General features: G+C 62.3%; 10 protein-coding genes across 17 annotated transcripts; 6 read left to right on the forward strand and 4 right to left on the reverse strand.

Moving 5' to 3' along the window:
- Window positions 1–4,173: 4,173 nt before the first annotated feature.
- On the reverse strand, window positions 4,174–18,035 carry ODAD1 (outer dynein arm docking complex subunit 1). 2 transcript variants are annotated; one of them, XM_040977892.1, is made up of 15 exons: window positions 17,504–18,035; window positions 17,126–17,218; window positions 16,714–16,813; window positions 16,437–16,626; window positions 11,547–11,669; window positions 10,838–10,951; window positions 8,692–8,759; window positions 7,774–7,961; window positions 7,530–7,664; window positions 7,195–7,277; window positions 6,932–7,100; window positions 5,603–5,766; window positions 5,416–5,513; window positions 5,131–5,209; window positions 4,174–5,003 (listed from the first exon to the last, which is right to left on the reverse strand). In XM_040977892.1, the coding sequence occupies exons 2-15, from the start codon at window positions 17,193–17,195 to the stop codon at window positions 4,437–4,439; spliced, it is 2,148 nt and encodes a 715-aa protein (XP_040833826.1). In that variant the 5' UTR covers window positions 17,196–17,218; window positions 17,504–18,035; the 3' UTR covers window positions 4,174–4,436. The 2 variants fall into 2 exon arrangements, with proteins under 2 accessions (XP_040833826.1, XP_040833828.1); XM_040977894.1 differs by lacking the exons at window positions 17,126–17,218; window positions 17,504–18,035 and adding an exon at window positions 16,968–17,088 and having other exon boundaries at window positions 16,714–16,884.
- Window positions 18,036–19,816: 1,781 nt separating this feature from the next.
- EMP3 (epithelial membrane protein 3) lies at window positions 19,817–22,482 on the forward strand. Its single transcript, XM_040977899.1, has 5 exons — window positions 19,817–19,925; window positions 20,748–20,840; window positions 21,078–21,180; window positions 21,560–21,700; window positions 22,213–22,482. Exons 2-5 carry the CDS (start codon window positions 20,763–20,765, stop codon window positions 22,380–22,382), a joined length of 492 nt encoding a protein of 163 aa, XP_040833833.1. The 5' UTR covers window positions 19,817–19,925; window positions 20,748–20,762; the 3' UTR covers window positions 22,383–22,482.
- Window positions 22,483–24,166: 1,684 nt separating this feature from the next.
- Window positions 24,167–38,740, reverse strand: TMEM143 (transmembrane protein 143). Of its 4 annotated transcripts, XM_040977895.1 has the most exons (8): window positions 38,663–38,740; window positions 38,123–38,363; window positions 35,603–35,707; window positions 29,727–29,921; window positions 28,384–28,502; window positions 27,802–28,081; window positions 24,734–24,923; window positions 24,167–24,409 (listed from the first exon to the last, which is right to left on the reverse strand). In XM_040977895.1, the coding sequence occupies exons 1-8, from the start codon at window positions 38,683–38,685 to the stop codon at window positions 24,204–24,206; spliced, it is 1,359 nt and encodes a 452-aa protein (XP_040833829.1). In that variant the 5' UTR covers window positions 38,686–38,740; the 3' UTR covers window positions 24,167–24,203. The 4 variants fall into 4 exon arrangements, with proteins under 4 accessions (XP_040833829.1, XP_040833830.1, XP_040833831.1 ...); XM_040977896.1 differs by lacking the exon at window positions 35,603–35,707; XM_040977897.1 differs by lacking the exon at window positions 29,727–29,921.
- Window positions 38,741–39,923: 1,183 nt separating this feature from the next.
- Window positions 39,924–45,650, forward strand: SYNGR4 (synaptogyrin 4). Its single transcript, XM_040978291.1, has 4 exons — window positions 39,924–40,016; window positions 44,293–44,530; window positions 45,064–45,203; window positions 45,423–45,650. Exons 1-4 carry the CDS (start codon window positions 39,924–39,926, stop codon window positions 45,648–45,650), a joined length of 699 nt encoding a protein of 232 aa, XP_040834225.1.
- Window positions 45,651–47,715: 2,065 nt separating this feature from the next.
- Window positions 47,716–53,631, reverse strand: KDELR1 (KDEL endoplasmic reticulum protein retention receptor 1). The gene is made up of 5 exons (XM_040977900.1): window positions 53,400–53,631; window positions 52,612–52,712; window positions 52,097–52,255; window positions 48,939–49,191; window positions 47,716–48,421 (listed from the first exon to the last, which is right to left on the reverse strand). The coding sequence occupies exons 1-5, from the start codon at window positions 53,488–53,490 to the stop codon at window positions 48,387–48,389; spliced, it is 639 nt and encodes a 212-aa protein (XP_040833834.1). The 5' UTR covers window positions 53,491–53,631; the 3' UTR covers window positions 47,716–48,386.
- A 2,168-nt stretch (window positions 53,632–55,799) lies between these two features.
- Window positions 55,800–84,117, forward strand: GRIN2D (glutamate ionotropic receptor NMDA type subunit 2D). Its single transcript, XM_040978292.1, has 14 exons — window positions 55,800–56,005; window positions 56,775–57,083; window positions 59,989–60,479; window positions 63,301–63,920; window positions 65,927–66,041; window positions 66,177–66,388; window positions 66,561–66,729; window positions 67,089–67,242; window positions 69,030–69,155; window positions 69,374–69,603; window positions 70,486–70,646; window positions 81,606–81,793; window positions 81,927–82,159; window positions 82,274–84,117. The coding sequence occupies exons 3-14, from the start codon at window positions 60,015–60,017 to the stop codon at window positions 83,591–83,593; spliced, it is 3,993 nt and encodes a 1,330-aa protein (XP_040834226.1). The 5' UTR covers window positions 55,800–56,005; window positions 56,775–57,083; window positions 59,989–60,014; the 3' UTR covers window positions 83,594–84,117.
- An 899-nt stretch (window positions 84,118–85,016) lies between these two features.
- On the forward strand, window positions 85,017–89,114 carry GRWD1 (glutamate rich WD repeat containing 1). The gene is made up of 7 exons (XM_040978293.1): window positions 85,017–85,367; window positions 85,499–85,616; window positions 85,926–86,082; window positions 86,944–87,157; window positions 87,235–87,377; window positions 87,466–87,663; window positions 88,419–89,114. Exons 1-7 carry the CDS (start codon window positions 85,181–85,183, stop codon window positions 88,734–88,736), a joined length of 1,335 nt encoding a protein of 444 aa, XP_040834227.1. The 5' UTR covers window positions 85,017–85,180; the 3' UTR covers window positions 88,737–89,114.
- Window positions 89,115–92,314: 3,200 nt separating this feature from the next.
- KCNJ14 (potassium inwardly rectifying channel subfamily J member 14) lies at window positions 92,315–95,005 on the forward strand. The gene is made up of 2 exons (XM_040978294.1): window positions 92,315–93,154; window positions 94,247–95,005. Exons 1-2 carry the CDS (start codon window positions 92,441–92,443, stop codon window positions 94,841–94,843), a joined length of 1,311 nt encoding a protein of 436 aa, XP_040834228.1. The 5' UTR covers window positions 92,315–92,440; the 3' UTR covers window positions 94,844–95,005.
- Window positions 95,006–98,242: 3,237 nt separating this feature from the next.
- CYTH2 (cytohesin 2) lies at window positions 98,243–105,394 on the forward strand. 4 transcript variants are annotated; one of them, XM_040977905.1, is made up of 13 exons: window positions 98,273–98,458; window positions 99,159–99,306; window positions 99,387–99,453; window positions 100,775–100,893; window positions 101,338–101,418; window positions 102,290–102,402; window positions 102,490–102,638; window positions 102,847–102,958; window positions 103,833–103,835; window positions 104,588–104,664; window positions 104,744–104,815; window positions 104,914–105,068; window positions 105,139–105,394. In XM_040977905.1, exons 1-13 carry the CDS (start codon window positions 98,440–98,442, stop codon window positions 105,224–105,226), a joined length of 1,203 nt encoding a protein of 400 aa, XP_040833839.1. In that variant the 5' UTR covers window positions 98,273–98,439; the 3' UTR covers window positions 105,227–105,394. The 4 variants fall into 4 exon arrangements, with proteins under 4 accessions (XP_040833837.1, XP_040833839.1, XP_040833838.1 ...); XM_040977904.1 differs by lacking the exon at window positions 103,833–103,835 and adding an exon at window positions 104,333–104,335; XM_040977903.1 differs by lacking the exon at window positions 103,833–103,835 and having other exon boundaries at window positions 98,243–98,458.
- A 2,122-nt stretch (window positions 105,395–107,516) lies between these two features.
- Window positions 107,517–119,906, reverse strand: LMTK3 (lemur tyrosine kinase 3). Its single transcript, XM_040978295.1, has 15 exons — window positions 119,573–119,906; window positions 118,713–118,846; window positions 118,339–118,489; window positions 117,883–117,959; window positions 117,379–117,497; window positions 116,021–116,108; window positions 115,722–115,870; window positions 115,390–115,474; window positions 115,191–115,312; window positions 114,939–115,088; window positions 112,303–114,815; window positions 110,834–111,231; window positions 109,725–109,860; window positions 109,025–109,162; window positions 107,517–108,049 (listed from the first exon to the last, which is right to left on the reverse strand). Exons 1-15 carry the CDS (start codon window positions 119,646–119,648, stop codon window positions 108,033–108,035), a joined length of 4,353 nt encoding a protein of 1,450 aa, XP_040834229.1. The 5' UTR covers window positions 119,649–119,906; the 3' UTR covers window positions 107,517–108,032.
- Between the last annotated feature and the right edge of the window lie 13,060 nt (window positions 119,907–132,966).

The following is a 132,966-nucleotide window of genomic DNA, read 5'->3' on the forward strand; positions in this document are numbered from 1 at the left end:
ATGTATTTTTAAGATTTAATTCTTTTTATTGGAAAGGCAGATATACAGAGAGGAGGAGAGACAGAGAGGAAGATCTTCCATCTGATGATTCACTCCTCAAGTGGCCACAGCTGCTGGAGCTGAACTAATCCGAAGCCAGGAGTCAGGAACTTCTTCCAGGTCTCCCACGCGGGTGCAGGTTCCCAAGGCTTTGGGCCGTCCTCCACTGCTTTGCCAGGCCACAGGCAGGGAGCTGGATGGGAAGCGGGGCTGCTGGGATTAGAACTGGTGCCCATACGGGATCCCGGCACATGCACGGCCAGCACTTTAGTCACTAGGCTACCATGCCAGGCCCATTTGTACTTTTTATACTTTATTTATTTTCATTTTATTTGAAAGGCAGACTGAGAGAATGAGTTTGATCTCCCATCCACTGCTTCGCTCCTCAAACACAGAACTCTGTCCTGGTCTCCCGCGTGGGTGGTGGGGGCCCAGCTACTACAGCCGACACTTGCTGCCTCCCAGGAGACACATTAGCAGGAAGCAAAACTGGACCTTGAACCAGGGGCTCCAATATTCTCACTGCTGACCCAAATACCCACACATACCTGTCTCCCCACCAACACTACACAGTCATCAGGTCCAGGTGCTGGGACCAGCGTGGTGGCATAACAGACTAACCTCCACCTGCTGCAGCAGCACCCCACACGGGGTGCCAGCTCAAGTCCCGGCTGCTCCACTTCCCATCCCACTCCCTGCCTGTGGCCTGGGAAAGCAGTTGAGGACGGCCCAAGGTCTTGGGACCCTGCACCCATGTGGGAGACCTGGAAGAAGCTCCTGGGTCTGGAATCACTCAGCTCCAGCTGTTGTGGCCATTCTGGGGAGTGAGCCTCTCCTCTCTCTGTAACCCTTCCTTGCAAATAAAAGTCACTAAATCTTTTTTTTTTTTTTCTTAACCCCTGGAGTTTCAGCAGGGCCTTAACCCTTTCAGAACCCTCGAAAATGGCATCACGCAGCACTCGCTGGCACCCTGCTCCACCTACTCTGCTGGCGCCCGCTGGGAAGTGTCGTTTCTCTGGGTGTCTCCCAGTGGGTGGAGCACGGGGTGACAGAACACTCTAACGCACCCTCAGAGTGAATTGCTGATATCCTGTACACTGAGATTAACCCTTGCGACCATTGGAAAGAGTGCAACTCAGGCTTCCAGAAACTCCGCAGGGCGAGCAGACACACCACGTCACCTCCCAAGACAACTCCCAGCCCAGTCAGCCAGCGTCCCACACGGGCGGGCGCTGCGTCCAGTCCTGGCTGCTCTGCCTCCCATCCAGCTCTCTGCTGAAGTGCGGGGGGCAGCAGAGGATGACTCAGGTGTTTGGGGCCCCCAAATCCAGGAATGCTGGCAGGTTTCCAGAAAAAAAAGCAAAAAGATGCTTTCAATGACAAGGCGTCAGACCGGCTCCTCAGGGTGGACTTGCCGTCCCCACTGCCTCAGATAACCAACTGTGTTATTTGATAAAGAACTGCTCTCCTTCCAGGCAGCACCCCAGATCTGACTCCAGCCCGCTTCACATCTTACAGAGAAATGGTGCGTAAGCTGCGCTTGCCACTCAAAAATGTCATCAAAGTCACGGAGACGGGTGAGTCGCCGTCGGGTCAGGCTGTGCGAAGGTCACGTGACGCATGCCACAGGGTCTACAGTGGAGCCAGGTGGGTTCATTGTGTCACCTCTCCCCACAGACACCTGTCCCCACAACAGCAGTTAGCATCTGCAATTCCAGATTCTTCTAGAATTCTCTCAGGTAAAGATTTCCAGCATGAATCTCTAAATTTAAAAAAAGGGGGGTGGGGTGGTTGGCGTATCAGGCTAAGCCTCCGTCTGTGGCACCAGCATTGCGTTTGTGTGCCAGTTTGTGTCCAATCTGCTCCATTTCCCATCCAGCTCCCCACTTGCCGGCCTTGGAAAGCAGCGGAAGATGACGGCCCAAAGCCTTGAGACCCCACACCCACGTGGGAGACCCAGAAGAAGCTCCTGGTTCCTGGCTTCGGATCAGCTCAACTCCACCTGTTGTAGCCATCTGGAGAATAAAGCCGCAGATGGAAGAACTCACTTGTTCCTTTATCTCTCTCTCTCCCTCTCCCTCTCAAATAAAAAATTAAATAAATCTTTAAAAATAAAGATTTCCAGCAGCCAGGGACCTCCTGAAGGCAGCCCGGATCGCACTGCCCGCGCCAGAAAGGCCGGTTCCAAGGGTGCAAGCCAGCTGACAGCGCCATGAGGCTCGGGCAATGGACCTTCGGGACACGCGAGGCGGGACACTGAATAACCGTGGTGGGCCGAAGAAAAGATGAGTGGCGCTCTCGGTGATCTCCGTGCAGGATCCCCACTCGAGATCAGGGATTCCCGGGGAGAGGCGTGGGCAGAAGGATTTCACGGGTCTGGACCGCCAGAGTCCGGAACTGGACGCGGAGTCCGCTCAGGCGGAGTGCGCGCGTCCCCTGGCGGCCGAGCCGTGCGCAAACCAGGGGCGCCCGGGGTGGAGCGGGGCGGAGGCAGGTGCACCTGCCACGCTTGGCAGCAGCCACCCCTCGCCCCCCACAGTCCCCTACTCCGCCGTGCCCAGCAGGCCTGCGTGTTCAGGCTCTCTCCAGAGGGCAGGGGAGGGGCTGCTGGGTTGGAAGGAGGACCTCCCCAGTCCCCACCATTCACCCCACTCCCGCTGTCGGAATTTGCGAAGTCACTTTAGGGGGGCCATGCGGAGTGCATGGGAAGGCGGGGCTCACCTCCCTGCCCTCAGCCCCACATCCTGCGGGACACCCGGACCGACAAGGGACAACCTCACTTCGGTGTCATCGGGGCTTTGTGAGGCTTGACTCCAGCAATGCGGAGGCCCAAGGGCCGCTATGCCATCCCACAGCCTAAGGCGGAAATCTTTGTTTAAATTTTATTATTACTATATATTTATTTTCGCCCAATTTGAAAGAAATGGAGACAGATCTTCCATCTTCTGTTTCATCCCCCAGTGGCTGCAGCAGCCAGCGCCGTGAGCTTGTTGAGGGTCTCCCATGTGAGCGCAGCGGCCCAGGTATCAGAGCCACCCCCTGCTGCCGCCCAGGTGTGTTAGCAGGGTGTTGGAGGGGAAACTGGACAAGGACTGAAATACAGCTCTCTGGCATAGTAAGTTAAGCTTCCACCTGTAGTGCCAGCATCCCATATAGATGCCGGTTCATGTCCCGGCTGCCCCATTCCCCATCCAGCTCCCTGCCTGTGGCCTGGGAAAGCAGTCGAGGACGGCCCAAAGCCTTGGGACTCTGCACCCACGTGGGAGACCTGGAGGAGGTTCCTGGCTCTTGGCTTCAGGTTGGCGCAGCACCGGCTGTTGTGGTCACCTGGGGAGTGAATCATTGGATGGAAGATCTTCCTCTCTGTCTCTCCACCTCTATGTATATCTGACTTTCCAATAAAAATAAATTGAAAAAAAAAAAAAGCAAGACGGACATGTGGATGGTGGACGGTCCGTCTGGACTTGGTTGCCATGGCCATGGGCAGAGCACCAGGGGCGAGTCTTTACACAGGAAGAAGCCATCCTGTAGATGACTTCAGCCAGAGGGCCGGCGTGGCTTGGTGGCTCCACAGGTTAATCCTTTGCCTACGACACTCGCATCCCATAGAGGTGCCGGTTCATGTCCCAGGAGCTCCACTTCCCACCTGGCTCCCTGCCTGTGGCCTGGGAAGGCAGCAGAGGTTGGGACCCTGCACCCGCGTGGCATACCTAGGCCTCAGCCGGGCTGGCGTCTGGCTGTTGCAGCCTCTCTGTGTAATAAGTTAATCTCTAAAAGAAAGAAAGAAAAAGATCTAGATCTTTGCACTTTGGTGCTTTCTCCTTCCTGGCCAAGGGGCTGGCAGCCTGTGGACGGAGGCTGCTGCCTGGCTGCCAGGTAAGGCCCGGCTGCCCACAGAGCTGGGCCAACGGAGCTTTGGCTGTATTCTGACCACAGCCTCGGGTTCTGGAGGTGTTTGCCTCCCCGTCTAACTGCCAATGCACAGCTACTTAACAGAGAGAGAGAGAGGCAGCAGCCAGGGGTTGGGGACGGGCTGGGGACAGGGGGAGGCGTGGAGGGTAGTATGGGTGAGGGTAAGAGGAGGTAGTCCCACCTCAGGCCACGCTCTCCCACACACTTGTAGCCAGGCTGGGGTCAAAGTTAGGATGTGACCTTTATTTCTTGCTTACAGTCTATCTGGGCAGGGGATGGGGTGTGGAGAACTCCAGGACCCCAGCCCCCAGGGAAGCTGGGAAACAGGAAGGAAATGCTGGAAATGGGGCAGGGGCTGATGGGAGGGACGGAGGCACAGGACGCCAGGGGACAGAACAGAGGAGCAGTGAGGACACAGGTGGGGCAGAGTATCCCAAGGCCTCCAGACAGGCCCAGGCAGAGAAGGCCCTGTGAGCCTGACGCCCCTACAAGTCGCAGCGGGGGTCTCTGGTGCTGGAGGAGCCGGGGCCAGTGCTGGAGGCCCGGCCAGGGCTGGATACACGGTCCCGGCTGGAGCCGAGGCCTCTGCTCTGCTCAGACCCGGGGCTGCGGCTGCCCTGGCCACGGCTGGACTCTGCATAGCCCGTGGAGCCCAGGTAGCTGCTGGGGCTGACGGGCCTGAAGGTCACGTGGCCCCGACTCGAGGTCTGGCTGGAGGCCTGGGCGCCGCTAGCGCTGGTGGACGCCCGGGGCCCCCGGCCTGCGCTGGAGCTGCGTTCCCGTAAGGTGGTGCCGCTGGACAGGTGCCCAGGGCCCGAGTCGGTGACGCCGAAAGTGACCCGGCTCATAGAGCCTGTGCCGCCGCCGCGACTTCTGCTAGTCCTCTGGGTCAGGATGGAGCCGGAGACCCCGTCAGGTTTCCTGGGGGGCCCCAGGGAGAGGCGGGAGCTGGTGCTCCGGGCACCGGTGAGGTTTGGGGTGCTCTCCTCCCTCTTCACGGCCTCTGCCAGCTCCTTCTGCAGCTGCTCCTGCGCCAGCTCCCGCTGCTCCACCTGCGGCGGAGGAGCAGGTCCAGTGGGGGACCAGGAGAAGGAGCCAGGGCAAGGGCGCTGGGAGGGAGGAGCTGCGGAAAGGAGCAGGGGGAGCCCAGAGGTTCTCAACCCAACGACCCCTTCTCACCGACTTCACCACTTGGCTCAGAATCTCCTCCTTACTCATGGGGTGGTCATCTTTGACCACCAGGCCTGGCGGGTCCTCCCTAGAGAGGGGACAGGAAACAACCATTCCTGACCGTAACAGGTCGCAGGCGCCCCCTGGCTGCCCCGTGAGCCCCTCAGAGCCTCCGGCTCCCTGAAGGTTGTCCCCTCTCACTCCCGGGCCGAAGCCCCCCAGGCCTCCATCCCGGGCCTCTCCCTTCTCTCCAGGAAGCCCCGCCCCATCCCGTGAGCACGCCCTGGGTCTCACAGGCTGTCAGGGAGCTGCAACGGGATGACCTTCTTGGGGGGGTCCTCCAAGCCCTGGCCCAGCACCATCAGGGCAGCATCGGCCAAGGAGGCATAGCCCTGTAAAGCAGGAGCCAGGGTCAGCTCACTTGTGCTCCACCCCAAACCCTGTCCCTGCTCTGCCCTGCCCGCTCTGGACCCTGCCACACCTGCATGTCCAGGAAGGCCTGGACAGTCAGGAGCTCCACCAGCCGCTTCTCAATGATGCCCAGGTAGAGGGTCAGGTCCCGGTCTCGCAGGTGCGTCTTGACCCCAAGGAGGTCATCGATGGCACTGCGGTCGCAGTTGGCCTTGGTGAAGAGGCTCTGGATGTCTGGGTGGGGGCGGGGAGGGGAGAGGCTGCAGCTGTCACCCCGGGCGTGCAGGGTGCCAGCACTCTCTCCGGAGAGGTTCCCAGGACCCTGCTCCAGACGCAGACACCAGAAGGGCCAGTGCCAGAGGACAGAGGGTGAAACTGACCAATGAAGACTTCTCCACACAGCTCAGGCCAGGAACTTCCACCAGACCCACCCCCATTCTAGCAGCTGCCCCTGGACAGCACCTGCTCCATACCCAGCTTTTGTGAACTTACCCCCATCCCACCCCATGGACCAAGAGGCCAGGCAGGAAGGTAGATCATACAGCTCCTGGGATGTGCTGGTCACAGAGGCTCCCCTTGCCAGAGGCAACCTACCTGCCTGGCTTGGCCTGTGAGCTCACGTGCTCCTTAAAAGTACCATTTCTGCATTCCTCCCTGTGGCAGTAAACTACTAGGAATGAGATCCAGGTCCTTCCCTCCGCCGTACAGCAGCACCCAAGGGGTGAGTGAAGTCACACCAAGACACCCGTGTCGGGGTCCTAAGCCCCCTGCACCTGACACCAGGGTGCGTTGGGCGCCTACCCCAATGGGCCTGGGGACCCTCGACAAACAGACAGGGGGAGATGTGGACACACAGAGGGAGCAGAGGAGAGGATGGCCCCAAGGGCTGGCCCGCCCCTCACAGCCTCAGTGGCTACCAAGACAAACAGCCCAGGACCAGAGACTGAGTGGGAACAGCACCAAGACAGCCTAACGGGTGCTGGTGGCCATCAGGGACAAGCGAGCCCCCAGAGACAGTGCACACAGCGGCCAGAAACTATAATAACCACAGCATGAGGTGTTGGTGAGGGTGGGGAACACCTGGGACTCCCAGAAGCCAGCATATTACCAATAGACACCCACCCGGGGCCCAATACCACCACTGCTGGGCATTTATGGATGGGTGGGTGGATGGCTGGATGGGTGGGTGGATGGATGAGTGGGTGGGTGGGTGAGTAGATGGATAAATAGATGGGTGGGTGAGTGGGTAGATGGATGGATGGATGGATGGATGGATGGATGGATGGATGGATGGATGGATGGATGGATGGATGGATGGATGGATGGATGGGTGGGCGGGAGGATGGGGGAATGCCCCCCAACAGCCAGCCCCCCAGATGAAGGCCCCATCCACGCTCACCAGCCTTGAGTTTCTCCAGCTGCCCGCGCAGCTCCCGGAAGCGGGCTTCCAGGTCTTCGCACTGGGAGCGCACCTGCTCCACGCGTTGCTGCAGCTCCTGGCGCTCCTGCTCCTGCTGCGACTGCCGCTCGGCCTCGTTGACCCGCGCGGTCACCAGGGCCTCCTGCATCTGTGGGCGGAGGAGAGGCGAGGGTGCTGGGGGCCTCGAGGGGGCGGGATGAGCTCCGGAGGAGAGTCCGGGGAAGGCGGAGGCGCGCACGCACCTCGTGGATCTCCTCCTGCAGGCGCTGCAGCTCCCAGTTCTGCTCATTGATAAAGTTGAATTCAGCGAAGTTGTGCTCCTCCACTGCGGGCGGCGGCAGACGGGAGGCCACGAACACGGACGTGTACACGGACGCCGGGTACAAAACCACGGAGAGATGGAGAAGGCACAGAAGGGAGGTACAACGGTCCCAACAGAGGGAGAGAGCGAGCCATCAGACCTCAGGCAGGAGGGCAAGGCCGGGGGCGGGGTGCGGGAGGTCCACGCGCGGGTTCCCACCTCTGCGCAGGTGCCTCCTCGCTCCGCGCCCACCCGCCCTCCCCGGACCCCACTCACTCTCCAGATACTTCTGCACCAGCAGGTCGGGGTCGCTCTCCCCGGTCAGCTGGGCCAGCTTGCTCAGGGCGTCCTCGTAGCGCAACACCAGCTTCTCTTGGGAAGTTTTGCGGAGGCCCTCGGCCACCTCCCGGGCTGCGGGAAGACGGAGCGCGACTTCGCTGGTGCCAAGCGGGACGCCCCTGAGTCGCCAGCCCCGCGCAGCCCGCTCCGCCCTGGCCGAGCACGGCGGCCCGGGGCTCACCCCGTTTGTCGCGCTTCTCCATGATGGCGGGGTCCGGCTGCCGTTCATCGTTCTTGAGCTTGAGGAAGCGGTGCAGGCGCTGCAGGTGCGCGATCTGCCGCCGCAGGGCCTGCGCCTCCGTCTCGTTCTGCGCCACCTCCTTGTCGGCGCGCTCCCGCAGCATGCCCATCTTGACCTTGGCCTCCTCCCTGCGGGGGACCAGCCACAATCAGGGACGTCGGAGGGGTCGGCCTGGGGTGGAGGGGTGGGAGTGGCGTGGGGTCGGCCTGGAGTGGACGGTCAGGTTGCGGCCATCCAGATGAAGAACTTTCTAGGCTCCCAGAAAGGAATGGGGATGGAGGGACCTTCGGGCCACACCGGGGGGCTTCTGGGAGCTAGGAGATTGCTATGAAGAGGGCGGCGGGAGCGGCAGGTAAGCCGGGCGGGCTGAGGGCAGCGTGGGTGGGAAAGTGAATGGCTTGGGCTTGGGGGGAAGCGGGGAAATCACAGCCTCTTTGGCACTTTGGCATCGTGACACCCCCAAGACACAGGCCCCACCACGAGACTAGCCCAGACTCTCCCTGCAACCCTTGCGGATCCTTCCCCAGGAGCTTGGATGAACTCCGACTTAACAGCAGCCAAGGCTCCCCTTGGGGATAAGGGAAGAGCAGCTGAGGGCCGTGTGACTTAGCAGGAACCGACGGGAGCGATCCATGAACCAGGAGCCAGCTCCGGCCGAGGAAGCCACAGGGAGGTGGAGTCGGGGCATGGAGGGGAACGCGACTGAGACGGGCTGAGAGAGGGCGCGTGGAGCCCGTGGGAGCCCACACCCAGGCGAGCCACTCCACTGTTCCTGCCCCGTCTCTCTGCACATCCCCGTGAGCCGCAGGCCACCAGCCCCTCGTCGGAGACAAAGGGCACCGCGGCTGGAGCCCCTACCTGACAGCGTAGGCCGAGGTGGAGGAGAGGATGAGTGAGCCGACGGTGTGCTGCAGCAAGTACATCTCCTGCCGGGGAGGAGAGGAACCCACTCAACTCTCCAGGCGCAGTCAGGAATTGCCCTGCAGTGTCCTGGCTAACAAGGGGTCTTTGGAGAGGCACTCGGTGCACGCAAGCACACACATTCGCCTTTGCAAAAAGAAACCCTGAATGGACCATCGGAAAGTAGGTTAGCCAGAGCCCCGGGGGGCTGGGAGGCAGCGACCCTCGTGCGGGAACTGTGTGTGACACGGATCGGCTGAAACAGGCAGCCAAGACAGGGCCAAGCATCAACTCTGCCAAGGTGCGGGTTCCGGTGCGGCTCTAGGAAGGCTGAGAGCCTCTGGCCTGTTCATTGTCTGTTTGGGGGCATGCTGACCTCGGTAACTTCCGCTTTGTCTGCTGAGATGTGACTGCTGTTAGAATGAAAATGTTGCCACCAGTGACCGCCCTGCTGTTTTTCATATATTCTTATATATTCATATATACTTTAACCATAAACACCCCGCTTTGCCCTCCCGTCGGCACGCTCCCCTCTGACACAGTCCCCACCCTGCTCCGTCATGGAGTCATTGTCCTTGAAAAATTGAAGACTTTGCACTCTGATTTACAGCAGCATGGGTCCAGGAGCCTCGGGAACCATCCGGAACCCTGCTTTTCACCAGCGTGGGTTGTGGAGCAGGCACCTGTCCTGTGAGGGAGCCAGTGTTCCCGCTATGAGAGGGAGACACCTGAAATGGGTGGAATGATGGAGGTGGGGGAACCAGCCATTGTGTCCTAGCACGTTAAGCCTCTGCCTGCAATGCCAACGTCTCCTATGACCACCAGTTCTAATCCTGGCAGCTCCACTTCCCATCCAGCTCCCTGCCTGTGGCCTGGGAAAGCAGTCGAGGACAGCCCAAAGCCTTGGGACCGTGTGCCCGCGTGGCATTCCCAAAAGAAACTCCTTCCTCCTGGCTTTGGCCTGGCCCAGTGCTGGCCATTGAGGCCACCTGAGGAATAACCGGCAGATGGAAGGAGTATGTGTGAGTATATGTCCATCTCTCTCTGTAACTCACATAAATATATGCATCTTCTAAAATATAATAAAATGTGAGTGTGTGTGTGTGTCTGAAGGAAGGTCCCCAGAGCAGGGCAGCCCTGAGAGCAAGGACTCTCAGCACCCACGTCCTGGTTTCCCTGCACCTGCTTCTTTCTGCAAAGAGCCCCCCGTGTTCCTTGGAAAACTGGGGCAGCACACAGGCAGACCTGCCCCAGCCCGAGAGGAACCAGGTGCTCACGGGAGGGCCGGGACCACTGAACGTCAGCAGGTGCACACACAACTCCAGTTAGCGGGCAGATTCTTTTGTTTCAATCATTATAGGTACTGATTATAAGAGCAGGTACTCATGCACAGAGGAAAACACGCCATGGCGAGGACCTGGCTGAGCCAGTGACCGAGGCTGACACCACTGGCCATGGAGCAGGCTGCCCTCGGGTACCACCCAGACCCTTCCCCGCCATGCCCGCTCAGGCAGGAGAACAGACAGAGCACCGGAATCCACAGGGAGGGACGTGGTCCCACTGCCACCTCCCTGGCTGTGCCCACAAAACATCAAGGTCACGGAGGCCAAGAGCCACAGCGGGGGCTGGGGGATAAAAAGGGGTTCCCATGAGTGTGCCGTGCAGAGCCGTAAAAGCTAGAGCTGGAGTCCCCAGGATGGGGGGCAGGAGGGGACGCTGAGCTGCCTGGGGGCTCAGGGGAGGGGGATGCAGCGCGCTCAGCAAACTCTCAGGTGCAGGAGCCAGGGCCTCGTGCACTTCCAAGCCCCTCCCCAGTCACAGCAGACACCCTCTCTCTCTCACACACAGGGAGAAGTAAAGGTGGGAGACCATCAGCCCCGATGGGAATTCTTTGTACAAGTTGCCGCTCCCTTTCTGAGAACTTGAAATTATTTCCAAATAAGGAGACTGATGCAGTGGTATAGTTGCGAGCTAATCCTCCACCTGCTAGCGGCAGCATGCATACCCAAGAAGAAGCACCTGTGGACTGAAGCAAGGCTGCACCTCTGCCGCTGGGCAGGGGCAGAGAGGAGGAGGGGGCAGAGGGGCGCGCAGTACCACTGACCTTCCTCAGCCTGCGGTCCACCTCCAGGTAGCGGTTCCTCTCAATACGCAGCAGGTCCAGCTCCTCCCGCAGTGTCGCGTTGCGCACCAGCTGGACGTCAAAGTGACAGGTGACCTGGGGGAGGGAGGAGTCATGGTATGGAGCAGATCAGTCAGCTGGTCCTGAAGAGAGGGTTTCATCACACAAGGGGGTCCCCCAGGGTGCATGGAGAATCCTCAGGGCCCACCCTCCAGGGCTGGGCAGTGGGCAGCCAGGACTGGGTAGAGCAGACAGCCAGGGCACTCAGTGGGGGCAGCCAGGGCATTGAGTGGGGATGGCCAGGCACTCAGCGGACACGGCCAGGGGTTTCAGTGGACACAGCCAGGGCACTCAACGGACACGGCCAGGACACTCAGCGGACACGGCCAGGAGACTCAGCGGACACGGCCAGGGCACGCAATGGACACGGCCCGGGCACGCAGTGGACACGGCCCGGGCACTCAGCGGACACGGCCAGGGCACGCAGCAGACACGGCCCGGGCACTCAGCGGACACGGCCCGGGCACTCAGCGGACGCGGCCAGGGCACTCAGCGGACACAGCCAGGGCACTCAGCGGACACGGCCAGGGCACACAGTGGACACGGCCAGGGCACGCAATGGACACGGCCCGGGCACTCAGCGGACACGGCCCGGGCACTCGGTGGACACGGCCAGGGCACTGCATCTCACCCTGTCCAACTGGTTCTCCAGGATCTTGATCCTCCGCCGCATCTTGACCTTCTGGTCCAGAATGAAGCCCGTGCCCGCAGCATCCTTACTCTGGGTCAGAATACGGGTCTCCCACTCCTGGATCTGGGAAGGAAGAGGAGGAGGACGGTCCCTGAAAGTCGGCAGCAAGGTAGAGAGAGTGACGACCGGCCGACCATGCCTGCCATCTCCTGGGAGGGCCAGTGGACACAGCTTCTCATCCACCCTCCCACTGGCTTCCATGCAGCCCCCGGCGAGCTCTCTGACCCTGGTCCGGGGCTGGACAATCTCACGCAGGGCCAGCCCGACTCCTTTCGTGGTGTTGCAGGGGTAGGGGTGAGAGAATGGCAGGGATGGGGGTGAGGAGCTTGGGAGCGAAGAGCTTGGGAGAATCGGTGGGGATGGAGAATGGGGAGTGGTTAGACAGGACCTATTAGGACACGGGTCATCCCAGAGGTCATCGAGGTGAGGTAAGATCATGGGGCCAGCCTTGTGGCACAGGGGGCTAAGCCGCCACTCGTGACACTGGCATCCCGCATGGACGCTGGTTCCAATCCGACTTCTGATCCAGCTCTCTGTTGATGCACCAGGGAAAGCAGTGGAAGATGCCCCAAGTCACTGGGTCCTACAGCCAAGTGGGAGACCTGAAGGAGACCCCTGGCTCCTGGATTTGGATCAGCTCAGCTCTGACTGTGTGGCCATTTGGGGAGTGAATCAGCAGATGGAACAGTCCCTCCCTCTCTCTGAGTAAATATCTCCTCTCTCTGTAACTCTGCCTTTTAAACAGATTTTAAGAAAAGTCAAGTGTATGTTTGTGCCAAAAAAAAAAAAAAAGTTTTCAAACCCTGCATAGCTTCTTCCTCACTCACTTCTCCAGGCGCTCCGGGAAGGAAGACCCTGCTTCTTGCAGCGGGACAGCACCAAGCAGCTCCCCAGCCTCCAACACCACAGGGACAGACTGGCAATGTCCGGGTGTGTGGGGACACTGGCTTTTGTGCAGATGCCCCACGGGCTGCCAGCTGAAGGCGGCTCACAGGGTCACTCTCAGATCTTGCTACCATCTGTTCCCTGATGTTACAGGTTCGTGACCTTGGGCTTTCAGCAGCTGCTGTGATAAAAAGCAAGCACTGAGACCCACCAGGTTAGACCCCTGCAGGCGATGCCGCCAACCCCTGCGGGTCACAGTCCTGGCTGCTCTTTTCTCATTTGCCCCCTGATAATGCGCGGCAAAAAGCAGTGGGGAGTGGCCCACGTGACTGGGCGCCACGTGGCAGAGCCAGAAGCAGCTCCTGGTTGCTGGCTTCAGCCCAGGCCACTGCGGTCACTTGGGGAGTGAACCAGCGATGGAGAGTCTGTGTGTGTGTGTCCCCAACTTCAGCCTTTCAGATAAATATACCTTTAAAAGAAAGGGGGGGTGGACAGTGCAGTGGTTCAACACCTTCAAGCACCAGCACCCCTACAGGCTCCTTCCTGTTCATGTTTCTACTCCACTTCCCATCCAGCTCCCTGCTTGTGGCCTGGGAAAGCAGTCGAGGACAGCCCAAAGCCTTGGGACCCTACCCCCGTGTGGGAGATCCAGAAAAAGCTGGCTCCTAGCTTTGAATCAGCTCAGCACCAGCCGTTGCGGTCACTGTCTCTCCTTCTCTCTGTATATCTGACTTTCCAATAAAAATAAAATAAATCTTTTAAAAAAGAATGGAAGGACGAGGGGCGGGCTTCAGTCAGAACACTGCTTGGGATGCCCACAGCCTGTATCAGACTGCTTGGATTCAAGTCCCCGCCCTGCTCCCAATTCCAGCTTCCTGCGAATGCGCTCGCTGGGAGGCAGTAGTGAGGGCTCGGTCGAGGCGGCCAGCATCCTGTGTCACGCATGCGGGCTCCGGGGCCCATGGTCTGAACCGAAGTTTCTTGGCGGGAGGTTGTGCAACCGATCTAAACCACTCTGGGCTCACTTCCTGCACTGTTTCCACGGAAACACATTGGGCCAGGGGACAAAACACCAAGTCAGCTGGCGCTGTGTTTCTAGGCAATAAAGTCTGTTAGCAAAACAACCTGCCTGGTGGAGGCGCCCACGGGCTGTGAGGCACCGCGCAGGTGCCTTCCATGTGGCTGGAAGAGGAGGATGCCCTGACCAGGAAACCTGGTGCCAAACCTGGTGCCAGGACGAACCCAGGCTCTCACGACCATGACCCTGCAGGGTGCACAAAGGCCCAGGTCAGAGGTCACAGATAGGTCTGAACAGGTAATGAAGCCGGTGGAGGGAGAGCGGGGAGGCAGCGATGCTTCAGCAGGTGGCGTGCGTTCACACACACACACACACACACACACCCAACAGTTCCTTTTTTTTTTTTTTTTTTAATTGGAAAGTCAGATATACGGGGCTAAGGCAGGCCAAAGCCAAGGGCCAGCAGCTACCCTGGGTCTCTCACGTGGACATACGGCACCCAAGCACTTGGGCCATCCTCTGCTGCTTTCCTAGGCACATTCGTTTTTTGGGTTGTTTTTTATATATATATATTTATTTCTTTTAGTTGGAAAGGCAGATTTACAGAGAGAAAGATCTTCCATCTGCTGGTTCACTCCACAAGTGACCACAACAGCCAGAGCTGAGCCGATCTGAAGCCAGGAGTCAGTCAGAAGCTTCTTCTGGGTCTCCCACACGGGTGCAGGGTCCCAAGGCTTTGGGCCGTCCTCCACTGCTTTCCCAGGCCACAAGCAGGGAGCTGGAGGGGAAGTGGAGCTGCCGGGATATGAACTGGCACTCATGTGGGATCCTGGAACATGCAAGGTGAGGCCTTAAAGCCACTAAGCTACCACTCCCAGGAGTATTAGTAAGGAGCCGGATCATAAGCAGAGTGGCCAGGACACAAACCAGTGCCCACAGGGGATGCTGGCCCTGCAGATGGTGGCTTGGCCTGTGGTGCTACAACACTGACCTAAGCGGCTGGTTTGAGATCTCTCATGGCGATTCTCATTGGCCTTTCTCCTATGCTCAGTGGAGTTTCCTGCTTAGTCACCTTCCAGCCCTTGGGTGGTAGGCAGGTGTTCTGCCTGGATGCTGGTGTGCAGCCAACCAGAGCTTCCACCAGGGACTTCCTCTCTGTGCCCACTGGGGAGTCAGGAACTTGAGGGTCCCAGGATAAGGTGGCAATCTATCCGGAAGCAGAAAGTCTGGGGAAGTTTACAGAAACCCTACCCAGCCCTACTGCCTGCATTCAACCCTCCCAGCCCCCATCCCACTGGAGGACAGCACGAGGCCCTGAGGTCCTACACCCTCGTGCATGGGTCTCCTCCCATCTGACTAGCCCTGCACCCACAGGGCACACTGCTGCACTCGTTAACTGCTTTAAAATTCTCAATAAAGGACCTAGCACAGCAGCCTAGTGGCTACATCCTCACATTGCACATACAGAGATCCCACACAGGCACCGGTTCTAATCCCAGTGGCCCCACTTCCCATCCAGCTCCCTGCTTGTGGCCTGGGAAGGCAGTCAAGGATGGCCCAAAGCCTTGGGACCCTACATCCGTGTGGAAGACACAGAAGAAGCTCCTGGCTTCTGATCGGCTCAGCTCTGGCCTTTGCTGCCGCTTGGGGAATGAATCATCAGAAGATCTCTGTCTGTCTCTCTCTCTGCATCTCCTCTCTGTAAATGTACCTTTCCAATAAAATTTTTTATTTATAAAAATGAAAGAGCGTGCCCTCCCATCTGCTGCTTCATTGCCCGCGCCTGCATCAAGCGAGCACCAAGAAGCGCCCAGCCCAAGGCCAGGAGCTGGGGTCACAGTCGGTGTCCCCGAGGTGGGTGGCAGGGACCCAGCTACAGGAGCCTTCCTCGTGCCTCCTGTGTGTGCAGCAGCAGGCAGCCTGCCTGGGGCACGGAGCCCAGGGAACTCTGATGTGGGGTCTCACAGGCACTGGGCCAGACACCTGCCCCCGGCTGCCCTGTCCTCCCTATGGGCTGATGGCCTTAACAAGGAGGGGACGTCACACCGCTCCTCATGCCTCCCCCGCAGGGATGACGCCACGGCCCAGGGGGCTCCTCTGTCAGCCTTCCTCTGCTCAAGCCTGACTCTAGAAAGTTCCAGCAGGCAATACCCACGGAGCCACCACACTCTGGCACCCTACCCAGACAGATTATGAAACCCAATAATACAGTGGACCAGGCGTATGGGTCCCAGAGGCCCCTGACTCTCCCTCAAGCTACAGCAGAACCCCAAGACAATTGATTGGCTGCGCAAAGTCGGGGCTGATCTGTTACGGGCCCTAAGTGTGCGGCCCCAGCTGCCTTCCCGCCTGACGCCAAGCACCTGCGGGAAGAGACTGGGCCTGCCACAAGCCAAGTTCCGCCTGTTTCAATGATGGCCGAAAGATCCCGCGTGGGACAAGGCACACGTTCTTTGGGGACACTGGTCTCACATGTCTGTGTGTGTATTCATGTGTACGTGTCTGTGTGTACATGTTCATACGTGTGTCTGTGTCTGAACTCAAGTGTCTGCGTGTCTACACGCGTGTGCGTCAGCCTCTGTGTGTGTAAGACATGCATAAGTATGAGTTAGAGTCACAGAAACTTGGAGAAACTGCCTTATGTGCAAAGTCACAGAACCAGGTCCTGAGGCAGATGGGATGGGAGACCTCTGTGGGCCAGCACAGGTGCCCAGCTGCCCTGGGCACACAGCTCCGAGTAGGCTTGGGGACCCTGTGTGGTGTACCTTCCTCTAATTGACGCCTCTTTTTCCTGCCCAGGACTGTGTAAAACCCCAAACCCCTACATTCTCAGTGAACACGACTCCCCCAATGGCTGTTGTTTCGTTGGCAGGCTCCAAGACGTTGGGACACCCAACCCGAGCAGCAAGGTCGAGCCCGGGACCCACCTCCTTGTCCAGAGCCCTGGTCTGTTCCTGCAGCTCTTTCACCTCGGCCTGCACCCGGGCCCGGCACTTGAGCAGGCGGTCCATGGTCTCCAGCCGCTCGCTGTCCTGCAGCCGCTTCACCTGGCTCTGCGCCACGCTGATCTGCGCCTGCAGCTCGGCCCGCAGCTTCTCCAAGTGCCGGATCTCCTCGCTGCCCAGGCAGAGGGCAGAGCTCAGCGTCCCTGCACGCAGCCCTCCCTCCCCGCTCCGACAAGCTCCCACTCCGGGCTGGGCTCACAGCTGCTTGTTGAGGCGCTGCTGCACTTCCTTGTTGTAGGCGCGTCTTTCTCCCTCCATCACCTTGCACTGTCTCTGCAGGCGGCTCAGCTCCCAGTCCACTGAGGGCGCGGTCATTGCGCAGAGCACTCAGCAAGGGTCCGCGTCCCCTGCCCGTTCCTGCCCTCCGGATCTAGGCATCCTGGTCCCTTTGGGGACTGAGCCCCTAACTCTTCCAGCCACAGCCTCTCTCAGCTCCTGCAAACTCCCCCGCACCCCAAGACGACCAGGAGACAGGAACACGTCTCTATTTCCCCCACCAGAGGGCACCCCGAGCCGGAGCCTCCGATCGCGGGCCCCGACCCACGCAGAACCTGGAACTTGGGGACCCTGATGGCAAAGAGGCGGATTAAAGGGAAAAAAACCCAAGTTACCCATGCCCTCCGGCAGGGCCTCGCTGCCGTCGTCAGAGCGGTTGCTCCCCGCCGAGTGTACCAAAGGCATCTTGGCTAAAGAGAGTGGGGCTCCTGCCAGGGTAGATGGGGGGGCTCCCCTTAGACCACAGGCTGGGGCTGAGGGAGGGCAGACCCTGTCGGGAACCCCTCTGGCCGCTCTTTGAGGGTTCGGTTCTGGAGAGAGGGCTGCTCTCCTGCCCCTCAGAGTCTTGGGGTCGCGCTTCACACTTCTGAGTCTGGTGTGAGGGGGACAGGGCTCCCCCTGGGCCGGGATGGTGGGTCACACACCAAGGGGACGTCCGGATCTCTAGCTGGGAGTGGGACGTCCGGGGGGGAAAGGGGGCGCCCAGACCCTACCTGGCAGAGAACCTGGTGCTCCCAGCTCACTGTTGTGGTCTGGTTACTGGGGAGACGGAAGGGCCAATGAGGCCCAGGGCGGCCGGGGCGGGGAGGCTGGGGAGGGGTCCGGGAAGCTGCGAGGACGGAGCAGGGGGCTCCGGGGACTGCACAGGAGGGCAATGAAGGCCTGGGCGGAGAGGCACGAGACTAGGGGGTCCGGAGACGGGAGGATGAGGGGTGATCTTCGGGGGTCAGAGCTAGGAGCCTGCGAGGGGAGAGGTAAGCGGCACCTTCGGAGGAAGAAAGGGGCAGAGGCGGCCTGGCCAGGGGAGGGGGCGGCGAGGGCCACCTGGACGCGTCCGGACTCGGGGGTCCTGGGGGAGGCCGGGAGGAGGAGTTCGGGGAGCCCGGGGCTGTGAGGGTCCAGGGGCTGTGAGCGACGACGGGAGGGCCGTGCGTTTGTGGGGGCGATGGACGCTCAGCTGGCTCAGAAGCACACATCTGGAAGCCCTGGAGAGCCCGGGTGCGTGAGGATTGCGTCTTGGGCTGAAGAAGCTAGGGGTTGTTTTGGAGGACTTAAGAGCATCAAGGCGGGTCCGCGCACACACTCACGACGCATGCGCGCCCAACGGCCTGCAGAGAAGCCGCCAAAATGCCTCGGCCGCGGCACACCCGGAGGAGCGGAAGTGGGCGTGGCTTCGCCGCCCCGCCCCCTGCGCGACGCCACACCCCATCCCCTTCCCGGCCACGCCCCCTGAGCGGCCGCCGCCCGGGCCCGCCTCCAGGCCACGCCCCCGGCTCCCGCAGGACACGCCCCCTCGCGGCCCGCTGCTGCCCACGTGGGCCTGGGCGGGCACGTCGTGGGCGCCTCTCCCTGCAGGCTAGGTGTGCCCATCGCCTGCGGTTTCCTGTGGGAGGAAGCGGCTCGCGGGCGCTCGGCTCAGCTCGGAGGACCGGGAGGGGGAGATCGCGCCACCACCCTCCCCTCGGGTTCCCCTGTTCTCTCCTCTGCCTCCGAACTTTGCAATGGGGGGACTCCCCGGCCCCTGCCTGCGCATCTCCAGGTTACCCAAGTCTGGCCCTAAGTCATCTCCGGGATCCGATTCGACTCCCTTTTTGCTCCCACCCTCCCCAGACGCCCCCAGGACTGGGGTGGTGTTCCCCTTATTGATACAGCCCCCTCTGTCCCTGGAAATAATTCAGGACCAATTCCTGAAGACCCGGAACGCCGCCCCCTCCCACAGTCCACTGGGGATTCCCAGGCCCGGTATAACCCACACTTGCATCTCCTGCTTTCAACAAAGAAAGAAACACATGCACAGTAGTCACAGCCCCTCAGCCTAAGAACAGCACCCTAGTAACTACAGCCGGAGTGGTGAAGTACCCAGGCCACCCTGCTGTGAGAACCCTCCTTCCACTCCCAGGGTAAATTAACGCTAACTCCTGCCCGGCCTTCAGGGCTCCCTGCCACTGCTCTGGCCACACTGGCCCCTCTGTCTGCTGGACAACTGGACTTTGTTCTCCTGTGGGCTTCCTCTGCCCCCCAGTGACTCCCACGTGCTTCCTGTCCCCCCCCCACACACACACACACACCAGCATTAAATGACTCCCGGGTCTCCGTGCTACCTCCTCCAGGCTGCCCTCATCACCTGGTTCCTATAGCTCATCATTGTCACCAAGCACGCAGCCATTCTGAGATGGACTTTCACTGACATGCTACCTGCTGGAAGGTTCTTAATAGGTGGGAGGGAGTCAGAATTGAGCGATTATGACCAGCACTGGGTTATGGGCCCACTCCAGGGAAAGAGGCTCCAAGAGCTGAGAACTGGGCCACAGTCGCCACCACCTTGCAAAGTGCCTGGGTTTAACGCACCCATCCTCATCCCAGTGACCACCCCGCTGCAGAGCCAACTCCTCCTGCCCAGTCCAGGCCACCAGAATCTGACCTCGTCCTCTGACTGCCCCCCCACCCACCCACCCGTAGGCAGACACATCAAAGAAGGCATCAGATCTGGTCCAGACTCCAGGGAGACCCCACCCCAGCCCTGGAAAGCAGCAGAGCCCTCCCACCCTGACGCTTGTCCCACCCACTCCTCCCACCCTCCAGGAGTGACGCGTCCCCTCATGCCTGGGAGGGAACCCCGAAACATATCTGTCTGTGAGCAATGGGTGGAGCGGGGGGCCCAGAGAATGGGGAACCCCAGCGCCCCGGGGCCCTCCCACTGCTGGGCGCGACGGGGGTGGGTATAAAAGGGTCGGTATATAAACGGAGAGGAGACAGGAGAGGCCAGGAGGCTCTAGAGACTGAGAGAGGGGGGAAGAAGGGAGAGAGAGGGCGGGAGGGAGCCCGGCGCCGGCGAGGGAGGGAGGAGAAGGGCGGGGCGCCGAGGCCCGAGCGAGGGACGCGACTCCGACCCGGACTTCTGAGGCGGCTCTCTCGGTAAGTTTCCAGCCCGTTATCCAGGCGGCTTTTCTCCATTTACTTGGGAGTGCTGGGTAGGGTGGAGGAGGGGAAGGTCACCCCCACCCCATCCCTGGCTCCCCTCCTCGTAACTTAGTTGGTGACTGTTCAGCGCTTGGGGTGAAAGGGAGGTGGTGCCCGGCAAGGAGTTGTGGGGAGGACCCCATCAGAGTGCCCCAAGGGAAGGTAGGGGAGAGTCAGCTCTCTGGGGGAGGACCCTGAAAGTCCACAGTTAGCAGGAGGGCACCCCAAGTCTGGGGAGCCTCCGGGGACACTGAGGTTGTGGGAGGCTGCTCCTTCCCGCAGGCCAGTCCACACACACACACACACACACACTGATCCTGTCCCTTCTCCTTCCCCAGTGGCGGCAGGGGTCCGGTGGACACAGCCCCAGGCTGGGGTTTCCCTGGTGCTGGGCAGGGGATGAGTCACAGATGAGTCACGGGTCCCCCTCCTGCACCCACCCCCAAGGGAGGAGTGGGGTGAGTTAAGGACGCCGCCCCTGGGGGCAGCGCCCAGCTCCGGAGAAATCCGCGTGCGGGGGGGGGGGGGGGTGCATTGCTTTGAATGTAGCCTGGCTGGAATGTGCTCAGGGCCCGAGGCTAGGCAGCAGAGAGAGGCCACATGCGGGGTCCCACACGTGCGTCTCCCTCCCTGGACGATCCGTAGCCGTGGCCCTCGCTAAGCTCTAGGGGACCAGCCCCACCTGCCATCAGCCATTAGGATCCAGGCACTGGTACCTGTGCCAACTTCCTAAGCCCAGGGCCACCCATCTCCTGCCCCCCATCCTGTGCCCCCCAGGCTTCTGGTGCAGCCATGTCGCTCCTCCTGCTGGTGGTCTCGGCCCTTCACATCCTCATCCTCATCCTGCTGTTCGTGGCCACCTTGGATAAGGTGAGACCCCTACGAAGCTGTGGGTGCGCTGGCACTGGCCACGCCCCTTCCTCTCTCCAAAGCCCCTGGCACCACCCCTCTTTCCAGCGGCCACCCTTCTGTCCAACCTGAGGCCTCTTCCCCATTCCTAAGACAGCCGCACTGGCCCCGGTTCCTCCTGCTTCTCCCCCCCAACCTGGCCTGCTGCCCCCGGCCCCATCCACTCGCCTTTGCTGACCCCGTCCTTGTCCACCCCAGTCCTGGTGGATCCTCCCGGGCAAGGAGTCGCTCAACCTCTGGTACGACTGCACGTGGAACAACCACACCAACTCGTGGGCCTGCAGTACCGTCAGTGACAATGGTGAGGGCTGAGGGACAGGCAGCAGGCCAGGTCCACGGGGAGGGGGACCCCAGGAGGGCGTCTCCATGGTGAGCCCCCTGCACGCTCCCCCTTGTGATTGGAAAGGGTACAGAGCACAATATAGGAAGGAGTGAGGAGGAAGTGCCCTGCAGCCTCGGGAGCTGGGGGGTGGGGGGAGGGCGGGGAGGCGGCCTTCTGGGTGGATGCACAGGACCCGGTGTCCAATTCCAGGTTCCCGCAGTGAGGACAGCTCCTAGGTGTGGGTGGCTCTCAGTGGGCAGCGGGAGAAAGGAGGACAAAGGGACCAACACCGAGCGAGCAGGTGGCGCTGGACGGCAGCAGCCAGGGTGACTCCTGCCTGTCCCCCTCCTCCCCACAGGCTGGCTGAAGGCAGTCCAGGGCCTCATGGTGCTGTCGCTCATCCTGTGCTGTCTCTCCTTCATCCTCTTCATGTTCCAGCTCTACACCATGCGCAGAGGAGAGCTCTTCTACGCCACAGGCCTCTGCCAGCTCTGCACCAGTGAGCACTGCCCCCGGGCCACGGAGCCCAGGACCCCAGAAGCGAATGGGGGGATTTGGGGAGCTCAGGGCTGGGGCAGGGTGGGGAGACAGGGGGCCTAGGGTTCAGACATGAGGTGTGGGGCCAACACAGACCACAGGAGTGTCAGCCACTTGCGCGTTCTCGCAGGTCCACCTACCACGGATCAGGCACTTCCAGCAGTTGGGTTTAGTTTTGGGATTTCAGGAGCCAAATTAATACAGTTTCATACTGGGCTTGCTATAAAAGAGAGACACTCAAAAATATCCCACGGATGGATGGGTATTACTGTTCCATGTTATGGATCAGCGAATCGGATCCCCACAGAGGAAATAAATTGCCGTGGAAACGGCTGCGCTGAAGGAGAGAACTACAACTCCCGGCAGGCAGCGGTGCTGCCCACCAGTCTTGCAGCATTGCTCTGGCTCTGTGGGCTGCTGGGAAATGTAGTCTTTGGTACACTGCTTGACTCCTGGTTCCTATTCTCTCCGCAGGCGTGGCAGTGTTTACAGGGGCCCTGATCTACGCCATCCACGTTGAGGAGATCTTGACGAAGCACCCGCGAGGGGGCAGCTTCGGTTATTGCTTCGCCCTCGCTTGGGTGGCCTTCCCCCTCGCCCTGGTCAGCGGCGTGGTCTACATCCACCTGCGGAAGCGGGAGTGAGCCTCGCCCTGCCGCCCGCCTCCCCAACTCTCCGGCCTCTCTCTGTCCCGCCCCGAAGCAGCCGCTCCTACTACAAAAAATAAAATCGTTTAACCACGGACCCTGCCGTGGTCTCCTTCCTTTTACTCCTGTGGGGAGACGGGCTGCGCTGGACCTGAACTCTCCCCCACCTTCAGCCGCCCCGCCCTCCAAAGGCGCATCTCCAGCCCCAGCAGTTCTTCCCTGGGAAGATGGAGTCCTGGACCCCGGCAGCCCTGTCCCTCCCACACACCCGAGAGCCCCGGGCCCTTCGCCCGCAGACCACGAGTCTTGAGTGGCCCAGCCCCGATTTCCTGCCTCTGGACCAGGCAGAGCGGAGTGTGTGCCTCTAGGTTCTGGGGGCAAAGGGGGTCCCCATCAGCGAGCGGGTCCATTCCCAACACCCCATGTTTGCAATGACCGAGGCTGAGCAGGATGGAAGCCATGAGCTGGGCGCTCGGTGCCGCCCACCTCTCAGGGTCAACACTGGCGGGAAGCTGGAGTCACAGCCGGACGCAGAACCTGGACGCTTGGATACCAGGCCAAGTACCACCCCGACCCAGGCCTGCTTTCCACTTGGACCCCGGTGGGAAGAGCTTTCTTCTGTTTCTTTTGGAACCCCACCTCCCCTAAAGGCTGTCTCTGGACGCCTCAGTAAAATACAAAACAGGAGGTACCCCCCCACCCCTGGGGCTCAGAGAGGGGCGTGGGCTGGAGTTGTGTTTGTGTCTGCACAGGAGTCCTGGTCACCCTCACTCCCCGTCATCCGTGGGCCCCAGGCTGGGAATCATGAGCCACCCCCAGGAACCAGGCTGTCCCAGGACCCAATCCTGCCTTTCCAATTCCTGTAGCCACTACGCACATGCACATTTACTAAACATGGATTTATTCCCTTAGGACTGGGGGCGGGGGAGAGAAATGGATGAACCAATAAATACTATTGCACAGGGCGCCTGGTGCTGGGGAGATCCAGATGGAGGTAGTTTCTGCAGCAGTGGAGAGGGGCAGGGGAAGGCACCTGAGGCCGTGGGGACCTGAGTGCGAGGGAGAGCAGCGGACAGAGCCGAGGGGGGTCTCTGGTTCCCTCAGACCCACAGCCTCCGCCCATCGCGAGGTCCCCAAACTCTCAGCTCGGTCATCCCGATGGGGCCTGACCACTGGGCCCACCCGACGAGCAGCAGCAGCAGCAGCGGCGGCGGCAGTTAATAGAAAAGATCGGGTTTCTTGGAGCAATCCCATCGCTGGCTTCCCAAGGTGGACAGCGCCCAGCAGCTGTCGCTGGCGAGGTGCCGGCCGGCGGGGGAGCTGGGCTGCTGCTGCCCGGGGCCCCACCTAAGTGCCCGGGGTGGGCAGGCTGCCTGGAGCCCGCTAAAAAGGCAGTGATCACGTAGCCTCGGGAGTTGATGGGCAGCAGCTGCCGCAAGGCTGCCCGACAGCTTCGAGCAGCCCGGGCGGAGCAGCCGGGATGGGCCCACACCCTCACCTCCTCCCACCAGCCACGTCTGGCACGGGGAGGCGGGGGCGGGGCTGAAAGGAAGCCGAGCTCTGTGGCTCTGATTGGCTTGTTCATCAGAAAGGGGCGGGGACGACCAGCTGTCGACTGCCTTGATTGGCCGCTTCGTTGAAGCACACAGCCTAGCCGAGAATAACTGCCTGTCAGTAAGTGCCAGTCCCAGCAGCCGTGATTGACGTGCTGGTCGGGGAGGAGGCGGGGCTTAGCGTGCTGCCCGGTGGCCGGTGCCGGATGGGGGCCGGGCAGGGGCGGTTAGGTCGGGGTGTCGGGGTGTCGGGGTGGGGCGGCTGTTACTGCTGGGCGTGGTCTGGGGGAGACTCGGAAGCCCCTGCGGACGGCGGCTGGAGCTTGGGGAAGCCCGGCGGAGGGTAGAGCCCGGAGGTGGGGGTCAGGGCTTGCAGGTGGGCCAGGGCTCGGGCTCCGTTGAAGGCCACGTCACAGCCTGACTGGGCCAGCAGCCAGCTCTCCACCTCCAGCTGCAGCCACCTGGAGGTCTCTGCGGGTGGGAGAGCAGGTGTGGTGCGGTCAGCCCCGGGGCCCATCCGGAAGGACTGGGAGGGGCTGGCGAGCAAGGGGCCCCGGTTTCAAAGAAGCTCCCCGGGGTGGGGAGTGGGACAAGGCCCAGGGGCTCCGGGGTTCTCATCTGGGGGCACAGGATGAGGGCTCCTGTCGCGAAGGGGGCCGCCTGGAGCTCAGGGAGGGGGGACAGGCCATCCATGCAGGACCCCGTGGAGGCAGAGGTCAGACACCAGGATGGGGAAGTTGGTTCTCCCGAGGACGTGGGGGAAGGAGATTGGGACGGGGATCGGAGGTGTTCTACCTTGGGGCGGGCCGCTCGCGCCCCCGGGCCGCCGGGCCAGGAAGCTGTGCGCCAGCAGCGCCTCCTTGGTGTGCTCGTCCTGTGCGCGCAGTGCCAGCGCGCTGAGCAGCTCCGAGTTGTTGGACGTGCTCCGGTAGTAGAGCATATGCGCCAGCTCCAGCGCCTGCACGCTGCGCCGCTGCCCGAACATCTGCAGGCGCAGCCGTGGCTCAGACAGGCCGCAGCGCCACCCCCACACCGTGCCTGCCCCGCACACACACGCCCTCTGCCCCCCCACACACCTCTGCCCTGCACACACATGCCCCCTGCCCTGCACGCATACACCCCGCGCCTGCCCCACATAGCCCTGTGCCCCCCACACCCTGTGCCCCGCACACACACACACATACACCCTGTGCCCTGCACACATACACCCCGCGCCTGCCCCACATAGCCCTGTGCCCCCCACACACCCTGTGCCCTGCACGCATACACCCTGCACCTGCCCCCCACACCCCCTCTGCCCCCCACACACCCCATGTCTGCCCCACACACACCCACACACCCATGTTCCTGGTACACACACATCCCATGACCTCCGTGCCACGGGCACCTTTGAGCCAGGCCTTCGAGCCATGGAGGTTTTCTGCTTTCAGAGGCAGCTAAAACATTCCCAGATGGCCTTCAAAATGACCCAGAATGGGACACGGGCAGGGGACGCCTCTCCAGCTGAGCCAAGGTGGCTGGCCTGTGGCTGCTAAGTGGGACAAGATGAGCCTGCCCTAGTAGCACATGGGGTAGCTGTGTGGGCAGGGGTGGCAGGCTGGGAGCGCTGAGCTGTGGAGGGCGGATGGGGCATCCCCTTCTCCCACCCAGGACCCCTCATCGTTGGGACCCCCTTTCCCCACCCTTGCTGTCCCACCTGACTCTGGGGTCACAGGGGGATCTCGTCACTTACTTGCCAGTCACGGCAGACCTGGCAGGTGCCTGTCCCGATACACCTCCCAGTGCGACTGCCAGGATGGAAGCAAGGAAGGGCTCGGGAGGGCAGCTGCCTGCTGGTGCCTGCCCAGGTCCACACGGCCCAGGCTGTCACTGTGGGTGGCCGTCCACCTGCTGTCTGGACTCCAGCACGCTTGTGCCTGGGGCAGCCTGGCTGTCTGCTCCATCAGCCTCACCCTCTCTGTCCTGCTGGCCCGGCCCCAGGACCCCACCCTGGCTCAGACTTGGTGCTTCACCGCGAGGGGGCAGGGGGCACCTAGTTAGGATTCTAGGCTGCCTGCCAGGAGCAGTTCCACGCCTGTGCATGTCCATGGGCCCCCTCCTCCCCCTCTCCATGGCCCATGTGTCACTAGAGCAACAGCAACCCCCCACCCCAGATCTGCTTGTGCTGGGCCAAGGGGGCAGGGCAGGGCCCACAGGAGCAGCCAGCCTCCAAGCCCAGGCTGAGGCTGAGGCAGGCAGCCCAGTGGCAAGGGCAGGCCGATGGGTCTGAGGGACAGCAGGTGTGAAGGCCAGGGACAGCGCAGCTGTGGGAGCTGCAGTCTGGGACTGTTGGATGATGAGGGGTGGGGAAGCAGGGTCCTCAACCTCACTCAGGGGTGGCAGAAGGGCAGGCCAGCTCTGGGTCCTGCCAGGATGGGCTGGAGGGGACCCAGCAGGGGGAGGGAGGACTGGTGGCTGGGTGGGCCTCCAGGCTTGGGTCTGATCTGAGACAGGAGTGGGGAGGGTTGGTAGGGTGGAGCTGGGCGAGCTGGGCACACAGGGTTGGGGGGGGCGGGAAGGAGACACAGGAAGGAACACGCATGCATGGGAAGGGGGGACCTGAGCAGGGTCCAAGTTTAAGGGCTGAGTCTGAGCAGGAAAACCCGTCTATCCGATAAGGCAGGAACCTCACTGCAGCGGCTGGATCTTGGGCCACCGCTCCAGGCTCTGGCTAAGTCAGTGCCTCTTTCGGCTTCTCCCCACCTCCTTCAAGGCCCGCGGTTGTGTCCCCACTTCCTTCGCTTCCTGGCACCCCAGAGGAGCCTAGGTCCTCCTCCCTACACATCCTGTGGGGCGACCCAGGATCCCAGCCACTCACACCTTGGGCTGTGCCCCACGCCCCGCCCCCACAAGGCTCCACCCCATGCCAGGCTCCACCTGCACCAGCTCCCACCCTGTTGCCAGGCCCCGCCCCACAGGTTCTACCCTTGTCAAGCCCCGCCCCATAGGCTCCACCTTCCTTACATGCCCCGCCCCACATGACCCACCGCCTGTCAGACCCCGCCCCCACAGGCCCCACCCTCCTGCCAGACCCCACCTCCACCAAGCCCCACCCTTCTGACATGCCCCACCCATCCAGGCTCCACCCTCCTGCCAGGTCCCGCCCCCAGGCCCTGCCTCATTAAGCTCCACCCTCCCTACATGCCCCGCCCACCCAGGCTCCACCCTCCTGCCCTGCAGCCCTCCGGCCAGCCTGGCGCTCCCTCCCATCACAGCCTGAAACCCAAAAAGGCAGCCAGATGCCTCTGAGCCTGGGGCAGGCACCACTCCTGGGGAGAAGCTGCCAAAAGGCAGCTGGAGACGCTCAGCCGGGTCCTCCTACTCCCTGGGCAGCCCAGATGTGTGGAAGGGTGAACCAGCCGGGCACATGCACACATATGGCTGAGTCGGGGGGCAGAATCGAGGGCCCAGAGTTTTCAAGTTGCTCTCTTTGGGCTAACTCATTGACAGACCTGCTCCCAACCCCACCCCACCATCACCACTGTCCCCAGTGTAGGGGAGGACTCCAGGAATAAACAGCACAATGTGTCATACTAATAATGGCTCTGATGGCAAATTGGCACGAACCCTACTCTCTGCCACCTGCCCCACCACCACCCGCGTAACTGTGAGGCCCAGAGAAGGGCCCAGGGGCTTGTTCCGGGACACGAGGACGCCCCCACGCTCCTGGTTTGTTTCTCAGAGTACACATGGCCAGCCTGACCCCATCGGGCACAGTCCCCAGGGCCTCGCGTGGGTTCACCCGCAGGGCAGCCGAGGTGAGCGCCACCAGGACTAGGATCGCGTGGGGGGCCCCAGCACACCACAGGGCGGTCAGCGCCTACCTTGGAGGCCCGCAGGCCCATGAAGGCGGCAAACAGCAGGAGCAGCAGGGAAGTGGCCATCTTGAGGTCGGACAGCACCACCATGCCCACGTTGACGAAGAAGACCACGCCAGACACGACCAGGGTGAGGTTGAGCAGGGCACGCTGCAGCGTGGGAGTGCGCACCTTCAGCTCCGGCAGCAGCTGCTCCAGGCCCTCCAGCGGCGTGTCCTTGAAGCTCTTCAGTACCAGGTGGCCCCGCTTGGTCCGCGCCGCCAACACCACCCGCTTAAAGTACCTCCTGGGAAGTGGGGGGTGCGAGGCACTGGGACCCACACCTGGGCAGCCCTCCGCCAGCGCCTGGAGCAGCAGCCCCCCGCCAGCCTGTTATCCAGGCTGATAACAACCCAAGTTGGCTGTGTGGGCCGGACAGAGGGGGGACTGGAAACGTTGACGGGGTGTCCCAATTGGGCTGTGCAGCTTTTTCACAACTGTGGCCTCCCCCTCTGAGCCACTCCTTCCAACCCAGTCTCCCACACCCTGACACTTTGTCTTCAGCGGGGACCCCTGGCCCCTAGCCTCGCCCCCCTTGGGCGGCCTCACCTCTCTGCGGGGGGCTGCTTGGTGAAGAAGCCGCGCCTGGACTTCCGGGGCAACTGCCCCACACGCTGGCCCAGAGCCCAGAACTGCATGTAGATGTACTGGTCCAAGTTTATGGTCACCTGCACAGAACGCAGGGGCACAGGCAGCTGGACACGGGCTGGGGAGCTGTGGAGGGAGAGCCCCCTCACTTATCAGCACTTCAGTGTCCAGACAGGGTGACCGCATGTGGCTGCTCCCGTTGTCCTGAGCCACACCCCCCGCCTGTGTCACCATATTTCCTGGAGTCTAAGATTTTAACATACTCAATGATTTCATGAAGCAACTGCAAAAGAAAATGCAGCCTTGTGCTGGGCTAGGCTGCCCCTTGTGGCCTGGGCATTGCCCGTCGAGAGCGGTGCTTCAAAACCACGGCTGCCCCACTTTCCATCCAGTGTCCCACTGACCCATCTGCGATGGCAGGGGAGACCTGGCCCAGGGGCTCGGGTCCCCGCCACCCACAGGGAGACCTGGCCCAGGGGCTCGGGTCCCCGCCACCCACAGGGGAGACCTGGCCCAGGGGCTCGGGTCCCCGCCACCCACAGGGAGACCTGCTGCAGCCATCTGGGAAGTGAACCAGCCGACAGGGGCAGGCAGACAGGCACCCTGGCTTAGCCAGCTAAGCCTCTGCCTGTAGCCCAGCATCCCATACAGGCACTGGTTCGTGCTCCAGCTGCTCCATTTCCCATCCAGCTCCCTGCTAACATGCCCCAGGGAAGTATGGAGCACGGCCCAAGTCCTTGGGACTCTGCAGCCCCGTGGGAGACCCGGAGGAAGCTCTTGCTTCGGCTGGACCCAGCCCCGGTAGCTGCAGCCGTCTGCCATTTGTGAACCAACAGATGGGAGATCTCCCTCTCCCTCTCTGTAACTCCCCGCCTTTCAGATTAACAACAGAATTCTTCAAAAAACATACAGAAAGTTATAGTCAATGAAGCCGTGGGCTGCCACCATTTTTTAAGTCACACCCAATTTCAGAGATGATTCAGAGTTGACTGAATATTACTTCAGGAAAATGTCTTAAAATCTCCAACCGTAGGGCTTTGGTGGAAGAATTTTAGAATTCGTTGACCTGAAAGGCTGGGCTTTTTGTATGATTCATTGTTACGCATCTCCAGCCCTAGGAAGACGGGCACCTCACCACATCGTCCCACCCAACAGCAGGAAATGACCTCAGAGCGCAGCCTGTTGCTAACTCACCAAGGGTGGATACCACACGGCCTTCTGCCCCGGCTCAGGACTACAACTCCCAGCAGCCCCTGCCCCAAAAGCATCCTGGGAGTTCAGGTTCTCCTCTGCAAGACAGGCACCTGGACCTCGTCCTGAGGGTGGTGGACGACCAGTGCGTAGGCCAGGGTGTCCTCGGACAGTGGGGAGAAGTTGGCCTGGGCCAGCAGGGGCTCCAGGGCCCGAAGCACCTCCTGCTCATTGGACAGGCGCTGGGGGTCGGTGAGCGACGGCTGGTCCAGGGTCTCCCTGTCAGGGTTGATGGGGTCATACAAGGCCTGAGGAGAGAGAACAGGAGTCGGCTCGCAGCCACCGGGACTCAGGAAGCTGCCCACAGGATGTCCCCCAGGCCCCACTGCCCACAGAAGTGGCTGGAGAGCCAGCTTCCTGTGGCCTGGCCCGCCTCACCCATGGTGGACTGAGACTCAGGATCCCACGACACCTGCTCCCACCACATCCCAAACACAGAGAGATCAGATGCTCCCTGAGTCCACGCCTCCATGGGCCAATCACGGGGGTGGGGGTGGCTTGTCACAACCAGGGATGTCTTTGAACAGCAGAAGAAGGGGCAAGGGGAGGAGAGATTCCCACTGGGGGTTCAGCCTGTGATGGGGTGTGGCAGTCAGTGACAGGTATGTGGCCAAGGCCTGGGTTTGGCCAAGTGGCCCTGGAGGCCTCCTTCTCAGACTCATGAGAGGTTCCAAGGCCAGGGAAGAGAAAGCTGCATCCCATCCACGCCCGCCCACTTCTCCCCTGGCCAGGGACCTGGATGTCACACACATGTGATATGTACCGCCCTGCCTGACCCAGCGCCTACTCCTGCCCCCGGCACGGCCTGCTCCCCTCTGGCCGCGGGATGACAAGGAGCTATGACAGCAGCACGGGCCACACACACACACATACACGCGCGCGCCTGGGTTACCCTGAGTGACAGAGGTGGGAGTTGAGGCATCCAGAGACAAGGAACGGCCTCAGCCAGGAAACGCAAGGGGAACTGACACGGGCGATCCTATCCGTGTCCTGATAGAACCGGTGCCAGGGTTGCCCTGCCCTGCACGCAAGACACGGCCTGTAAGGCCATGCTCCCACCCCTGAAGCTGCACGGGGGCTGCAGGCCTTGGCACCCGCTGGGAGCTGCTCCCTGTTCCTTCCTGCCTGTTGGCCATTGCATCCTGGGGGCTGAGGCCCCTGACCACCTTCCATATCAGATGCCTGGGTGCAGCTCCTGGCTCTGGCCTCCCACTCGTGCAAACTCCGGGAAGCAAAGCAACAGCCTGTTCTTGGGTTCCTGCTTCAGTTGGCCGGTCCCTGAGCCCACGGAGTGAGTCAACCTGCAGACGGACAGTCTCTGCCTCTCTTTCTAAGTGAAATGGGGCTAGTGCAACAGCTCCACTGACTACTCCTCTGCCTGCAAGTGCCAGCATCCCATGCGGCTAACAGTTTGAGTCCTGGCTGCTCCACTTCTAATCCAGCTCCCTGACTATGACCTAGGAAAGCAACAGATGACTGCCCAAGAGTCTGGGACCCTGCACCCATGTGGGAGACCCAGAAGAAGCTCATGGCAGCTGACTTCTGACCAGCTCATCTTTGGCCAGAGTGGCCATTTGGGGTGTGAACCAGTGGATGGAAAACATCTTTCTGTGTCTCTCCTCTCTTACTTTGAAGTATAAGGATTGGATCTTAACTGTGAACAACAGGGCCACTCTGACCCAAGTTGTGCACTGCACAAGGTGCCAGATATAAGGGACCTCAACAGTCGGATGCAAGCAGAGGGTAAAAGATGGCGCCACCCAACAGAACTTCCTACAGGGACCAACGAGGTCGACGTTGTCCACGGAGCATCTGCCGCGTGATGCCAACTGAGGCACAGCTTCTGCTCGTTATTGTCCTCTTGGTTTTTCATCAGCCAACACTTAAAAGCCACACAAGGCCAGTGGCTGCCAGAGCGGACAGCCATCGGCTAGAGGAAGCCCCTGGCTCATCTGTGCGAACGCCACGGTCAGCTCTGTGAGCCGGCTGCATGGACCGGTGACCCTGGCCATCACCACCGGGAACACGGGAGGTTCCCCACCGCCCAGGGCCAGCATCCTGACTCCCCTGCCCAGTAGACCTCAGCCACACACCTGCTGAGAGAGACAGAGATGAACTGGGCCTCTGTGGTAACCGCCCTGCACCCCCTTGGAGACCACAAGCATGCCCGTCTTCTGGGGGTTTCTCTCGGCAGCTGGGGCATCTCACCTGGGCTCCACCCTTCGGGCCTCTCTACAAGGACACCCACCCAAGCCCATAGCATCCCAAACCGAGGTCCCGTTCCCTCTCTATCCCCCGGTCCCAGGCAGCTCCTGTCACCATGGTTCCCACCCCAGCAGGTGCCCCTCACCCTCCCAAGGTGCTCAGGTGCCCAGCCTGGGGTCACTCCTCGACCTTTCTTTTCTCAAATGCCTGGCTCATCAGCAAACCCTGCTGGATCCGAGTTCCAAAAGGATGCAAAGTCCGGGCCCTTTTCACCCACATCCAGTGGCTTTTGCACAGAACTGTGGCCCTTAAATCTGACTGCTCCCAGTTGTTCCCCGAGGAGCCACCAGGGGACGCCCCAGCCTCTGCTGCTGGGCACGCCAGGCGTCAAGGCCACGTCTTCGTCGCTCCGTGCCAGGCGCTGCAGGAGCTGGCCTGGCTTCCCTCTCCTGGGGGCCGTCCCTGCTCGCGGGCACCGTGCACACAGCCCACGGAGGGCTTGTACACCCGCTGTTCCCACCACCCCGACGGCTACTTCACCTGAAACCCACCATCTACAGACTTCCTTCTTTCTTCCTTCTTCTATTGAACTCGCATTGCCAGACTTAGAGAAGAAATGAGTTCAGGACGCTCAGTTAAACTTAAATTTCACATCAGCAACAGATAACTTTTATTTTCCCCCAGAGGGGATAAGGACACCCCAAATGCTGTCACAACAAATAACTGCAGCTGAAATGCATCCCCTTCGGGAGCTGAGATACGCGCGCACTCACCACCACCACACGGAATGTCCCCTTAGCTCATCTGAAATTCAACGTTCACGGGCATGCTGGACAGAGACTGTCCCCTGAAAGGCCACATTCCTCCAATGAAGACTTCGGTGCTGTATTTTCCCCTGTTCCCCTCGGAGCTTCCCAGCCTGCCCTCCTCCACAAGCGAGGGGTCGGCAGGAAGTCAGGGTGCAGTGGACTGCAGGGCCAGCGGCTGCCGGCCACGCCCCGGCCGCCCTCCTTCCTGGCCAGCTCCCTGCCAATGCTCACCCAGGGGCCCCGCAGGCCACGCCACGCGTCGGAGACCCAGACTGAGTTCCCAGCTCTGGCCTGGCGGCTATGGACACTTGACATTGAACCAGCAGGTGGTGCTGTGTTAAATTCTTTTTTTTTTTTTTTCAAGATTTACTTATTTTTATTGGAAAATCAGATAAACAGAGAGAAGGAGAGACAGAGAGAAAGATCTTCCATCTGCTGGCTCACTCCCCAAGGGGCTGCAACAACCAGAGCTGAGCTGATCCAAAGCCAGGAGTCAGGAACTTCTTTCGGGTCCCCCACACGGGTGCAGGGTCCGTCCTCGACTGCCTTCCCAGCCACAGGCAGTGAGCTGGGGAGGAAGTAGGGCTGCATCGGGGCCAGCGGTGTCCTTTGCTTTCTCACTTTCTCTGTTTCTCTGCCTCTCAGGTAAATGAATGAATGAATGAATGAAAGGAAGAGTTCATTAAAAAAATAAAAACAGGGGCCCAGCGCGTTGGCCTAGCAGCTAAAGTCTGCACCTTGAACATGCCAGGATCCCATATGGACGCCGGTTCTAATCACGGCAGCTCCAATTCCCATCCAGCTCCCTGCTTGTGGCCTGGGAAAGCAGTCGAGGACAGACCAAAGCCTTGGGACCCTGCACCTGCGTGGGAGACCCAGTAGAAGCCCTGGCTCCTGGCTTTGGATCAGTTCAACTCCAGCCACTGCTGTCGCTTGGGGAGTGAACCATTGGACGGAAGATCTTCCTCTCTGTCTCTCTTCCTCTCTGTATATCTGACTTTCCAATAGAAATAAATAAATCTTTAAAAAGGAAAGAAAGAAAGACACACAGAGATGAAGAAGGCCATATGAGGATGGGGTGCAGTGGCAACGAGGCGTCACCAGGCAGGGGTGCCCTCACCCTGACAGCCCAGCCCGTTCCTCGGTCCCGCACCCCTGGCCCGGGGATGGAGCATTCGGTCAGTGGGTCGGCAGCCCCAGCCCTTCGTCAGGGCAGCCCCGGGAGATGGCTCCTCCTGGGCCTGGAGGCCCGATCCCTGCTCCGAGCGCCCTCCCACTGCCCTGGCTAACTCTTCACCACGGGCACCACGTTCCCTGGCTAGGGGGACATCTGTCACTCAGGGTGACCATTCTGGGAACACGATAGGCGCTTGATGAAGATTTATTGAGCAGCAAGATGGCGAGGGAGGGTGAGACAGAGGGCAGCCGATGCCTGCCGAGCAGGGGATGGGGAGTCAGTCTGCCTCCGTGGCACTGCTCTCGCCCTCTGCCCCCCCCAGGCGGACTGGCCACGCTGCGGGCCTCACCCGCCCCTACCCCTCCCACCAGAGCCCCTCAGCACCACTGGGGAAAGCTTTGTGCTTTGGAGATGAAAGTATATCTATTTTTACACACTTAAAACATCCCGATGCCTTAATGCGTTATTGGAAAAAAAATTTAAAAAAGAAAAACAAGGGCCAGCCACAGGTTGCAATGCCACAGAATCCAATAAAAGTCCCGGCTGCTTGACTTCCCACCCAGCCCTCTGTTAGTGTGTCTGGGAAGGCAGCGGATGGCGGCCCCCCTGCTTGGGTCCCTGCACCCAGTGGGAGACTCAGATGGAGTCCCTGGCTTTTGGCAGCCATCTGGAAACTAAATCAGAGGACGGGCGATCTTTCTCTCACCCACCTCCCTCCTACCGTAACTCTTGCCTTTCAAATCAATCAATCAATCTTAACAAAGGAAAAACAGAAAAGTACCCAGCACGAGGCAACAGGGGCTTGTGAACTGCATGACCACGGCCACTCTCAGGGCCTGTCTGCCTAAGCAGTGTCTCAAGGGGCTGCAGGAAGCAGCGCAGAGGCCCCTGGCGGTGAGCACGTTACCCAAAGCCGAGCGCCGGCAGGGAGGGCAGTGGTGGGAAGCATGAAGTGGGGACTCAGAACATGCCTGTGTGTCCAAACCCTGCACACTGCACACAGGGCCGTGACCTGGAGCCACCTGGCGTGCGGCCCCGGTCAGCAAGTCTGGCTAAGCCTGGGGCCCTGCCAGTCCCCGCCTACTGCACATTTTGTGGCCGGGGCCGCGTGGGCCAGCGCGTATCAGTTTGACGAAGTTCAGTGACCATGTCATTACGATGTCCACTGCCATCACTGTGGGCCAGGAAGGGGTAGACAAGCCTACAGGGTCTCTTCTGGCCTCTGCCCATCTTTATCAGTGTCCCTTCCCCCGCCTTGCAACGTTACTTGCCCAGGGTCCCTCGGGAAAACCAGCGAACCTGATGGGGTCTTGGGAGAGCACAGGCCCAGGCCTAACCCTGGGAGGAGACGCGAGAGCCACCCGGATCCCATTCTCTCACACACACACACACACACACCGGGGCCGCTCAGTCCTCCCTCTGCCCACAGCTGTCCTGCTCACTGGGGGTCACAGCCAGACACACCCCCGACACCCACAAGGTCTGTTCCCATCTCCCCGCCTGTGTCCCTCCCTTTGCTGTTCCACTGACAGGGTTCACCCACTCTCACCACTGGGCCTGGCACCTGCTCTTCCCTGCCGCTCTCACAGGGAGCCCTGAGGCCCCTGCCCATGCCTCGCCACTTCCTCTTGGCCCTCTTCCACCCCCCCCCAACCCCACCCCGCCCCGCCCCGCCCCGCTGCATCCAGGCCTCAGCCGCAGCGCGAGGCTCTCAGCAGGTGCAACAGGTTGGCCTCACCTGCAGCCGGTCCAGGACCTGGTGGTAGTGGAACAGGGTACAGAAGTCCACATGGGCTGAGAACTCCTCCAGGGCCGCCTTCTCCGTGGGGCTGGAGTGGAATTCCTGTTTCCTCAGAGAGCAGACATTCTCTTGAGATCTCCTTCCCGCTCCTGGGTTCAAGTCCCAGTTCTCCCCCCACCCGGTTCTGTTTTCCGTTAAGAGCACCGGAGAGGCAGGTGAAGGCTCAAGTATTGGGGTCCCGCACCCACGCAGGAGACCTGGACGCAGCTCCGAGCTCCCAGCTTTGGCCCCCAGCCCTGGCTGTTGCGGCCATCTGGGAAGTGAACCAGAGGGTAGAAGATTTCTGCCTTTCATTCTCTCTGTATCTTTCTGCCTTTTTTTTTTTTTTTTAAGATTTATTTATTTTTATTGGGAAGTCAGATTTACAGAGAACAGGAGAGACAAAGATTTTCACGGCCCATCACAGTAACCTAGTGGCTAAAGTCCTCGCCTTGCCCGCACCGTGCCAGAATCCCATACGGGAGCCAGTTCGTGTCCCAGCTGTCTTGCTTCCCATACAATTCTCCTTGTGACAGATCTTCCTCTCTGTCTCTCCTCCTCTCTGTAAATCTGACTTTCCAATAGAAATAAATAAATCGGGCCAGTGTGGTGGCGTAGCAGCTAAAGTCCTCACCTTGAACATGCTGGTTCTAATCCTGGCAGCTCCACTTCTCATCCAGCTCCCTGCTTGTGGCCTGGGAAGGCAGTCGAGGACGGCCCAAAGCCTTGGGACCCTGCACCCACGAGGGAGACCTGGAGGAAGTTCCTGGCTCCAGATTGACACAGCACCAGCCATTGCACTCACTTGGGGAGTAAATCATCGGACGGAAGATCTTCCTCTCTGTCTCTCTTTCTCTCTGTATCTGACTTTGTGAAAAAAAAAAAAAAAAAGAAATCTTTAAAAAAAGAAAAAAGGAAAAGAGGTCCTCCATCCCCTCAATCCATTGGTTCACTCCCCAAGTGGCCACAACGGCTGGAGCTGAGCCAATCTGAAGCCAGGAGCCAGCTTCTTCCGGGTCTTCCATGCAGTGCAGGGTCCCAAGGCTTTGGGCTATCCTCGACTGCTTTCCCAGGACATAAGCAGGGAGCTGGATGGAAAGTGGAGCAGCTGGGACATGAACCAGCACCCATCTGGGATCCCGGCACATGCAAGGCGAGGACTTCAGACACTAGGCTGCTGTGCTGAGCCTTCTGCTTTTCAAATGATATAAATTTAGGGGCTGACACGTTGGTTCAATTGCATAATTCTCCTGCAAGTGCCTGCATCCCATATGGGTATCAGTTCAAGTGCCAGCTGCTCTTACTTCTGATCTAACTCCGTACTGATGGCCTAGAAAGCAGTGGAGGATGGTTCAGGTCCTAGGGCACCTGCACCCATGTGGGAGACTCAGAAGAAGCTCCTGGTCAGATGGGCTCAGCTCTGCTCATTGTGGCCATTTAGGAAGTGAACCAGCAGATAGAAGAGTTCTGTCCTTTCTATAAATCTGCCTTTCTAATTGCAAAGGCAGGTATACAGAGAGGAGGAGAGACAGAGAGGAAGATCTTCCTTCTGATGATTCACTCCCTAAGTGAGCACAACGATTGGAGCTGAGCCAATCCGAAGCCAGGAGCCCAGAGCCTCCTCCAGGTCTCCCATGCAGGCGCAGGGTCCTAAAGCTTTGGGCCGTTCTTTCCCAGGCCACAAGCAGGAATGGAAAGTGGAACAGCCAGGATTAGAACCAGCGCCGATTTGGGATCCTGGCGTGTGCAAGGTGAGAACTTTTGCCTCCAAGCTACTGCACCAAGCCCCAAAATAAATACGTTTAAAAAAAAATTTTTTTTTAAGTCACAGAGGGCATTTGAGAGCGCCAACTGAAAGCAGTCCTCTGCCTGCCTCTCAAGCCCATTTTAACTCTGATAAAGAAGCAGATATTTTCTCTAAAACAAAACAAAAAACAACATAAAGAAAAACTCCTTGGGGACCACCACACAGCACTTCCAGGGGCTGGGCTCCATCAGCCGGCATGAGGACCACTTCAGCTCGAGCCCGTGACCTTGGGTGGCTTACTTTGCTTCCAAATACTTCCCTCAAGTCATCTACCCAGTGAAGGCAGTGATGGGGTCACGTGACAGAACGCTTGGTGCGAGGCCCCAGAGCAAGAGCTCAGGTGACACTAAGTATAATTACTATTGGGTAGCACAAAAAATGGGGGCGATAATCAAGATTTGATTATCTATTCTACAAAGGGTGGGAAAAAAAAATATCATGCTCTGTGAAGAGAGTTCTTTCATGGCTCCAGAACAACCCAGAACCGGGGAACTGAGGCCGCACCTGCAGCTCAGAAGTCTTGCCCCAAGGTGTGACTAGCGACGACGGATTGGAGACTACAACTCCCAGGAGGCGTCAGCGCATCCCTTTGTAGCAAGTAGCGCCCCGCCGCCGCGAAGGCTGCCGGGAATCGTAGTCCCCAGGCTCCGAGCCCCAGGTTCCGACAGTACCTGGATGAGGAGGCGGAGCAGCTGCTCCTTGGAGAAGGGAATGAAGCGCTCGCGGTACTGCTGGGCCCAGTCGCGGGGCTCCGTGGGGTTCCACATCTTGCGGTACTCCCCCATCTTGGCCGCCAGGGATGACAGAGCCCGCGGGCGCCCGAGGAGCCCGGGCAACAGGGGCCATAGTCGGACCCTGGACCCGCAGACCCCGCGGGTCACATGCAACATAGCCACACCCTTTCCTGGGAGCCTAGAGAGAGGGGAATGACAAGAGGCCAAAGGTCACCGGGATGACCGGTGCTCTCCGCCCTGCCAGGACTCGGCCGCTCCCGCTGCCCCGCCGCCCCTTTGCCCTTCCCCTCCCATGGCTGGCCGGAGTCCTCCACATGGGTCACATCTTAGGTTCTGGGGCGTTTTGTAGACCTGGTGACCCACTAGTAACGCAACTGGCTTCTTTAGGGTCTCGACTTGGAGGAAATGCTCCAAAAGGCTACTTGGAGGTGCAGGGCCGCCCTCCCCCGGCCACGCAGTCCCTCGCCTCGCCCTCACCTTAGCCAACGCTCAGCTGTCATTGAGCCTTCTGCGCATGTGCAGAAGGGTTTCCTAAGCCCCCCGGGCTTCGGCTTCAACTCTCAGTAAAGCGCATGCGCCATCTGTTGGCCTAGCCCCCGTCCTGACCTCATTCGGGCCTGGCGCATGCGTGTCAGAAGCGTCTCCTTGTCCGCCAGCTTCAAAGGGAAGGGGCGGGGCAGGGCTCGCGCGCTCCTCCCGCCAACGGCGAGACGCCCAACGTCCGCCGAAGCCCCGCCCCCGAGCGTGTCCGCATGCGAGGAGGCTGGCGCGTAGGGGGCGTGGCTCTAATTCAGCCAATCAGCTATGGCAATGCAAAAAAAGGCGGGAAAAAAAGCGGAATCCAAAGCAGGCTGAGGCGGCCCGGGGAGCGGGAGGGCGGGCGGGAGGGCGGCAGGAAGGGCGGGCTTCCCGGTGACGCAGACCTGTCCTGTGGAGCTCGGGAGGGGCCTGTGTCCACCAGCGACGCCCCCTGTTCTCAGAAGGTAGACTGGCGCCAGGGGCCTGGGGACACTGTCGAGTCCTGGCACAGGGCGCGGGCCCGGACTCCCCGCTTTTGAGGAAGCGCGCTTTCAGGAAAATGGCGCAGCATTCCAAGGGGAGGCCTTGATTCGGGGGTGCAGCCCTGGCCGCAAGGGCAGCTTCAAAGAGTGGCTGAGCTGGCCGCCCCAGGCCCAAGGGCCGCTGTGGCTCAGCCATGTGGGGGTTCCGACTTCCATTGCGGACACTCTGTTCCCCCCGACACCCCAGAAGGGTCCTTCGGCCAGGACCCTCCTCACCCATCCCCACCTCGGGGCTCCCCACCCACATTTCTGACTTCTGGAACCCCGAGTAGCCCCCTCAGCTTGCTTCCGCATTCCCAGGACACCCTGCCCAGAAGCCCCCTCATCCTTCATTCCTGACTCCTGAGGCCCACAGCAGCCCCCACCCTGTAGTACCCCCATTTCTGGGGCCTCCAGCAGCTCCTTCACCGCTTGCCCTGACCCCTGGCAGCCCTTACCCATGTAACCCCATTCCTGCCAGCGACCCCCAAACACACAGGGATCTCGCACGCCCCTCTCTGGGGCCCCCAGCAGTCCTGCCCCCGCCTCCCGAGTCCCTGACCACCTGCCCCTGCCATCTTGTCTTGCAGCAGCCGAGCCCGTGGGTGGGGCTGGAGCCCCCAGGCAGCAGCCCCGAGCAGGCGGCTCCCAGCGTCCCTGCCCTGTCCTCCGAGGGCTCCAGGAGCAGAGCAGCCGCCATGCACATCCCTGAAAGCCTCCAGGACCTGGCGGACAGCGAGGCTGTGCAGTTCCTGAAGAGGCCCAAGACCATTATGCGGCTGCTCGCAGCGGTGAGGAGGCCCTGGCACGGCCCGCTGGCACCCCTGGCGGCCCGCTGGCACCCCCGGGGACGGAACAGGTGTCCTGGACACTCAGACCCAGCGGGGCGCAGAGCAGGGAAGCATAGCAAAGGGGGCTGATAGCTGAAGCCGCCTGCCTGTATTTTTTTCTTTTCTTTAAAGATTTCTTTAAAAAGATTTCTTTAAGGAATCTTTCTTTAAAGATTTATTTGTGTATTTGAAAGAGTGACAGAGAAGGCAGGGAGAGAGCAATCTTCCATCTGCTAGTTCACGCTCCAAGTTGCAGGGGCTGGTGCAGGCCGAAGCCAGGAGCCAGAACTCCACCGGGTCTCCCTCAAGGGCACAGGGCGCAAGCACTCGGTTCATTCTTCACTGCTTTCCAGGCACATTAGCAGGGAGTATGATGGGAAATGGAGCAGCCAGGATATGCATCAGTGCCCACGTGGGATGCTGGCACGCACAGGGAGAGGACCAATCACAGCAGTCCCAGTAATTTTTTTTGGAGTGTGCTGTCCAGTTTGTGGCTATTTCCAGCGGAGTGAATTGAAATCTCACCCTCTTGTGGAGTGACCATCGTTCAGGTGCTCCAGGGCCACGTGTGACTGGTGGCTTTACCACTGGACAGCGCCACCATGGAACCTTCGCAGCAGGCCAGAAAGTTCTACTGGACAGTGCTTGGCTAAGATCATGTAGAGGCAGGGCCAGGGTTCAGCCCCTTCCTCCTCTACCTCGCAGGCAGGCCAGGGTGTAGGGGGACAGGCTGGACCTTGGGAAGAGAGGTACACACAGGTGGGAAGAGAGTCACGTAGATCTAAGGTGCCAGGGGCTCAGAGGGCATAGTGTGCCAGGCACTGGGCAAAGGGCTTAGTGGCCTTTCGTCATGGCCCCCTCCCCCAGGAATGTGGACCCCTTGGAGCGCCCCTTGGTTCCTCTGCCTGCGGGGTCGGAGCCAAGGCCCTGGCCTTTAACCTGGGCTGCCTCTGTGGCTCAGCTTGGGCGGAACTAGAAACTGAGAGCCAGTGGGTTTGGGGGTTTGCTTAGGGTCACGGGAGGACGGGCTCCCCAAGATTCCCTTCCCACAGCCTCTCACGGGAACTCATAGACCAAGCACCAGGTTGAATCCAGAGCAGCACAGGGTGTCAGGGTGGGGGACCCCACTTCGCCTGAGGCAGCCACGCCTCCCAGCCCCCTCACAGGGGCCCTGTTTTCTCCCATGACCCATCTGCTCCCCGCATGCCCATGCGACCCTGAGCAGCTGGCTTGTCTGAGCCCCCGCACCCTCATTGTAAAGAGCAGGCTCCCAACAGCTGGCTGGCACGCACATAGCATGGCAATGTGGATGAAGCGAAGGCACGCCTGCCATAGCAGCTGGCATGGGACTGGCAAGCCCCGTGCCCATGCAGGGGCTGCTCTTGGAAGGAGTCATGACTTGCAGAGGAGCACAGCTGTGACTTCCCCTCCCCTGGGCCCGGGGCGGGGGGTATGGTTGTCTGGTGATAGGGCCTCGTGTCACACTGTCCTTCCCCAAGACAGGAGGGGCACTGTGACTACCCTGTTCCCAGACCAGGTCCCTCGCTCGCTCCCGTGACCCTGCAACAGGGACGTGACCACCCCTGCTTGACCCAGGGGGACACTGAGGCTCCTGGAGCCCAGGTGACTTGCCCAAGGACATCATTTAGCTGCTGAGCAGATCAGACTGGGGGCGCCGTCCCCCCACTCCAGAGCCTTGGGGATGGGGCAGGAGGCCAGCAGGGGTGGCCCGGCTGGTGGGAACCGCCTGATGCAGGGAAGGACGGGGATCGGGCCGGCGGATGCACAAGAGGTCATGGTCACAGACTTTGCCCGCTGCCCTCGCCTCCTTCCCCCCTGGCCCGGCTCCCCAGCAGGGAGTCTGGGCAGCTGGTACTCTTGTCCTTCCCGCAGCCGCCTGCCAGCTGGTGCCTTAACTGATGAATCTTTGCTCCCTCCCCAGGGGACTGGTCAGGAGGGTGTGGAGGAGGCTGGGCTCAGGCCGTGGAGGGGAGAGGGTCCCGCCAGCCCAGCCGAGCCTCCTGCTCGGGCCTCCTGCGGCAGGGCCCGAGTTGGGGTCAGCGGAATCGGAGCCCAAAGGGCGCGAATCAGGAGGCTGGAGTCCAGGGCCCCTGCCTCCGCCGGCTGACTTCAGCGGGATGCTCCGTCTCTAACCCCCTTCTCCTGAGCACCTGCCTGGACCGAGTGCCTGTCCTTCCCATCTGCCCCGCTTCCCCGCGTCAGTACAGACAGACTGGGAAACTGAGGCCCGAGGCCACACAGCTGGCCGAGTCAGACACATCTGGCTCTTTCCACTCTGCCCTGATGGCTCGATTTATCACCTGTGAGAGAGATGAACGCTGTGGCCTGCGTGGGGCTGGGGCGAGGTTCCAGGGAGGTGGCGCAGGTGAGATGGATGTGGGCACCGACATGATGGATGGCACTTTCTGCCCTCCACCTGGCCGTGCCTCGGGCTGCCTGGCAGGACCAAGCACTACCCCCTCCCTTCCGCAGGATCAGCTTGCAGCCGCCCCCTGAGGCTGCTGCGAGGATCCAAGGAGGCAGTGGACGCAAGTACCCTTGGTCAGGGCCCGAGCTTGGCAGCAGAGTTTGTTTGTCCTTGTTGGCGTTTGGAGAAGGCAATTAAGCCCAAGCGAGAGGAGGCTGGAGGCAGCCAAGGCGTTTAAGGGTCAGTCCTCTGCCTCCTCCGGCCCACTCTGAAGGTCACGGGTAAGAGCCAAGAAGCCAAAATTATTCGCTCTCTGAACACATGTTAAAGCTGAGGCCCTGCGCACCGCTGGGTGCTGGCTGCCAGGGTGCCAGGGAGGCTCCCGCCTGAGCCCGCCCCAGTCAGGAGCTGGAATGCTTTAACGAAGGAGAAGATTCGGACGCTGTGCCTCAGTTCACTCCCCCACCAGGCCCCACCGCCAGCGCCACCGCATCCAATCCATCAGCAAGTCCAATTTTCTGTCCTAGATATCACCTGCCTGCGCAGGCTCTGGTCTGGGCGCCTCCCGCCTGAGCCTCGCCGGCAGCCCTCCCTCAGCTCTGTGGGCCTGGCGCCCAGCTGCCTGGGGACCTCAGGTGTGACCTTCCTTGTCATCCTCTGCTCACAGCACTTTGATACGGGAGATTAAACCCGAGCAAGAAATGCAGCTTCACAGGCTGCCCGGCCCAGGCCCGTGTGGAGAGGCTCTGCCTGCTTGTCTTCCGCCGGACCTCTTTGGTGTTCCTGCGGAAGCCCTGCCTCCTCCCGCCTGTCTTGAAGACACCTCGCTGTTCAGGATCCCTCAGACCCCCGCCTGTCTTCCTCTCCTCACCCCCTCTGCCCACCTGCCCGCAGCCCTGGGAGCCCCTCCCCTGCTCACACACACACCCCCCAGTGCCTGCCTGTGGCCCAACAGTGCCCCATGACTAAGCCTTTCTCAGCCTTCGCACCGCGTCCTGAACCACCCACCCTGACCCCAGGTACACGCAGGCTCCTTCTGTGCCTGACACAGATCCAGGCATCTGGGCCGGGAACAGGGGCTCCACAGGTTCACCGAACAGGAGGGTCCCGTGCCCCCCAGGGGCCTTAGGGCCAGCAGAGGGTTCCAACCCCAGGCATGCCACCGCCAGCCAGCGTGTTCAGCCAGCGCTCCTGATCCCCTGTGCACCTCAGTCTAACTGTCTAGGAAATGGGGATGGCCTGGGTTGGCATGTGCAGAGGACCTCGGCGGTGGGCAGACTGTGGCACCACGCACACGCAAGGCAGCAAGCTTGTTCTCTGCGGGGGCTACTCCCTAAATCCTGGGCCCACCCCTGCCCCTGCCCCCCAAAAAGATACTCATTCCAAGCAGTCTGTACTGGCTGGCTGTCACATTTCTCTGTGCTTTGGACTTATTTCGCAAATACTATTTTTGGGGGAAAAAATGAACAGGAACTGGCTAGGCTGAGAAGAAATTTCCAAGTTGTGGGTGTGCTTGGTGGTCCATCCCTGGGCCATGGACCCACAGCATCTTCTCTCAGTGCCTGGGACTTAGCGGCAGAAGGGGAGTGTGGAGCAAGATGTGAGCAGGGCACGGGCAAGAGGTGAAATTAGAAGAGGAGGGGAGGGGAAGCCAAGGAGAGCCCATCCTGGGTGGGGTTGCACTCACAGCCATGGAGGGGGTGGGCTGGGGGGACGAAGCCTCGGGCAGGCTATGTGGTGGGTCCACGCCGGGGAGGACGAGAGGCTTTGGGGTCGCTGTAGCCCACCCTGAGCCCTGCAAATCTACAGGTCTTCTCCCTGGTGATCTTCTCCTCGCTGCTCACCGACGGCTACCAGAACAGCGGGGACTCCTCCCAGCTGCACTGCGTGCTCAACAGCAGCAGCATGGCCTGCAGCTTCGCCGTGGGCGCCGGCTGCCTGGCCTTCCTCACGAGCCTGGCCTTCCTGGCCCTGGACGCCAGCGAGGCCCGCATCACCAACACCCACGTCAAGACAGCCCTGCAGCTCCTGGATTTGATCCTGGCCGGTGAGCTCTCCAGCGCTGCTTCCTTTGCCCACTCCCAGCTTCCCTCTCTTCCTCAAGGCCCTGAGTCCTCCCGGTCACTGAGTCCAGCACCATCCAGGGCCCTCTGGGAGGTTACTTGAAAGGCGGAGTTAAAGAGATTGTCCGTCTGCCAGTTCACTTCCCAGATGGCCGCAATAGCCAGAGCTGGATCAGTCCTGAGTCAAGAGCTTCCCCAGGCCTCCCACGTGGGTACAGGGTCCCAAGGCTTTGGGCCATCCTTGACTGCTTTCCCAGGCCACTAGCAAGGAGCTGGATGGGAAGTGGAACAGCTGACACATGAACTGGCACCCATGTGGGATGCCAGAGCTGCAAAGTGGAGGATAAGCCAGTTGAGCCATCGCACCGGCATCCTTATGCTGTATTTTAATGACGTGGAAACAGCCACAGCTCTGCATCAGCTCATGGGGCCAGGGAAGAATGAGGTGAGACAGTGAGCCCCCAGCCTCCCCTGACTGGCCTTCCCCCGCCCCTCGTCTCTCCTCCCACGGCCACAGTCCTGTGGACAGGCATCTGGTTCGTGGGGTTCTGCTTCCTGGCCAACCAGTGGCAGCACTCGCCACCCAAGAAGTTCCTCGTGGGCAGCAGCAGTGCCAAGGCCGCCATCACCTTCACCTTCTTCTGCATCCCCATTTGGGTGAGGACAGCCCCTTCCCTAGCACGCCCTGTAGGCCAAGTGAGAGCTAGAAAATTCCCTGAGATTCCAGAGTGGGGTGCCAGCCCCAGCCAGGTTCCCCCCTCAGCCATATGCCCTTGGGCTGTGAGCACTCAGTATGGCTGCCCTGGCCGGGCCCCACCCCCTCTGCCCATTTGCCTGGCCCAAGCCAACCTTCAGCACACTCTTTCCTGCCCACAGATAGGCCAGGCCTACCTGGCAGTACAGGACCTCAAGAATGATGCTCCCGTGCCCTACAAGCGCTCGCTGGATGAGGGCGGCGTGGTGCTCACCACCCTGTCCCCACCCTCGGCCACCAGCCCTGTCAACACCGCCCCCACTGGCCCCACCAGCCTGAACTATGCCAGCTCCGCCCTGTCCCCCTACATGGCGAAGGGCCCCCGCCTCGCAATGATGCCCGACGACTAGGCGCACTCACCAGCTGATAAAGTGGTCACCCTCCTCCCAGAAGCATTTCTGAAACAGCTTTCCATCCTTCTTGTGTCTGTTTCCCTCTGGCCCTGGGGGTGGCCAGAGGTGGGGTGTGACACCACAGAGTCACCTTGGGGCCTCTGCCGTCTCCACTCCATGCCACTCCCCGGGTCTTCTGCCAGAGTCCACCTTGAAAGTGGCAGGTGGCAGGAGGCGACAGGCAGGAGACCCTATTACCTACAACATCTGTCAAGTCAGCCCGCAGCGTAGTCCCCGCTGCAGCTACAGAAAGGAGGCACCAGATACCCCCAGGGTACCTCAGGTTCAGAGAGAGGAGAGTCTGCCACCTCCTGGGAGCCTGGCAGACAGGGCCAGCGGTGGGACACTGAGCCTGTGCCTCAGCTCTGTCCCCCAGCACCCCAAGGCCTATGGTGGGAAGCGGGAAGGAGCTTTGTTCCAGGAGGGCCCCGTTAAGGGGCTGGCCATAGGGGGCTCGCTGTCCCGCTGAAGCTGCAGTGGCCATGTTCACAAGAGCAAGAAGGGACATGGGACATCAAGCGACAGCGCTTCCTTAACCCGATATATCCCAGATGGCATCGTCTCAACATGCACTGAACATAAAAATTCCAAATTGGGTGCTAGCATGCCTCTGTACCTACCTCCAAGAGCACGGAACATCTCATGGCTCAGCTCTTCAGCATGGCCGTGTCCCCGCTGCTCTGCGGACGTTACCTAACAAGTGGCTACTATGCCGGACAGTGCAGCTCTGCCACCTCCTAGTTGTAGAACTACGTAGTTAAAGCTTTTGATGATGTAAAGAAGCTCCTTTCAAGCACAGGGCGAACGACACTGAGAGGGTCACGTGTCCCACCAAGTAGCAGCCGATGCACCCAGTGGAGGGACTAAGCCGTGAGGAGTCCAGCTGGAGCTCGGTCAGGCCCTGTGGAGGCTGCTCACGCAGCCAGCCCTGGCTCAGGACGGAAATGGATGTGACATGGTCCCCACAGGCATTTGGACAGGAAAGGCAGCAGTGCAGCGGGCTGGGAGGCAGATGACATGGGAGCCCAGGTCCTCGCTGCTGGAGCCGGCCCATCCTGGCAGCTCACTTAGTCTGGCTCTGAGGCTGTGGTCACAGAGGGGCAGCAGAGCTGAGCAGGTGGCAATGCCCCAAACCAACACTAACCCCTGTGGTTTCCACCTCGGGCATCTGGGCAGAATCCTCCTCAAGACAAAGTCCTTTAGCATAAAAGAAACCACTGTGCTCAAACACAGGGGCTCCAACTGGGGTGGGAGCCCGCCTGTCACCCCCACACCCCCACTTCCCCATCACCAGGCCCACTGTTGGGGTGTCATGAAGACACGTCCAGCTCCCTGGCTCCCAAGGGAGCATGACCAGGCCAAGGGTTTGAAGTCCAAAAGCTGACAAGAGCCAGAGAGCCTGGCCAGCGCTGGATGCCAAAGGGCAGAGGACAGGTGTGAGGCCGGCCCGGAAAGAGCCAGAACTTGACCGGCCCCGAGCACCACACACACACAAACTGCAGGGAGTCAGCTGCAGAGCCAGGTCCCGGGGCGGCGCAGACAAGCTCCGAGCCAGGCCATGCAGCCCCGGCCATCTGCCGCCACCCAGAAACCAGGGCCTGGCACCATCACACTGACAGGTTCTTTATCAAGACAAGCCAGAAATCCAGACTTTGCACGTGCAAATCTGGTTTTGAACGGCTGGTGACCCCATTCTGTTGTTATTTTTGTAAAAACAGAGCAAGGCAACAAAATGCTAAAGGGGTGTGGACTGGAGCCTCTGGAAGGTTCTAGAAGGATCAAGTGTGTTGGGAGCAGGGGGCGTGGAGTCAGACTGACAGGCAAGCGCTGCCCCAAGGTAAAAAGAATCTTCTGGATGCCCTCCAAAGTCTCTTCCCCAGCAGGGCCACCAGGGACTGGGGCAGCTGGGAGCCCTGTGCCGCCCAGCCTCTTCTCCCAGGCCCACCAGCGACAGCGGAGATCGGGGCTGGGACAGGATCCCCCCACACACACCAGAGAGGGCAAGGAGAAGCAGAAAGAGAGGTACCATTTTCCTCGGTTTATTTGAAGAGAACAAAGAATCAACTGGCAGTTCTGTACAAAAACATGAGAGCTGTGATCACTAAAGGCCGGCCTCTTTTCTATCCCCTAGCCCCGATCTCCCCCCACCCTACCCCCAATTTGTCAAAAAAAAAAAAAAAAAAAAACCCACAAATCAGGACAAGAAACCCAAACTCGGCAAAAAAAAAATTATGAAAATTCTGGGAGACCGTCCTGGGCCTCCTTTCCCGCGTCCCCGGGGAGCAGGGCGGGCGGTGGCAGGTTAGTGTTTGGCAGCCAGTGGGGCCGGGGCGAGATGTGCAAGGGAAGGCCTGTGCCGCTGCCCCCGGCCCCCAAAGGACACTCAGAAACAGTTTATAAAAACGGGGGCCGGGCGGGCACAAGAAGAGAGAGGTTTCAGAATCAAAAACTAAATAGTGGAAAGATTTCTTTTTCTTTTCTAAAAGGCAAAAAACTACAAATATCCCAGGTCCTGGGCTCCCCAAGACCCGGGTCCTCCACCACGTACACCCCCAACCACCTGGAAACCCGGCAGGAGGGGCTGGGGAGTGGGGAGAGGTTGTTCTTAAAAAAGTCACCCCCCCACGGGAAGGCTGTTCATCCTCGCCGCCTTCTCACGCCTCCCGCGGCCATCGAGGACTGGGAGGACCAGGGCTACGCCGGCAAGCTCAGCTTCTTCCCCTTTAGGACTGCAGGGAGAAAAAGCAGGGTGGGTGTTAGTCCCAGGGGCCTGCAGGCCAGGAGGGACACCCTGGCCTCCCCCTGGGGCTGAGTCACCTGGGGCCCACATTGCTTCTGCATCCACTGCTCTGCCCCCCAGCCCGGGAGAGGGCAGCATGAGAGGAGGGCTGGGGTGGGGCTTGCCTGGGCGTGGTTTCGGGCCTTCACCTCACTGCCTCTCCCTCTGGACACACTCCCGAGTTTGCAGATCTCTGCTGAGCATCACCTCCTCGAGGGGTGACGCCAGGGAGGGCACTCCCCAACTGCACAGGGACCAGGGATGCTCTCCTCACAGCCAGCAGCTTCCCCGTCCCCCACCCTGCACCCCGACCCCAGCCACCAGCGGGACACACTGACCAGTTCTACCCATCAGCCCCTGCCCTGCCTGACCCCACTACAAGGAGCAGGGACCTGGAGTGCCAGGTGCTGCAGGCTTGAGTTCCTCGAAGGGCAGTGGGCACAAGCCCCCCAAGCGGGCGAGGCTACCTTTGGTGATGTAGAGGTAGAAGAAATCGCAGTACAGGACGGTCTGGACGAGGCCCGCCACGATGGCGATGAGGTCAAAGAAGCCCTCGGCGTGGTAGCGCCAGATCCAGTTGAAGAGATAGAGCGTGCGGTAGACGCCCAGCGCAAACAGGTAGTGGCTGGTGATGGTCTCCGCCTCGCCCGTCTTGCTCACCATGAACAGCTGCGGCAAGATGGCCACCGACTCCAGGTAGATGGAGAAGGTCCAGAGGATCTGCACGGGGGGCAGGGGAGAGAGAGAGAGGGTGGGCGATGCTGGCAGCAGTGAGACCAGCAGGAAGGCACACGGCCCTGGCACCATTCCTGGGAGGGACCCACCACCATCAGTACCAAGACCCAGAGAAGGTCAGATGCTGGCCACGAACCTGTGTCCAGGGGCAGCAGGTGGAATCCAGGCCCCCGGTGCTCCCAGCCCACCTGCCTTTCCCTACCTTGGGATGCCTTCCCCACTCTGCCAGGGGCAGCCACGGGTCCGTATGTCATCCTGAGAGATGCCAATCAGACCGGGCAGCTCCCTGACCCTAACTGAAAGCGTCCAGTCCAGGGTGGCGGGAGGAACATGCCCCGAGTCCCACATCCAAGTGCCTGGTTCAAGTCCCGGCTCTGCTCCCAACTCCGGCTCCCTGCGAGGGAGCAGCAGATGATGGCTCTAGTGCCTGGCTCCCTGGCTCCCTGGCTCCCACATGGAGTTCCTGGGTCCCCAGCTTTGGTGTGGCTCTGGCCCAGCTGTCACAGGTATCTGTCAGGTGAAACAGCAGGCGGACACTCTCCATCTCTGCCTTTCAAATACTCCCGGGGCGGGAGGAGGACACCCTCTTCTAGCAGCTTCTCCCTGTCCTAAACAGAATAAAACTCCTGACCCCGGCCCTGAAGGCCCTGCCTGCTCGCTCTCCTCTCAGCCAGGCCTCTGGTCTCTCCTGTGCCCCACACCCTCCTGCACGCAGCACCCCCCAGCCCACAGGCCACCTCAAATAGCTGCTGGCTTCCCCGAAAGTGCCACCTGCAGGAGACGTGACCACTGAGGCGTCCCGAAACCTCCCCTCGGACGACATGGCCAGGTGGCAGGCGGCAGGTGTAGGCCTGGCCTGGGCTTGGCTTCGTGGGAAGGAAGTGGGCAAGCTCAGGAGTGAATCCTACCGACCCACCCTCCTCACATGCACACACATGAGCGAATCCTACCGACCCGCCCCAACACACACACAGCTGCCGGGCGCTGCCCCACATGCCTCAGGCTACCCGCTGGCTCCAGCCTCAGCACCACGAAGCAGGTCCTGCCACGACTCCCACACTGCAGATGGGGAAGCGGGGGCCCAGGAGAGGGACCTGATCCTGGGTCACCCCAGACTCCCACCCCCAGGAGGGTCTGCTTCCTCAGGCCAGAACTTTCCAGCAAGGGTCTGGGGAACCACAGGGTTCAGTCTACAGACACACCCCCAGTCTCCCCTGCAACCCCAGCTTACCTGGGGAGCAGGGGTGCAACACATTTCTGCATTGCACTTTATTTTGTGAAATAAAACTTTCTTAAAATCTGCATTTATTTATTTAATTAGAGACAATTCCCATCCGCTAGTTCAATTCCTAAACGCTCACAATGCCCGCCTAGCAGGAGGCTAAAGTCAGAAACACAACCCAGCGGCTGGCATTGTGGGTTAAACAGCCGGCATCCCATAGTCACTGGGTCACATCCAAGCTGCCCCACTTCCGATCCCGCTCCCTTCTAATGCACCTGGAAAATCGGCAGAGGATGGCCCAAGGCCTTGGGTCCCTGTACCCACATGGGAGACCTGCGTGGAGGTCCAGGCTCCTGGCTTCAGCCTAGGCTGGCATGGCCCAAGGCCTTGGATCCCTGCACCCACGTGGGAGACCTGCATGGAGGCCCGGGCTCCTGGCTTCAGCCTAGGCTGGCCAAGCCACTGGCCGCCACCTGGGACGAAAATCCCTATGCAGTCTGTCTGTAACAGCGTTTCAGTTACATAGAGAGATAAAGGCACCAGCTCTCCCATGAAGGTGGCCAGAACCCCGATTTTTGAGCCATCATGGTTGCTTCCCAAGGTCTACACTGGCTGGACCCTGGGATGAACAGTCAGAGCTGGGAACCGAACCTCAAGGCTCCTCTAGCCCGAGCAAGCCCAGCTGCCTCACACAGCCAGTGAGTCCCTTCATCTGGACAGTGTGGACAGTGACCAGGGCGGCTCTGCCTAGGTCAAGGGCTTGGCTGAGTAGCCTCTTCAAGCAGGCAGGGACCGCACACATGAAAAGCCCAGGACGCACACCGTGGCCGCCTCTTGACGTTGCCACGGGGTGAAGTCACCCAACGTCCGTGCTTTAAATCTGCACCAACATGTCTTAAAGGGGGCATCGTGCCTCAAGAATTCTGGGTTCTGATTTCGAAGCACCGTGGGAAAACACGGGTGATTCGAGCCGCCCAGGATGAGTTTCCTACAGGGCAGGAGCAGGCCTGAGGGCAGGAGAGCTGCCACCCTCCCTGAGCTCCCCGAGGGAGCGGCGAGCTGGCAGGACCCCGCCAACACGCCGAGCCAGAACCACACGACTCGCTCCACCCTTTGTGGGAGGCACTGGGCTCCCCCAACATCAGTCCCACCCCTGGGAACACTAACCACCCCTCAGCCTCTGGCCCGAGGCCGGGGGACCTCCCCACGCAGAGGGCTTCACATCTCCAGGCCCGTGCCACAAGACCTCAGCAAGCAGCTGTCACTTTACAAACAAGGCAAGTTATAGGCGCCAAGAAGAAGTGGCAGATCTGGAACTCGGCCCCAAGCCTGGCTTGCAGCCCCTGGCCATCCTCTGTCGGCTACTGGGCCAGTGACCTTAGACACCCCAAGCCTCAACTTGCCCAACAGGGAAATGGGTCCACACGAGTGCTCAGAAGCAGATGCAGGAGAGGCGCTGGTAGAGGTATCCAGCCCACGGGGAGCCCCCCCCCCGCTGCCTCGCTCCCATCCTGAGACAAGCACCCCATGGATAGATCCTGGTTGGGAAGTCTCAGAGGACCCCACAGAAGGCAGCTCTCCGGGGTCGGTCCTGCTGTCAGCGCTTACTGCCACTGGACCCTCCGACGGCCGCACGGCCGCAGGGCCCCACTGCTGAGCGAGACCTACCTCCAAAGGGGTGAAGTCGTGGTTCACCAGGAACGCCAGGATGGCCGTGGGCACCACGAGGAACTCCACCCGGAACGTGTCATGGTTGCCGTCATAGGTGGCCTTGAACTTGCTGTAAATCATCCAGACCGTGGTGAAGGAACACACGATGTAGACAACCTGATGGGGGGCAGGCACGGTGGGCGCGGGCGGGCACGGTGGGCACGGGCGGGCACGGTGGGCATGGGCGGGCGCGGGCGGGCACGGTGGGCGTGGGCGGGCACGGTGGGCGCGGGCGGGCACGGTGGGCGCGGGCGGGCACGGTGGGCATGGGCGGGCGCGGGCGGGCACGGTGGGCATGGGCGGGCGCGGGCGGGCACGGTGGGCACGGGCGGGCACGGTGGGCGCGGGCGGGCACGGTGGGCATGGGCGGGCGCGGGCGGGCACGGTGGGCACGGGCGGGCACGGTGGGCGCGGGCGGGCACACCCAGCAGGCCCCCCCACCAGGCACCCCCACGGCAGGGCAGGGCCCCTACCTTCATGCAGGTGTTGTAGAGCGAGATGTAGTTGGTGAACAGGTCCAGGTAGCGGGCGGTGAACACCACAGCAAACAGGACCTGGCTCTTGCCGGAAATCCCTGCAGCCCAGACGGACAGACAGGAGCCGTGAACCGGGGCTGGGGAGTGCGCTGTGTGGGCCCTGAACCATGGCACACGGCCCAGGTCCAGCCCGGGGCCAGCCCGGAGGTGCGTGGAACGCAGCTGTCCCCAAAGGCCTCCCCAAACCCCGGCCCGCCCGCCCAAGGAAAAGCCCTTTCCCGCTGCCCACAGCCAGGGGGCAGCCCCGGGCCCTGAAGCTACTCCAGCCCGAGGCTCCAGCCCGGGCTAGGCCTCATAACCACCCCGGGTGGGGGTGGCCAGCAAGATCCTCCCACAAGCTGACCCCAAGGCAGGGGGAGCTTGGAGAGGACCCTGCCTGACCCCAGCCGCCCGGAACCAGTCGCTTCCCTCCCCGCTGCCCTCCTGGCCGCCACTGTCCACGTCACCAACTCCCAGCCACCTCCCCGCCTGCCATGGCTCCCTGTTCGCAGCCCAGCAACCTCCAGGCTGCCCAGACTGGGGGCTGAACGGGGCAAGGGGGCACCTGGCCTTGCCCCCCACTACACCCCACGCCTCGTCCAGGCTGCAGAAGCCAGCTGCGCCCCTGGCGCCCCCAGACACGGAAGAGGGCTTGTCTGGTCAGCAGCTCAGCAGAGCAATGTGCGTCCCCCCCCTCCCCGCAAGCCCCCTCCCACCCCGTCCTCCGGCCCCCGCGGGCCTCTCACCGGCACAAGAGCGAGATTTCCAGATTTTGAGCAAAAGCAAGATGATGGCTAGGAGATGGGAGAGGTCTCCCAGGAATCGGAAGATATTCATGGCTGGGGGGGAGGAGGGGGCGCTCAGGGAAGCGGGCTGCAGCGGGGGGCTGCCCCCGGGGGCTGCTGCTGGTCGGGCGGCTGGGCCGGGGGCGGCGGGCCGGGACAGGAGCCCTCCCTCGGGTGAGCTCGGCTCGGCGCAGGGGGCCCTGCGTGGGGGAGGCGAGGCCGGAGCTGGCGGCCGAGCAGGAGCCGGGAAGAGGGAGGCGAGCGCCAGGGGGCGGAGTCCGGGGCGGAGTCCGGGGCGAGGCCCCGCCCCCGAGGGAGGGAGCTGGCTCTCGAGCGCCCCCTGACGCCCGCCGCCGGCCTCGCCGCGCCGGCGCTGAGGGCACGCCGAGGCTGCCTTCCGCGAACGTTGGTTAGGGGGGCGGGGAGTGTCCAAAGCGCCTCAAATCCAGCACCTGCTTCCCCAAGCAACCTGTGTCTCTTCTGGAACGCTGCATCCGCCGCCCATGCTCGGTCCTCGACGGGAATTCAGGAGGCGGGTGCACCAGCATTCAAGATGTGCACAGGGACTGAAAGGCAGGGTTGCTGAGGGTCGGCCCCCTCCCCGACCTTGGGGCCTCTTGCCCCGACCTTGGGGCCTGTCAAAGACAGGAAAGCAGCCCCCACCTTCTTCTCTTTCAAACCATGGCTCCAGCCCCTCCTCCCTCACATCCAGGGGTCCAGCCCCTCCCCCCTCACACCCAGGGGTCCAGCCCCTCCTCCCTCACACCCAGGGGTCCAGCCCCTCCCCCCTCACACCCAGGGGTCCAGCCCCTCCTCCCTCACACCCAGGGGTCCAGCCCAGACCCTCCTCCCTCACACCCAGGGGTCCAGCCCAGACCCTCCTCCCTCACACCCAGGGGTCCAGCCCCTCCTCCCTCACACCCAGGGGTCCAGCCCAGACCCTCCTCCCTCACACCCAGGGGTCCAGCCCAGACCCTCCTCCCTCACACCCAGGGGTCCAGCCCAGCCCCTCCTCCCTCACACCCAGGGGTCCAGCCCAGACCCTCCTCCCTCACACCCAGGGGTCCAGCCCAGCTTCTTTCCCCTCAGGCCAGGGGTCCAATAGTCCCTTTTTCACTGGAACTGGGGAATCTGGGACCCCTCCTCCAGCCCAAACTCCTTATACTTGGTGGCCTGAATCGCCCAGCACACAGCAGCCTGAGGCCCCAGCACACATGTCCTGCCAGCCCTTGGGGGCGATCCCTCTGCACCCCATTTCCAGAGCAGCCTCAGCCTGCACCCATCAAGGGCGCTCTAAGCACTCCCAGGGGAGGCAGTCACAGCCCGTCCTCCCACCCCTTCATGCCTGAAGTAGCCCACACAGCCCCAAATCCCAGGTTGGGAGACAGTGATGTGCAGACGGGGCGCCTCTGGAATGGGATGGGCTGGGGTGCAGGGAGGGGCAGGGACCAACACACAAACCTGAGTAAGAGCTGTGGTGGGTCCTGAATTTCTGGAGCTTAGAGGGAGGGTTTGAGGCTCTAGATTCCTAACACTTGCCCAGGAGAAGGCTTGAGCAACGACTAATTTCCAAGGAACTTATAAGAAGGCATGTGGGGGCCTAGACCCCTGGTCTGAGGCAGGAGGGGCTGGACCCCTGGGAGTGAGGGAGGAGGGACAGGGGCTGGACCCCTGGGTGAGGGAGGAGGGTCTGGGCTGGACCCCTGGGTGTGAAGGAGGAGGGGCTGGACCCCTGGGTGAGGGAGGAGGGGCTGGGCTGGACCCCTGGGAGTGAGGGAGGAGGGTCTGGGCTGGACCCCTGGGGTGAGGGAGGAGGGGCTGGGCTGGACCCCTGGGTGTGAGGGAGGAGGGGCTGGACCCCTGGATGTGAGGGAGGAGGGGCTGGACCCCTGGATGTGAGGGAGGAGGGTCTGGGCTGGACCCCTGGTGTGAGGGAGGAGGGGCTGGACCCCTGTGAGTGAGAGAGGAGGGTCTGGGCTGGTCTCAGTGATGGAGACCTAGTTTGCAGGTGGGGCCTTCTAGGGCACTAGAAGCCAAGCAATGGCTGCCCGGGTTGGACACCTAAGTCAGGAAGAGGCACCCCACCTTCCCAAGCCTCAATGTGCAGAGGGGGCAGCACCAGAAGCCCAACAGCAAGGCTCCCACCTCCCCTCGGGATGTGGAGTCGCCGCCTGCCCTCCTCCCCTCCCTGTTTGTTTTCAGCCCCTCACTCTCAGGTCCCCGGAGGAGGGCAAAGGCTGGGAGGTGGGGGTTGAGGGCCGCCCCCCGAGTCCTGGCAGGAGGAGGGGTCCCTAGGGAGGCCAGGAGAGGGGGGCTGTGGGTCTCCCGGCAGGGGACGGACGGGGACTGAATGTTAATCGCATCCCGAGTGAGTGTGTGTGCGCGCGCGAGTGCAGCGAGTGTGCGAATCCCTCCCGCTCCGGCTCCTCCAAGCAGCGGCCGCGGCGCCCACCCTCCACCCGCAGCCTCGCTCGGCCACCGGTGCCCAGCTTGGGGAGGGGGCTGTGAGCCTGGGTGGGTCCGCCCGGCCCCCAGGGGTCTCTGCAGCGGCTGCCATCGTCTCCCCGGTGAGCATCGCTGTGGCTGGGTGTCTGGCGTGCAGAGGGGGGGTGTGTCTGTGCAAAGGGCTGCGGCGGCGGCGGCCGAGCCAGCGAGCAGGAGAGGCAGGGAGGGGTCTGTCCGTTCCGACCCGAGCCCCTTGCCCTCCTCCCCGCGAGCCCCCCGCCCCGGGGGATGGTGTGTACCTGAGCTCTCTGCCGGCGCCTGCGTGTCCTCCTGTCTGTCCCGCAGCCCCTGACGGCAGTGGCTGCCTGGCGCCCACCGGCCCCAGTGTGTGTGTGTGTGTGTGTGTGTGTGTGTGTGTGTGTGTGTGTGCCCGCGCGTCTCGCTCCTCCAGCTCCGGGGGTGTGCAGAGGGAATCCCAGGGAAGCCAGGCCGTGTCTGTGTGTTTGCCTGTGTCTGAGGTTAGGGGCGCCCAGCGGTGGAGGCGGTGGTCTGGGGGTGGCCGAGGCAAGCAGGGGCAGCTCCCCAGACAGGCAGGCACCAGTGCTCCAACCCCCACAGACGCACACCCGGGGCGCCCGGCGGCAGAGGTGACCCAGACAGACGGACAGACGGACACAGACGCTGGGTGGGGGACGGGGGCCGGGAGGGCACAAAGCAGGGGTGCAGAGGAGCCAGGGAGAGGCGGAACCGGACACATGGATGGGGGGAGGAGCCGGGGCTGAAGCAGCAGAAGGGGGCATCCCGGGTGGGCGGAAAGGGAGATCCCCATGGGGTCGGGGCCACGAGAGGACACCCCGACAGCCTCTGCAATGTCCGGGGCCCAACTTCCAGCGCAACATGTGTAGTAGCTGCGTCCTCGCCTAGTCCCAACGGCCGCAACCTTGGCGGACGAGACACACGAGCCCGGACGGGACTGAGGAAGAGGAGGAAGAGGAAGGCAGAGACGGAGCCAGGGGCAGGCAAGAAGTCCCCGCTGCTGCCGCCACCGCCAACGCCGCCGCCCCGGGGCCTGGCCCCCACCTCGCCCACAGCGGCTCCCCGAGCCCTGCGCCGAATCTTCGGGTCACCAGACGCTGGGTTCCGGTCCTGGCCCACCCCCACCCCCCGCGATTCCCCCCAACAGAACAGGGTCATGAAAAGGTAAGGACCCTTTGGGGCAGGGGATGCAGGGGCGGGGGGATGGGGCTAGGGACCCCCTTCCCTCCAATCTAGGACTGGGAAAGTTGGTCAGGCGGTCTCTGGGAGGGAACGGTGGGCAGGGGTCTTTCCTGCCCTCCCCCCGCCCCCCTCCCCGCACTACAGCATACTCATCCTCAGTGAGCTGTCCTACGACCCCTGCCCTTCCCCCTCTCGGAGACCCTTTCCCCTGGGTCTCTGTACCCCAGGCCTCCCTAGCCGAGCCCCGACTCCCCCCGGCCGCTGGCCCTGGTCCCAGCGCGACACAGCTGACGCCCCTCCTTCTCCATCCAGCTCACCTTCTCCCTGCACCAGCCTCCCCTATGGCGGGCGGCCCGTCTCTCCCCTCCCCTCGCCTGCTCTCCCCTCCCATCTCCGAGCTATGAATCTGCTATTAACACAGCTGCCAAGGACCTTGAGGGCAGCCCAGCGCCCCTATCCCCCAGCGGCCGCCCCTCCTTAAAGGTTCTGGAACACCCTGGCAGCCCCTCTCAGCGGCAGGACTGGGGTGGGGAGAGACTGGCGGTGTGAGTGTGCGGGGTGGAGCAGGAGGAGGGTGCCGAGCGGGGTGGGGGGGGGGGACAGGACTCTGCAGCACGACTGGGGGGGAGGGGGCTGTCCACTCCCCTGTGATGATGGGGGCAGCAGCGGAGGCGGAGACACCCCAGGAATCTCTGGGTACCCTCCCCCTCCCCACTGTGGGACAAGCTCCCCTGTGCACAGTTCATGAGTGGGGCCAGCAAGGGAGGCCCAGGCCACAGCCGATGGCTGGGGGCAGAGGGGGAAGGTCCCCTGCATACCCAGGCTGATGGAATTTGAGACAAAAAAGAGGGTCTGTAAGGGAGGAGAGGGCTGGGAACACGGGGACCCTTGGCTGCTGCAGGTGGAGAAGGCGGCTCAGCGCCTGGACCCCTGAGTCTTGGGGTATGATTCCTGAGTCTATGGGATAAGTTGGGGACCCAGTTTCCCCACATCAGGGAGGAGGGTCTGGGAGCCTCCCGTGTCCCCGACTGCTGCGCAGGGCACAGAGGTTTGGCCCTGGGACCGCTGTGTGGACAGAGGACCCCGGAGAGCCTGAGGGGGTGGGTTCTCAAGATGAGGGGGTCTCCTCCAGCGGCCTGAGTGAAGTTGCTGTCCCCAGTCCCTCGCGGGGAAGGGTGGGGATGAGGATACCTAGTGGGTGGACCCCATAAGGAGCAGGACCCCCAGGAGGGGGGGTCTCCAAGGTCAGAGGCCCTGAGGGGGCAGGTGCTGACAGAGGTAGAAGCTGACGGGTGAGCAGCTATAGGGGAGGGTTGGGGGGAGAGCCAGCGTTAACCCCGCGGGGGCCAGGCCACAGCTGTGGGTTATTTTGGGGTGGAGGGGGGCTATTCTGAGCGCTGATTGAGCCAGCTGCTTGGGGAAGGGCAATGAGAGGAGGGGCCAGGAGGAACCCGCCTCAGGAGGGGCACATGCTAGGAGCCCCCCTTCCCGCGGGAGGTTGGGAGGAGATGGTCCCTGGTGGCCAGGCTCTCTGGGAAGGTGAGATGTTGGGCAGGGGGGCGGAGTGGGGCCTCTAGGCAGGGGAGGGGGTTGCCGGCTATGGGGTGGACTAACCCACTGCTACCATAGCAACTGGACAGCAGCCTGATTGACAGCCAGAGAGAACCCTTCCCGGGCTGGCCCCTCGGTGCCTCAGGAAGCCCCTGTGGTCAGCTCCCAGTCCCTGCCCAGGGAACCAGGAGGTGCCCTAGTCCCCGAGCCCCGGGACCGGAGAGTCTGGGCTCGAAGCCCAGCCTCCCCAGGCGGCCACTACTTGACAGGGGTACAGGAAAGACGCTGCACTTCTTTCTAATTGACTAAATTGCTCTGGGCTAGGAGCCAGAGACACCCCCCCACCCCACTCAGCTCCCCACAGCTGTGCCCCCAACCCCTCCATCCAGCCAGCTGGACTGTGACTCTATCCTTCCCACAGAGAATGGGGCAGGGGTGGGGGTGTGCAGGGACAGGAACAGAGGTACCCAAGAGGGGCTGGAGACTGTGGCTGGGGTGGGAGGCCAGGTCGTGGGGGTGGGGAGCGTCTTCTCTCCCTGGGACCCCCACTAATGTCTCCTCATCTCTCTCTCCCCTATCCCACATACCTGACCCTTTTTCCGTCTCTCATTTTCGTCCCTCACTTTTCCTTCCCTTTTATTCTTGCTCCCTCCTGCCACTCCCTTCCTGGCTTGTCTTTCATGTCTGTGCCGGGCACCTCGCTGGCGGGGGTCTCGGTCTCTGCCTCGCTATTTCTGTCTGCTGTGTTTTTCTCCGCGCTCTGCCTGCCTGCTCTGCCTACTTGCCTCCAATCTCCCTTCCATCTCCCTATCTTTTCTGGGCTGGGGGGGTCTTCTCCCACTCCCTGGCTTCGCCTTTTTGCCCAACTTCCTCTGGGCTTCTCCTGCATCTCCCACACCTGTCTGTCCTGGCCCCGGGGCTTGTGCCCCCCTCTGTCATTCTGAGCCTCCTGCCCCCCTTCTCCACCTCTCTCCCTCCTCCTGTCACCTACCCCCCCCCATCTCTGTGGGTCTGTCTCCCTAACATCCCCACCCACCTGAACTCCTATCCGTTTCTCTCTCCTTACCCCCACCCCAACACCCACCCTCACGTCGGTGCATCCTCCATGCTCAACTCCACTCCCTGTTCCCTTGGCGTCTTCCTCCGCTGCACCCCAACACTTTTCTCTGCACCTGGGGTCCCTTCCCATCCCTGCCTCTTGCACTCCCCCACCTGCCTCTCCCCAACCTCTAACCCTCACCGTCTCTCTCGGGCGGGCTCCATCACCCCAACCTTTCCCTCCTCGCCACCTCCCCATCTCCGGCTTCGGTGCCCCAACTACCACCCCGACGTGCAGAGGCCGCCCGGCGGGGTCCGCAGGCGATGCGCGGCGCCGGTGGCCCCCGCGGCCCTCCGGGCCCCGCTAAGATGCTGCTGCTGCTGGCGCTAGCCTGCGCCAGCCCGTTCCCGGAGGAGGCCCCGGGGCCGGGCGGCGCCGGCGGGCTCGGCGGGGGCCTCGGCGGGGCGCGGCCGCTCAACGTGGCGCTCGTGTTCTCCGGGCCCGCGTACGCGGCCGAGGCTGCGCGCCTGGGGCCGGCCGTGGCCGCGGCCGTGCGCAGCCCGGGCCTGGACGTGCGGCCCGTGGCGCTGGTGCTCAACGGCTCGGACCCTCGCAGCCTGGTGCTGCAGCTCTGCGACCTGCTGTCGGGGCTCCGCGTGCACGGCGTGGTCTTCGAGGACGACTCCCGCGCACCGGCCGTGGCGCCCATCCTCGACTTCCTCTCGGCCCAGACCTCGCTGCCCATCGTGGCCGTGCACGGCGGCGCTGCGCTCGTGCTCACGCCCAAGGTGCACGCGCGCGCGCGACCGTGGACGCGTGGGAGGGGGTGGTCCCAGGGCTGGGGGTCTGTGTCGTCGGGGCAGAGCGCAGAGGGCAGGGGACCGTGGAGTGACAGGGCTGCGGGTTGGGCAGGTGTGGTCTTCCGGGGGTGCCTAGGGCCCTTCTGGGCAGGGTCAGAGGTCAGTGCTCAGCAGGCCATGGGGGTAACCTGAACCTGGTCTCACAGGTCAGGGGTCTCAGGACGGGTGAGGGGTCGCAGGACGGTAGGGGTGGGGTGTGGGGAAGATAGAGCAGCCCAGGAGGTCAGATCCCGAGATTAGGATGGCTTCTGGGATCGGGGGTCAGGAAGAGCAGGAGGTGGCTGCCACGGGATCAGGAGGAAGGGGTCCTGAGGGGCAGGGGGCAAGGGGAGGCGAGGCAGGTGGGGGGCAAGGGGAGGGAGGAGGTGGGACCTAGCGAGGGCCTTTAAGGAGAGGAGTATCGGGCAGAAGGTGTGGAGAGCCGGTGGACACACAGGGTGGGCCTGGGTGAAGGCCCAGCCAGTGTGCGGACCGGGAGGATAGATGGAGGCCTGAGCTGGCCGTGGCCTGCAGGGAGGGCAGGGGAGGCAGCCGGGAGAAGGCCGGCCTGGAAAGGGGGTGGGGCGTGTTGGGGGCGGAGCCAATGCAACAGGGAGGCGGGCCCACCCGAGTGGGTGGAGCCTAGGCAGGCCAGGTCCCTGCTGTGAGGGACCCGGTGACTTGGTGACTGGGTCACCGTTGCATGCTGGGACTCGTAGTTTTCAACTGACCAGAGCATTCTGGGAAGGACCTCTGTGCCACTTTGCTGTTCTCCTTGGCGTGGCATTGTCCAGAGATTGTAAACAGATTTGGGGAGGTGAACTTGTCCTCCGCCTGCCACCTCGGGGTGTAGTCCTCCACTGTGGCCGAGGTTGTCCCTTGATCCGTTTCGTTGCCGTCTTGGGGCACCGTGGTTGGCCCTGTGTATACCCCCCACCACCATCTGCTTTCTGGAGAATGTGGTCTCCTCTGTGTCCCTGACTGGAGGAAAGAGGGGTCCCCAAGGCTCCATCTGTGTCCCATTGAATGCTGGGAACATGGCCCCCTCACCCCCACCTGCTGAAGGAGAGGGGCTTCTGTCCAGACAGGCGTATTCCACCTCATGCAGCCACACAGGCTCGCCAAGGGACCAAGTAGGCTGGCTGTTCCCATTACATCACAGGAAGGTTTATTGTGCCCTGGTTCTGTGCCAGGGCTGTTTTGGGTTCTGGGGAATACAGTTGTGTGTGTGTGTGTGTGTGTATGTGGAGGGAGGGAGGAGGCAGCCAAGGCCTGGTGCCTTATAGAGCTTGCATCCTAATGAGGGAACAGACCAAACAAGGAAGGGTGAAATGTGTCCTGGAGGACACCAGCAGGATGATGGGAGGCCTCCGGTGGCTGCTCGGCATCCGGGAGGCCTCCATGCGGAGGTGGCCCCTGAGCCGGAGCTGAGGGGTGAGGAGAGCTGGGAGGAGCTGAGGCAGGAGCCCCCCCGGAGAAGGGGTCAGGTCGGGGCAGCGCCCTGCTGCCACCGGAGCCGGGTGCGGGGTGCCTACAGCAAGGGAGCGAGGAGGGAGTGGGGCTGGGCTGAGGAGGGAGGCCCTGCGGGCAGGGAGGCCACCGGTCCACCGCAGCTGGAGCCTAACACGCACTTGCTGCAAGGTTTCTCCTAGAAGCGACCAGCTTGCTTAGTGCTTGGGAGCAGTTCCCGTGTTGGGGACGAGGCTGAGGGCCTCAGGAATGGGAGCAGGGACCTCTGGGCGGGGAGGGAAGGTGGTGACCAGGAGGGCTGCAAAGCTGGTGGCAAGAGGCGCAAGTCGGGGACGGGGAAGTTGAGGTTTAAGGGGACTGAAAAAAGGAAATAAAGACAGGGAGGGAAATTTTGATTTTTGTCTTGTGTAAAGTTGTCTTACATGAAAGGCAGTTAGAGAAACAGAGAATCATCCACTGGGTCACTCCCTTAATGGCTGCCTTGGCTGTAACTGGGCCAGGCTGGAGCCAGGAGCCGGGAGCCCCATTCAAGTCGTCCACTGCCGTGGCAGGGCCCAAGCACCGGGACCATCTTCGGTTGCTTTCCCAGATGCATCAGGAGCAGGGATCTGATTCGAAGTGGGACCTCTGGGACTCGAACCAACGTCCCTAGGGGAAGCTGGTATCACAGGCGGCTGCTAAAGTTGCTGTGCCGAAGCGGTAGCCCCACCAAGAGTGTTTAAATACAGAAATCTGATATGACATCACCAGGGAAGGAGAACAGAGGGAACACTAAAGGGCACGCCTGCATTTAAAATTTGGCAGCCGACAGGATGGAGAAGGAGGCCATGGGAGGGAGGCGGACAAGGCTGTCCCCTGGGCCTCGTCGGGGAGGGAGCCACAGCAGCCCCCACTGCATGCTGGGACTTGTGGTCCCCTGGGCACACACAGGGTGTCTGCTCTTCTCTGCGGCTGCTGGGTGTACAGGGGCCGTGGTGTGGGCTGCTGCACCAAGCGAGCCCGGCTCTCCTGCCCAAGCATCTGAGCAGCAGGATGGTTTCCTCATGCACTGGCCAACTAAATCCCATGTCCTTCTGCTCCCTGTGGGGGCTCGGGGTCACTGCCCTGCCTGTCAGGGCTCTGTGATGCCTTGAAACTTGCTGGTTGTGCAGAGATGAGAGCTCCTGGGAAGAACTTGGGTAGCCAAATCTAAGGCAAGGTCTAGCCTGGTGCTGCAGATAGAAAAGGAGGGCGTGGCGTGGGGAAAGCAGGGACTGGGGGAGGCCTGTCCCCCGCCCTCACCCCCCATTCTCCACTACAGGAGAAGGGCTCCACCTTCCTGCAGCTCGGCTCCTCCACGGAGCAGCAGCTGCAGGTCATCTTCGAGGTGCTGGAGGAATATGACTGGACGTCCTTTGTAGCGGTGACTACGCGTGCCCCCGGCCACAGGGCCTTCCTATCCTATATCGAGGTGCTGACGGACGGCAGCCTGGTGGGCTGGGAGCACCGAGGCGCGCTGACGCTGGACCCCGGGGCTGGAGAGGCGGTGCTCGGCGCCCAGCTCCGCAGCGTGAGCGCCCAAATCCGCCTGCTCTTCTGTGCCCGTGAGGAGGCCGAGCCCGTGTTCCGGGCCGCCGAGGAGGCTGGCCTCACCGGGCCTGGTTATGTCTGGTTCATGGTGGGGCCCCAGCTGGCTGGAGGCGGAGGCTCGGGAGCTCCCGGAGAGCCCCCTCTTCTTCCTGGGGGCGCCCCGCTGCCCGCCGGGCTGTTTGCTGTCCGCTCTGCTGGCTGGCGGGACGATCTGGCCCGTCGTGTGGCGGCTGGCGTGGCCGTGGTGGCCAGAGGTGCCCAGGCACTGCTGCGGGACTACGGCTTCCTTCCCGAGCTTGGCCACGACTGCAGGGCCCAGAACCGCTCCCACCGCGGAGAGAGTCTGCACAGGTGAGTGGGGCTGGAGTGAGAGGTGGGGCTGGCTTGGAAGCAATTATTTGTTTCTTTGAAAGGCAGAGTTTCAGGTTGGGATGGGAGGATTTCCCATCCACTGGTTCACTCCCTACATGGTAGCCTGGGCTGGTCCAGGTCAAAGGTTGGAATTACATCAGTGTCCCACATGAGTGGCAGAGGCCGAAGCACTTGGGCCATCCTTTATTGCTTGTTGCAGGTGCACTGGCAGGGAGCTGAATCGGAAGTGGAGCAGCAGCTGCAGCCTGGGGGACGGGGTGTCCTGCTGCCGTATGACAGGCAGTAGTGGGCAGGGCCTGTGGTGGGAAGCCTGCTGCTTGGGGGGGGGGGGCTGCCTGGGGTCTCAGGAGCCCCAAACCTCACCATTGTGGTCATATGCATGATTGAGTGGGTCTGTCTCTAGAGCAGAGCGAAGACTGGGAGAGAGAAGCATTTATCTTCTGAGTCAATGAGGTGGGAGAGGCTGGGTCACCTAAGGGAGTCGGGGCTAGCTCCCTGGTCATTCACGGCAGCGTCCATTCGGGCTGGCTGGACACCAGCTCCAGTTGGGCCACGCCTGGCTGTGCACATTGCTGGGTCTACTTCACTGTTTACTTAAAAGGCCCAGTGTCAGAGACACAGATCTTCCCTCCACCCTTTCATTCCCTAAATGGCCACATCAGCCAGGTCTGGGCCGGGCTGGGGCCTGACCAAAACTCCATCCGGGTCTGACCATGCGGGTCTCCTCCTGCCCATGGCTGCCTCCCAGGGCGCATTGGCAGGGAGCTGGATTGGAAGTAAGGTCGCCAGGACTTCAGCCAGCACTCATAGGAATGTGGACCTCCCTTCTTCTGCGAACACGGGGTCCCTCAGTTCAGGCACCCCGGGAGCACCTGGGAGGGGGGCTCAGCCACGGCAGGGCTGGTCACCAGGGACCCAGAGTCGTTCCCGTTTCCTCAGGGAAAAGGTGGATTACTGGAAAGATAAACAGACGCAGGAAGGCAGATGTCGGAATCCAGGCCAAACCTGGGGCCGGCTCCTCTTTCATCTCTTGCTTCCTCTCCGTCGCTAACCCGTCGCTGTCCCGCCTTCCATCAGGCTCCCCGCTCCTCGGAGACTCGGCAGCTCCTTACCCAGAATGTCTAACCCCTCATAACTCCAGTCCTGCCTGGCCACCACCCAGCTCTCTAGATGGTTTTTAGAGCTGAATTCATTAATGAACGAATTAATTAATTCTGAGAGGCCGAGAGACTTCCCGAATGCCAGGGAGCTTGGAGCGCTATCCAGGCCTCTCCGGTGGGAGGCGGGGACCCGAGTCCTTGGGCCAGCACCTGCTCTCTCCCAAGGCACACGTCGGCAGGAAACTGGCAGTCCGGAGCAGCCTGGGCTTTCCCAAGGGCTGCAGCACCACTCCCCCTGGCCCTCCAGCTTCATACAGCAGAACTTCCCAGCCCCTGCACCTGTCACGCTGAGGCACGCAGGTCAGAGGTCAGCCTGTGGAGTCAGGGAGGAGACGATGGGTACACCAAGACTTGAGGATGCGTCCCCGCCCCCTCCCTGCACTGAGAAGGCCTGCGAATCTGCTGTGTGACAGGCACTGCTGTGAGCCTGCAGTGTTGAACAAGTCCCTTGCTCTCCCTCACATGCCCCCAGTCTCACGGGAAGGCAAGAGGCGATCAAAGAAGCAGACAGAACGCAGGGCCGGCATGCGTGCTCTAGTAGCTAAGAGGACGCCAGTTAAGACCTCTGCATCTTATAGCAGGGTGCCCAGGTCCCATACCAACTCCAGCTTCTTGCTTTGCCTGGGCGGCAGCCGTGGCAGCTCAGGCTGTGGGCTTCCTGCCCTCTATGTGGGAAACCTGTGCTGCATCCCAGGCTCCGCGCCGAGGCCCGGGCCAGCCTCGGGCTCTGCGGACACTCGGCGAGTGAGCCAGTGGACGGGAGATCTGGGGGAGTGTCGTGGGGCCTCTGTGCCCACCTGCCCCCTCCCGCCCTGCTCCTGCCAGGTACTTCATGAACATCACCTGGGACAACCGCGATTACTCGTTCAACGAGGATGGCTTCCTGGTGAATCCCTCCTTGGTGGTCATCTCCCTCACCAGAGACAGGACGTGGGAGGTGGTGAGTCCTGGGGGAGGACGGGGAAGTGCTGCCCACACAGCGAGGCCTGGAACCCAGGGCAGCTTGGGAGGGCGGGATGCCAGGGCTGCCCTCCCCACCCCAGCAAGCCCAACTGCTGCCCGCATCTCCACCCAGGTGGGCAGCTGGGAGCAGCAGACCCTGCGCCTCAAGTACCCGCTGTGGTCCCGCTACGGCCGCTTCCTGCAGCCGGTGGACGACACGCAGCATTTGACGGTGGCCACGCTGGAGGAGAGGCCGTTCGTGATCGTGGAGCCCGCGGACCCCATCAGCGGCACCTGCATCCGTGACTCGGTGCCCTGCCGCAGCCAGCTCAACCACACACACAGGTGAAACCCCGGGAGCCCCCGCCAGTCCTCCCCTGCCCGGGTGCCATGCACCCACAACACCCACCCCGAGAGAGCCAGCTGCTTGCTACCGGCACTAACCTGAACAGTGGCATGCCAGGGGACCCCGCGGGGCCGTGCCCCCAACCCACCCCAAGCCTGCTGCTTCCCGCAGCCCTCCGCCCGACGCCCCCCGCCCAGAGAAGCGATGCTGCAAGGGCTTCTGCATCGACATCCTGAAGCGGCTGGCTCACACCATCGGCTTCAGCTACGACCTCTACCTGGTCACCAATGGCAAGCATGGCAAGAAGATCGACGGTGTCTGGAATGGGATGATCGGCGAGGTGGGCGGGGCTCCGGGAAGGGGCGGGGCCGAGGGAGGGGGCGGCGTCGCATGGCATGGGGGCAGGGCCCTCCCAAGAGGGATTTTTCTAGGGGCTGCAGAGAGCGGAACTGATAGGAGAAGGGAGGCAGAGCCTGAAGAGGGGACCCCCGGATTTTAAGAGGCCTTGATGGGGCAGCGGGATAAGGTGGGAGGGGACTGCCTCTCCCACGCCCGTTCCCTTTTCTTTCACGTCCACCTTCCCCGGTCCCTCTCTGATTGACCCCTCGCTGCCCCTGCCACCGCCCCTGCTGACCCTGGCTCTTGGCCCGGCTGGGGTGTGCCCATGCTCCCCGGCCCAGCTCCCCCGCCCACCCCCAGGTGTTCTACCAGCGTGCGGACATGGCCATCGGCTCCCTCACCATCAACGAGGAGCGCTCTGAGATCGTCGACTTCTCGGTGCCCTTCGTGGAGACTGGCATCAGCGTGATGGTGGCGCGGAGCAACGGCACCGTGTCGCCCTCCGCCTTCCTCGGTGAGCCAGTCCCAGGCGGGCAGCTGCCCCCTAGCACACGGTGTTTGGGTCAGACAGCTGGAAAGACAGCGTTTGACCGTGAAGCTCAAGGAGCGAGTTGAGGAAGGAGAGACTTCCCCTGCACCCCCAGGCCAGGGTGTCTGTGCAAAGTGTAGCCCGAAAAATTGCAGCTCCCTCGGTCCAGACGGACGAGGGTGAGCGGTGGACACAGGTCACTATCAGGGCACACACACAGACACCCGCTGGTGCTCAAGGGGTGACACTGCCCCCTGTCCTCTAGGTCCCTGTCCCCCGCCCCATAGCCTCACAGGGGATCAATCAATGAACTCTAAAGGGTCACGGGCAGGACCACTTGCAGTAGTGATCAGCCCCGCGAGACGTCAGGCCAGGACAGAGAGACAGAGAGGCATAGGGGCAGTGTGGTGAGGCTGGAGGGAGAAGGCCCGTTTGGAGGGGCCCCGTCCTGCCTGGCCTGGCTGGAAGAGCCGGTGAGGCAGAGGGCACGGCCAGGGTCCCATGGTGGGATGTGTGTGGCGGCTGGGCGACGCTGGGAGGGAAGGGTGGGCCCTGCAGGGCTTTGTGTGAGGGGGAGGCATTTTGGGTTTTGCTCTTTCAGCAGTGCCTCTTGAGGGTATAGGGTAAGATCAGGGCTTTTTTCATGCCCCACTCTGGGGGCGCAGGAGGCTGACGGGGAGCACCCCCAGGCCAGGGTGGAACTGCAAGGACCTGTGCCCGAGACAAGTGGACAGATGTGAGCTGTGGGCAGGAAGCTGCGATCCACGTGGGCTGGGAGGACAGAAGGGGCCGTGGACATGCAGGCAGCGGTGGCGGTTCATGTCAGGTCCCGCTGGCTCTCTGATGTCTGAGCCAGGATCCTTGGAGAGCAGACACATCCCCGCCTTTGTGTTGTGTTTTCTGTCTCCCCCTAACAATGTCCCTGCGCTGAGGTCCCTGCAGGGCACTCGGCTCAGCGGCACGGCATGGGGCCCTGCCTGCAGGCCGCACCTCCTCGTTGCAAGCGAGTGACAAGGTCCTGTTTCTGCCCCCACCGAGCTGCCCAGGGGAGGCGCCAGGGCTGCCCGCATGATGCCGCAGTGACAGTCGGGCCAGTGACCTTGCTGGGATGGGCTGGGGAGTTGGACGGGGGGCAGTTCTATCAGTCTGCGCTAATGGGGCCTGAGCATCACTCACTCCCAATCTCAAAAGTAGTGGTAGTGTGTGTGTGTGTGTGTGTGTGTGCTGGGGAGCCTGAGCAATGGGAGGTTGTGTGAAGGACAGGCTAGGGTGTTGGAGCCCAACACAGAGAGGAGACCAGGAGGAGGGACGGGGTGGACTCTGTCCCTGGAGCCCCCAGAGGGCTGTGAGCAGCGGAGGAGCAGTGCTGGAGGAATCAGCCTGGGGAGCCAGGGAGGTGGTTGAGGGTGGGAGACATAAGCCGTGAGGGTTCCGGTCCTGGAGAGGAGGGGTCCAAGTAGCCAGGGTGGGGCTGCAGGAGCAGGGGACCGGGAAAGGCTGCAGGGGAGAACGGAGGAGGGGAGGAGAGTGGAGTCTGGCCTGGGTCTGGGGCTCCACATGGGATGTGATGAACAGTTGGGGCAGGTGGAGACAGACGCTCAGGACGGGTCCCAGTGAAGCCACGGGCTCCAACAGCTCTCTCTGGGAGACAGGCTCCAGGGCCAGCAGGCTGTCCCCAGGAAGGGGAAGCAGCCCAGTGGATGGAAACGGATGGGTCAGACAGGGATGGGATGCAACGAGCTATAACCAGACAACTGTGTTTATGTCCCCAGAGCCCTACAGCCCCGCTGTGTGGGTGATGATGTTTGTTATGTGCCTCACCGTGGTCGCCGTCACCGTATTCATCTTCGAGTACCTCAGTCCCGTGGGCTACAATCGCAGCCTGGCCACGGGCAAGCGTGAGTGGCCTTTCCCCAACCCCCTGCCTGGGAGCACGCCCCCCCACACACACCCCAGACTGCAGAAAAAACTACAATTCCCAGCAGCCCCTGGGGAGTTGAGCAATAGCCCAAGATGCCAAAGGTCCCAAGGGCCACTGGGAATTGTAGTTCTCTTTGCTCCCTCAGGGAGCAGAAGGAATTTGGTGGTTATATCTCCAACTTGACCTGTTTTACAGGCCCAGGCGGCTCCACCTTCACCATTGGGAAATCCATCTGGCTGCTCTGGGCTCTGGTGTTCAATAACTCAGTGCCCGTGGAGAATCCCCGGGGGACCACCAGCAAAATCATGGTGCTGGTGTGGGCCTTCTTTGCCGTCATCTTCCTCGCCAGCTACACAGCCAACCTGGCCGCCTTCATGATCCAGGAGGAGTATGTGGACACCGTGTCTGGGCTCAGCGACCGCAAGGTGTGTGTGTGTGTGTGTGTGTGTGTGGAGGGGGTTGGCACTGCAGTTGGAAGTCTTTTCCCGAGAATTCCAGAGTGGGAGGATGGAATGTTCTGGAAGGAGGAAAAGGTGTGTTGAATACCCCTCAGGGAAGAGCCTGTCCCCCAGCGTCCTCGGGGTGCCGGAGGGAACGTTCTAGGCCAGTGAAGCCCTAGCTTTGGAAAGCTCCGATCCAGTGCTTGTTGTAAGATACGAGTGACCGGAAAAGCAAACACCAAGACCAACACACGGAAAGTCCAACCTACTGGGACTGTAACGAGTTCAGTAGGCCCAGCCTTCGCCCCGCAGCTCCTCCCAGCGGGTGCCCTGGCCTGCCAGCTGCCCTGCCAGGTCCCTCTGGACCAGAAGGGGTGACGCAGCCATCCCGGCCGGCAAGGGGGACCCCCTGCATGGGTTGTGAGGACAGGTTTTTGTCCTTGGAGTGGCGTGGGCTAGAGAATGTGCTGAGCACGCGGTGGGGGAGGCTTGGGCCCAGCTGAGTCTGGTCGTGTACGGGAGGACTTGAAAAAGTGCATGGAGAATGGGAACGCATGGTGCATTTATCTGGGAACGCGCACAGCTACTTCCTGGTCTGCATTGCTCTGGGAACTCTTTGAAGACCTTTTATACACAACTGCCACCGACACCACAGACCCCTGACGGCAGAGGTCGTTGAGACAATTGCTTCTGAGCAGATGGGTCAGCAGCCGCGGGGCCCAGGGCTGCCCTGACATGGTCAGCTGGGGAAGCACAGCAATGCTCTAGCATGAACGCTCTACTGTGGGGGAGCGAGTGTGGGGCTGCGGGAAGGGTGCGCGATGCCCCGGGGGGCGCACCCTGACAATCCCCCTACCCCCACCCCAGTTCCAGCGGCCCCAGGAGCAGTACCCGCCCCTGAAGTTCGGCACGGTGCCCAACGGGTCCACGGAGAAGAACATCCGCAGCAACTACCCCGACATGCACAGCTACATGGTGCGCTACAACCAGCCCCGCGTGGAGGAGGCGCTCACGCAGCTCAAAGCAGGGTCAGCGGGCTCGGGGGCGGGGCTGCAGGCCGGTGGGCGGGGCCACAGGGTGGGGCGGAGCCACTGCTGACCGGGCGGAGTCAGGGTGTGACTATGGCGAAGAGGGCGGGGCCACCGGATGGGGCGGGGCCACTACTGGCAGGGGGCAAGGGTCACCGCGTGGGCGTGGCTGTGGAGAAGAGGGAGGGCCGCAGACTGGGTGGGCGGGGCTACTGGATGGAAGTGCAGGGCGGGGCCGAAGGTGGGTGGGGTCATTATTGGGCGGGGCCTCGGGTCAGTGGTGGGGCTGGGTTACGAGGTGGGCGGGGCCACAGGTAGGGAGGGGCAGGGCCATGGGCGGGGTCGCAGTGAGATGGGGCGGGGCTAAGGGTAGGACTAAGCCACGCGGGGAGCACTGGGGACTGGGGAGGGCTTCCCCCCAGGAAGCTCAGATTCTGGCGCTTTGTGACCCCGGGCAAGTGCCTCCACCTCCCTGTGTCTGCGAAATGGGCCTGGCAGGCGCAACCCACGCCCCGAAACCCCGTGTGGGTGCCCAGGTCACTGTGGGGATGCATCTGCACGTGCAGGCCGCGGGAGCTAGCTAGTGCTTGGCACCCTGCAGCTGCTGGCTCAGCTCAGAGTCAACACCCGGGGAGAGCTGGCTTTGGTTCATCAGCCTCCCAAACCCTAAGGCTCCGACGAGAGGCCGGCCAGCACAGTGGCTCTCCCTTCACCCACGTCACTCGCCTATCTCCCTGCTCCTTCCTGGGGCAGAGGGAATTTGGGGATCGCATCCTGAACCCTTAAGCGCCCTGAAGGCTCAACCTATTGCAAGAAAAGAAACTCAGGGTTTCAACATAGTTGGGCCGTGCGGGCATCACTTATGAGTGCTGGTTCAAATCCTGGCTGCTCCACGTCAGATCCAGCTCCCTGCTAAGAGGCCTGTGACACCGGCCGTGGATGGCCCAGGTGCTGGGGCCTCTGCGCTGCGGGAGAGGCCGGGATGGAGCTCGGGTCCCGGCTTCAGCATGGCTCCCGTGCTTGCAGCCATCTGGGGAGGGAACCTGCAGGTAGAGGACCTCGCCCTTCCTCTCGCCCTCCCTTTCTTCTTCTGCTAAAGATTCATTTGTTTTTATTGGAAAGGCAGATTTACCGAGAGTAAAGGAGAGAAAGAGAAATCTTCCATCTTTTGGTTCACTCCCCAAGAGGCCACAACAACTAGAGCTGAGCTGATCTGAAGGCAGGAGCCAGGAACTTCTTCCAGGTCTCCCACACGGGTGCAGGGTCCCAAGGCTTTGGGCCGTCCTCCACTGCTTTCCCAGGTCACAAGCAGGGAGCTGGATGGGAAGTGGAGCAGCTAGGGCTAAAATGTGTGGCCACATGGGATGCCGACACTGTAGGTGGAGGATTAGCCTGCTAAGCCACCATGCCGGCTCCAAGAACTGCTGCTTCTTTTTGCCACTGTTATTTGAAGGTCGAGTCGTGACTGTAAGGCGCCTCCCTATGGGATGTGGGCATGGTAGGTGGGGACTCTACTGCCTCGTAGGTGCCGCTCCTCCCGCCTCCCCCTGCGTCCCCTTCCCCTCCTCTAGTGCTCCATGCTGCTTCTAGGGGTCCCAGGCCACGTGTCTCCCTAAGGGAGGCTGAGAAGTCCTGCACCCCCGGGTCAGCTGCCTCACCTGTGGCTCCCACCGTGCTTTTTTTGGAAGGGCCCTCCGTGACCCCTTCAGCCTCCTTGCCTCCCGTCAATCACCAGGACGGGGCTGGTTTGAGCCCTAGGCTTTGGGTAGGCACCGTGGCCAGGCCTGCCCCGGGAGGCCGCACAGAGGCTCCCAGGCGCCTGATGGAGCGACCGATTCTGTTTCCTGGCCCTCTGCAGCATGTGGAGGCTGCCCCAGGACCACGGGCCATAGGGACCCCTCTTAGCCCCCTCCCCTGTGGGGGTACCGGGCTGGGGGCAATGGGGCCCAGAACAGCACCCCCTTTGCCCAAGGCCCCAGGCGCGGTCACTGGGGCTGCAGAGCCGGCGGCGTTAGCTCAGTCAGCTCGCCGTATACAAGTGGAAAAAGCCATCATCCTTTCCACGCTGTGCATTCATCCGGCCACTCATTCCTTCAGCAAGATTTATCGAGTGCCTCTGATGTACCAGGCTCCGTGCCAGATGTCTAAGGCCTCGTTTACTTGAAACGTCCCTTCGAGTGGAGGGAGGCAAAGGAGCGCGGCCGCTGCAAATGTCACCTCCCTGAGGAGGCTCCGAGTTACGGGCTGGACCAGTCTGCTGCCCGCCGCTCTCCACAGCTCCCTGTACCCTGGGGGTCCCTCAGCCCCCTCCTAGCGCGCCCCCAGGCACCTGCCGCTCCTGAAGACTCTCCTTGCCAAAGCCTCTCCTTCCCCCGCGCTGTTCTCCTAACACTTACTCGCTTCTTTGTAAAACTTCCTTTGCCTCTTCTGAATGGTAGTATTTTTTTTTTTTTTTTTTAAGATTTATTTGAGGGCCCTTCCAGCTCCCTGCCTGTGGCCTGGGAAGGCAGTCGAGGACGGCCCAAAGCCTTGGGGCCCTACATCCGCGTGGGAGACCCAGAAGAAGCTGCTGGCTCCTGGCTTCGGGTTGGCTCAGCTCCGGTTGGCTGTTGCAGCCACTTGGGGAATGAGGCAGTGGATGAAAGATCTTTCTCTCTGTCTCTCCTCCTCTCTGTAAATTTGACTTTCCAATAAGAAATAAATTTGTTGGGCCCGGCATGGTGGTCTAGCGACTAAAGTCCTTGCCTGGGATGTACCACGATCCCATATGGGCGCCGGTTCTAATCCCAGCAGCTCCACTTCCCATCCAGCTCTCTGCCTGTGGCCTGGGAAGGCAGTCAAGGACGGCCCAAAGTCTTGGGACTCTGCACCCATGTGGGAGACCCGCAAGAAGCTGCTGGCTTCTGGCTTCAGATCAGCCCTGTACCGGCTGTTGCAGCTCACTTGGGGATTCAACCAGTAGATGGAAGATCTTTCTCTCTGTCTCTCCTCCTTTCTGTATATCTGGACTTTGCAATATAAATAAATAAATCTTTTAAAAAAAGGAAATATTTAAAAATTTTTAAAAAACAGATTTTTTTTTTTTTTAAAAGTGACAGAGAAAGCAGGAGAAAGAGACAGAGACCTTCCATCTGCACGTTCACTCCCCAGGGTGGACGCAGGCCGGCAGCAGGAGCCAGGAGTTTCCTTTAGGTCTCCTCTATGGCACCAAAGCCCTTGATCCGTCGTCCACTGCTTTTCCCAGGCCTTTAATAAAGAGCTGAGTGGGAAGAAGAGTAGCCGGGACTCAGCTTGGTGTTCCATTGTGACATCGCAATCAGCAGGTTAATCTGATATGTCACAACACTAGGCCCAAATTTCTGAGCTTGTATAAGGCATTCTCTGGTTCACTCCTCCATCTAAATGTTCTAGGCCAGGCTGAAGCCAGGAGCCAGGGACTCCATCCCGACCTCTCAAGCGAGTGGCAGGGGCCCAAGCACTGGGGCCATCTTCGGGTGCCTTCCCAGGCTCCTTATCATGCGGTTGCATCAGAAGCGGAGAAGCTGGGACTTGAACCTGCAGCTGGGCAGATGGAGGCCTGGCCGGCCCGGCTCGCTGTTCTGGCTGCCCGGCCCAGGCTCACTCACTTGGCGGGCTCGACAGCGCCATCTGGTGGCAGCTTCCGATCTGACAGCGTCAGTGACCAGTTCTGCCTCTTGCTATTATTCCTCCTCACCCCCAGTTGTCATCGGGGCCTCCCTGCCCCCCTTTTTAAAATCTAATTTATTTTGTTTTAAAATCATAATTACAGAGAGGAGGAGAGACAGATCTTTCATCATCTACTGATTCACTCCCCCGTGGTCACAGCAGTCAGAGCTGAGCAGATCCAAAGCTAGGAGCCAGGAGCATCTTCCAGCTCTCCCACATGCCAGCCCCCTCTTTTTCAGAACTTCGCAAGTCTCTGGCTTTCCCAGGCTCACCTCAGCCTCCAGCTCCCCTTTGCCAATCCAAATCGCTTCCTGGACCGTGTCACTGGCCCCCTATGTGTGTCTTCCCTGCTCCTTAATCCCCACCAGAGACCCTGCTGGGGCCTGCAAGTGTGAAGGGCAGTCCTGCCTAGGCTGTCCCAGCCTCTGCAAGGTTCTAGAGTTTTCCTGTGGCTGCACTGAGACCCAGAGAGAAGCAGGGGGTATCAATCTGACTGCATTCCTCACCACCCAGCTTGGGGCAGCCACGGTTCTCACAGGGAACCGGAAGGAACAGGGGCAGCAAACCCCAGGACCCAGACTGCAGCCAACCCCTAAGACCCCCAGGACCCCGTCTGCAGCCAACCCCAGGACCCCGTCTGCAGTCACTTCCTGCACAGGTCTGAATTCTGGGGTGCCCGTGACCCTCCCACCCCGATCCCGCACACATGGGGGCATGGAAACGCTTTGTGGGACAGCCCGTCTGTGACAACCATCACCAACACACAGCGTCAAGGCTCTGGCACCCCCTGCCCCGGAGCCTCCTGCTGTCCTCGCTCGCCCCCCTCAACCCTAGAGGATTCTTCCCAGCCGGCTGACTCACTCTCCCTCCTCCCCCTTCTGTGCTTCCATGTTCTCCCCAGCGCCTCCCTCTGGGAGTTCCAGATCTTCCGCCACCTCCCTGCAGGCAAAGCGGGCAGCTCTGCCCAGCCTGGCCACCCGCCTTGCGTCCTGGGCAGGGAGCAGCACGGCTGGCCGCAGCCCGGCTTCCTTCTCACTGGGGAACAGTGGCAATGGAGCCTGCTGGGAAGACCTTCCCCATCCCCCAAAACCAGTTCCCACAAACCGTCCCCTCACCAGAAGTCAGGCCTGTTCTCCAGCTTCTAAAGGGTTAAAAAAAGAAAAGCTTGAGCCACCTCCCGTATCCTTCTTGTAGACTTTCCCCCTAAGATTTATTTATTAGAAAGTCAGTTACAAGGCCTGGCGCCTTAGCCTAGTGGCTGAAGTCCTCACCTTACGCATACTGGGATCCTATACGGGCACCAGTTCTAATCCCGGCAGCTCCACTTCCCATCCAGCTCCCTGCTTGTGGCCTGGGAAAGCAGTCGAGGACGGCCCAAAGCCTTGGGATCCTGTACCCGTGTGGGAGACCCAGAGGAGGCTCCTGGCTTCAGATCAGCTCAGCTCAGGCCGTTGCGGCCACTAGGGGAGTATCAACGGACAGATCTTCCTCTGTCTCTCATCCTCTCTGTATATCTGACTTTTCAGTAAAAATAAAATAAAATCTTTTCTAAAAAAAGTCCGTTAGAAAAAGGGAGAGACAGATGTCAAGCTCCAGGTTGCTGCCCGGGTCTCCCCCGTGGGTGCAGCGGCCCTCGCGGCCAGCAGGGCGATGCTGTACCACCAGCCGAGCAGCCTGTTGTACTGGCGGCTCCTGCCGGGTGCCGGGGGCAATGGCGGTTCCCCACTCTCTCCTGCCGTCCAGCCTCCCACTCCCCTCATGGCAGACTGGGGTTGTTGCGGGGGTTTCAGACCGGGGTTGTTGCGGGGGTTTGTTGGTGAGGGGGATCCCTGACCCCCGACTCCCGCGTTCTCCTGAGCCTGGAGGGGGCCATGCGCTGCGCCGTGACGCGCGCCGACTGGGTGCGTCCACTTGGGCTCTCCTTCTTGCTGTGTTGTCCCAGCCTGGCCACGCGCTGTCACCCCCACATCTCATCCCTGCGCTGCACGTCACACGTGGCCAAGTGCTGGTCCCGCTCACTGAAGTTCAGCTTGGTTTCCCAGGGGTCCGATTCCACTCCGTCCCACCCCACGGCCCAGACCCCCTTTCCCTGAGGCCTCCTCCCCCTCCCCCTCGGCCACAGGTCCAACCCTCCAGGCCTCCGGTCGTCCTGATCTTCCATCCGGGCACATCCGGAGGAACTGGGGGTTGGGGCTTGGACCTGGGGATAATCAGGCAGGGGCACCCCAGCACACCCCACCCCAGCAGAGGCTGAGTGGGGACCCTGGCGCGGGCAGCCCAGGTGACCACCAGCCCCGAGGGAGCTTTCATCACCCCCAGGGCCGCCTCCTGCTCCCGCCTCCTGCTTGCTCTGCGGCTGCCACGAATCCTTTTTTCTCTAGTATCCCTTTGTAAATCTTTTTATTGTTTTTTTATTTTATTTTTATTGGAAAGGCAGATATACAGAGAGAGGAGATACAGAGAGGAAGATCTTCTGTCCAATGATTCACTCCCCAGGCGGCCGCAAAGGCTGCCAGAGCTGAGCCAGTCTGAAGCCAGGAGCCTCTTCCAGGTCTCCCATGTGGGTGCAGGGTCCCAAGGCTCTGGGCCGTCCTCCACTGCTTTCCCAGGTCACAAGCAGGGAGCTGGATGGGAAGTGAGCAGCTGGGATACTAACGAGCACCCATTTGGTATCCTAGTGCCTGCCAAGGCGACGACTTTAGCCTCTAGGCTACCATGCTGGGCCCTCACCTCATTTACTTTCTGCCTTCTAAAATATTCAAGAGAAAGACCAAAGAAGACTGACAGAGACTCCCCGCCCACGCCCTGGTCCACTCCCCAGGTGCTTGCGATGGCCAGGACAGAGCTGAGCTCAAGTGGGGAATCAGAAGCTCAGTCCCGCTCTCCCGAGTGGGTGGCAGGGATGCAGGAATCTGAGCCATCTCCCGTGCCCTCTGAGAGTGCCCTCACCGGCAGAGAGCTGTGAGGGACCCAGGGATGGGAGCCGGGCACCCTGAGGGGCCGAGGCCTCCCGGGGTCTGCGCCAGGAGGCCCTGCACCCGCCCCTCACCCACGCGCGCTGTTTTCCTCCCTGACTCTAAACACCATGTTTGTACGGCTCCCTATTGATTTTTCAATTTTAGGCATTTCCTCTTCTCCCTGAGGAAGGCACGTGCTCATATTCTTATTTAAATCCACGCAGCCTCCCACGTTGGGAGCGTGGCTGGATGAATATTCAAGGTGGCCGTGCCGTGACTGTGTAAACACTGGCCCAGCTGCCGCGCCTGCACCTGCAGCACCTTCCCTCCGGCACCAGCCTTAACTGTTAATGCTTCGGTGGCTTTAATTAAAAAAAAAAAAAAAAGTATCTATACGAGAGGCAGAGTGACAAAGAGGGAAAGACAGCGAGAAAAGCTCTTCCCCCAGATGACCGGAGCTTGGCGAGGCTGAAACCAGGAGCCCAGGGCTCTAGCCAGGGTCCCCCATTCAGGCACAGGAAGCCAAGGACTTGAACCATCTTCCGCTGCTTTCCCAGGCCATGAGCAGGGAGCTGGATGGGAAGCGGAGCGCCCGCCGCTTGAACCGACGCCCATATGGGATGCTGGCGCCGCAGCTGGAAGCTTAGCTGGCTGTGCCACAGCACCAGCCCATGCCGACCGCATCTTGGTGGAGCAGCCTCCCCTGGCCTGCACCCCGACGGCTCACGAGTTCCCATTCTTTCTCATGTCCCCGCACCTTGCTCTCCTGCGCATCCTGTGCACCCTGAGCCTGCTGGGGAGATTAGAGAGCCAGCTTTTTTAGGGTTCAGGTGCCTGCCTGCCTGTGTACCCCGTCCCAGCATTTAGTAACCCGCCTTGGTGACCAGGCCCACGGATCGCGTCCTTCCGCCAGCTGTGGTAAACTGCTCTGAAATCCTTCACAGGTGTGGCCTGCGCTTTCATTTCTGCTTCTCTTCTTTCTAGATCACACCCTGATTAGACCCTTAGCTTCTAGACTCTTCTCCTGCATTCCTTCCTCTTGATCTCCTGCTCCGTTGCTAAGAAGATTCATTTTTCTTACACCCTTTTTTATTAAGCTTGAAATGTTCGGATCTCTGATCTTTTTAAAATTTTAATTTTATTTTAAAGGCAGGAAGATAGAGCAGAGATCCTGAGGCGGCTGCTTCACTCCCCCAAATGCCCAAAACAACCAAACCGGGGGCCTAGTGCGGTGACCTAGCGGCTGAAGTCCTCGCCTTGAACACCCCACAATCCCATATGGGCACTAGTTCTAATCCTGGCAGCTCCACTTCCCATCCAGCTCCCTGCTTGTGGCCTGGGAAAGCAGTGGAGGACGGCCCAAAGCCTTGGGACCCTGCACCCATGCTGGGGACCCAGAAGAAACTGCTGGTTCCTGGCTTTGGATTGGCCCAGCACCGGCCGTTGCAGCTCACTTGGGGACTGAATCATCAGACAGAAGATCTTCCTCTCTGTCTCTCCTCCTCTCTGTATATCTGACCTTCCAATATAAATAAATAAACAAAAAAGAAGCAGAGCTTGGACTGCGCCAAACCAGGGGCCCATGACTTTATAGGGCACTGCCATGTGGGTGGCAGAGACTCAATTCTTGAGCAACCGCTGCCTCCTGAGAACGGTGGGGCTGTTGGTGGCATCCCACGCTCGGCCACAGCGCCGGCTCTAACGTGTCTTCTGGGGAGACAGCCGGACAGGCCGACTGACTTGGACACAGAGAGGAACACAAACAGTGAAGCACCAGCTCCCTGGCCAGTCGAGCCCCGTGACATAAACCAAACAGGCTCCCATCCATCAACTGTCCACCCACTGGATAGTGTTTTTTTTTAAGATTTACTTATTTTTATTGCAAAGTCAGATATATATAGAGAGAGGAGGAGAGACAGAGAGGAAGATCTTCCGTCCAATGATTCACTGCTCAAGTGACCACAACTGCTGGAGCCGCACCGATCTGAAGCCAGGAACCAGGAGCCTCTTCCGGGTCTCCCACGCGAATGTAGGGTCCCAAGGCCACGAGCAGGGAGCTGAAAACATAAACGCAGACAGTGCCATGCGATAGTTACCATGGTGGACAGCGCTTAGCGTGAGATGCCAGGGAGCCAGCAGCCGTGGCATGGTCGGCTCACAGCTGTGGGCTCCCGGTACAGCACGGGCCAGCTACTGCCTTTATAGGTAAGCAGTGAAATGGGTATTCACCAAAGATGTGAAAAATCCCAGCATCTCCTCCTGGTCCCCCCGGGGAAGCCACGCCATCAGCAGGCTCAGCTTCTCCCACAGCAGGGACAGAATTGCTGGTGTGTTGGCCTCCTTTGGCGCACGCCCTCCTCCCCTGTTCTGCCGTGGGATCCTCCTAGCACCCATTCCTATGTTAATGAGTTCTCACCTCAATGCAGTGCTTGGCGCAAACCAGCCCCAGGGGTGCAAGAACCTTTTGTCATGCGCCTGCCGTGCTACAGCGGTGAGCCCACCACCCGGGGTCCCTGTCTTACCGGACCGCACCGCAGAACCCAGAGGAGGGAGGTGGGCCACCCAGGGAACAGCTACGGTTTTACAGCGCCTAAGCAGGCGGCAGCAGGCGCCGTGAGGCAAGAATACAGCAGGATGAACGCAACCGCAGTGGCACACAGGGTTCTCTGCGTCCACACCCCTTCCCGGCCACTCTTCACTCGCTCCTCTTCCTTCACGGCCGCGCAGACCCAGGCCTTCAGGGGGAACGTGCACGCGTGACCGGCCCGCCAGGTGACGCACACTGGGTGTGTCCAGCCACTCGCCCTGTCCCGGCCCTGCACCCTCCATTACGACTTTCGCTTGGTGACAATGAACTCAAATGTAAAGTGCTGCCCCTGCAGTGACACCAGTGGCCAGTGGTCAGCAGCACGTGCAGCCGGTGGTTGCTGTGGCCAGGGGGGAGGGGTGGTCCCTGGATGCCATCCTCAGAGGACACTTCCCTGGGTGAGGTTGTGGCAGGCGCCTCCCTGCTACAACCAGGCCTGGTGTTCACAGTAACAGCGATCAAAATTTTGCCCCACTCAAGTATCATTTATTTATTTAGTCGAAAGTCACAATAACAGACAGAGAGCAACAGAGGAGTCTACGTCAGCTCCGTCCCTGTCCCCGTGTACCCACAGCTGCCAGGGCTGAGCCAGCTCGGGCCACCTCCCGCTGCTTTCCCGGGAGCATGAGCAGGGACTTGGGTTGGAAGCAGAGCAGCGGGCCAGGACCAGACACTCAGAATGGGCTGACCCGACGCCCGCCCCTTGCCCCTGGACATCTTCATGTGTTGGACACTGCTCTGCTAGCACGGCTACCCAGCGCTCCGTGGTGCAGATTCGCTCATTCATTCACTCATTGATTCTTCTCACACATCAGCTGTGTGAGCCGGGAGCCGTGGCCTGGCTGGGCTCATGCTCTCCTGGCTTCAGGTCTCTCGGGCGAGGCTGGGATCCATCCAGCAACCACAGAGACAGACGTAAAACAGCTGCCGCGGTGAAGGAGACGGCGCCCAGGGACCCCAGCCGTGAGACACCCGTTCCCGTCCCTGGCTCTCCTTCCCCCAGGCCTGTGTCCGCCCGCCCCGTCTGAACGAGACAGCGTCTATCCTGGGAGGTGATGAGGAGTCAGTTACTAGACAGGGCTGGCACCTGCAGCACGGCACATACGGCTGCCAGTTCTAGTCCTGGATGCCCCCCTCTTCTGATCCAGCTCCCTGCTTGTGGCCTGGGAAAGCAGTCGCGGACGGCCCAAAGCCTTGGGACCCTGCACCCACATGGGAGACCTGGGGGAGGTTCCCAGCTCCAGATTGACTCAGCTCTGGCGGTTGTGCTCTCTTGGGGAGTGAACCATCAGACAGAAGATCTTCCTCTCTGTCTCTCCTCCTCTCTATATACCTAACTTTCCAATAAAAATAAATAAATCTCTTAAAAAAAAAGCCACTTTTTTTTTTTTTGCACTACTAACCTGGTCCTTTACTCTATTTTCGCACAAATTTTTGGAAGTCCCTTCCTAGATTTTCTTCAGAATGCAGGCTCTGACACCCACCTCTCTGGAGCTCAGCTAACGCACTGCCGGGCGTCTCTGCGTGCCCCTGGCACTGGCAGCCTCGGCCACAGCTCTGTCCCTGGGTACGGCCAGACCCATTTCACAGACAGGGAAGTGGAGGCGCCAAGGGGCACGGGGACTGGCTGGATTCTCTAGCATGCCTTAGGCTGGAGGCTTTAGGGCTGAGGATGTGCGGGGGTGGGGGGGGCACTCATCTCTTCCTGCCTTTGTCCCCTGCTTGCAGGAAGCTCGACGCCTTCATCTACGACGCGGCTGTGCTCAACTACATGGCCCGCAAGGACGAGGGCTGCAAGCTGGTCACCATCGGCTCGGGCAAGGTCTTCGCCACCACGGGCTACGGCATCGCCCTGCACAAGGGCTCCCGCTGGAAGCGGCCCATTGACCTGGCGCTGCTGCAGTTCCTGGGAGATGGTGCGGCGCCGCGCCGTGCGCAGGGCAGCCCACCCACGGCCGGGTCCCCCGGGGAGCGAGTGGGTGCCAGCGCAGCTGGTGGTTGGGGATGCCCTGCAGGGTGCTCACAGCGCGCCATCTCGGCTCCCCCCAGATGAGATCGAAATGCTGGAGCGTCTGTGGCTTTCGGGCATCTGCCACAACGACAAGATCGAGGTGATGAGCAGTAAGCTGGACATCGACAACATGGCCGGCGTCTTCTACATGCTGCTGGTGGCCATGGGCCTGTCGCTGCTGGTCTTCGCCTGGGAGCACCTGGTGTACTGGCGCCTGAGGCACTGCCTGGGACCCACCCACCGCATGGATTTCCTACTGGCTTTCTCCAGGGTATGGGGCAAAGGGGCGGGAGCTGGAGCCTGGAGGGCGCAGGTAGGTGGGAGAGGAGGGACGCTGGGCGCTCCCCGGGGCGCTGACCTGACCACCTACATCCCGTCCCCGCAGGGCATGTACAGCTGCTGCAGCGCCGAGGCCGCCCCGCCGCCAGCCAAGCCCCCGCCGCCGCCGCAGCCCCTGCCCAGCCCCGCGTACCCCACCGCGCGCCCAGCACCCGGCCCCGCACCCTTCGTGCCCCGCGAGCGCGCCGCCGTGGACCGCTGGCGCCGGGCCAAGGGCGCCGGGCCGCCCGGGGCCTCGGGCCTGGCCGACGGCTTCCACCGCTACTACGGCCCCATCGAGCCGCAGGGGCTGGGCCTGGGCGAGGCGCGCGCGGCCCCTCGGGGCGCGGCCGGACGCCCCCTGTCCCCGCCGGCCGCGCAGCAGCCCCCGCAGAAGCCGCCGCCCTCCTACTTCGCCATCGTGCGCGACAAGGAGCCGGCCGAGCCCCCCGCCGGCGCCTTCTCCGGCTTCCCCTCGCCCCCCGCGCCCCCCGCCGCTTCGGCCTCGGCCGTCGGGCCGCCACTCTGCCGCCTGGCCTTCGAGGACGAGAGCCCGCCGGCGCCCGCGCGCTGGCCGCGCTCCGACCCGGAGAGCCAGCCCCTGCTGGGGCCGGGTGCGGGGGGCGCGGGGGCCGCGGGCGGGGGCGCTCCGGCAGCACCGCCCCCGTGCCGCGCCGCGCCTCCCCCGTGCCCTTACCTCGACCTCGAGCCGTCCCCGTCGGACTCGGAGGACTCGGAGAGCCTGGGCGGCGCGTCGCTGGGCGGCCTGGAGCCCTGGTGGTTCGCCGATTTCCCGTACCCCTACGCCGATCGCCTCGGGCCGCCGCCCGGCCGCTACTGGTCGGTCGACAAGCTCGGGGGCTGGCGCGCCGGCAGCTGGGACTACCTGCCCCCGCGCAGCGGCCCGGCCGCCTGGCACTGCCGCCACTGCGCCAGCCTGGAGCTGCTGCCGCCGCCGCGCCATCTCAGCTGCTCCCACGACGGCCTGGACGGCGGCTGGTGGGCGCCGCCGCCCCCGCCCTGGGCCGCGGGACCCCCGCCTCGGCGCCGCGCCCGCTGCGGGTGTCCGCGGCAGCACCCTCACCGCCCGCGGGCCTCGCACCGCGCCCCCGCCGCGCCGCACCACCACCGGCACCGGCGCGCCGCGGGGGGCTGGGACCTCCCGCCGCCCGCGCCCACCTCGCGCTCGCTCGAGGACCTCAGCTCGTGTCCCCGCGCCGCCCCGACGCGCAGGCTCACGGGGCCCTCGCGCCACGCGCGCCGGTGCCCGCACGCCGCGCACTGGGGGCCGCCGCTGCCCGCCGCGCCCCACCGGAGACACCGGGGCGGGGACCTGGGCACCCGCAGGGGCTCGGCACACTTCTCCAGCCTCGAGTCCGAGGTATGACGCGACCCGAAGGGGCCCCCCTCGGTCAGCGCAGGCCACGGCCCGAGGGGGGCGCGCGCGCAGTGGCAGGACCCGCGTGGGCTGGGAAGGGGAAAGAGCTGTGGGGACCCCCGCCTGGAACTGGCGCATCCGAGGGGCTTGGGCGCTCACATCTCATCGCAGCCTCTCTGAGCGAGGGGGGCTTGCAGCCCTCCGGACCTTTTTTTTTTTTTTTTAAATAAACCCGATAAGGGCTTTTTAACGTCAGCAGAAGGGGCGGGAGGTGGTGGGGGTGGTCTTGCCCTGCCCGCGCCCCAGTCCCCAGGCCCGGGGCCGTGGCCCCCCACATCACTGTGCAGCTCCCCGGCCCCAGCCACGCCTCCGGGGAAGGCATTTTTAACTTTCATCCATCGGGACTCAAAACTGTGAGACTCCTTTGCCAAACTGTGACCCCCCCCCCCAGACCTCAGCCCCGCCACACTTGAGAAACCCCCTGACCCCAGACTGTGACTTCCCGACACCTACAAAATGGTCATCCGACCCAGGACTGTGCCCCGACCAGACTGTGACCCTCGTCGATGTCAAACCGTGACGCCCCCTCTTTGCCCACCTTCGGTGGCTTTTTTTTTTTTTCTTCTTCCTACTGTGACCCAGGACACATATCCAACTGATACCACCACCCCAACCCTGGCCGCACCTCCCTTCCAGCCGGGGTGCCACCCACCGCTCCCCTTCTTAGTGACCCTTTAGTGATGACCCAGCAGGACCCCCTCCCCCGGTTCCAAGCCCCCTCCTCCTCCCAGATCTCCAGCAGGGTCTGGGGCTGGGTGGTGGAGCGTCTGGGACTCCACACACACGCTCCCCCTTCCCCGCCCGCTCTCCCTGCCCACCCCGTCCTCCACATCGCAGTGTTTGGAATAAACCACGTTTTTATGGCTCCTCAGGCCCGGCCTGGGCTCCGTGTCTTGTGTTAGCCCCTTGCCCCTCTCCCTGGCAGCCTCTCTACTGAGGAAAAACAACAAAAAAACAAAACCCAGGGAGTTAATGGGAGATGGAGGGGAGCGAGCAGAGACCACGAGGTGAGGGGGACCCCAAGAGAATGACGTGGAACACTTGGGGAGCCGTCCCCATGCGGCCGCCTCATCCGTGAGGGCTCAGGTCACCCACAGGTGCCAGCGGGCGGGCAGGGCGCTTGCAGAGTGGACCTGCTGGCTAGAGGTCCACTCTGACCGCCCCCTAGAGGGGTATATTCGTCGGAATAAAAGCCACCGAGCGTGCACGGAAAGCATTTTGAGATAAGTTAAAGCCATCCTAACGGAGCAGGAGAAACCAGCCTCTGGAATTACAAGAAGCCTCGCACGGGACTACAACTCCCAGGAGCCTTTGCCACTCCTCGAGGACACGCGGCAAGACGGCTCCTCGGGCTCTGCTGGTTGCTCTTGCCGGGCCAGGACCCCGTGCCTGAGGCTCCCCTTCTCGCTCCCCAACGCCACGTCCCTCGTCAACAGGTGAAGCGGGAGGTTTCCAAGGGAACCGCGCTGCGGGGCGGGCCTTACGGGGCAGGAAGTGACGTTCTCGCCGCGCGCCGGCGGTGTGAGGGGCTCGAAGATGGCGGCGCGCAAAGGGCGGCGGCGCACGTGTGCAGCCGGAGAACCCATGGAGGCAGAGTCGGGTGAGCCCGGCTCTGAGGGCCGGAGCCAGGTCTACCTGCCCGGGCGGGGACCTCCGCTGCGCGAAGGGGAGGAGCTGGTCATGGACGAGGAGGCCTATGTGCTGTACCACCGGGCGCAGACAGGTAGTGGGGGACGCCCTGGGAAATCGGGGGTCTAAGGGGCTGTTACAGCTTAGACCGAATCCGCAGGGAAGGTGACTGGGGTCCGTGGTCGCGGCTTCCCGACTCTCCGAGCGTCCCCCGCCCCTCCCCAGGCGCCCCGTGTCTCAGCTTCGACATAGTCCGAGATCATCTGGGAGACAACCGGACCCAGCTTCCTCTGACACTTTACCTGTGCGCGGGGACACAAGCCGACAGCGCGCAGAACAACAGGTGCGACAGGGCGCGACCAGGGCTGCCGCCTCCCAGCTCCCAGGGAGACCGGGGGTGTGGGTTCCCTGCCTCCCAGCTCCCAGGGAGACCGGGGGTGTGGGTTCCCTGCTGCCCAGATCCCAGGGAGACCCGGGGTGTGGGTTCACTGCCTCCCAGCTCCCAGGGAGACCCGGGGTGTGGGTTCCCCAGATCCCAGAGATACCTGGGGGTGAGGGTTCCCTGCTGCCCAGATCCCAGGGAGACTCAGCGGTGTGGGTTCACTGTGGCTCTGTCCCCCTTCCATGACACACTGTCCCCCCTCCCCCCCAGACTCATGATGCTTCGCATGCACAACCTGCATGGCACCAAGCCCCCAGCCTCAGAGGGCAGTGATGATGAAGAGGAGGATGAGGAGGATGAAGAGGAGCGGAAGCCACAGCTGGAGCTGGCCATGGTCCCCCACTACGGCGGCATCAACCGAGTGCGGGTACAGTTCCCGGAGGGTTGGCCAGCTGCCCCCATACCCATCCCTGTCCTGACCAGCTGCTCGTGCCCTTCGGCTATGGGACATATGCTTATCTCAAGGGAGTCTTTGTACTTCGAAAATCATTGTCAAGTGCTAGGATGATGTGGCTAGCTTTTTTCTTCTTTATGTTCATTTTCATGGTTGGTAAATGGTGAACATTAACAATATTTGCTTGAGGGGGCACGTGTGAGGGACAAGCAGAGTCTCGTGCAGGACAGCAGGTGTGTGTGATGGGCTGTGTGTGTTAGCTGTTGTGATTCTGAGGCTGTAAGGCTGTGTTTTGTGTTTGCTTCACTTCCCCTGCGCGGGGCGATGTGTGGACAGAATGGGTTGGCAAGGCTGGGTCCTGTCCTGGCGCTGCCCACGCTGCAGCCGGCAGCCTCTGGCTGCGGGAACTTGAACATGCCCGTGAGGGAAAGGGCAAGAAGAAACAGCGAGCATGCAGGATGCCAGAAGCTGCTGAAGGGCAGAGGCCAGTTAGGAAGAAGCGGTCAGAGGGTAGGGAGTGGCCGTGAGGTGAGGCAGGAGCAGGGCAGGAGCAGGGCGAGCTTTGAGCTGTTCCCTGAATGGACGAGGGGTGAAATCAGGAGGGCAGGCCCAGAAGAGCCCCCTGTTGGATGCAGGCTGTTACAGCACTTGGGAGGCACTGGAGGGCGTGCAGCAGGTACACAGGACCCGGCTCTTGTAAGGGGGTCCCTCGGGGATCTGCGTGGGCTCAGTCTGCACCCTCCCCCGTCACCTCCGCTCACCCATCTGCACTCCCAGCCCACAGGAACTGAGGAGTTCTAATTCTGGCAAATCCTGCTCTTTCCTGCCCTGTAGGTGTCGTGGCTAGGCGAGGAGCCCGTGGCTGCGGTGTGGTCAGAGAAGGGCCAGGTGGAGGTGTTTACGCTGCGGCGGCTGCTGCAGGTGGTGGATGACCCCCAGGCCCTGGCGGTCTTCCTCCGGGACGAGCAGGCCCGAGTGAAGCCCGTTTTCACCTTTGCTGGCCACATGGGAGAGGGCTTCGCTCTCGACTGGTCCCCCCGTGTGCCTGGTAAGTCCCTGGAGTGGAGGCAAGGCCGGGTGTGGGGCCGGGAGGGAGCGGGGACAGCATCCTGACGCCACCCCCAGGCCGCCTGCTGACCGGCGACTGTCACAAGAACATCCACCTCTGGACGCCAACGGACGGCGGCTCCTGGCACGTGGACCAGCGGCCGTTTGTGGGCCACACGCGCTCCGTGGAGGACCTGCAGTGGTCACCAACCGAGGACACGGTGAGGGAGGGCTGACTGGCCCAGTGAGGGGCGCCGTCACCGCAGCGTGGGGGGGACATCCGAGTCACACAAATTCCCCCACGCCCAGGTCTTCGCCTCCTGCTCAGCCGACGCCTCTATTCGCATCTGGGACATCCGTGCAGCCCCAGGCAAGGCCTGCATGCTCACCACAGCTGCTGCCCATGATGGGGACGTCAACGTCATCAACTGGAGCCGCAGAGAGCCCTTCCTGCTCAGTGGGGGGGACGACGGGGCCCTCAAGGTGTGGGACCTACGGCAGTTCAAGGTATCTCCTTGAAGGGACCTGCAGGGCTTCCCCTCGTCGGAGGTGTTGACCACCAGAGCCAGGGTGTCTCCAAGAGGCCAGCCCCCTCGGGCTGTGGATGAGGAGGCTCAGCCGGAGGACCAGCTGTGGTCTGTGTGAGGACAGTGAGGAGTGACAAGGGGCCCAAGGCAGCAGAGACTACAAGTCCCATCTGCCCGTGGGGCACACGTGGCAGCCCTACACAGGGCCTGCTGGGAATCGTAGTTTGTCCTTTGAGTGGCTTTTGCAGCATGGCTGAGATTTGGAACACAGGTCACTCCTCGTAGGAGTGGAAACTGAGGCACAGGAAGGCCAGGAGGCGCAGCAGGAAGGGGCGCTCGGCAGGAGAGACACGGTGTGGCCTGCCATCCCCCCGCTGCTTGGCCATTTCCATGGGTTCAATCGGGGTTGGGAGGGCAGGCTTTTCTGGGGGTGGATCTTAGCTCCCAGACTGCAGGATGCAGCTGGAGGTGCTCCCATCCCCAGCAGCACTGGGGAGCCCCTGTCACGCTCAGGGTTGACTGCCTGCAGCGCTCTTGGGAGTAGGTCCCTCGGAGAACGTCTCAGAGGGAAGGAAGCCGAGGCAGGCAGCTGGGGCGTGCAGGGCACGGGCTTCCTGGCCATGCTGGGACAGGAAGCTTCCTTGCTGGCTGCGCCATGTCCCTCTCGGTTGGTCGGGTGGGCCGTGGGCCACGGGACTGTGGGGCGTGGCTGTTGACTTCCGTTTCCCCCCACAGTCTGGCTCCCCGGTGGCCACCTTCAAGCAGCACGTGGCCCCTGTGACTTCTGTCGAGTGGCACCCCCAGGACAGTGGGGTCTTTGCGGCCTCCGGTGCAGACAATCAGATCACGCAGTGGGACCTAGCCGTGGAGCGGGATCCCGAGGCGGGCGAGGTGGAGGCCGAGCCAGGGCTGGCGGACCTCCCCCAGCAGCTGCTGTTCGTGCACCAGGGCGAGACGGACCTGAAGGAGCTGCACTGGCACCCGCAGTGCCCTGGCGTCCTCGTCAGCACTGCCCTGTCGGGCTTCACCGTGTTCCGCACCATCAGCGTCTGACGCTGCCCCGGCCTGGCCTCCTGCCTAGGACCTGAACTGGACGCTGCCTCCCTGGAAAGGCTCGGATGGACGTGGGCTGTCGCCCCACCAAGGGCCATCAGACACGGTCCAGTCCAGGCATGGCTCTTGCCGCCGCCGCTCCAGAAAGCCATCCCTGCTGGGACCCACTCAGGGTTGGCGGGCCCAGGATGGCCCTTGTGCTGCGGACTGTGGGGCCTGACCAGGGTGTGGGTTCCTCCAGCCAGCTCGGGGTCCACCCTTGTCTTCCGGCCCTCAGGGTTTGATCAGGACTCCCCAGCAGGGGGCTGAAAGGGAGTCGCCCCTCCCTGAGCTGCAGGGCTCCTGCTGGGCAATAAAGGAGTGGACAGCCCTCGGGTAGGTGGAGGCTCTGCCTGTCTGGCCCTGCGCCTTGACGAAGCCGGAGGAGGGCGGTCAGGAAGTCGGCCCCTGTTGTGTGCTCAGGCCCTGACCCGACAGGTGCCAGGGTGAACGTGGGCGTGAAGGGGTCTCATCCTGCACCCCCACCCACTGAGGTTTCATCCCAAATGTCCCCCATCTCGTACCCTTCGCCATTGTCCCCCCACCTGCTTTGTTCGCTCATCGCTGTCCCTGTCCCTCGGTGCCTCCCTGCCCCCCACCTGTGTCTCCAGCCTGCCTGGGCTGCTGCCCAGCTGCTGGCCTGGCCGGCCTCCCCCTCTGCAGCGCTGCTGGCCACACCCCCTCCTGCCCCCGCCATCCAGGCCTCTGATCTGCCTGTCGGCTTGGAGATCGTCCTCTCCAGCACAGGCTCCGGGGTCGAGGCCGGACCGCAGCCCTGCAGGCCCCCGGCGTCCCCCGGCTGAACAGAGGGCCCCGGCAAGGGCATGGGGGTGGGCTGCCCCACCAGGTACGTGCGGCCTGCAGCATCCCAGCCCCACTCTCTCCTCTTCCCCCATTCTCTCTGCCCCCCCGCTGCCCTTAGGAGCAACAGGGGAGGCCCCCACTTGTGCTGTAGTCCCCTCGGGGACCGGCTCCAGTCGCAGAAGCGTCTCGCTCCCCAGGTTTGCTGCCCCCAGCCCTGGGGGCCCCATTGCAGATCCTCTGCTTTGGCATGTCTGGTTCCCAACCTCCTCTCCCCCATGCTTCCGTCTCCTAGGGCGAGGTCGCTGCTGCTCCTGGCCCAGCACCCTCTACCCACCACCGCCCGGTCCTGCCTGTTTCTCTGCCTTAGGCTCTCCCTGCCTGTCTTGGGGCCAGCTGGTCTCCGCAGCCCCAGCCGCCCCCCCCCCATGTTGGCTCTCCTGGTGTATGTAGGTGGGGCATGAGGGGGATGCCTCCACCTCGGGAAGTCTAGACGTCTTCCTGGGAGAAGGGGGGTTCTGGGGTGCAGATTAGGTAGTGGCTTTGACAAGGAGCTGAAGCACCTTAAGCCCCACGTCTCCTTTATATGGAAACATTAAGCTGCTCCCAGGTCAGCCGGGGGTGGGGAGCTGGGGCTGCTGCTTCCTCCCGTCCCGCCCGTGTCCCCAGCCTCGGAGGCCCCGTGACTCTGGGTGAACACAGAGCAGGTCAGCCTCAGGGGCCGACTGAGAAGGGAGAGGCCCAGGACCCGCGTGGGCCAGGACTGGCCGCAGTCCCCTCTGAGCCTGTGAGATGGGGTGAGGACCTTGGCTCCCTCGTGTCTCAAGAGGTTGCGGTGAGCAGAGGGGCCTGTTGGACCACGGGGGTGGGTGGTCGTTGTTCCCGACCTGATGGCTACAGGTCTCCAACTGGGGCAAACTCAAAACCCATCTGTGTCCAGCGGGGGTTGTGGGTAGTGGGAGGGAGGCCTGGCCTTGGGCACAGTAGGTCCTGAGTCAGTGCCCCCACCCTGTCATGGGGGACACTGGTGCCCAGTGGGTCTTCCTGGCAGGTAGACTGGGTTTTGATATCATTGGCCCTGTGGCCAACCCCCAATATGTCCTCCCACACAATGCCTTCTGACAGGGCGGGAGGAGGCACTGGGCATGCTGTGGCCCAGGCCCAGAGGGGACAGACCTCCATCGGGCACCCGGTTGGTGCTGTCAGGCCCTGGCATGACAGTCCAGCACACAGGGGCGTTGTCATTGGAATCCACAGCGTCACCTGTGCAATGCATGAAAGGTGCTCAGGTCTGTGGGTCTAGGCCCAGCCCCTCGGCTCCTGGGAGTCTGTCCATTTCAAAGACCAGAAAACTGGAAGGCATGGGAGCCTGAGCTGGACTCTGACCACAGCCACCTGACTCCAAGGCCCAGGTCTCTTTCTAAGCTGGGCAGGTGTGTCCCCAGCCCAAGGAAGCTGGGGCTCCCAGGGTATGTGGTGGGTTGGCAGCCGAGCGAGGATCCATGAGACAGACTCGGGTTGTCCATGTCAGAGGGTCAGGCTGACCGCACCTGGGTCTGTTTATAACTGTGCAAGCGTCACACAGGGAGAGCTTCCATGGCTTGGTCTGTTCCCAAGATGACCGTGATGGCCAAGGCTGGGCCACAGGGATGTCGAGAACCTGGAGCACCAGCCGGGCTTCCCACGTCGGTTAGCAGGGGCCCAACAGCTCCTGTGCCTCAGCAGGGAGTTGGCCGGGAAGCAGAGCAGCTGGGAGTCCACGTGCCAGCCCCGGGCCTGCTTTGTGGATCTCGTCAGCTCTGCCACCACTGGTCTCCTTCATTAGCAGATTTGGGGGTGACAGGAAGGGGAGGGCACCCCTTCACTCAGGGTGGGCATCAGCCTCTCAGTCTGGACACAGGTTTCCGAGTTATGCCAGTGCAGTTGGCAGCAGTGATGTTACAAAATTTTAAAACTTTAAAATCTATTTGAAAGGCTATAGAGGACACCCTCCGTATGTTCACAAGGCACCCAGGCAGGCCACGTCACGGACAAAGCCAGGAAACAGGAACTCCAAGACAACCTCGGGTCTCCCTTGAGGGGGTCAGGGACACATGTATTTGACCACCCACCATTACTTGGCTGCCTCTCTGGGTGCACATGAGCAGAGTGAGGACTCAAACCCAGGTCACTTGGATAGGAGCCTGGGGAGCACCCCGCGTGCTGACATGGCTGGCTCCACACATCCACCCATCCCCTTGGAATCTGGATGAAATTCCATGTCTGAGGGGATTTGCACGTTGCCTGTGCTTGCTGTCATGCACTGGACCCAGCCTCAGAGCCACCTGGGGCATCCATGGTGGGCAGCAGGTACAGCTCAGCAGCCAGAGGTACGCGCTGCTGGCATTCAGCCTGGCATAGTTAGGCACGGTCATGGCCATGCCCCCCGCTGCGTGATCTATAAAATGGGATAATGACCCTGTTAGGTTGGCCTGCAAAGCCGACCAATCAACTCGGGTAAAACGTTTACAACAGGGCCTCAATGAGACACAATATCATTTGTATTTATATAAGTAGCAAATTTAGGGTACAGTGTTGCACTGTGTAAGCTGCTGTCGGATGGTGCAGCCTGTTCCAGAGTGCTGCTAGAGCCACACCTGCCACACCTGTCGCGGCTGGGCGTGCCATCACTGTTGGGGACACTGTAGCCGAGCTAGGGAGGTAAGCCCTGGTCCCACTCTCGGCCCCCCTGGCATAGAGTATGCCAGGCCCGGGAGCTCAGCCGCTCCCTGTGCCCCAATGGTCCCCTCTTCCTGTTTCTCATCCCCACAGGTTCGGGGCGCCTGCCCCCAACTAGGCCGAGTGAAGGTGGGGCCCCGCGCCCAATGGGCCTGGCCAGGGCCCTGCGCCGCCTGAGCGGCGCCCTGGAGTCGGGGGACAGCCGGGCGGGCGATGCGGAAGAGGCTGAGCCGGGGCTGTGCCGCAACGGGTGGGCCCCGGCGCAGGCACAGTCGCCCGTGGGCCGGCGGCGGGGACGCTTCGTCAAGAAGGACGGGCACTGCAACGTGCGCTTCGTGAACCTGGGCGGCCAGGGCGCGCGCTACCTGAGCGACCTGTTCACCACGTGCGTGGACGTGCGCTGGCGCTGGATGTGCCTGCTCTTCTCTTGTTCCTTCCTTGCCTCCTGGCTGCTCTTCGGCCTGACCTTCTGGCTCATCGCCTCGCTGCACGGCGACCTGGCCGCCCCGCCGCCGCCCGCGCCCTGCTTCTCGCAGGTGGCCAGTTTCCTGGCCGCCTTCCTCTTCGCGCTGGAGACACAGACGTCCATCGGCTACGGCGTGCGCAGCGTCACCGAGGAGTGCCCGGCCGCCGTGGCCGCCGTGGTGCTGCAGTGCATCGCCGGCTGCGTGCTGGACGCCTTCGTCGTGGGCGCCGTCATGGCCAAGATGGCAAAGCCCAAGAAACGCAATGAGACGCTCGTCTTCAGCGAAAACGCCGTCGTGGCGCTGCGCGACCACCGCCTCTGCCTCATGTGGCGTGTGGGCAACCTGCGCCGCAGCCACCTGGTCGAGGCCCACGTGCGGGCCCAGCTGCTGCAGGTGCGGGGGTGCGAGCCTGGGGCACCGCGGGAGATGTAGGCGCCAGGGGCGGGCGGGCCTGGAGGCTGCGAGGACTACGATTCCCAGCAGTCTTCTGAGCTCCGGGAGAACTCAGGAGCAGGGTCTGTCTGAGGCAGCTCTTGGGAGTCTGGGCTTGTGGCATAAAGAGCTTCCGGTGGCCTGAGTGATGGGACTGTGGGAAATCGAGGCGTGGGTGTTCCACTCCTGGCCGGGAAAGGGCCTGGACTTCAATTTTCAGAAGCCTCTGGGTCAGGGAAAGTATCCAGGGGGGCAGCCTGAGGAGACAGGGTACTGTGGACAGAGGGGTTGGGGGAGGGGGCGTCCGCGGCTCAGGTTTAACATTCTCAGCCAGGAGTCACCTCTGACTTGACGCCTGGCCGCTGCAGGATTGTGGGAAAGGTGGGGTGCACACTGACCGGATGCTGCCACTCATGCCTTAGTAACCGTAGCAACCTCCTGGGAGGATTTGTGCCCAAGGGTCCACTATCCTCGGGTCCTTGGACAACTCCAAGAAGGGGCCTCCGTGTGCTGGGATTGTGGTCATCCCTGTTTCCAGCAACGTGGAGTGACAGCTGTCCTTGGCCAAAAACACAGGAAAAGCTGTGGGCTGTGTGTGTGCGGGGGGTGGGGGGGGACTTTAGTCCCAGCAGCCTCTGGCATGGGGGGGTTCCAAAGGCAGCTGTAAGAAGATAGATATCCACCCCCCCCACCTCTGAATTTTCCAGAAGACTGTGGGGGATTGGCATAGCGTGTGAGGTGGGGATGGAGCCAGCCTGGAGGTGGAGCAAAGAGTACCCGTACCACCCCCAGTGCTAGAGGGGCTGGAGGGTCCCAGCCTGGAGCAGCCCTGGGCCCTGAGCCTTGGTCTTTCTGTACCGTGTACTGAACCTGTTTGTCTAACCCTCTCCCCTGCTCCCTGCACTGTCTGCCAATTTCACTCTGTCCCTGCTCCTCCTGCCCCATTTTCCTCCTTCTGCTTAACCCCGCTCCACTCTCTGGCCCCGTCTCTCCATCCCCTCGTCTCCACCTTCCTTCCCCTCCCTGTATCTCCATCCCCTTCTGTCCCCACAGCCCCGCGTGACGCCGGAAGGGGAGTACATCCCGCTGGACCACCAGGATGTGGACGTGGGCTTTGACGGGGGCACCGACCGCATCTTCCTGGTCTCGCCCATCACCATTGTGCACGAGATCGACTCAGCCAGCCCGCTGTACGAGCTGGGCCGTGCCGAGCTGGCGCGGGCCGACTTTGAGCTCGTGGTCATCCTTGAAGGCATGGTGGAGGCCACGGCCATGACCACGCAGTGCCGCTCGTCTTACCTCCCCGGGGAGCTGCTCTGGGGTCATCGTTTCGAGCCGGTCCTCTTCCAGCGGGGCTCCCAGTACGAAGTCGACTACCGCCACTTCCACCGCACGTACGAGGTCCCGGGGACGCCCGTGTGCAGCGCCAAGGAGCTGGACGAGCGGGCGGAGCGGGCTGCCCACAGCCCCAAGTCCAGCTTCCCCGGCTCCCTGGCCGCATTCTGTTATGAGAATGAACTCGCTCTGAGCTGCTGCCAGGAGGAAGAGGAGGAAGAGGAGGCCAAGGAAGGGAGTGAGGCAGAGAAAGAAGACGACGCTGCCTGCCCCCGAGTTCTCACACCGACCCTGGCCCTGACTCTGCCCCCGTGATGCCAGCCAATGTCCCCTTTCCGTAGGTGCCCCCTTTCCCACGGTGGGGTTTGGGGGCAAGATGGAGTGGTCAGCCCGCATCTGGCGGGGGGCAGCTGATCGCAGAGAGCCGCCAGCCTGCGGGATAAACCATTTACCTGTGAGCATCTGTCAGGCCCGGGGGAGCAGACCCCTCAGCTCCCATCCCCTTCCTAAGTCTCACCAGAATTCAGGCCTCGCAGTGGTTCTAGATTGTTCCATGTGGTTGGGTCTGGTTAGGGGTTGAGAGGAGAGGGCAGGCCGCTGTGGGAAGGAATCGGCAGTTCTCGAGGAGCCACACAGCAGGAGTTGGGAGGTGTGGACTAATCTAAGCAGCAAGGGGCTTTTGCGTTTGACCCGGACAACTGAGCAGCAAGTCATTTGTTCTAGGCTACCTAAGGTCTAGAATGTTCCAGGTCTCTCTGTGTCTAGACTGGCCCAAGATAAAGAGGAATGAGTGCGAGTCAAACAAAACTGTGGTTTCCGAGAGCCAAAGGGTTGACTCTTGGAGTTCAAGTTGACCACAAAGGCAAGCACTGGCTTGACTTTAGAAAATGCAGTGAATTTTCTAGAATGCACGCAACAGGAGCAAGGCTGTGGGTTAAGAAGGAATGAGTAGGAGGTTCTTGCAGAACATCCAGCCGAGGGGAAAGGCAATGCTTCCAGAGGATCCACAGGGTTGTTTTTCTTTTTAAAGTGCCATTCTAGAATGTCCAAAGGAATTGGGATTCTGTAGGGTCCAGGGAGGAGTGGCAGTCCAGAGCGCTCGCCGCGTGCTGGTTCCGGTTTTCCCAATGGGTTCCAGATGACTTCCTGTGGTTCTGTCCTTGCCAAAAGGCTCCGGGCATCCAGAGGCAGCCATTCCCAAAGCCTGGGCGCTCTCGTTGCCTCCACAGGGGCTGCGCAAGCCTTCCTGGCGGTGGACCCAGCCTTGCTGAGCAGCGTTTCTGAGCTGACCCTGCAGGGTGAGGGCTTGAGAGAGAGCCTGACGGTCACAGGGCTCCTTCGTGGGCCAGGGACAGAGCAAGGGCCGAGACTGGGGAGTCTAGAATGCTCTGGAATCCTACATCTAGCAACACATGTCTGTTTCTATACATATGTGTATCATATATATATACATATAATATAAATACAGATATCTATTTTTTTTTCTCCTGGTTCCTGCAGTGGGCTCAGACTTGGCTTGAGCCAGGGGGGAATGCAGTGCTTTGGGGAAGGTCCAGAAAATTCTTTTGTGAAACCTAAACTACACTGACTTAGTGTGTGACTTGGGACACGGCGCTTGCCTCAGCTCCCCCCATGTGGAATGGGGCAGGGGAACCTGGAGGCTCTGTGAGGTCCTCCCTTGGTGATGGGTACGGTGGTGGGGTGTGGGCCCTGGGTGGATTCCAGCCCACGCAGGCACATAGCACAGGGCCTTCTGGGGGGCACGCACTCTGAGCTTGGGCATCTGAGTCCCAGGGCCGGAGGTCGGTGTCGTGTTGCTGACGCTGGCAACATGCAGTGGCGTGCCAGTTTGAATCCTGGGCACTCTCCTTTCCATCCAGCTCTCTGTGTGCGCAAGGAAAGCAGGGGGAAAATGTGGATGTGGCAAACCCAGATGGAGTTCCTGGCTCCTCGCTTCCATCTGGCCCAGCCCTGACTGTTGCAGCTGTTTGGGAAGTGAATCAGCGAGTGAAAGATCTCTTTCTCTCTGCCACCCTACCTTTCAAATAGGTTATTGGAGTCACAGGGCCAGCAAGGAGTAGCAAGGCCATGGCTGAGGGCAAAGCCACCTCGTCTTTGGTCTAGCTCAGGGGACTGGGCAAGGAGGAGTTCTGAAACCCACACAGGAGAAGGGAGGTATTCCCCACGCAGGTTTGTCACCCTCAGTTTCAGGGCTCCTTGGCCATCGATGAGTATGTTTCTGGGACACAGCTCCTCAGACCTGCCCCACCCCGCCTCAGGCTGGGAGCCAGCCGCAGAGGGAACCGGTGCCAGGGCAGGGGAGGACGTGTCCCCATGCCCAGCTCCGGACCCTGGCCAGGCACATCATTGCGCAAATACTGCAGCAAGCTGGCAGCCCCCTTCCGGTTTCCCTGTCTCCCTTTATCCTTCAGAATCCCTGTGTAATGACCGGATGGGATTAATTAGCTGGCCACTCTCACAGCTCAGGGTGTCCCGGGGAGGAACAGGGGATGACGGAATCCCAGACCTTATGGTGGGGTGACGGGACAAGGATGGGACCGGGTTTGGAAGGAGAGAACTGGGGAGAGGATCAAAGCTGGCACCACCCTGCCTCCCTCCGCGGGGCAGGCCAGGACCCGGTCACTCAGAAAGGTCAGTGAAGGGATTAGCAGGCTCCAAGTCTCCATTTCTAATCCTACTGCTTAGCCAGGTCCTGGCCCTGAATCCGTCCCTGCCTGCGCAGCCCAGGGACGGCACATGAGGACGAGCCCCGGGCATCACTGGGGTCTTTTTCTTTATCACGCCTCTGTGGTTTCCATCCAGGTGGGACCCGCGCACCTGCCGGCAGGGCGAGGAATGGAAACAGGAGGCTGTGGAAGGGGAGGGCCCCAGGTGCGGAGGGCAGGAGGCTGAGGGGTGCGGTGGGATGGGGGTGAAGGGAGCAGAGTGGGGAGCCCCGGGAGAAAGCAGAGAGCAGGGAAGGTGCTGAGCAAAGGGAGGGGATGCTAAACTAACGGGAGGGCTTGTGAAGAGAGGGCGGAGCCTGAGAAGCAATAGGAGGCAGAAGGCAGAGCTTGTGCCTGCATCATATTTGGCATTTTTCCCTATCGTGCCATTCTACGTGACACGACACTAAAGTAGCATGGCTTTGGAAGAAAAGAATGTCTTTCTCGCCTCACTACCCTTTCAAGACGCCGAAACGGACGGGCTCTTGCGCGGTGCTGAGGAAAGGGTTTGGAGGTAGAACGCGAGAGGGAGAGGCCCGAGACAGGGAGGCCAACGCGGCCCTTGGTTGCCTGGCAACCACTGCGGGCCGAAGCCCGCGTGGCCCGCTGGGAAGTGTGGCTCTCGGAATCGACCCACGGCTCCGGCCCCGCCCCCTTAGCAACAAGACTCACAAAGTAACGCCCCCTGGCAACGTGTCTGGAGGCAGAGCCTGATTGGCCGAGACTCGGCGTGCCGAGAACCCACGCGCAGGCCCAGTGTTCTTGACTCGCGCATTGCGAGGCTTCTCATTGGTGGGCAGGCTTTGCCAAGGGCTTTCTTTTGTTTCGGGGGTGGGGTCTGACGCCCTGCCGGCGTTCCGATTGGTCCCCCGGGCCGTCTACGGCCATTGCTACACCCGCATCCCGCGTGCCTATTGGCCCTGAAGGACTACCCTTTGGCGTCGGGGGCGGAGCCGAGCGCAGAGCTCGGCGTGGATTGGGCGGTGTCAAGCAGAGGGGCGGTGCCTAGCGGCCGGGCGGTTGGGCGACGAAGGCAGAGTGTTTTCAGCGCTGAGGGCTGGCGCTGAGGAGGCGGCGGTGGCTCCCGGGGCGTTTGAGCGGGCTCAGCCGAGCCCGCGGGCCAGCGCGGAACCGGGCCCGACCGGCGGGGCCGCCCCGGACTCCCCGCGGGCTTTCCTAGCCGCCATGGAGGACGGCGTCTATGGTAGGCCGCGGAGGGGCGGGGCCGGCCGGCAGCGAACGGAGCCTTTTTTTTTGTCGCGAACGTTCGATCGCGGGGGGTCCCTGTCCCCGGCGCCGCGGCCGTGCGGGGCTGCGCTGCCCCCCACCCCGGCGTCGCCGCCCGCGCCTTGCGGGTGGGGGGCTCGCGGCGGAGCCCCCCGAGAGCCGGGCGTTCCAGGCCATTGTTTGGGCCGAGCCCGTTTCCGGTGTCGGAGGGAGGGGGCGGGATGGAGCGGAGGAGGAGGAGGAGGCGGTGGCGAGGCCGGGATCGAACCCTCGGCACCGGAGAGGCCGAGCGAGCCCCGGGCCTGGCGCGGGCCAGCAGACGGACCCCGCCGCGCTTCGCCGCCTCGGCGAGCTGCCGGCTGCAGTTACTACGCCTGCACCCCCGAGTCCGCAGACCCCGGCCCCCAGCTGCCGCCTCGGCCGGCATGCGACACCACGGCCCCTTTGCAAGTCCTGGATCCCCGAGTGGAGGTTCCCGCAGCCCTGCAGGCTCCGGACCCCGCTTGTCCCCCCAGGACTCTGCCGGCCCAGGCTAGTTGCCATCAGTCAGCTGCCAGACAGCTTCGTCCTACCCACACCCACACGGGGCGAACCTTGAAGGCTCTGCACACCCCCCCCCCAAAAGTGAAGTTGGAAAAAACTCTTGACCTTCCCCTTCCGACTCCCCGGCTCCCCAGAACCCCCAGACCTGACCCCCGAAGAGCGGATGGAGCTCGAGAACATTCGGCGGCGCAAGCAGGAACTCCTGGTGGAGATCCAGCGCCTGCGGGAGGAGCTCAGCGAAGCCATGAGCGAAGTGGAGGGGCTGGAGGCCAACGAGGGCAGGTGAGGCCCACGGCGTGGGGCTGCGGGCCTGGGTGCCCAGGCCTCTGCTGACCGCCCCCCTGCTCTGTGCCCCTTCGCAGTAAGACCTTGCAGCGGAACCGGAAGATGGCGATGGGCAGGAAGAAGTTCAACATGGACCCCAAGAAGGTATCGGAGCCCCCCAGGGCTGGGAGCAGCCCAGCAGCCTGCAGGCCGACAGGGGGATGTGGCACCTCCCGGGTCCAGGGTGAGATGGTTGCTGGTCTCTGTGGGGTGACAGGTTGAGTCCCGGTGCCTGGACCCAGGTCCTGGCTGGCCACTTGCTCTGTGAGCAGCAGGTGGACCAACATCTGGGTAGTTGCTGTTGGTCTGTCCCTTGCCAGGAAGGTCCTGTTCCCTGTTCCCTGTTCTGCATGCCCAAAGGACTGACCAGTGCCCTGCAGAGGCGGGTACCAGATGCCAGGGCTGTGGCCTGAGGAGGGGCCCTGGAGGGCTTTCCTGACAAGGGGCAGCCAGGCTGGGCTGGAGGGAGGGAGAGGTGCTTACCAGTTAGAGGAAGACTTTTTTTTTGTAAGATTTATGTATTTTTATTGGAAAGGCAGATGTACAGAGAGGAGAAGAGACAGAGAGGAAGATCTTCTACCTGCTGGTTCACTCCCCAAGTGGCCACAATGGCTGGAGCTGAGCCAATTCAAAGCCAGGAGCCAGGAGCTTCTTCCAGGTCTCCCACATGGGTGCAGGGTCCCAAGGTTTTGGGCCGTCTACTGTTTTCCCAGGCCACTAGCGGGAAGCTGGATGGGAAATGGAACAGCCAGGATACAAACTGGCACCCATATGGGATCCCGGTGGTTGCAAGGCGAGGACATTAGCCACTAAGCTACTGCACCAAGCTTGAGGAAGACTTATTTATATGAAAGGGAGAGACACGGCCACCTTTCATCTGCTGGTTTCACTGCCCAGATGGCCACAGCTGCCGGGCTGGACCAGGTCAAAGGCAAGAGCTCCATCTGGGGCTCCCACGCTGATGCAGGGGTCGAAGGGCTTGGGCCGTCCTCTGCTTCCCAGGTGCACTGGCAGGGAGCTGGATGGGGAGTGGAGCAGTCGGGACTCCAGTTTGTGATAGAATGGGGTGCAGCTTAACCCAGTGCATCTCAAGAGCGGCCCCAGATCCACAGGTCTCCCAAGGCCCCAGGGCTGTGCTGGGCAGTGCTGGGGCCCTAGAGAGGAGGGACCCTGGGCTGTAGCGTGGACGCCTGAGGAGCCCACAGCAGCTGCCCTGTGGGTCGTTTCTTCTTGTTTGAAGTGGTGGTGGTAGAGTCACGTAGTAGACGGGTTCGGCGATCAGCCCCTGCTCCTGGCGTAGACATAGCTGGGGTAGCTGGACAGAGGCTGGAGGCGGCAAGGCCGGCGGTCATGTACCTGCTGTGTGGCTGTGGCTGTAGACACCAAGGCCACTGAAAGCCCACCCTTGCCCACCCTTGCCCACCAGGGGATCCAGTTCTTGGTGGAGAACGAACTGCTGCAGAATACGCCGGAGGAGATCGCCCGGTTCCTGTACAAGGGCGAGGGGCTGAACAAGACAGCCATCGGGGACTACCTGGGGGAGCGGTGAGGGCCCTGTGCTTCCCTCCGCACCATGCCTGGCCCTGCGACTCCACTGCCGCGGGGAGGGGGGGGTCGGGGTCTGGACCAGCCTGCAGGTACCTGGGAGGTGGCCGTCCACACGGGAGCGCTGCCCATGCACTTGGGGACCCTGTTGGCTTCTAGGCTGAGGGCAGCCAGGTACATGGGGCCGGCTCCAGGCGTTTGCAGGCCACCGGTGTCCTGGGAACATGAGGACCGTCTCAGGACAGGGAGGTTGCGTCTGCATCCTGGGGAGAGTGGGGCCACTTGAGGGGGGGACAGAAGGTCACCTGGGTGATGGCTGCGGCTCCTCCAGCAAGGGTGCAGCAGAAGTGGGGCTCCGGGGGCCGACCGAGCAGCCGTGCAGGGTGGGTGGTGGGCAGCCGTCCGGGGCCCCTGCCCGCAGTGACCCTGTCCCTGTGTCTCCAGGGAAGAGCTCAATCTGGCGGTGCTCCATGCGTTTGTGGACCTGCATGAGTTCACCGACCTCAACCTGGTGCAGGCCCTCAGGTGCGGGGCAGGCAGGGGGGCAGAGGGGCGCAGGTGGGCAGCTGGTGCAGTGTGAGGGGCCCCGCCAAGGGCCTCCTGCAGGGGGTCCCCCTAGCCAGGTGTCCACTTGTCCCTCCTGTCAACATGCCTGGGCACATGGGCTGCCTTGGAAAGCTGAACCCGAGAAGTCCATTCGTTTTATAAGATTTATTTATTAATTTTTTTTTTTAATTTAAAATGCAGTTATGCAGAGAGATCCTCCATCTGCTAGTTCACTCTAAATAGCCACGACAGCCTGAGCTGCTTCCTCTGGGTCTCCAGTATGGGTGTGGGGACCCAGGCACTGGGCTGTCTGCCACTGCTTCCCAGGCACTGCAGCAGGGAGCGCGATCAGAAGTGGAGCGGCCAGGACTCCCCCCGGAGCCCATATGGGATTCCAGCACTGCAGGCGGTGGCTTTACCCACTGTACCACATTTCACCCCCCAAGTTTTTAAAAAGATGTATTTTCATTGTATTTGAAAGGCAGGCAGAGCTCTTCCATCCCCGGCTTTACTCTCTGAGTGCCTGTAGCAAGCAGCCAGGGCTGGGCCAAGCTGAACCAGGCAGCCAGAACCCCAGTTGAGTGGTCACCCCCTATGGGTGGTGGGGCTGCAAGGACCACCCCCTTCCGGGCAGCCGCATTGGACAGGAATAGCTGGGTGCTTGGGCATGGAAGGTGGGCATCCTGAGCAGCCCCCCAGCTACCCGCCTCCCCTGCACCCTGATGTGTGAGCTGCACCCCTGGGGCAGGGGGGTCACGAGCCGAGGCCCGAGTGTCTAGCTTGCTTGCTGACCAGTGTGGAGAGCCTTCGCTGTCCTGGCGCCCACACCCCAACCCCTATCCCCATCCAGGCAGTTCCTGTGGAGCTTCCGCCTCCCTGGGGAGGCCCAGAAGATTGACCGCATGATGGAGGCCTTTGCCCAGCGCTACTGCCTCTGCAACCCTGGCGTGTTCCAGTCCACAGGTGAGGACGCGCCCCGGGCGGGGGGAGGCAGGGCTGGCAGCCCCGCTGGCCGGCCGAGGCTCACCTGTGCCGCGCCCACCCGCGCAGACACCTGCTACGTGCTGTCGTTCGCCGTGATCATGCTCAACACCAGCCTGCACAACCCCAACGTGCGCGACAAGCCGGGCCTCGAGCGCTTCGTGGCCATGAACCGCGGCATCAACGAGGGCGGGGACCTGCCCGAGGAGCTGCTCAGGGTCAGGCCCTCGCCGGCTCCCCGGGGTGGCACAGTTATGGCTCTGCTGCGTCTGGCTGCTGTCGCTCCTGCCAGTCCCCATCTCCCTGGCCTTGCTGCACACGTGTGCCCCTCCTTCCAGCCTGCTCCTCTGCCCCGCCCGCTTGGGGTGACTCCGCTCTCCCTCACCCCTCCCGGGCCCTCTGACCTGACCCCGCTCCCACCCCCAGAACCTCTATGACAGCATCCGCAACGAGCCCTTCAAGATCCCTGAGGACGACGGCAACGACCTCACCCACACCTTCTTCAACCCGGACCGCGAGGGCTGGCTCCTGAAGCTGGGTACGTCCGCTGCGGCCTCTCCGCCGTCCTCCATGGGGTGCTGCGGGGGCCTGCAGGTCTGGGCGCTGCACTTGGCCTCATACAAACCTGCTGTGTCACCTGAGGCAGGCGTTTGGCCTCTCTGAGCCTTCCTGAGTGTGCTCAGCCTTATGTCCTGGGCCAGGCGTGCCTCTGGGCGCTGTAGCGGGAAGTACTGGTTTTACCTCAGTAGGCGGGAGCATTCATCAAGGTCACCTCCACCTCAGGCAGCCAACCAAGCCAGGCCCATGTCCCCTCGGCTGCAGCCCTTTCCAGTTCGGCCCCACCAGCAGGCAGCACAGAGCTGGAGTGGGCAAGGACACCTGTCCCAGAGTCCCCTGGACGACTCCTGGCCCCTCAGAGTATTTCCCCAGTGGGGATGGGCAGTCTGCACAGGCTGGCATGACTCGAGCCCCTGCCCAGCCAGGGCTGCTGAGCGGGGTGCGGTGCCGGGGTCTGTGTCACCGCTGGCTGCCTGCTCACTGGGCACTGGGCTGAGCTGCTGGCTCTGGTCGTGCAGGCTGTGGCTGTTCAGGGGGAGCTGCTGAGGACAGAGGCTGGCCAGGCCAAGGGCGGACTGCACAGACTGTGGGTGTGGCCTCATGCTCTTGATCCCAGGCAGTTCAAAGGGTGTCTCCCCAGAACCCTCATCGGTAGGCTACTGCCTGAGCGGGACACGTTCCCGCAGCCCATCTGAAAGCGTTGTGGTGCGGGCCCCGTCCTGCAGTCACAGGAGAGGCGGCCTCGGGCCCTGCTGTTGGCCCAGCGCATCTGCTAGAACAAGGAGACCTTGCTTAGAGTCCTCAGCTGGGAGAGGGCTTCTGGGGGCTGTTCTGCTCAGGGTGCCAGTGGCCAGCAGGTGGGCGGTAGGATGGCTGACTTGAGGGTAGAGTCCAGAGAGGGCAGAAGAGCGTCCTAAGGTCACAGGGCAAGCTTGTGTGGGAGCCAAGCACACAGCGTCCTCCTCAGGCCCAGGCCAGGGTCTTGTCCTGGCTGTGTGGTGACCCACGGCAGGACCTGGCGCCACAGCGCCACCAGGCTCTCCTGGCAGAGAGGTCCCGGGGTGGGCTGGTGCCACCATGCTGGGCCCAGGGCCTTGGCTTCCCGGGGAGAGAGGCTGTGGCCATTGCTGCCTCGAGTGGGCGTAACTGGTTTTCTTCCCTCTCTCCCCCTCCCGCCCCGTCCCGCCCCCTCTCCGTGTTCTCGCTGCCGCCATGCCTCTCTTCTCTGCCTGGCCCCGCACACCCCCTCCTTGGCCTGCCCTGTTTCTGTCGCCTGCGGCTCTTGGGGGCGCCCCCTCTCCTGCCTTCCCTCCTCCTGCACCTGGCCCTGCCTGCTTTCTCCTGTCTGCCCCAGGAGGTAGGTACCCAGCCAGCCTGGTGCCCAGCACTAGACGCGGGGAGAGGCTGCCCCAGCCTCAGGCCCCTGGGGAGGAGGGCCAGAATTGTGGCACCCCCATGCACACTTGTGCCCACTTATCTCTCTCCCACACGCCCGCTGCGCCCTAGACCGGAGAGCCCTGCCTTTCCTGCTCCGCCTCTCCCGCCCCGTCTCCCCGCGGCCCTGTCCCCCCCGTTGAGCCCGGGCCCCCTCCCGCCCCTTCCCTTTCAGGGGGCCGGGTGAAGACGTGGAAACGGCGCTGGTTCATCCTGACGGACAACTGCCTCTACTACTTTGAGTACACCACGGTGAGCGGGGGCTGCTGGGCCGGCCGGAGCCCTGCACTGCCCGAGGGGCTGGCAACCCGAGCTCTGTGTGTCCCCACAGGACAAGGAGCCCCGAGGCATCATCCCCCTGGAGAACCTGAGCATCCGCGAGGTGGACGACCCCCGGAAGCCGGTTAGGCTCGCTCTGTCCCCCTTCCTGCCCTGGCGGGGACGAGGCCCCGGCCTCAGGTGGGCACTCAGTGCTGTCCCCTCTCCCCGTGTCGCCCCCAGAACTGCTTTGAGCTCTACATTCCTAACAACAAGGGGCAGCTTATCAAAGCCTGCAAGACGGAGGCGGACGGCCGGGTGGTGGAGGGCAACCACATGGTGTACCGGATCTCGGCGCCCACCCAGGAGGAGAAGGACGAATGGATCAAGTCCATCCAGTGAGTGCTGGCCCGGGCGGGCGGGGTGCGGGCCCGGCCCCCTCCTCGCTGTGACACGCCTCCCCCGCAGGGCGGCAGTGAGCGTGGACCCCTTCTACGAGATGCTGGCCGCCCGGAAGAAGCGCATCTCCGTCAAGAAGAAGCAGGAGCAGCCCTGACCCCGCCCCCGACACCGTTATTTATTTTGGAGCTGCCCCGCCGGGTGGCCGGCCCCCCGGGTCCTGGGGCTGCGGATCCTGGTTCCCGTCTGGAAAGTTCACCTCTGGCTCCTCACTGGTCATTTGTAATTAACACACTGTTGCTAATCTTATTCGTTATTTAACTGCTCCCGCCTGTAGAGCCCTCATTTCCTGGGGTTGATTCCATGTGGAGATCCTTGGCACACAGCCACACAGCCACTCTGCCCCTGGCAGAGGCTGTTGGGCTCCATGAGGGGCGGGGGTGCCTTCTGCACGCTCCTGGACAGCCCCTGCCCAGTCTCAGCCCTTGCTATGGCGCTCCTGTGGTGGGCCTCGAGTGAACTGTGCAAGCTGATGGGGACATGAGCTGTGCCCAGGGCAGTGATGCAGGCCAAGCTGGAGCGCCACGGGGGGACCTGGAGGAGGGTCAGGCAAGGATGTGGCTGCAGAAAGCCCGAGCCTGGGTGTAGCTCCCAGCGCATCTGCCCAGGCCTGCAGTGTGAGGCCGTCTCTGAAAGAAAGCCTCAGAATGTACGATGCCCCCTTTTGCCTCTAGTTGGAGTGTGCGTAGTCCCCCTGCAGTATAGGGTTTCTGGGCCCCATGCCACCCTTGGGTGCTGTGGAGACCTTCAGGAGATGGCAGGTTCATGGCTTTGGCCGTGTGGCCTGCCTGGAGGTGTAGCCCTCCACCTGGTGCGTCATGGACATGTCCAGCCCCAGTTGTTGCATGCTCGTGTCGGGGTAGAGCTGCCCGTCCTGCCTTGGGCCATCGGCACCTGCTGGCACCTGCTGGCACCTGCTGGCACCTGCTGGCGTGAAGGGTTTGGTAGCGCAGTAGCAGCACTGCCTCTGTGGGCAGCGGCCCCTGCCGGCTGGCTACGTGACTCCGGCTGCCCACAGTGGGCATCCTGGGAGCTGGGGTCGCTCCAGGCTAGTGGAGGGACTTGCCCCTTGCCCCTCACCCCTCCGCCACAGTGGGGTGTCAGTGAAGAGGCTCTGGCCCCTTCCGCTGGTGGAGTGCCAGCTGCTCCCAGAGAGGAGGGCCCTGGGCAAACACTGCAGCTGTCTCGGGGGCCCAGCCAGGCCACCCGGCCCTTCACCATGTCGGCCAAGGGGTGAGGCGGGGAAGGGTCGGTGTGCTGGGTGAGTGCCAACTCGAAATCAGACAGGTGTGACCGCGGGGTAGTGGTGGGGAGCCCCAAGGACAGGAGCTGGAAATGTCTGTCCCGAGGAAGGGCATCTGATGGCCACAGGGAAAGGGTGTGGTGGCCTGTGACTGGCTGAGACCCGCATCCACAGGACTGGCCAGGGGCTGGGCCAGCTGAGGGGAGTAGCAGTGACCCGGATGGCTGGAGTGTTCTGTTGGAGCTGCAGACGCCCAAGCCAGACGACTGTCGCCTCAGTGTCGTCTTCACCTTTACCCTCTCCCAAGGACTGAGGAGGTGGGCTCCCAGATTCCTCCTCAAGCGGGGCCCCAAACTCGAGCCCTCTCTTCTTCCAGGGGTTGAAATGTGTGTGCGTGTGTCCCCCGATTCCTGTCCCCTTAGCATCCGTGGATGTGATCTTACTCTGAAATGGGGTCACTGCAGATATAATTAGCTAAGATGAGGGCGGCCGTAATCCAGTACCACTGGTGTCCTTGTAAAAGGGGGACATTTGGACACAGACACAGGCCAGCCCGTGGCCAGGAGAGAGGAGACCAGGTTCAGAAGAGGCCGCAGGGAATGGGGCCGGGGGCAGACTGCCTCCACTTGGCTCCCACTGGCCTCCCACCTCGGCTGCTGAAGGGTGTGGGAGTCAAAGGCTGCAGCCCCCCACCCTCAGGCTGTGACGGCAGGCCTGGGCCCTAACACCAGGAAGCCCTCCTCTTCCTCCCCTGGAACCCTCGCCTAATGCCCCCATCACCTCAGTTCCCAAGCCAGAGCCCACCCTTGTCCCTTCTTCCCTTGATCAAACCAGCCTGTGCCGAGGTCATGGGGGCAGGTGGGGCCCTGTTGGCAGGCAGCAGAGGTGAAGGCCGGAAGAGCTGAGAAAGCGAGGACAAATGGAGGCGGCCACAGTAGTGACAGGAAGAGGTGACAGGGAAGAAAGCAGAGCTGGCCCAGGCAGACAGAATCCGGTGGGAAGGAAGCCGGGGTGGGGGCTGCAGTGGAGAACTCCCGGAGCTGGAGGGCTGGAGGGCCTAGTGGCAAGGCAGGCCACTGAGGCAGGGCCACTGCGGGGCAGGACGGCACCGCGCCCCCTCTTCCCAAAACACGCGGGTTCCACGTTCCTCCAAAAAGTTGTTTTTGTCTTTTTTAAATAATGTGAAAATGCCACGCGAAGGTTTGAACCAGAGGCCCACTCCAGGGGCCAGGCGGGGGAAGGGGGTGGCATGAGATGGGTGCAGGGTAAGGGAGTTGAGTCCAGGTCCCCGAGGAGGTCTAAGGGCCGCGGGTGGGCGAGGAGGGGCCTCTGCTGTGCCAGGGGGCGCCAGGCCCACAGGAGTTCGGTTCGTTCCAGGAGCGGTGGCTCTCCAAAGGAGGGCGGGGCTTCCTGCCTCATTTGGCACCGAGGGGATCGGGGGCATCGGAGGAGCCATCCGGGGGGCTGGGGGGCGGGGGGCCGAGGCCTCCCGTTTGGCACATGGTGGGGGAGGGGGAGGGCCCGGCCTCGGCGGCCTCCCCAGAGGAGGAGGTGGCGGCAGCTGCAGCGTCTGCGGTGGTGGCAGTGGCTCCTTCGTCCACAGAAGATTCTACCCTGAACCCCTCTTCTGGGGGCGCAGGGGGGTCGGGTCCTCGGGGAGTCAGTTCTCCACGGGGCCTGAGGATGCCAAGCGGGGGAGAGAGCAGAGGAGATGGGGTGAAGGGCTGACCCGTGTCACCACCCACCCTTGTCCCGAGGAGCCGTCCACCAAGCTCTCCAGCATCCCCTCTGGCCCCACGTATTTCACAGATCTGAAGAAGCGAGGCCAGAGACAGGGGAGGGCACCCACTTCTTCCTGCCCTCTCCTTGCGAGCCTGGGTCTTCAATTCCAATGGGCAGTGCAGCCCGCGTCCACTTCTCAAAGGAACACGTGAGTGTCCAGCAGACACCTATTAGTGGCTGCAGCTGCCCTCAGCAGCATCCATTATCTTTGTGGACCAAGCGGAGGGATCTGGGGCTTCACTGGCGTCCCAGGGCGTGCCCTCCTCAGACACCACAGTCCCCCAGGACCAAGTCCTGCCCCTGAGCCCACTCCCCTCCAGGTCATCCCACACCGACCCTCCCAGCTGCCCACCCTGGACCTAGGTCAGGCTGGAGGGGGGTCAGGCAGCAGGAACCGGCCGCCCCTCCCTGAAAAGCCCTGACTGCACTTTCTGCCTCCTCACCGTGCGCCCAGAGTCCTCCGGGATGGGCAGCTGACAGTGCAGCCCGCCCGTGCAGCTAGCTGCCTGCTCGGGTAGGAGTTAGGTGAGCCCTGGCCCCTGCAGGGTGGGTACTGAGGGTGGGTACTGAGGACCGGCCATGTGGCGCCCAGGGAAGCCTGGCCGGGGCTGGCTCCTCCGCGGGCCCTAGGATCCACCGCATGGGGGTCCTGGCCAGGGTTCCACGGGTCCAGGTGCGGCTGACGCGCTGCAGGGCCCACGAGCCGGCCGGCCACTCTGAGCGGCTCCCGCAGCGTGGCCATGTCCCGGGGAGCTCCCTGGCCCGTCCTCCCTCTGTGGCCTGGCTCGCAGCGCCTTGCCTGTCTGCCCCTCCTGGCCAGTGCGTGGATGGGGCAGTCCGCCACCATGCAGGGGTGAGGGTGCGCAGTACCTGCGGGCCGGGCGTCGGGGGCCCGGGTGGGGGGCCCCGGCGTCTCCAGCGCAGGCGAGACGGAGAAGCGGGAGAAGCACAGGGGGGGCCCTGGCGGGGGCAGGAGGGGGAAATCCTCCGCCCACTCGAAACTGCCTCCTGCAGGGGTGATGCGAGAGCAGAGTGGTGCACGCGTGTGGGTGGACCTGCCGCGAGCAGCCCCGCCCACCGGATAGTTCTCACAAGGCCCCGCCCACAGGGTGGCCACGCCCCTCGCGAGGCGCCACCCTCTCGTAGATCCACTCACCGAACGGCCCCTCCCACCACACAGCCCCTCATTTAGGCCCTGTCCTAAGGTAGACCCGCCCACTGGCCCCCACACGCACAAGGTCACGTGCTCTTGTACAGGTCCGCCCACAGGCCCGACTCTGCATTCAAGCCCGGCTCTCTGGTGTAGGCCCGCCCACAGGCTCCACCCACCACCATCAAAACCCCGCCCCTCGCAAGGGCCCGCCCACCAGGCCCCACCCCTTGTAAGCCTCACCCACACCATTACACAGGCCCCGCCCCTCGCGTAGGCCCACCCCTCATACAGCCTCACCCACATCCATCACACAGGCCCCGCCCCTCGCGTAGGCCCCGCCCACAGGCTCCACCCATCATACAGCCTCACCCACATCATTACACAGGCCCCGCCCCTCGCGTAGGCCCCGCCCCTCACCAAAGCCGCTGTCGTTGCTGGGAAACCCATCTCCGGGGGTGGCGGGGTGGGGAGGCGTCGGGGGCGCCGGAGGCGTGGACGGGTCCGTGTCCACCTCGGGGGGGCCCTGGACGCTCAGCTCGTTGGTTGGCGTCTCCTGCGAAGGCAAAAGCAGCCGCGCGAGGGGTCGCTCGCCACCGCACCCACCGCCACGGCCTCCACAGGCCCACGCTGGCGCCCAGGGCCTCCTGCAGCCCGCCCAACCCCGTCCCACTCGGAGCTGGGGCGCCTTTGTTCCAGAGGGTTCGGGCCGCACATCCTGGGGGTCGCCGGGTGCCAGGCGCGTGGGCCCCAAAGCAGCTCCCACGCTCCCTTCTTGCAATCCCCATGGCCTTTGGTCACTCTCACCATCCTCCCCCATCCCAGCCATTCCTCACCGTGTCCCACCCTCCTCCTAGGCTCCCCCAGCACTCTCCCCATGGCTGGCCCTGGGCGAGGCAGACCTACCTGCCCTTCCAGCCCCCCGCACTGGACCGGGCTCTAACCGGCTTAGCATCAGTCCCCCTCGCGGGCGCGCCCTAATCCTCTTAACGCTTGGCCTTTCCCAGCTCCTTCCTGATTGCCAGGCAAGGGCACTCCCCCTTCTTTCCAGATCCTTCCTTTTCCAGACTTCCCCCCTTTCCAAAACGAGCCAGTCAATCCAGTTCCACACATGTGCTCTAGGCTCCGCCCGCCCTCGGCCCCGCCTCCAACCAATCACAGCTCCTCCCGCCAGTGGGTGTGGTTCGTTAGGCCACGCCCTGAGCATCCCAGTCACACCCACCACAGACCCCCGCCCCTCTGTGGGCGTGGTCCCACCCAACCTATGGATGTGGCTCCACTTAGGCCCCGCCCCACAGCTTCTCCAGCGTTGTCCACTACCCAGCCACGCCCATCCATGGGTGTGGCTCCATTAGACCACACCCAAAGTATCCAGCCACGCCCACAAGACTCACCCCCCCCCAGGGGCCCCAACCAACCAACCAACCAGAACCCTCCATCCATGGGTGAGGCTCCAGTTAGGCCACGCCCACCAGAACCCGCCCTCTCTGGGCGTGGCCTCGCCAGCCCCGCCCCATCCGGGTCCCCACCTGGTCGAAGAGGTAGACGGTCACGTCCCCGTGGAAGGAGACCATCTTGCGCTTCCTCTCCAGCTCGCTGTCCTCGGGCTCGTCGGCCGCGCGTGGCGACTTGAGCAGCCCCCGCAGCGGGCGGGCCGCGTCCGCGTCGGCGCTGCTCACCACGACGGGCACCGGGGCTGCCCGCGCCCTCCCGGGGCCCCGCGGCCCCGCCGCCTCGTCCTCGTCCTCCTCCTCCTCGTCCTCGTCCTCCCCGTCCTCCTCCGCCGGCCCCGACGACCCCGCCCCGCCGGCTTCCCCGCCAGCTGCCCCGGCGTCCGCGCCCTCCCACGGGGGCCGCCGCGGGCCCGGCCCCGGGAACGGCGTGAGCGTGAGGGGCGGCAGGGCCAGCGAGAGCCGCGACAGCTTGGCTGCGAGGGGAGAGACGCGGGGAGGGACGCTGAGGCCTGTCCGCAAGGACCCGGGGCTCGGGGGGGAGTGTCTGGGCAGCACGACGCTGGCCAGGCCTCCCGGGGCCTCCCCGAGCCTCTCCGGGTCTCCCCGGGCCTCTCCGAGCCTCCCCTGGCCTCTCCGAGCCTCCCTGGGCCTCTCCGAGCCTCCCCTGGCCTCCCTGGGCCTCTCCGAGCCTCTCTGGGCCTCCTTGGGCCTCCCCGAGCCTCCCTTGGCCTCCCTGGGCCTCTCTGAGCCTCCCCTGGCCTCTCCGAGCTTCCCTTGGCCTCCCTGGGCCTCCCCAAGCCTCTTCGGGCCTCCCTGGCCTCCTTGGGCCTCCCCGAGCCTCTGGCCACTCTCCCGCCTTGCTCACTGTTGGAGTAACCCAGCTAGGACCCAGAGCCCATAGGACATGCACGGGGTCACTTTACGCCCCTTGCTGGCTCTCACAGGTGCCCTCCCCTTGGGGTTGCCCTTGCCCGGGGGTCTGCTGAGCTGGGGTCCCCAGGGGTGACCCCTTTAGAAACCTGGCAGGGAAATTGTGGGGTGGCGGGGAGGGATGCAGAGTGCAAGCAGCAGGCCATTCGCAGCCTCTGGCCCCCTGAGCCATTCACTTCCAGCATCTGGCTGCCAGCTGGCCACACGCTGCCCACCACAGCCCCCCACCCCAATGGCCCCTGTCCCTGAGCCACTACACAGAGAACTGGGGAGTCTGCATTCCGGACGGGAGCTGTGCTACAGCCTCGGGCACCGCCTCCCCAAACCCCACTGTCCCCCCATGTCCACCCCTGGAAGGGGCCTCTACCTTCCCTGCTGGGTTCTTTACCCAGCTGCCTTTCCCAAGACAGCCTGACTGTGCCGCCTGCCAGCTCACCAGGGCCGGACAGGTGCCTCCTGCCCCCTTGCTAGGCTAAAAGAAACCCTCTGTTAACTATGACTCTTGGGCAGTGCTGTCCCTTGGCAGATGGGTAAACTGAGGCATGCTACAGCAAGGACACGGGCCACCACACCTGGCCAGCCCACCCTTGGCACCCCAGGGTAGCCCCTCTCACCTTTGATTTGCTCGCTGTTCCCCTGTGGGGGTCCCAGGTCCAGGAATAGCCGTGGCATCTCGGGTCCCTTCCTCTCGGGCTTGGGGGGGTCCCCGTCTCCGCTGGGTGCCGTGTCTCCGCCGGCCTTGCTGTCTGGGAGCCCGGGCTCGGCCTCGGATGCTGGCTCCAACCTGGCCCTCGGCGGCACTGGCTCCGGCCTCCTCGGCTGTGCCTCCGGGGGCGGTGGCAGCGGCGGCGGCGGTGGCGGCCTCGTGCTGTCTGCCCACGCGGCCTTTGCGTCCACGCCGCTTCCTAGGCCGCCGCCGAGGGCCATCCCCGTGCCCACTGGGGCTCGGCCCCCACTCCCGGGGTCCAGCCTCCCAGCCCCGGGGGCTCTCAGCGCCCCCCCAGTCTCGAGGGCTCTCCTCTCTGTCCCGGGACCCGGCGTCCCGCTCCTGGGGACTGGGCCAAGGGGGCCAGGGCCCGTCTGCGACCCGCTCTGGGGTGAGTCCGCCGTGCTGGCTGTGGGGGCTGTCTCCAGCCCGGCCTCTGGGACTGGCCCCCCATTCTCGGGCATCTCCCTCCAGGGCCCGGGGGCTCTCCGTGGCCCAGTCTCCGCAGGCTTCTCCATGCTCCTGAGCAGCCTCGGGGCCCCATTCTCCACCGGCTTCTCCTCCCTCCTTGGGGGTGTCAGCTCCCCATTCTGCAGTGCTGTCTCTTCTCTCTCGGGGGACCCCAGGCCCCCGTTCTCCGCCAGCTTCTCCTCCCTCCTTGGGGGTGTCAGCTCCCCATTCTGCAGCACTGTCTCTTCTCTCTCGGGGGACCCCAGAGGCCCGTTCTCTGCCGCCTTCTCCTCGGCCCTGGGGGCTCTCTGGGCCCCGTTCTCCAGCGCCGTCTCCCCGTTCACAGAGAGGGGCAGGCTTGGGGCTGGCTTCCCGCTGCCCGGGGCTGGCAGGTCCCGGGGCAGGCCGGGGACTCTCTCTCTGTTCCCGAGGCCTCTCCCCGCCTTCCGGGGTCCTGTCTCCCGGGGCGTCGCCCCCTTGTCCCCTAGGAGGTTCCTTGTCACGTCCTCCCTCAGAGACATGAGCAGCTGCTCTGTGCTCACTTGAACCACGAAGTTCGGCTTCTCCCGGGTCCCTGGGTGCGGGAGGGGACCCGGGTCTGGGGGTGGCCGGGGCGCTCCTGGGTCGGGTGGCTCGGGGGGAGCCCGTGGCCGAGGGACCCCTTCCTCCTCGGCCGCACCCCCACCCGGGAAGGCTCCCTCGGGGGAAAAAGGGGTCTCGGTCTCGTAGCCGCTGTCCCCCGGCTTGGGGCCCGGAGACGAGAGGCCTGAGCCGGGACTGGCCACGGCCGACGAGGGGTCGGGGGACGCGGCCGGGTCCGCGGGTGCCCGGGGGGGAGGTGGCGGCGGGGGGGGGGGAGCGGGAGGTGGCCCCCGCCCGGGGTACTGGGGCGCCGCCGCCCCCATAAGGGGGTCCAGAAACTCGGGGGGGGCCGAGGCGGGGGGGGCCAAGGGGAGGTCGGCTAGGGAACCCCGTTCTGCCCGTAAGGACGAGTCGTCCTCGGGGGGGTGGGGACAGCCAAGGGCGGGGTGCCCCCCCCAGCCAGCCACGGCGTCGCCTCGCTCCAGGGGCAGACAGGAGCAGGCTCCCTCGCGGCTGCACAAGGGGCAGGGCAGGGGCCCCCGGCGGCTGGGCCCCCCGCCGAGGCTGCTGCTGTCCTGGCCCGGGGAGCTGCCTTCCTCCTCCTCCTCTTCCTCCTCCTCCTCCTCGGCCCAGGGGGCGGTGCCCCGCTCCCCCAGCACCTCGGCGGGGTCTCCTGCCAGCGTCTCCCCGGCGCCTCGACCCTCGGGGTCCCAGCCGCTCAGCAGAAAGCTGCCCGAAGCCGAGGACTGGGCCGGGAAGGGCCGAGGCGCCGGGAAGAGCGGGGAGGCCCAGGTCTCGGACACGAGCTGGGGGACCTCGGAAGGGGCCTGAGGGGCCGGGGGAGCGGGCACGCCTGGGTCCAGGGGGTCCCAGTCGTTGGGGAAGAGGGGCTCTGGCGGGGAGCCGTGCTCCTCCAGGCGGATATAGTACTCGCTGCTCACGGAGGGGCTGCGAGCGCTGATGACGGGCAGCACGCTGGGCGTGGACATGGCCTCGTAGAAGGGGTTGGAGGGGTTGGCGTGGGGGGCCGGCGGCGCAGACGCAGGCTGCCAGGGGGGTGCCCCGCCGCCCCGGCCTGCCCCCCGCCGGGCCTTCTCCCACAGGCACTCGAGGTTCAGGCCGCGGCTGCTCTCGGTCACCGTGAGCACGTCGTCCGGGTCAGCGCCCGGGAAGCCATCCAGGAGGGGGAAGGGGGACGACAGGGTCCCGGGGCGCGGCGCGCTGTGGGACGGCGGCCAGGGCCAGGGGAAGGGGCCGTCTCGGGGCGGGGGTGGCGGCGGGGGCGGCCGGGGGGGCCGCTCCGAGAGCAGGTAGGTGAGCTGCAGCTGCAGGTCGGAGGCCGAGGGGCGCTGGGCAGGTGGCCTCCAGCAGGACTGCAGGATGTCATACCTGCCAGGAACAGGCAAGAGTCTCAGAGGAGGGAGGAGATGGCGAGGCGAGAGCCGCGGGGACGCGGGCCTCCCCCGGGTGGCATGTGGACGGTCTGGGATGCCAGCAGGGCCTGGCCCTCACCAGTAGTCTGCGTAGGGCAGCTTGAGCCTCGGCCGGGCCAACTTCACGTGCTGCTGGCGGACCACGAAGGCCAGGACCTCCTCGTCCGACAGGTGGCGGTAGGGCTGGGCCCCAAACTCAAACAGCTCCCACAGCGTCACCCCCAGGGACCTGCAGGGCGAGCGGTACAATGGCAGCGCAGAGGGGTCAGGGTTGGGTCTCGGCCCCTTCTGGGCCTCGGCTGCCCTCGTCACACCTGCCCGTGTGGCTCACCAGATGTTGCTTTCACGGCTCTGGTCCACCACCATGAAGGTGCCGTGCAGCTCCCCGAGGAGCTCAGGCGCCGCCCAGCGCAGCGGGATCCACAGGCGCTCTGGGGTCAGGTAATAGTCCTCCTGCAGGGCAGGCCAGTGGGGTCAGGCGGCCGCAGCCACCCCTGCAGCCCCCCGGCCCACGGCAGGGCAGCTCCCACCTTGTAGTTGCTGTGGGCCAGCCCGTAGTCTCCAATGCGCACGGTGAGGTCGGAGGTCAGCAGGCAGTTGCGCAGGGCCAGGTCGCTGGGGGCGGGGGCACAGGTGAACGCATGCCGGACCCAGCCCACCCTGACCCTGCACCTGCTGCCCCAGCCTGCTGGGGTGCCGCCTCCCTTCCGGCTTTTCTGCTCGCCACTGGCTCCTCCCACTCCTCGCTAGGCTCCTCCTCCCCATCCTGGACCCATTCTCCATCTGCTGTATCCCCTCTCCCTTCGCCTCACCCATTCTCCTCTCTGTCCTCCCCTCTTCCAGGTCAGCCCTCCCAGCCCACCTGTGCACGTAGTTGTGGGAGTGTAGGTGCGCCAGCCCGCGCGCGATCTCCAGGCCCATCCTCTGCAGTGTCCGCAGGTCCCGAGGGGGCAGCTCCGGGGACAGGCCCTCGGGTGGCCGCTGAGCCCGGAGGTAACGCTTCAGGTCCCCCTGGGAGAGAGGAGGAGGAGGTGGCTCAGATTGAAGCTGGCATAGCGCAGGCGGCTGTGCCGCTTGGCCTCAAGTGTTCCCTGGGACTGGACAGGTGGTGGCCATGGAAGGCAGGGGGCGAGCCCAGCCCCCGCCCGCCGGCCCGCTCACCAGCTGGCAGAACTCCATGATGAGCAAGAAGGGTAGAGTCTCCACACACAGGCCCAGGCACTGGAGGACATTAGGGTGCTGCAGGCTCCTGGGGAGCAGCGGGGGGCTGCATCAGGGGTCCATCCCCGCCTGCCCAGGTCTCCCTCTCCTCACAGCCCCCACTGCCCTGGGTCAGGCACTTCCTGGCTTTCATTCCTGCCTCTCTCGTCCTGGTTCAAACCAGCCCCTGCCCTCCCCGACTCCAGCCTGTCCCCTCACTTGGAGTTCCCTTGCTGGCTCACTGTCCCCCCCATGGCCCCAAAAGAACCCTCTGGCCTGCCCCTCTTCACCCTCACGCTGGGTGGGAGCTGGGGCTGAATCCTGTCTGCAGCTTCTGCAGTGTCACTGCTGCTGAGTCCTCTCACCCCGTCTCTGCCTCAGTTTCCCTCATCGGTCAGTGGCGGGTATTCCTTACCCAGCTGTGGGATGAATCCAGAAAAGGCAGAGAAGCCGTTGGCCCAGCAAGTGACTGGTCTCCCAGCACCCTAGCCACACTCCTGCTCTTCAGGAGGCTCATTTCCATGCTCCAGCCCCTGCACCTGCTGTTCCCACAAGGCTTTGCACGGCCAGTCCCCCTGGGTCCACCAAGTGACCCCCAGCTCTGTCACACGCTGCCTGACCCCGTCTTGGCACTCTCGTCCTGTCTTTCCTTTTTCAATGTTTGTTCCTAAGGGTGGACGTTTGGCCTGGAGATTAAAACTAAACTGCTTGAGACACTCATGTCCCAGAGTGGGGGTGGGGTGGGGTGTACACACCCAGCTTTGGCCCTGACCCCAGCAGGCAGCAGGCGAGTGGGTGGGTCCCTGGCACCCAGTGGGAGCCCCGCATCCCTCGCCGTCGCCAGCCGCTGCAGGCCCTTGGGCAGTGGATCAGCAGGGCAAGGTGTGCACTCCGCGTCTCAAACATGGTGTTTCTTCATGTATGTCGTGACCTCCACAAGGTGGAGAGTTTTTCTAAAACAATGGTGTGTATGGCCTGCCTTCTAGGGGCCGGAGGAAGGGCACCCCGGGCCAGCAGTTCTTTCTGCTGCTCTCTGCCTGAGGGCACCGGGCATAGCAGCCAAAGAGACTAGGGATCCACCAGGAGGAAGATGAGAATTCAGACCCACACTGTGAGCCTGCCGTGCCAGGTAAGGCCACCAGGCGGAGCACACCCAGGCGCGAGGCTGACACCTGACACCTGTCCACTGCCCACCTGTCCGCCTGATACCTGTCTGCCTGACACCTTTGCACCTGTTCACCTGACACCTGTCCGCTGTCCAGACCCCTCTCCACATACCCACCTGATACCTGACCTCTGTCCACCTGTCCACCTGATACCTGTATGGCTGTGCTTCCGAGATGAACTTGCGCTGCTCCAGCGGCCCGGCACTGGCCCGGAGCTCCTTCACCACCACCTGGGCTGGGGTGTAGTCGGAGAAGATCTCTCCCAGAATCACCTGGCCAAGGGGCAGGCAGGAGTCAGCGAGTGCCCTGGCCGGCTCCCCATCGGCCCTTGGAGCCCAGCTCCTCCACTCCCCCGCCACGACCCTCACTTTCTATCCCAGCACAGCCCTTGTCCCGCACCAGACATGGAATGAGAGACTCACAGGCCCAGAGTCCGATGGACGCGGGGACGGATGGAAGGATGGATAGACGGACGGAGGCGCGGACAGCCAGGTGGTGGCGAGGCGGAGTGGTCAATGGAGTGAGGAGGGAGGCGCTGACCGACAGATGTGGGGGGATGGGGGAGGTGACCGGGTATGAGGTGGACTGGGGGCGTGGGGAGGGGCAGATTGACACAGTGGGACTGTGAGGATGCCCCCCCCCACACACACCACTCACCTTCCCAAACCAGCCGCTGCCGATCTCCTGCAGGTAGCTGAGATGCTGGCGGCTGAGGCCCAGGGGGGTGGTCATGTCTGGGTTGGCAGGGAGAGGGAGGCCCCTGAGCCTGTCCCCCAAGGGCCACCAACCCCACCCCCAACTCAGCGGCTTCTCATTGGCTGCCTCCAGACTCCCCGGCAGTCCCAGCCTCCTCGCTGGCTGCCCGCAGGAGCTCAGCACCCAATCAGTCCCTCCCCTGGGTGTCCCAGGATCCTATGACACCACGCCACCCTCCCATTGGCTGCCTGCAAGACTGAGCTCTGGCTTGGGGCAACGGCCTCCCACCGAGACGCTCTGGGACTCTTGGCCACTTCCAGGGGGTCCCACCTCTGCCACCCGCCAGGACTCCCCCTGCCCCCTCCCCAGTCCCATGGCAGCCTCCTCCGGGACCCTGGGCGGGGTGCAGGGCCCTACCTGAGTGTGCTGGCTGCGGGGCGGGCATCGGCAGGGAGACCTCAGCCAGCGGGAGGATGTAGACATCAGGCAGGGACTGGGAGGAGGAGGTCTCCTCGGCGGGGGGAGTGTACTCCCCGGAGCAGTCCTCCCCTTCAGGGTTCTCAAACTCCTGCGGGGTGGGGGACCGGCAGCGGCATGGGCTGGCGGAGTGCATGGCTGAGGGCACAGCGGCCCCCTGCTCTAGCCCAGCCCAGACACCATCCCCTATCTGAATTCCAAGTTGCGGGCCAGAGGGTGCCCCCACCCCCACCCCGCATCACCTCCTCCTGGGCTGGAGGAAAGGCCTGGTCGGCGACTTCCTCCTGACACGCTGAGCCCCCAGGACACCTCACCTTGAAACCCACATCCCCTCGTTTGCAGCACAGACAGGTGAGGAGGAGGAAGATGAAGGCCAGCAGGCCTGAGCACGAAATGAGGACCACAGCGTAGGGAGGAGCCAGAGGGGCCCGGCCCATGGCGAATCCATCTGTGGGCACAGGGCTGGGTTGGAGTCCGGAGTTCAAGCCCCTGGCCCCTGCACTCCGTGCCCCTCCCATCCTGGACGGCAGTGGACTACAACGCCCATGATGCCCTGCGACCAGGAGCCGCTTGGCAGAGGAGCCGGGTGGCCCAAGGTATTGTGGGAGTCGTAGTTTGGGGGGTCTTCCTAGCTGGTTGGGTTGGGGGTGGGGTCTCTCCTCTGGCCCTGAAGTGGGACCACCTTACACCATCCCCTTTCCCCAGGATGGGAAGGATTCTGGTGCGGCCTGAGGGATGCAGGAGTGACAGTGAGGCCTGGAGCTCTCCGAATTTAAAATAGGCTCCCACGGACGGCCTCCTTACTCCTCTTCGCGGAAGAGGACGGCCCCCCGGCTGCAGGCTGGCAGATCCTGGCCCATGCTGGAAGCCCCCAGGTAGGGGGCTGGCACCTGTCTCGCACACGGCGTGCACACGGGTCCGCCCCAAGGCCACAGCAGCCTCCCGTGCCGTGCCCCCAATTCCTCCCGCAGCCTTGTCTAGCCCGGCTGCTGCGCACCCTGCACAGCACCCGCGTGCACGCGATGCAGGGAGGCCCGAGGACCCCTCCCCAGGCGGCCGCCCGCAGGCCCAGCCGGCGCAGGCTGCGTGCGGGAAGCGCGCACAGGTGCCCGGGGGCCGCAGGCTGGGAAAGGCGTGGGGGGGCTGCGAGCCGGACGCGGCCCTGCAGACTCACCGGGGTGGGCCGGGGACGCCAGGCAGCCGGAGGCGGAGACGGCCGCGAGGAGGATGAGGGCGCCGGGCGCAGGCATCTTGTCCAGGATGGCAAGGAAGTGGAGGTGGTGGCGGCTGGGGAGGAGGGGGGGGCGGGCCCTCAGCCCCCAGCCATGGGGACCCGCGCGACCCTGGCCTCCCCCCGGCCCAAGAAGGGGGGCAGGAGACGCAGGACACGGAGAGGGAGGGGCTGCTTACTGGCTCAGGTACCCCCCGCCCCCTCGGCGAAGGGACGGACAGATAAGGGATGGAGAGCCCGACGGAGGAGAGGAGCTGGGAGCCGGGGTGGCTGGGGTGGGGGGGAGAGGGTAGGGGGAGCGAGGATGAGGGCCCCGCCCCCGAGGGCAGCCAGGATTGGGGGAGCAGGGAGCCTGTCAGAGGCAGGTGGGAGGAGGGAGGATGGAGCGTTGTCATGGTAACTGGCTCCGGGTAGCTCTGGCTGCCAGGAGGGAGGGGAGAGGAGGGGGAGGGACAGACGGGGACCAGCAGACCCCTTGGTGGCGGTGGCCTGGGGCGCCTGCAGGGCCCACAGTGCCCGTGGAGGACTGCTGTGGCAGGCCACTGGCCCGGACACGTGTGCTACATGCTAGGCCGCACCTGCCAGGCACACGCAGCCCACACGCAGCTGACACGCACTGCACATCACATACAAAGGTGGCCAGCCATCAGCAGCCGGGGACACGCACACGTCACAAAGACACGGGGAGGGCCGCCCCGGAACACACACACACACACACACACACACACACACACACACACAGGCCCCGGCACAGATGCATCCGGCCACGCAAGAAACCTCAATGTCACAAAGACCTCCACATGCCACAAAGATCCACGCAGCCAACACAGACAGGGACGGGACGCACATGCATTCACACACAGAGACACGCGTGTCCCAGACATGGCCAACACACACAACACGCATGAACATGCAGCCAGCTCTGAGCCAGGAGCGCGAGCGCACATGGACACCCACATCCCACGTAGCTACGCCAGCCACCTGCAGAAACACACACACACAGCAAGCAGTTGCACATCCCCACACAAGGTCACCAAGACGCCCCAAGGGGTGCACCCCCACTCTGCCCCGCGTGCACAAACAGGGGCGCGCACGGAGATCCAGACACACGGCGCGCGCACGGAGACACACACCAGCACGTGCCCGTACAAAAGATACAGAATCATGCTTTATGCCATTGATTTATTCCCGGGAGTATGGACGCCACGCTGCGCCGAGCGTTGTTGTCGTCTTCCTTGCCTTGTCGGCCTCCCGACCGGCCCTCTGGGACAGGTGCCGCCATCGCCCCCCCAGGGTACAGATGGGGAAACTGAGGCACAGCAAGGTGCATCCCGCGTCCCAAGACACAAGGAGCCCGGCCCGGAGGCCGATGCGTTAGCGACACAGCGCACGAGGACACACACACACACACACACGCACACACACACATATCACGTGCCGGGCCGTGTCCCACCGGGGTCCCACTCCAGCCCACGGCACCCCGAACTGCACACACACCCGGAAGCGCGGGCTCCCGCCCTCGGCGCCGACGTCTCCATCCTGGTCCCCGCCCCGAGCACCTGCGCACCTGGGCGAGGCTCGGACGGGCGGGCGGGAGGAGGTTCCCGGCGGAGGCGGCGACCCAGACACCGCCCCCCGGCCCCGGCCCCGGCCCCGGCGCGGCTCACCCGCGCCCCAACCTCCGGCAGGGACCCGAGGCTTGGCACCGAGACGCGCGGCCGTAGCGGCGCACCCCGGACGGCGGGTTCACAAACCCCGCAGCGCACAACCCACCTCGAGGTGGGGGTGGCGATGGGGGGCGGGAAAGGGGTGCTTCTGGGAGTGTGGGGGGAACGGGGTGCCTCTCGGGAGGTGGAGAGGGCTAGGGTAGTCGCAATAGAGAAACTGAGGCAGGCTCCTTGCGGGGAACAGGGGGTGTTGGGCCCTAGCTGCAAGGCGGAGGGACTGGGGCGGCAGCGGTGGGGGTGCGGGTCAGGAAATTTGCCAGTCGCTGCCCCCACCCCGCGCTTGAAGGGCAAGGAACCTGGCAGGAGCTGAGGCTGCCGGGGCGTGTAGTCCCAGCGCTGAGGCTCGTGGGAAATGTAGTCCTGGGTCAGTTCGTTCGGGTTCCCTGGTTATGCATGTGGGAACGGGGGTCGGAGGAGAGCGGCTGGACGCGGGTAGCCAGGACCGGAGAGTCCACTGCCTGCATCTTTGGAGGCTGATGCAGGACGAACAGAGGTTTAGGAATCGTCCTGGGTGGGGTTGTGGATCCCTGCTCATGTGTTTGCTCACTTGTTGAACACCTGCTGTGGGCGTCATCAGGCCCCTGGCCAGGCGCTGAGGATGCTCCTTGCAGCAGCAGTGGGAAGTAATTGGCTCCTAGGATTTGGGTGCTGCTGGGGCTCCACAGAGGCAGGGGGTGTGCCTGTCTGGGGAGAAACTGGTTTTCCAGAATTTTCTAGTCGTTCGTGGGGTGTGACCTCTACTCCCGAGTAACACACAGGTTTGGGTTTGAGTGTTTTGAGTGAACCAGGACATGCTCGGGTGTGAGGGCTGGGTTAGCAGGGCTGTCCTCGGGCACGGTCCCACTGTGGTCAGAGGACCCCAAGAGCCTGCAGAACATTCGAGAAGCCGTCCAAGTTCTCCCAGGGAAGTTGTCCAGCAGTTTCTGGCTCGGCCCCCAGTCTGTCTGACCTGTGGAACCTCCCTGGCGTCTGCTCACCGTGCAGTCCTGTGTTCATTTTATTTGAAACACAGAGAGGGATCTTCATGTGCCGACACACTCCTCCCAGGGCCAGGGCCGCACTGCCGGTCACGCCGGAGGGGCCTGCTGGCCTTGGGGAATTGTCGAGGACCCAGCAAAGTCCCAGAGTGTGTGCCTGGGCCATGTCCCCTCCTGGGTGGCCCTGCGTGCTTCCTGCAGAGCTGTGTACAGGGCCTGCGACCTCCATCTGAGGGGCTGGCTAATTCAACACTTTGTGTCCTGTTTAGGTGTTATCTCCAAGCGTCTCATACTTCTTTTTTTTTTTTTTTTCATTTATTCGGATCAGATGTAGAGCAGGGGCTGGCGCTGTGGTGTGGTAGGCTAAGCTTCTGCCTGTAGCGTCAGCATCCCATATGGGTGCCAGTTCACGTCCTGGTGCTCCGCTCCTGATCCAGCTCCCTGCCTGTGGCCTGGAAAAGCAGTCGAGGACAGCCCAAAGCCTTGGGACCCTGCACCCACGTGGGAGACCTGGAAGAAGCTCCTGGCTCCTGGCTCCTGATCGGCTCAGCTCTGGCCATTGCAGCCACTTGGGGAGTGAACCAGTAGACAAAAGATCTCTTTCTTTCTGTGGCTCTTTCAAATAAATACAGTTATTTTAAGACAATACTATTTCAGCTTTTACTGTGGCCTATAGTGTTTTTTTTTTTTAATTGACCCGATGACACACACGTGCCAACAGCCATTCTCACTGAGAGTGTTAGTGAAAGCTGGTCATGTCTGCGTTCCATGGGCTGCTATCCACCGCGCTGGAAAGTCACACTCACCAATTTACCTATTTATTCTTTAAGATTTATTTATTTTTATTGGGAAGGCAGATGTACAGAGAGGAAGAGAGACAGAGGAAGATCTTCTATCCGATGATTCACTCCCCAAGTGACCCCAACAGCCAGAGCTGCACCAATCCGAAGCCAGGAGCCAGGAACTTCCTCCAGGTCTCCCACGCAGGTGCAGGGTCCCAAGGCTTTGGGCCGTCCTCGACTGCTTTCCCGGGCCACAAGCAGGGAGCTAGATGGGAAGCGGGACTGCCAGGATTGGAACCAGCGGTCATATGGGATCCCAGTGTGTTCAAGGCGAGGACTTCAGCTGTTAGGCCACTGCACCGGGCCCACACTGACCAATTTTTAAATGATCTGTTTCCTGCTGCCTCTGAGACTTGACTGTTAATGCCTGAAGCTTCCACGAGGTAGCCCGTCAGCCTGTCCTAATAAAACCCCGATGATTTTTATTTCTGTCTGTCTCTCTGTAAATGTGCCTTTCCAATCAAAAATAATAAAAATTTAAAAATAATAAAGTAGGGGGGAAATATTTTTAGGAATTAAAGCATGGTATGACAGGCTGACTCAGCAGTTTCACTCCTGGATGTTGGTCCATGAGAAGTCCAACGCATACTCAACGCGTGGAAGCGGGCGTTAGCCCGACCCCAGCCAGCAGCTGGAAAGATCCGGAAATGTCTGCCAACCCCGGGTGGCCACAAAAGTAGGGGGTGTCTTATATGGCCTTTATGACCCCTGCACCGGCATGGACGGGCTGTGAGGACACGGGGCTGAGTGAGAGGCCTGGCAGGCCACCGTGGAGGGGGTGAGTCCGTGGGAGCAGGAGGGACAGGATGTGGGGGACGGAGTGGCCGGGCCGAGGCGGGTGAGGGCGGCCCTCGGGCTGCCCAGGAGGCTGCTTGGAGCGGCAGTGTGAGCGAGGCAGGCCTGGGATGGGTTTTGAAGGATGACTGGGTCTTGGGGGGGATTCAGGCACAGAAGCTGAGGGATGACTCTAGGGAGGTGTCCAGCACCTGGGACCCAGTCCCTCTGCCTGGAGCCCGTCCTCGCTGTGGGCCCCTGCCCCACAGTTCACTCTCTGAGCCCCCCTTGCTGGGTGTGGTCCTGCCCCTGCTTCCAAGTCCCGCTGGCCTCCCAGCGCCTCTGCACCTGCTTCCCCCGCTTCCTTAGTGAAGCCCGCCCTGGTTGCCTTCTGCCCTCAAGTGTCCCTGCGTGGCACCAGCTGCCTAGCAGGTGGCTGTACTCTGTGGAAGGAGGAGGAGCAGGGGAATGGCTGTGAGGAGGACATTGAGACCATGTGAGAGAGCCCTCTGCAGCCATGGTGGCCCTCGTGCCCGCCAGCAGCGGTGAGGCTGAAGCTGGGGGTGGCAGCTGGGCGAGCGAGCGCATTTTAAGCACAGGGCAAATAAGGACATTCTGAACACAGAGCCCAGGGGCGTGGCACGGGGCGTGGCGCATGGCGTGGGTTAGGAAACCTGTGGGCCCCCCGCTGGTGCTTGGCGGCTGGGGCTCAGGTGCCCGGTGCTGGCAGCGTCTTCCTTTCCCACACCCCCACCTCTGAGCTGTCAGCTGACTCCACTTGTAAAATATCCCCGGAATCTGGGCACCCCTGGGTACCTTAGCCTCTGCTGGAGCTCAGCTCCCGCGACTCCCACCGTTGACCTGTTCAGACCTCAGTCAGCACACATCCCTGCTCTATGTGCCTCCCCACCCCACAGGTCCCTGTCCCGTCGGCTGTTGTCCTAGCACCCACTGGCCTCCCTGCTCCGTGTATCCGAGGAGGCAAGGGCCCCAGGGCCTTTGCGCTGCCCAGTGTTGTCCTGGATCTGCACCTGCTCGGCACGTCTGTTCTCACTATGCCTATGCCCACGGGCTACCCTAGGCCACCTGAGAGGCACCCCTAACCTTGACCTTACCCCAATGGGCTTCCTTCTTTTCTCTGAGCGCCCCTTGCCCGTAGCAAGCCATCTCCAAAGGACTGGAGGGCAGGCTCTCACCCTGGAAGGGCCTCGTCCTGTGTGGGCTTCTTGCCCTACCACCTCGGGTCTCTCTAGAGCTTCATGTCCTAAGTTCACAAAAGCTTAAAAAAACTTTGTGGATTAGGGCTTGGTGTGATGGCTCAGCAGGCCAATTCTTCCCTTGCAAGCGCCGAGGTTCCACATGGGCACTGCTTTGTGTCTCAGTTGCTCCACTTTTGATCCAGTTCCCTGCTTGTGACGTCAGGCTGGCTCAAAGCCTTGGGACCCTGCACCCACGTGGGAGACCTAGACAAGGCTCCTGGCTCCTGGCTTCAGATTGGCTCATCTGTGGTTGTTGTGGCCGCTTGGGGCGTGAGCCAGTGGATGGAGTGGTTTTTATGCCCAGGTTAGGAACGCCAGCTGAGGCACTTCCACTAAGTCCACGGCGTGTGTATGTATGTAGGGGACCCTCACCAAAGTGGTTTGGAGGGGGAGAACAACCGTGAGAGAAGTGGACCTGATAGCAGAATCTGTGGGGGCAATGCGAGCTCGCCCCTGTGGAGCTGCAATCTCTGCTGGCTCGTCTAAGACCTGCGGATGGGGTCAGGCCTTGCTGGGGAGCCAAGAGGGAGCCCCACTTGGGTTGGGGTTCCCACTGGTGAGAGCGAGAGTAGGGTTGAGAGCAGCAGACGTGGCTGGACATGGCTACAGACGGCACCGGCGCGGTGTGCACCGGGACGGCGGAACAACAGATCGGGCCTAACTCCAGCCCCCACCGGTACTTGTGAGAGCCAGTTTGTGTGTAGAACAGGCCAGACCAGGTCTTGACTCCTGCTGAACTACGTGAACTGGACCAGGAAGCACTGGGTTACAACAACCCACACCAAGAACCAGAATGGCTGTGGCCAGTTGAGCAATATCACTGTTCTTGCCAGGACAGGAGGTGGGCACAGTCAGCCTGGGCCAACGACCCACGGGTGTGCTCGAGAGCTGCCACTGGGAGGAGACCCGATGGAGGAGCTGGGAAACCTCATTGGGACGCAGCTCCTGCAGGTCAGCACATGAAGCAAGGCACGGAGCAGCCCAGACCGTGCCAGGTTACAGTACCCGCTGGTACACATGCAGATCAGCCTGGGCCAGCTCATAACACTCACTGGCAGATCTGAGAACCAGCATAGTGGGCAGGAACAGCTAGATTTGGCTGCAACACCAACCAGTTCGTATTAGGACCGGGACAACAATCAGACTGGGCTGGGACAGGCTGCAGCACCCACCAACAAGAGCTGGAACAGGGGGCAGACTAGACTAGGCCAGGTGGTGCCATAAGACTGTGGATACTGAGGTGAGGCAAGTCAGACCAGCCTGGGCACAGCGGGGCCCTGGTATGTGAATGCCAGGTTTGGGGGATCTGACAGGAGTTGGGTAGATTGGCTCAGCTCAGGGGGCCCACATGTGTGGTAAGGGATGGGTTCCTGAGCCCCGGGGATGGGGAAACAGGCAGGATATGGATTGCTTGGCCCAGATCCTGGGGCCTGCCTTCTAGGTGGGTGCAGGGTTCGTGAGCCCCGGGGGCGGGGGATTCAGTGATGCTTGGGACGCCTCGCCTGGGTCATTGGACTCGCCTGCAAGAACATGTCCTACTTAGTGAAAAAGGTGGAGCAGTGGACACAGGCCCTGTCGTAAAAGGAGGATATGGCAGCACATTTGGTGCTGTAGCAGCAGCAGGAGAACAGAACAAACTGGACAACTACCCCAAACAAACGATGACAGCAAAAAATCTCGCTGAATGGAGCCAATGGACACTGGGAGGGTGACATCATCCTCGGATCGTTGAAATTGACAGAATTCCAGAACTGTCTGAACCGCTCGGACAGAACCCTCGGAATACGGACACGTTGAGACTCTGGTTGATATGAGGTGGCGGTTCCTCATCCCTGGGTGCTGGGACGTGTGAAGTCATGAGTGGTATTCCCCTTTGTCTCTCCCCTTCCCCCAGGAACAACAAGAAATAGCAAATTTGGAAGCAATGCATTCACCCAATTTTCCCTAAACCTTGATTCTTCTCACCCCGATTAACCATGTAATCATTATTAAATAAATAAATATAAATAGATTTTTTTAAGTGAAAAAAAAAAGAAATTCATGTGTACAAGGGGGCTTCCAGAAACCCCTGCTGGAGGGGATGTGATGGCAATGCAGGCGGTGACAGCCCAACTCCCTCCAGAGCCAGTGACATGGGGCGGTGCAGGGCAGGAGGCCTCACACGTGGCTGACTGTGAACCCTGACCCACCCCCAGATGTGACCCCTGTGGGGTCCTGGAGGATGGGACACAGGTCCTGTGGTGTTAGCATGCAGCGGGATCAGCCAGCCCCATCGCTGGGTCCCTGCTGCTCTGACTGGAGTGTTGCGTGCTCTCCGATGCTGTTCAGGACAGCCCTGGGGCATCGTGGGGGTTCTGCTCCCCAGACCGGGCAGTCCATCAGCCTCATCTTCCCCAAGTGGCCACAACAGCCAGGGCCAGCCCAGGGCGAAGCCAGGACCTCCATCCAGGTCTCCTAGGTGGGTGGCAGGCTCCTGAGCCCTTGGGCCATCCTCTGCTGCTTTCCCAGACACATTAGTAGGGCGCTGCTTTGGAAGTGGGGCAGCTGGACTGCAAACTGGTGCTGTGGTGTGGAAGAGCGGTGCCTCGGGGGCAGCTTAACTAGCCACCCCACAGTGCCAGCCCCCCACTCCTACCCTGTGAGGGTGACAGACACATGTGGCCAGGCCTCCGCCAACCAGCGTACCTGGCCTTCACTAACGTGCAGCTGTCCTGTAGCTTGGGTCCTCAAGCCAGGCCTGGAAGGGGCAGTCACACAGCACAGGGGCAGTCCTGTGTCCAGGAGCCCGTGGGTACCAGATCTGTGGGTGCTTCTGGCCTAACTGCCAGGGCCGCGTATGTGTTGTGCCCCAAGCTGTCACGCGGGGTCCATGTTTAGATGCACACAGAGTGTTTGGAACGCGTGCTTTCCGAGTCTCTAGGTGAGCATTCACTGCGGTGGTTGGACGCTGGTGGACCGATGGAGTGGCAGTGCACCCGACAGAGTGTGGACGAGCCCAGTTCTGCTTTCTGATTCTAGCTTGCTGCTGACACGCACCAGGGCAGGCAGCAAGTGAGGGGACACGCATTGGGCCCCTGTCGCCCACGTGGGAGACACCCACGGAGCTCTAGGCTCCTGGCTTTGGCCCGCTCCAGTCCTGGCTGCTGCAGCCATTTGGAGAGTGAACCAGCAGATGGAAGATCTCTGTCTAACTCTGACTTTTCAAATAAGGAAATAAATCTTAAAAACAAACAAACAAACGTGTTTTTGCATTCGCCCCATGCTGCATGCTGGAGTTGCCTGTGTGACTGTGTATGCGTGAATTTTAATTAGCAGAGGTTTTCTCCCTCCACCTCCATCCACTGCTCACGCAGGAGCCAGGAGCAGGACTGTTGGTCACGGGGGAGTTTAATATTTAACAGTTGTGGTTCTTATTCGGTTTCTTTTAGTATTATTATTATTTAATTTATTTCTTTTCATTGGAAAAATGGATATACAGAGAGGAGAGACAGAGAGAAAGATCTTCCGTCTGATGGTTCACTCCCCAAGCGGCTACAATGGCTGGAGTTGAGCCAATCCGAAGCCAGGAGCCTCCTCCGAGTCTCCCACTCAGGTGAAGGGTCCCAAGGCTTTGGACTGTCCTCTGTTGCTTTCCCAGCCCACAAGCAGGGCTGGATGGGAAGCAGGGATACCAGGATTAGAACCAGTGCCCATATGGGATCCCGGCGCATTCAAGGCCAGGACCTTAACTGCTATGCTATCGCGCTAGGCCCTGTCATTATTTTAAAAAGAGGCAGGACCAGGCCCAGCAGTGTAGCCTAGCAGCTAAAGTCCTCACATTGAACATGCCAGGATTCCATATGGGTGCCAGTTCTAATCCTGGCTGCTCCACTTCCTGTCCAGCTCCCTGCTTGTGGCCTGGGAAAGTAGGTGAGGACGGTCCAAAGCCTTGGGACCCTGCACCTGCGTAGGAGACCTGGCTCCTGGCTCCAGATTGGCGAAGCACCAGCCATTGCGGTCATTTGGGGAGTGACTCACTGGCTGGAAAATCTTTTCTGTCTCTCCTCTTCTCTATAAATCTGATTTTGCAATAAAAATAATAAATCTTAAAAGAGAGATTGAGAAAGACAGGGCCAAGCCAGGGTCCAGGAGAGGCATCAAGGTCTCCCAGGTGAGGCAGGGACCGTAACACCTGAGCCTGCATCTCCTGCCTCCCGGGGGCTCATCAGCAGGACGCAGGAACCCAGGGAAAGTGGGAAGCAGCGTCCAGACACTGTGACAGGAGAGGGACTTGGGTGCGGGGCCTGGGTCAGGCACTGTGTGTGTGTAGGGACATGGATGTGGGACTTTGACCAGGCACTTGTGGTGCGGGAGGACACGGGTGTGGGGCCTGTGTCTTTTGGGAGGATATGGGTGTGGGGACCAGGACCGCGTAGTATGGGAAGGACCTACAGGTCCTGAGTGGCACCCAAGCTGCTGAGCCACACGTCCGCCCGGCCCCTTCCTGTGGTTTGCCCTGCAGCGTGCTGTGGTCTGGCAGGCCCCCAGTTGTCGGGGCTGTTAACCTGCTGACAGGCGTCTGGGCTGGTCTGGCGTCTGGCTTTAGCAAACTTGGCTGCCCGGCTTGGCTGTCATTCTCTTGTGCAAACAGCTGGGAGCCCGGTGGTGGCAGTGGTGGGGCTGAGGAAGATGCTAACAAAGCCTTGCTTTGCTCCCTGCCTTTTAGGGCTGTTCACTCCACCTCCGCTCAGGACTGAGCAGCAGCGGGAGCACCTGGCCCCAGGGGGTCCCTGAGGGAGTCCCTCGTCCTTGTTTCCGGCACACCGAAGGTGGGGTCTACACTGGGTTTTCTCAGCCTCACAGTGTCAGGAGCCAGGTGACCCGTGCTGGCAGTGATGGTGGCCGCGAGCGAGGCTGGCACCCTGTGCCCACCATATACCAGTAGCTCTCCCACCCCAGTCCAAGCCACAACTACCAAGTATGCCTTCCCAAGTAAGGTCTGGGGAGATTCCCTATTGGTCAGAACTCTGTGGGTCCCTGGTAGGGAGTGGGGAGCACACAGGGCCTCCTCCTGGGATCCCAGACTGATGACGGAGGCAGGCAGTGCCCGGCTGAACCCTGGAGCTCTGCGTACCTTGCGCTGGGGCCCGGCTTCACAGCACGGCCCCAGGGAATTTCAATAAGCAGTCATGAGCAGGTCGGGGACAGCTGCTGTGAGCTGGGGCAGGGTTCCCCCACTGAGGGTCATGGTCACGGCCAAGGCTGCCAGGTTCAAGGCCACCACCCTGCTCTGGCTGTCTTCTTCACCGGTGGTAGTCAGGTGGAGGTTCAAGGTGTCGTGGTGCAGCCCCCGGGCACTGGGCATGAGTGGTGGGTGAGTCGGACTATGACCGGGAGTGTGGGCCCTGGGCGGCCCAGGCTGGGTCATCGGCAAGGTGTGGTGGTTTCCCTCCGCCCTGGGAGAGGCTCCGAGGGAAACGGGTTGGGCTTGGAAAGGGAAGGGTGAGATGGGAGAAGGTGCTGGGATGGGACCCAGGGACTTGGGTGAGTAATCGGGGCAGGCCTCTTGGAGGAGGTGACCTGAACTGCAGAAGGGCAAGGCGGACATGCGTCCTTCGGCCAGCTCTGGGCCTCTGCCCATACTGTGCTTGCTTCCTTCCTTCCTTCCTTCCTTTTTAAAAGAGATTTACCTATTTTTACTAGAAATGCAGATTTACAAAGAGAGAAGGAGAGTCAGAAAGATCTTCCATCCACTGGTTCATTCCCCAAACAGCCACAATGGCCAGAATGGGGCCAATTTGAAGCTAGGAGCCTGGAGTTTCTTCCAGGTCTCCCACCTGGGTAGAGCGACCCGCACCGTTAGACCATCGTCCACTGCTTTTGAAGGTGCATTTGCAGGGAGCTGCATGGGAAATGGCTGGGACTGAACTGGTGCCAGCCCCAGGAACCTTCTTTCTGGAATGTTCTTTCCACCTGTCTCCACGTGTCAAAGGCTTGTTCCGATGTTTAGATGAGAACGTCTACCCTTGTCTGTCCCGAGTCGTCCCATCTCCCTCGGCTCAGCCCTGTTCACCAAGAAAGTTGACCTGGATGTGGCTAGGAAAGCCGTGCGTTGGTAGACAAGTATTTCAAAAGTTGCACTTGAGCAAGAGGCATCTCTTTCAGTTGCCAAGCTGTGTGTGGCCACGAGCTGCTCCGCTGGCCACATGCCAGCCTCCTAGTACTTCCTCAAAGAGGCACTCGCCTGCCCCGGGGCCTGGCGCTGGTGGCTCCGACAGCCCTACCCCCTTACGACAGCCCCTGCCCCCATCCAGCCCCCTTTCCCGGCTCTGTGCTATTTTGGGAATCCCACGGACTTTGCCTCCGGGCCTGGTGTGCCGTCAGAGGGCCTCCTTCCAGCATCAGGAGCCTAGCGCAGAGTGGTCAGCTCCTTCCTCGCAGGGCACAGCTTGGGTCCTGGGGAGTCTCTGGGCAGGGCACAGTGCTGCCCTCCTACAGAGATGCCCTCAGTCTGTGCTCTGTTCTCGGGAATCCCTGGCAGGAGTTTGGGTGCGTGGTAGTAAGAGCCCAGACAGATGAATGAATCAGAATGAATGGAAACCGTGGGGCCTGGCAGGTGCAGGTGTGTGCGCGCGATGGGTGGAGCAGGGTTTTGGGGACTCAGTCCAGGAGGAAGCGCACGCCCCCTCAAGGATGCATGCAGGGCCCCAGCCCAGTGCAGGAAGGAGCTGGGTGGAGGGGCGGGGCAAAGGGGGCGCAACTGGGGCGTCCTGTCCCTCAGCGTGAGCCTTCTCCCACCCACCTGCTCACCACCCGCGCCCTCAGGCTGGGTCCAGCCTCTTTGAAGCCACCGCGGGGAGGCGCGAGGATGGGGGTGCAGGCTCAGGGATGCCCGACTGGTGCAGCGAGTTTGGCAGGTCCTGGAGTTTGGCAAGGGAGCGTGCCAGGGACGGGTGAGAGTGGCGCTGGGATGCGGGGGTGGGGCGGTGCCTCGGTCCGCAGTCCACCTGATGGGCCTGTGGGTCCCCCCAGGCAGAGTCAGGAACCTCCCCTGGCTGAGTCCAACCAAGACCTGGCGACCAGGTGCCCGGCCTCCCTCCCTGATCCGCCGTCCGCGCCCTCACTCCTGTCACCCTTGCCTTGACGCCTTGGGGTGGCCGTCCTGTGCACCCAGTGCTCCTTCCCACTGGTTGTCAGCTCCTGGGACCCCACAGACGGAATTCCCCACCACCTCTCACCAGGGGAGTCAGGGCTTCCCTCAGGGGACCTGCAGCCCAGGCCCCAGACTGGGGCAGGCTGGGCCTGGGAGTGTGTGGGGTGGGGACAGGCCTTGGTATCGGGCCTGGGGCAGGCTCCTCTGTGGGATAGAGAAATGAGGGCGGGAGCATGGAGGAGGTTTCTACCACACCGCACACTCCAGATGGACCTGCTGATTATGGGTGCCAGCCAGACCCCCCAGCTGCCCGGCCTGAGCCAGCAGAACCCAAAGATCCCTCAGAGAACACAGCTACACTGGCCAGGGCCACACACCTCAGGCTGTTACCACCAACTCAAGCTCCAGCCCAGCCCTCCTCCCTCACACCCAGGGGTCCAGCCCCTCCTCCCTCACACAAGGGGTCCAGCCCCTCCTCCCTCACACCCAGGGGTCCAGCCCAGCCCCTCCTCCCTCAGAACAGGGGTCCAGCCCAGCCCCTCCTCCCTCACACCCAGGGGTCCAGCCCCAGCCCCTCCTCCCTCACACCCAGGGGTCCAGCCCAGCCCCTCCTCCCTCACACTCAG

The sequence above is a fragment of the Ochotona curzoniae genome, unplaced genomic scaffold (genome assembly GCF_017591425.1).
Source record: "Ochotona curzoniae isolate NIBS_2020 unplaced genomic scaffold, NIBS_Ocur_1.0 contig_2861, whole genome shotgun sequence".
In the NCBI taxonomy this organism is placed as follows: domain Eukaryota; kingdom Metazoa; phylum Chordata; class Mammalia; order Lagomorpha; family Ochotonidae; genus Ochotona; species Ochotona curzoniae.

Excerpts from the sequence above, each read along its gene's own strand:
- SYNGR4 (XM_040978291.1), top strand. The coding sequence starts at position 39,924 with ATGCACATCCCTGAAAGCCTCCAGGACCTGGCGGACAGCGAGGCTGTG. Across the intron at positions 40,017-44,292 it reads TTATGCGGCTGCTCGCAGCG|GTCTTCTCCCTGGTGATCTT; the intron begins GTGAGGAGGCCC and ends GCAAATCTACAG. Across the intron at positions 44,531-45,063 it reads CCTGGATTTGATCCTGGCCG|TCCTGTGGACAGGCATCTGG; the intron begins GTGAGCTCTCCA and ends CCACGGCCACAG.
- KCNJ14 (XM_040978294.1), top strand. The coding sequence starts at position 92,441 with ATGGGCCTGGCCAGGGCCCTGCGCCGCCTGAGCGGCGCCCTGGAGTCG. Across the intron at positions 93,155-94,246 it reads TGCGGGCCCAGCTGCTGCAG|CCCCGCGTGACGCCGGAAGG; the intron begins GTGCGGGGGTGC and ends CTGTCCCCACAG.
- EMP3 (XM_040977899.1), top strand. The coding sequence starts at position 20,763 with ATGTCGCTCCTCCTGCTGGTGGTCTCGGCCCTTCACATCCTCATCCTC. Across the intron at positions 21,181-21,559 it reads CAGTACCGTCAGTGACAATG|GCTGGCTGAAGGCAGTCCAG; the intron begins GTGAGGGCTGAG and ends TCCTCCCCACAG. Across the intron at positions 21,701-22,212 it reads CCTCTGCCAGCTCTGCACCA|GCGTGGCAGTGTTTACAGGG; the intron begins GTGAGCACTGCC and ends TTCTCTCCGCAG.
- GRWD1 (XM_040978293.1), top strand. The coding sequence starts at position 85,181 with ATGGCGGCGCGCAAAGGGCGGCGGCGCACGTGTGCAGCCGGAGAACCC. Across the intron at positions 86,083-86,943 it reads GCGGCATCAACCGAGTGCGG|GTGTCGTGGCTAGGCGAGGA; the intron begins GTACAGTTCCCG and ends CCTGCCCTGTAG. Across the intron at positions 87,378-87,465 it reads GGTCACCAACCGAGGACACG|GTCTTCGCCTCCTGCTCAGC; the intron begins GTGAGGGAGGGC and ends CCCCACGCCCAG.
- CYTH2 (XM_040977901.1), top strand. Across the intron at positions 100,894-101,337 it reads GGGGACTACCTGGGGGAGCG|GGAAGAGCTCAATCTGGCGG; the intron begins GTGAGGGCCCTG and ends CTGTGTCTCCAG. Across the intron at positions 105,069-105,138 it reads GAATGGATCAAGTCCATCCA|GGCGGCAGTGAGCGTGGACC; the intron begins GTGAGTGCTGGC and ends CCTCCCCCGCAG.
- LMTK3 (XM_040978295.1), bottom strand. The coding sequence starts at position 119,648 with ATGCCTGCGCCCGGCGCCCTCATCCTCCTCGCGGCCGTCTCCGCCTCC. Across the intron at positions 118,847-119,572 it reads GGCGTCCCCGGCCCACCCCG|ATGGATTCGCCATGGGCCGG; the intron begins GTGAGTCTGCAG and ends CTGTGCCCACAG. Across the intron at positions 109,861-110,833 it reads CCGTCTACCTCTTCGACCAG|GAGACGCCAACCAACGAGCT; the intron begins GTGGGGACCCGG and ends TTGCCTTCGCAG.
- ODAD1 (XM_040977892.1), bottom strand. The coding sequence starts at position 17,195 with ATGCCTTTGGTACACTCGGCGGGGAGCAACCGCTCTGACGACGGCAGC. Across the intron at positions 11,670-16,436 it reads CCAGGGCTCTGGACAAGGAG|ATCCAGGAGTGGGAGACCCG; the intron begins GTGGGTCCCGGG and ends CTTCCTTCCCAG. Across the intron at positions 7,278-7,529 it reads GGTGCAGAAGTATCTGGAGA|TGGAGGAGCACAACTTCGCT; the intron begins GTGAGTGGGGTC and ends CGCCGCCCGCAG.
- KDELR1 (XM_040977900.1), bottom strand. The coding sequence starts at position 53,490 with ATGAATATCTTCCGATTCCTGGGAGACCTCTCCCATCTCCTAGCCATC. Across the intron at positions 52,256-52,611 it reads TCTACAACACCTGCATGAAG|GTTGTCTACATCGTGTGTTC; the intron begins GTAGGGGCCCTG and ends GCCCCCCATCAG. Across the intron at positions 48,422-48,938 it reads CTACCTCTACATCACCAAAG|TCCTAAAGGGGAAGAAGCTG; the intron begins GTAGCCTCGCCC and ends TTCTCCCTGCAG.
- GRIN2D (XM_040978292.1), top strand. The coding sequence starts at position 60,015 with ATGCGCGGCGCCGGTGGCCCCCGCGGCCCTCCGGGCCCCGCTAAGATG. Across the intron at positions 66,389-66,560 it reads CAGCTCAACCACACACACAG|CCCTCCGCCCGACGCCCCCC; the intron begins GTGAAACCCCGG and ends TGCTTCCCGCAG. Across the intron at positions 82,160-82,273 it reads TCCTACTGGCTTTCTCCAGG|GGCATGTACAGCTGCTGCAG; the intron begins GTATGGGGCAAA and ends CCGTCCCCGCAG.
- TMEM143 (XM_040977895.1), bottom strand. The coding sequence starts at position 38,685 with ATGACAGCTGAGCGTTGGCTAAG. Across the intron at positions 29,922-35,602 it reads AGGTCCTGGACCGGCTGCAG|GCCTTGTATGACCCCATCAA; the intron begins GTGAGGCCAACC and ends CTCTCTCCTCAG. Across the intron at positions 24,410-24,733 it reads CGCGAGCGGCCCGCCCCAAG|AGACCTCCAGGTGGCTGCAG; the intron begins GTAGAACACCTC and ends TCCCACCCGCAG.